Source organism: Mytilus edulis, chromosome 1 (assembly GCF_963676685.1).
Source record: "Mytilus edulis chromosome 1, xbMytEdul2.2, whole genome shotgun sequence".
NCBI lineage: Eukaryota > Metazoa > Mollusca > Bivalvia > Mytilida > Mytilidae > Mytilus > Mytilus edulis.
In genome coordinates, this window is record NC_092344.1 from 83,354,497 (window position 1) to 83,473,366 (window position 118,870).

At 32.3% G+C, this 118,870-nt stretch overlaps 5 protein-coding genes across 7 annotated transcripts; 4 read left to right on the forward strand and 1 right to left on the reverse strand.

Annotated features, from left to right (window-relative positions):
• Window positions 1–4,108: 4,108 nt before the first annotated feature.
• On the forward strand, window positions 4,109–6,364 carry LOC139492584 (uncharacterized). Its single transcript, XM_071280738.1, has 2 exons — window positions 4,109–4,859; window positions 5,307–6,364. Exons 1-2 carry the CDS (start codon window positions 4,537–4,539, stop codon window positions 6,280–6,282), a joined length of 1,299 nt encoding a protein of 432 aa, XP_071136839.1. The 5' UTR covers window positions 4,109–4,536; the 3' UTR covers window positions 6,283–6,364.
• Window positions 6,365–9,256: 2,892 nt separating this feature from the next.
• Window positions 9,257–11,386, forward strand: LOC139492610 (GTPase IMAP family member 4-like). The gene is made up of 2 exons (XM_071280763.1): window positions 9,257–9,361; window positions 10,175–11,386. Exon 2 carries the CDS (start codon window positions 10,182–10,184, stop codon window positions 11,064–11,066), a length of 885 nt encoding a protein of 294 aa, XP_071136864.1. The 5' UTR covers window positions 9,257–9,361; window positions 10,175–10,181; the 3' UTR covers window positions 11,067–11,386.
• A 6,877-nt stretch (window positions 11,387–18,263) lies between these two features.
• LOC139492620 (uncharacterized) lies at window positions 18,264–21,252 on the forward strand. Its single transcript, XM_071280771.1, has one exon. It carries the CDS (start codon window positions 18,360–18,362, stop codon window positions 21,132–21,134), a length of 2,775 nt encoding a protein of 924 aa, XP_071136872.1. The 5' UTR covers window positions 18,264–18,359; the 3' UTR covers window positions 21,135–21,252.
• Window positions 21,253–29,649: 8,397 nt separating this feature from the next.
• LOC139492623 (trichohyalin-like) lies at window positions 29,650–111,401 on the forward strand. Of its 3 annotated transcripts, none has more exons than XM_071280776.1 (50): window positions 29,650–29,891; window positions 34,566–35,136; window positions 35,961–36,028; window positions 36,266–36,444; window positions 36,699–36,974; window positions 37,316–37,547; window positions 37,927–38,116; window positions 40,770–40,941; window positions 41,384–41,538; window positions 41,851–42,062; window positions 43,030–43,144; window positions 43,282–43,372; window positions 43,754–44,009; window positions 46,424–46,545; window positions 47,534–47,737; window positions 52,765–52,934; window positions 53,392–53,517; window positions 54,066–54,222; window positions 54,506–54,610; window positions 54,916–55,023; window positions 55,863–56,019; window positions 56,611–56,743; window positions 57,578–57,752; window positions 58,261–58,451; window positions 58,928–59,128; window positions 61,461–61,584; window positions 62,685–62,798; window positions 63,207–63,322; window positions 63,908–64,080; window positions 64,662–64,866; window positions 66,276–66,431; window positions 66,731–66,970; window positions 67,439–67,636; window positions 68,065–68,230; window positions 74,803–74,981; window positions 75,493–75,713; window positions 76,598–76,755; window positions 77,460–77,599; window positions 78,650–78,842; window positions 79,401–79,546; window positions 80,651–80,858; window positions 91,785–91,870; window positions 92,475–92,660; window positions 93,194–93,307; window positions 93,779–93,934; window positions 95,002–95,106; window positions 96,948–97,061; window positions 98,698–98,724; window positions 108,721–108,808; window positions 111,376–111,401. In XM_071280776.1, exons 2-48 carry the CDS (start codon window positions 34,594–34,596, stop codon window positions 98,713–98,715), a joined length of 7,854 nt encoding a protein of 2,617 aa, XP_071136877.1. In that variant the 5' UTR covers window positions 29,650–29,891; window positions 34,566–34,593; the 3' UTR covers window positions 98,716–98,724; window positions 108,721–108,808; window positions 111,376–111,401. The 3 variants fall into 3 exon arrangements, with proteins under 3 accessions (XP_071136877.1, XP_071136883.1, XP_071136890.1); XM_071280782.1 differs by having other exon boundaries at window positions 43,757–44,009; XM_071280789.1 differs by lacking the exon at window positions 98,698–98,724 and having other exon boundaries at window positions 111,376–111,400.
• Window positions 30,502–31,065, reverse strand: LOC139487392 (uncharacterized). The gene has a single exon (XM_071272190.1). The coding sequence runs from the start codon at window positions 31,063–31,065 to the stop codon at window positions 30,502–30,504; it is 564 nt and encodes a 187-aa protein (XP_071128291.1).
• Window positions 111,402–118,870: the final 7,469 nt, after the last annotated feature.

A 118,870-nucleotide genomic window follows, 5' to 3' on the forward strand; every position in this document is an offset into this window, starting at 1 on the left:
GAAACTCTTTGTTCTCAAAATTCAATTGGAAATCAACGCTTTCAACATTCTGTATTGATTTAATTATCAAACAATAGAATTGGTACCGTTGCTGTTTTTAAACTTTATTGACATTGACGATTTTTTGAAAAGGTACGACATATTTCCCCTGTATTTGTTTAACTTTTAAGGTCAAGATATAAAGGTATTCATGGAAAGATTAAATGTTATTCAACACGTTACATGTTGCTGTTGAAGGCTTTTTGATACAAAATTGCAAAATCTAACTGTTTTTGTAAAAAAATTCATTTAAAGACCTCGCTAACTTACATGAATTACTAGTAATTTGCATTCCGAAACCATAGTTTACCTCAAAAAGAATTGTGTTTTTGGTTAACGATGTTATATCTGTATTTAGTTTCGGATAAACACTCAAAATATCAAAAAGTATGTTTTATACTATTTTGTTGTATTCGTTATCAAGTGATCTGTTTAAAATGAGCCATGATTTTGTCAAAACCTGAGGGTAAACACATTATGATATGACACTGGGAAGTGAGCGATAAAAGTCGCAAATGTTTTTTTTTCAAATTTTGATTCACTTGGCAAACTCATCGTGTACGTTTGTATTTAAGTAAGTTTTAGTTTATGATAATTAATCATGCATTTTATCCATTTGAGTACTTCCCGAATGTTATTAATAAGTCCTACGTAAAATTACAAGAGAGATCTACTTTTCTTCTTCTTTTTTTAGAAAATATACTTTTATGCAAGATTTAAATTTAACCATGATATATTGACTTTCAGGATTTTCCAGAGTCTATAATTAAGTACTGGTATTTTTCATTATAGGATTTAAAAAAAATCGTTAATGCCCGCGTCACACTGTCCCGATTTTTATATACGATGGACACCCGAATGCGAAAATTGTAAGTTCGTACGAAGTTGGTCCCGATCTCGTTAAAATACCAAAAAGTGACCGAAGAAAGTACGATGAATAACGAAGTCTATACGATGGTGCCGAAATTATATACGATAGCAAAAGATGGACATACGAAGGTTAACCGAAGACGGGTAATTAAGCTTCATATCTCAGCCGCAGCCTTCACGGTGGATCACGAAGGCTACACGATGGATTACGAAGGCTACACGATGGACTACGATGATGGCGCGATGGCCATACGATGTCTAAAAGATACGAACAGAATTTCGACAACATATCGTTTCTGTACAAGTCTGCCATGCATGGCGGGAAATCGATCTTTTTGTCTAATTCTTATAAAACTTAGTTTATTATCCCCTCGCCTACTACATGTAAGTTGCGTGTATATAAAATTGTTATTGACACTCTAGACCCAAAATGCTCAAAACTTGGTATGGTGTTACTCGTTAAGAATATCTTAAGCGCTATTGACTTCAAAGTTCAAAGGTCGAGGTGACAGTGGCAGTTGTAATACAAGGCAATATCACCCTTGTGGACACTCTAAAACCAATATGCTTCAAAACATTTTAACCACATTTGGTATATTATTCCTCCTTGTAATGATCTGACATTTTGACCAAGGCCAAAGGTCAAGGTCATGCAGATGGACTTGTTTTTTCTCCTTGAAATAGCATAATACACAGGAATTGGTTGCCCATTTTTTATCTGCTGGTTCTAAAGACAATATTAAAGGTATTTCCAGTTACTGAATGTTTTGGTTGATTTCTAGAAAAATAGTTTATGTATCAAATATGCATATTCAATGGGCGCACTACGTTTGCGCGCATTTGGGGATTAAAATGTTTTACGTTCGCGCGCAGCTTTTGATTACATTTGCGCGCATTCATTTTACAGGTAAACTCAGGTAAAAATATAAATAAAAAATTAAATCAATTATAATTGACTATATTTTTTTTAATTTTCATAATAAATATGACTATCAATTATTAATTTGGAAAATATTTCTTAATTCAAATTATATATTTTCATATTAAATTCGAAAACAAATTATAAAGTGATCATTATAAACTCGTATAGCTTAAGATATACATCTAACTTCATTGCGAATATTTCAGAGTGAAAAGTGTTTCAACGAATAGTGATCGTTTTTAAAATTAGTAAATAATTTAAGTTAGTTTGTAAAGTTACACCAAGGCACTAACATGGAGTTTCGGCATGTATGCCGACATGTAAAGAAATGAATTTAACAATACTTTAACCTTTACGATTAGGTATGTTTTAGCATTTTAGAATTTTTATCTTTATATTTTTCTAGAATTTAGTGCTTGTGCATAATAAAACGGACTTATCTTTCTCGAAATCCGACTTTAACCTCATCGTTGGTGAGCTGGGGACTAACACTAACGGAATGAGAACTTATACTTGTTAAAGGGGCACTAGCTGTCAAATTCATTGTAACCGATTTGACTCAAATTCTCATATTTGGTTTATAACAATGTAAAACATTTATCCAAACTATCAAAAGTCTAAAATAAACAGTTTACAGAGCATGGGGTAGATAATATATAGGTTCGTTTCGTGTGTATTTTAGTCCAGACGCCATCTCATTAACTATCGATTTGACCTCAGATGACCATATAAGCGATGTAAACAAAAATAAAGATACGAATAGATTAAACCAACACGTGCAATTGCATTTTTATAGGTCTGTTTGATTTTATTTTATAGATTAAAAATAGATGTTTCTCATTGTTTTTAACCATATAAGAATGATTTTATGTGCATCGAATTAGTAATCAAATGATTTACCGTAGTTTCACTTTCATTGTTGACATTCTTTTTCTTTAAATAACCAGTACACGTACAATGCATGCGTTGTCAATCTCTAGCTAGGGGTTAACTTGAAGTTCACATGAATACCGGTTAGAATGATGATGACGTTTTCACTTGCAAGTGAATCAGTCAAAAATTATGTTTAATCGCTTATTTCAACAAAATGAAAGGAAATTGATTGCTAAAAGCAAATTATTATTTCATTATTCCAATTTGATTAATGATTGATCTAAAAAAAAAAATCATACTTTATTTTTTTATATATATCGTAGCTAGTGCCCCTTTAATAATTGACCAAATTATAATCAAATAAGTATTATTACCTGTATTTTACCTGAGTTTACCTGTCAAAAAAATGCGCGCAATTGTAATCAAAAGCTTTTTACCATTTTCTGCATGTGTATATACAAATATAGTGTCCATATTTGTCCCCAATATGTTACATACGAGGGGATGCCACGCTCGGCATTGCCTTGTTTGAACTGTAAAATGTGTGCACTAGTCTGAATAACCACCCATAATTATGCCCATGTTTACTGATCTATCTTAAAGGTAAGGTAATGGGTTCGTTGATCCCTTTTATTCAAAAAGAGCTCTTTCCAGGAGAATATCATAATAATATAGACAAAAGGAAGGATGTGGGGAAAGCAACAAATGCGGCAAAATATGACATATAGAAAACAAAATGTTTATGGAGTAAACATTCGTGGGACAACAACTCAGACGATACATAAAAAATCAGAATAATGAAGAAAAAGTTGGTTTCCCTATACGTGTACCTGCAGTGTTGGTATACGAGGCGCGTTTATGATTTTTATTATGTTATTTGATATGAAAAATTGACAAAAAATAATATTTTATTTGTAAAAGTAAATCCTGAGCCTGTAATACCTGCTCTTTTTGTTCCATTTGAATTAATAGAAACAACGCTGTCGCCTTTCTTGTTCTCATAGAATCATATGATATGAGGTCCATGTTTTGTGAACGTCTTTCTTAACTGTCGTATTAGACTGACCAGTGCATATCGAGCATGGCATTTTAAATGGATTTAAGCGCGAAAATTAACTTACATTTAGCTGGATTTATTGCCGTCGTAGTTCCATCTTGTCACCTTCGTACTTTTATTCGATGGCATCACGACGGGATTACGAGGTCTTCACGAAGTTGTGTTGCCATCGTAAAACCTTCGGTTAGCTTCGTGATTCATTCGTGTAGACATCGTAATGTCAAAACTGCCCGAAGGAAACGATGGAAACACGAATGCAATACGATGTTCAAAGATGCATTCCCGGTGACATTACGATGGTGAGGATGGTGATACGAACTCAATACGAACCATAATACCCCCTTCACATACACGAATGTTTCTTACGAATGCTAACGAATCACCAAAATTTACAAGATTCGTTAAACTTTAACGAATCTTTTGCGAATAAACCACTTTTACGAGTGATTTGCGAGTGCTTTACGATTGGTTACGATTTACTAAGAATGAATGCGATGCTTTTACGATAACAGTAGACGATTCATTGCGAATAGATACGAGCAATTAACGAATGCATACGAGTGTTTTGCGAGCACAATACGAATGGTAACGATCTGATCCAAGTTTTTACGATTGGTTAACGAATAGTTTACGATAGCCCACGAACATTTGCGATTGAGTTACGAGTGTTTTACGAATGTTTATTTTTTTTGCAATGGGAAATGCATGCACTCATATAGATAGTAGGCCATACAGTCTCATTTATTATCCATGTAAACATTCGGAGTAACAAGACATGTCTTACGAGAGAAATAAATTATTACTCTTCCATAACTTCCTTCGACTTCTTCTTCCACTGGCACAGAGGGCAGAGGAAGAAAATCAACAACTGTTTCCTCTTTGTTTTAGGAGGAGGAGGAGGCGGACTCAACGTAGATTTTGGTGCAGGCCATGGCTCATCAGAAGAACTTTGTTTGGACAATATGACCAACTCCTGCATGAGCTTAACCGGGAAGATGCGTCTGGTTACAGAAACTTTTTAAGAGTTGATGCCGACTTGTTTGGGGAGATACTTGACAGAATTACCCCTGCAATCAGAAAAAGCTCTACCTCTTTCAGGTAAGTACTTCAATTTTCAAGCAAAATAAAACAGAAATGTACATTAAGAATAATAGTTAGTTTTATTTTGTATGCTGACTATATCATATGAATATCCGACGGTGCCGAAGGACGAGGCTTGGATTTTCCGCATGATATAGTCAGTTTAGAAAACCATACTAACTGTTTTTTCAGAAATTCATATCTAAGTAAAAAGGTCAGCAAAACAATCTTTTAAAAAATTTTCCTTAAGCACTTTGCTTCTAAATAATTCAATTTAATACAAAGTGAACAAAGTACGTGTTAGTAACGCCCCAAATAACGTTCGTATTCATATGGAAGTGGGTATATTAAACTGTCTTGTCTTTTGTTATTCTAATGTATGACACATTTCCAGTTTACCTTTTATGCGACAAAAAATATTCTTTTAATTGCATTGTAAGTTTAGATAAATATTTCTCGTTACAGGGAACCACTTGAACCAGGACTGAAGTTAGCCGTTACACTCAGACATTTGGCTACCGGTTCCACGTATGCTGATCTTATGTATGCCTTTCGTGTTGCCCGGAACTCCATATCACTCTTTGTGCCTAAAGTCTGCGAAGCAATTTACTTAGCATACAAAGATGAAGTCATGCCGGATGAGATTACGACGGAAGATTGGATGCGTATAGCATCTGACTTTGAAAGAATATGGAACCTCCCACACGCTTGTGGTGCTTTGGATGGGAAGCACATTAGAATAAGAAAACCGCCTAACTCGGGGTCGTTATTTTTTAACTACAAACATTTCTTCTCTACAGTGATGATGGCTCTAGTTGATGCAGATTATAAGTTTATTTGGCTGAGTGTGGGCTCATACGGAAGTGCATCTGATAGCCAGATATTTAGGGACTCGGAACTACGACCAATGTTAGAAGATGGAACTTTGGATCTTCCGCCTCCCTCCCCTCTTCCAAATGGTGAAACAGATATTCCTTATTTTCTTATTGGCGATGACGCATTTCCTCTCCGATCATGGATGATGAAACCCTATTCAAGAAAACGTTTAGACCACGATGAGCGCATCTTTAACTATAGGTTGTCCCGTGCACGTAGAATTGTGGAGAATGCTTTTGGCATTCTTGCCATGAGATTTCAGATTTTGATTGGAACTATGCAACAACTGCCAGAAACAGTAGATTTAATCGTACTGTCTTGTACTACTCGTCATAACTTACTTCGGATAAGGAAACGTGCTGATCTACAACTGTTTGCTGACGAAGAAGACAACAATCATAATTTAATAGAGGGACAATGGCGACAAGGTGCGCAACTTACCGACGGAGACCCAGGGTATCAGAGAAATTTTGGTAACGCTGCTGGAATTGATCAAAGGAACTATCTTAAAAATTACTTCAACTCGGAAGCAGGCGCCGTAGATTGGCAAGAGAACATGATTTGACTGGTTCAGAAACATTGATTGTTTTGAATGCATCAGTATTGTGTTAATTGATGTAATGTTTAAAAATAAAAATTTAGATATAGATAGGACTATAAAAAATCTCAGAATGAGGTTCTATCATAATGAATAATTCACTCCAACTTTGTTTGACATACACTTTATAATACAAATTTGTTGCAATACTAGTACTTGGAATGGTATTTAAGGGATAGAATATGAGTGAAGACGGGGAATGTGTCAAAGAGGCAACGACCCAACACGCGCAAAAAAGAATAGGTTGAGTTTAAACACAAACTTTGATAAGCATCAATAAATGAGTTTCAGAATGATTTTGACATTTAAGCTAAACGACGGTTGTCACACTTGAAGCAGGAGCTGCTAACCCTTCCAGGGTACTTGAGTTCACCACATTTTGTTTTTGTTTGGGGTCCATGTTGCTTTGTTTTTAGTTTTTGTTATGTTGTTATTTGTGTTGCCTGTTGTGTATTTGCCATGGCATTGTCTTCTTTGTGGTTTATGATTATTGATTGCTCCTTAGTGTGTTCGAATTTGATTTACAACTAAATGTACATTGAAAAGGGCACAGGCGCCAAGTAATGGCAAAAGATTCCGTTTGCATATTACACTTTTCAGCGATGTCATTTTTTATTGGTTTTGTTTGAAAATTTTGGTTCCTAAAATAAACAACATAAACAAATGTGGATTAACCTATTTCTTTTCATTCTCAAAAAAAGCTACAAATTTTCTACAATCTACAAATAGTTATACATTTAAAGGTTCTCTATTCAAGATTTTCCTAAATCTTTTCTAAATGAAAATAAACAGTCATTCACGTCGAAGATCTATATGAAAGGTGTTTCTGGGTTTATTGTCTCATAAGCATCCGTCAGTACTGATGTTGTATCTGTCGCAGTTGATTCAATAGCACTTGGTGTCTGACTTGTAGTGTGAGTTGAGTATACTGTCTGTTGCTGTTGACCCATTAAGATAGGTTGCAAGTTAGTCGGTTGCAGTTCTGCCCATTGGTATCGACCATATCATTTGTTAAATATTCCTATTTGTAAAACATTCGCAAAGCACTCGCAAAGCAGTCGCAAAGTATTCGTATACATTCGTAAAGCAATCGGATATATTCGTAAAGCACTCGCGTGAATTCGTATCAATTCGTTAATCCATCGCAAAGCGATCGTAAACTGCTCGCAACTATTCGTAAATGAATCGTTAAACATTCTTAAATCAAACTGTTCACGATTTCTTGCGAATGATTTACGAGTTGTTGCGATCGGTTAACGATGCATTAACGAATTGTTGCGAGTGATTTGCGAGCTCTTTACGAATGAAATGATTCGTGGACATTCGTGTAAAATTTTTGGCATGTCCAAAAATTTCCAAATAGTTTTACGAATCGATACGATTGTCTGCGAATGTCTACGATTTGTTTAAGAGTGGTTTACGATTGCTTGCGAGTGATTTACGATTGCTTGCGAGTGGTTTACGATTGCTTGCGAATGCTTGCATTTGATAAAACAAACAACATTCGTAAGGAATCGTAAGACACATTCGTGTATGTGAAGGGGGTATAAACATCGGACGCACCTTCGGGGATTTTTTAACATGTTAAAAAATTTAGAACCCTTCCTGAAGTTGTCCCCGAAGGCTAGAAAAAGTGGCCGATGGTTCTACGATGGTTAAAGATGACACTACGAATAGCCCGATCTGGATACGATCAGTCCCGATTTTGAAAATTTCCATAATCGTGTTGCCATCGGCGTAAAAATCGGGACAGTGTGACGCGGGCATAAGAGGCTGCAATACATATTAACTTGTCCTCCATAAGAAATTTCGTTTTGGTTAGCGGTGTCCTAATATATTTTTGTAATAGATACTAATAAAAATCAGATATCTGTCAATTTTTTTCGGACGTTTATTATGAGGGATCTACTTAGAGATGAGCCATTATATTGTTTAAATACAAATACAAATTATTCAGCTACGGTACTGTGATTTGAAGTAAAGATTTTAAACTTTTCTACATAAGAAAATGCCTGTAACAAGTAAGAAATATGACAGTTGTGGTACATTCGTCTGATGTGTTTGAGCTTTCGATTTTGTCATTTGGTTAGGGCATTTCCATGTTTAATTTTCTTCAGAGTTCATTATTTTTGTGATTTTACTTTTCTTTTGAGATGGCCATGGTGTGAAAATCAATGTATGACAGAGATATAAATAAACTCATCATAGATATAAGGATTAAATTTTGTAACTACGCCAGACGCGCGTTTCGTCTACAAAAGACTAATCAGGGACGCTCGAATAAAAGAAAAGTTATTAAAGCCAAAAAAAATAAAAAGCTGAAGAGCTTTGAGGACCAAAATTCCTAAAAGTTTTGCCATTACAGCTAAGGTAATATATTTCGGCGGTAGAAAAGCCGGAGTATTTCAAAAATTCAAAAGTTTAGTAAACAGTTAATTTATAAATATGACCATATCAATGATAATTTATGTCAGCAATTGCTGACTACTTGGCTAGAGATACCCTCATTCAATTAAAACTCCATCAGCGGTAATATCGACCCAGTAGTTGTAAATGAACTTATAACTAGTGCGCGTGTTTTCTACATAAGACAACATCACAAGACTCATCAGTGCATGGCGCTCGAATTGAAATAGTTGAAAAGCCAAATCAAAAACACAACTAAAGAATCTAAAGAGCATTGAAATATTCCCAAATTAACTATACAGAATTCATAAACAGTCCTTCAAACCGTTTGATTCACTTCAAGTTCATCGTGTATTCAAATAACTAAGCATGCAATATTAACCCCATTACTTTAAAATTCCCATATGCTATTTAAAGGTCATATGGAATATTGGGATCTACTTTTCTTTCTATCATGGTGAAAGTTTTAAATATAGCCATAATTTATTAACTCAGATGGATTTTCTGGATTCTATTAATAAAATAAATTAAAATAATTGATGGGATTCTACTTTCTCTTTGAAGAAAATCCTTAAATATCTGTATAAATAACGTATGTGTTAAACACTTAGAGGTCATTCAAGGCGTTGCTTTATCAAAGGTATAGTGCATCTTTAAATTATTCATTGAAACTAACTTTCATTTTTATATATTTAATTAAACTATATAACATCTCATGAAGTAGCATGTAAAAACACACACACACACACACGCATGAATATATTTCGACTCTTCAAAATTCAAGAGTTTATCCTAAACATGCTAAATGGAGGTAATGTATATGGCTTTCCTAATGCCGTTTCGATTCCGAACATACATCAAGAGACATTTATTGTACAAATCCGGATATGGTGTACCAATATTTGCACCTTTTGTTTGTGGTAAACCATTTTTTCCGCAAGTTTATTATTTTCTGTTTGGTAATAAATTGATAATTAGGATCCATTTTGTTACATTTGGTTTTCTGTTTATTTGGCACCAGCAATGTCAGTAAGCAGTGTTTAAGAACATCTGTTGTTTGACCTGCTAGTCAATGGTATTTGGAACTATGCCTTTTTTTCTCACTTTTTTTTTCTCATCGAGACAACACTGCCTAGACCACTCATATACATGCATTGAATCACAGCAATTTGCAAAAAAAAAAAATAACGTCCTTCCAGTAATGTAATACTTAAAAGGGTAAATGGAAACCCAAAACATACAGAACAGTACAGCAAATCACACTGACTCCTGCGAAATAACTGACATACTAACAAATACAAACTGCTAACAAAAACATGATTTAGATAGCCTGACTCTATTGATAAAGACTCATACTCTGGGAGGGATAGCTTTACATACGAATGTAAAACGATTTTACGTCTTCAGATTTTAACAATCTTAAGTGCTATTAATCTTCCTTTTTTAATTTCAGAGAAGTAATGGCAGAAGCTCCAGAAAACGAATTACGAATGGTCCTGATTGGGAAAACTGGAAATGGTAAAAGTAAGACTGGTAACACAATTTTAGGGCAAAAGATATTTCCTTTTGGAAGCGGTGCGATGTCCCTGACAACTACTTGTCAACTGAGAAATGCACATAGATTTGGCAAAAAGATTAGCTTGGTAGATACCCCAGGAGTGTTTGACAACAGAAATGAAAACGAAAATGTTCAACAGGAAATAAAGAAGTGCATCTGGCTTACATGTGAAGGCCCGCATGCAATAATTCTATGCGTTCCCATTGGCCGTTTTACAAATGAAGATGTGGAGACTGTAAATCATTTCTGTTCCCATTTTGGTGAAAACTTAACAAAGTATGTTATTGTTTTATTCACGCGATTCGACGATTGGAAACGTGATAGGACAGAGAACTCTCTTGATCCAGGTATGGAAGGATTCATTGACTCTCTTACGCCCCCCTTGAGAGAATTTTTAAGTAAATGCGGGAATCGTTTCATTGAGTTTGACAATACCTTGAAGGAAACCAGCGCCGACAGCCAAGTGCAAAGACTCCTAGGGATGGTTGAAAAAATGGTGAGAGAAAATGGAGGTTCACATTACACAAATGAAGATTATCAAAAGGCAGAACTAGAACTGCAAAAACAGATACAGGAGAACAAAAAGGAAAAAGAAAAAGAAATACTGAGAATGCAACAGGAAATGAGAAAAGAAATAGATGATGACCTAAGAAAACAATATAAAGAAAGAGAACAAAAATTAATGCAAGAAATTCAAAATATCCGAGATGAGACAAAAAAGCAAAACTGGTTACAAGGCGTGTTAAATGCAGGGATAAGTTTTGTTAGGTCAATTTTCAGATTTTAAATTTTATCTAGATTTATACTCCGGAGTATATACTGTCAGACACGCTTCGAATGAATAACATTCTACATAGCCTTGCATGAAAGACAACTTTGAATCGACTGTTTTAAATGAAATTGTAATTTAATTCATTTGTCTAACATTTTTTTCGATAGCAAACCTAAAAAAAGTATAAGTGTTTAAGAATCTGTATTGCATTTCACTAGATTACTTGTAAACTAGTATAATTTAATATTTGACTGTTTAATATATAACTTGAAGAACATGTAAGATTATCAAATAAGTTCATGAAATGAGAGTTCACTGATTAAAATGATATTCATATATTAATGTGTTTACTAATGTTTGACTGAATCTTCTATCTCATCTCATTCATTGTCACTTCCATACTATGTCGTCTATCTTACAGCGTATCTCAATTCACCAATATCATGGAGGTTTCTATTCCTGAAACTGTTATCAAAATATTTATGGATGATTGAACATATTTTTTTCTCCTCATTGTTTGTTATAATATTTGATGAAATCAACCTCCAGGAGCACTGGGGTAAAGCTGATGACCGTAACTGCATTCACGGTCATCCCAAGATGTCGGATAAAAAATTAGGTCAGTTTCTGTATTGTCTGTTAAAGTGTTTCTATATCATTTTCTTTACAAATCATACATTGAAACGATGTAAATTTATAAAAGAATCACTCGAAAATCACTAATTACTTCCGAGAAATGTGCATGAAACGGGAAATTCGATTTGAAAAAATCGTTAAGATGACCGTAAATCATAATCAAAATATTTTCAAGATGACCGTAACATAAAACAAGGATGACCGTGATTGGTAAAAAGATGACCGTAACTTGTATAGGATGACCGTAAATTGCATTTTTCTCGTAAACAATGAAATATTTATTGATATCGACGTTAAAATTTTAACACAAATTGACAGCGATACGACGAAAATTTGAAGAAACATGAATGTGTCCCTAGTACACGGATGCCTCATCTACACTATCATTTTCTATGTTAAGTGGACTATGAAAATGGGATAAAACTGTAATTTGGCATTAGAATTAAAAAAATCATACCATAGGGGAAAATGTGTACTAAGTTTCAATTTTATTTAACTTGAAGCTGGACAAACGGACAAACAAACAGACGAACGGACGAACGTACGCACAGACCAGAAAAACATAATGCCAATAAATTGAGCATTAAAAACATTAATAATGCATACGAATATTTGGTAATCGAGCCCATGTGTATGGTTCCAGAGGAAGCAGATTAAAATCTTAATTTGTCTTGATATATGCAGGCGGAAACACTTTTGAAATAGAACAAAAGAATCGAAGCTCTGTTTTCAATGTATCTATTACATAGTAATGCAAAACAATAAGATATCAAGTCGACGACATGGTTCTTATCGGGGCCTTTTATAGCTGATTATGCAGTATGGGCTTTGCTCATTGTTGAAGGCCTTACGGTTACCTATAGTTGTTAATGTTTGTGTCATTTTGGTCTTTTCTGGATAGTTGTCTCATTGGCAATAATACCACATCTTCTTTTTTATATATAGTATCTATAAGTTGGATGTAGAAAATGCATAACCTCCGATTTTTTTTTATCACGGACGGAGAACATATCAATCTTTAAGTTCAGAAATTTTCGTGTCTGTCTTTCCATTATGTGAATCAAGAAAAAATTCCCCAAAACAGGTAACGATTGTATCGAAACGAGAAAAATCGAGTGCACCTTTTTATGTTAGGGCATGTTTGGGGTGTATATTTTGTCTTTAAAACGTACAAAGCAAGAGTATTTTATATAGCATCTCGCTTCAGATTCTATCATTATTATATATCAAATCTACAGGTTGACTTTATAACGTAAAAAATGACAGTTCGAAAAGATGAAATATATGGGTCAAGTGAGATACCTTTCTAAAGAATAACAAAAACAGAGTAGGTGTGTTCGAATAGCTTTTTTTTCTAAAAGTACTTGACGACAGTCTTTTAATTTGGATGATGAAAATGGATATCTTCGAAAATATATGATTTTCTTGTGTGTGATAACTAGGGTTTATAATCTTCAAATACTGAAAATGTTTAGTCTGCCCTTCCACGAAATATTTAATTAGAATTTTTTTAAATGCTTAAGAATTTTTAAAAATTCCATCTGACATCCGAACAGACAATATTTTTAAGTTGAATCAATGCAGACAAGATCATTAACTAATGCTCATTAGCTAGTAGATACATTTGTCTTTTAAAATATAACTGACATATAACGATCGATCGTAATGGTGCTATGTGGATAAATTTATCAGTTTTCTAAAGCAAAATTGGCAGAGCGTCATCCCTACAATGGCTTCCATTTCTACGATTGTGAGCCTGAGCTGGCGTAATGGGGAGATAATTTTGAAGAAGTAGAATCCTGACTGTATGAATAACATTTCTGTATATATACAAATTGACAACGTTCCGCCTTGTGATACGCTTTTCGTACAATACTATTTTAAGGGTCTACTTTGCTGTAGCTCACCTTCACTAGTTTATTCGAATGATATTTTCAAAATGTTTCTGTTATTTTATTTGCATGACAAAATGAAAGACGATATAATATCAATGGGTGTACATGCAAATTTTTGGCATTTTTAAAAATGTGTATTTATTATATGTCTTTTAAAGGAATCCCAGAAACCAAAAAAAATCTTTTGTCGAGCAGTTGAAGGCTGTGCACCGCATTTTTTTCATTATGCTTGTAAGGTGTCATTTTATCGCGCTTTTGTAGCATTTTTTCCCTTCCTGTTCATTTGCATGTCTTTTGTCAAATTCATTTTAAAAATTAAACCCTCTACTGTAAAAAAGATACATATGGTAATCTTTGCATTTGAAGCACGTCTTATTTTCTTCTACCTATAGGATAAAACTCTCATATTAATATGTGTATACCAGAGACATATGTGTATATATGTCTCTGTGTATACCAACACGATTAATCATTTGATATAAAACGATAGTTATATAAATACGGATATTTCTTAGAATTGAGGGTCATCCTTTAAAAGTTACGGTCATCATTTACAAATTACGGTCATCTTAAAAGCAGTTACGGTCAGCCTTGTTATGAATCTCTGATTCTGTTACGGTCATCTCGATTGTGATTTACGGTCATCTTGGCGATTTTTTCAAATCGAATTTCCCGTTTCATGCACATTTCTCGGAAGTAATTAGTGATTTCTGAGTGATTCTTTTATAAATTTACATCGTTTCAATGTATGATTTGTAAAGAAAATGATATAGAAACACTTTAACAGACAATACAGAAAATGACCTAATTTTTCATCCGACATCTTGGGATGACCGTGAATGCAGTTACGGTCATCAGCTTTACCCCAGTGAGGAGTGTGTATTTCTATATGTACATATATTGCTTTCATTCACCATAATCAGTTTCACTTATATACCATTTCAAAGATGAAAAGATATTTTGAAATTCGTTGTATATATGAAAAAAAGAAGATACGGTGTGTTTGCCAATTAGACAACTAACAAGCTACGAGCAAGTGTTTGAGTCTAAACCGTAAATAACATATTAAAGATAGGATATCTCATTTATCAAGGAGACTATGCAACGATTTATTCATAACGTTACAGAACCCAATTTTCACTAAGTACCCAAACAGCACTCATTTATCAAAATAACAGTGTAAATCTTGCAAGTTTTCATAAAGAAATTTATAATTTGTATTATTATTATTTGACATTAAGCACGTTTTTTGGACATAGCTAAATATATTCAAATATACACAAAACGTTCATAATATATATATATCCACAGATGACGTATTTACCCCAAAGATAAAATCTACGGCAACGTCTTAAACTTTTGAAAATAAGCAATTAAAATGTGATACAGGCATCCATTTCTTTAAAATGAATAGTTAGCATGGACTTATTGTCTAATTTTTCTTATGACATTTGACGTAATGAAACAAACTACATCAGTTATTTTATTTTACGGAAGTAGATTTAAGCATTGATGAAATTTGAGTATTCCTAATTACAAAATAATGTGTCGTTTGGAGGTCTATAATTTAATATGGATTTTAAATTAAATTGGTGGGACTATAATGTAAATAAAGATAAATCTATAAAACACAGAATGGAAGCTTTTATCTGGACATAGGTGAAAAACTGTCAAAAAGGTACAATTTGGATACCCTCATGTTATACTAGTATATCTTTTGTTTTCATAATCTAGACTAATAACAAATCACCTGTCCATACATAATCCTCAATGTAAATGTTACAAGTAAATAAACTGTTGACTAATTACAAACATATATCAACTATCGCTACAAGTAAAAAGGAGTTGACCATTAACCTTTTTTTATAAAGAATAGTTAACTTTTGTCGTATATACATATCTTAATCAGTGTTATCTTTGGTTTATTTTTTATCAGAAAATTATTCAACCTTTGAATGAAGACATCTTTGGTATTTCGCTATCCGAAATTTATCAAATAAGGAATTTCTAATCTCATACAGTAATGTTCTTATAGATTGTATGATAATAAACTCATCATAGATAACAGGATTAAAATTTTGTGTTTGTGCAAGACTCGCGTGAAATACTGTCAAACAAGTCAATGAAACATTGACAAAATTGACAATGGAAATGGGGAATGTGTCAAAGACAACAACCCGACCAAAGAGCAGACAAAAGCCGAAGGCCACCAATATGTGGCAAATGCAGCGAGAAACTCCCTTACCCAGAGGCGTCCTTCAACTACAGTTCAAGTCAAATTTATTATAGATAGAAGTATATTCGTCGTTTTGAGTACCAATTTATATTGTAATATAAATGTAAGGGGAGTATGGTATACGTCAATTATAAAAAGCACCTCCTCCCATCCACTTTTTGGCAAAATAATTATTGAAAATAAATAATGAAGGAGGTCACTGAAAATTAAACAATGAAAGAGGACACTGACTAACTTCTACACTTGAGTGACTGTCTGTCTTTTGAACTAAAAGACTTTTTTCACCCAAAATTACAATAATATTGATAATAGTTTTGGTAGCGAGGACAGCAACGTTTATTTCTTAATAAGGAAACAATTCCGCGTATATTTTGATAGAAGAGTGTTGAGCATGTTATTTACAGTTTTTCACGTTTTTGCTCTTTTTCTCTCTTCCAAAAAGTTATGAAATGCCTTGGTTGATTGATGGCGATTTTAAATGTGTGAATAAAAGTACCTTAAACTAGTAAAATAAATACTCAAAGATTTTGGTTGCAATTAGTTCTAGGTCAGGCTATTTTTGGAGTAGATTGACTGGAAATGAAGGAATGTGGATATATCTGTCTAGTAAATTTTTAACAAGAATGTCGAAGAAATATTAGTATTCGTACACAGGTACTAACAACTAACTTTTTTGAAATTGTAAAAATGTATGGTTTTTTTAAACTATATATTATGTAAGTTTTGATCTAATGGAAGGTGTGTTTATCCATTGCTTATATTGAAGATTAATTTAATGGGTAAACATAGAAAAGTACAAATTACAACATATTTTCAGAATTTCTAATAGGAATAATAGGATTTATAGTGCCAAAAAATACCAAATACATCTTAGATTGTACATTTTAGTTTTACTTGGATTTCACTTTGACTTAAAATGGTTTCCTTTCACATATTGTGACTTGGATGGAGAGTTAATTGTCTCATTGGCACTTATACCACATCTTCTTACACATATTTGCATGACGTTGATTTTACTGTTACCAATACAATACTCAACGACACCATTGCAAAAACTAAACAGTACTGTTCGCGTCATATAAGTAAGTCACGTTTGAAACATGGTGACAAATATAAATAAAAGATGTTTTTACATATAAAACTATTTATCTTCTTCTTAAGGAGCGTCCAGATTAACAAATGACAACTGAAAGAGAAAAAAACATGAGTGTACAATTAATTAAAGTGTCTCATAAGGCCAAATATCAACCTTTTACCTGACTAATTGTACTGGTTCATATTTTGTTTTACTTCTAACATTAGTACAAGGTCATTTTTTGAAATATCTATATAGATATAGGAAGATGTGGTAAGAGTGCCAATGAGACAACTCTCCATCCAAATAACAATTTATAAAAGTAAACCATTATAGGTCAAGGTACGGCCTTCAACGCGGACCCTTGGCTCACATCGAACAGCAAGCTTTAAAGGGCCCCAAAAATTACTAAGGTAAAACCATTCAAACGGGAAAACCAACGGTCTAATCCATATAAAAACGAGAAACACGTATGAACTACATAAACAGTACATCAGATTCCTGACTTAGTACAGGTGCAAACATTTGTAGCGGGATTAAATATTTTAATGGTACCAAACTTTCTCCCTTTTTTTGAAACAATAGTATGACATCACAACATAGAAAAGTATGGTATGAAAATATGCCAAATTATTTTTATTTTGTTGCATTTTTTACTTTATTATTATATGAAATCGAGATATATATTTGAACATATATTTACTACATGCATATGTTTATGTGAGCATCTTTTTGAGTGCATGCTGTTCAACTCATGGTATAATTTTTTTCTTTAACATTATTTATTTCCAGAAAATATCTAGCTCTAAACAGCGGCGAATTCCAGAATTTGAAAATGGGACGTAATTTCCAGGTTTTTGTTAATTTTCACTAAACAATTTGATCAATTTTATGCTACATTTTTCTATATAAATCGTGAAATCACCTCCTCCCCGTTTTTGAAAATTCAAAGTGAACATAAACCGCTTAATTGTCCACGTTTCACCTACAATCTTTGATATCGCTAGAAAACGACGACTCAGCGATAAAAATATTTATAAACCGTACCTTTTATTGATTTGATTATCCTGATTATTAAATGCGGAAATATTTGTGCTTTTTATTTTCCAATTGTTTGTCATTTTGCCATTTATGTTTGACACATAAATTAATGGAAAGGAATACACTTTTGTTCAATTTATAGAGTTGTCTGTAAATAAATATGATGAGTTGTAATATATATATTTTTTCCAGATTCTTTATGGTGTCCTATATAAAACTTTAAAACTTTAAAATTCAAATTTCCAATTTTATGGGCTTATGAACGGTTGATTTAGAATTTATGAAAAGAAAATATGGTTTTAAATGCTCCGTTAATCGTACACGTAATATTTAAAGCACAACAACAAAGTTCGACGTTTATAGGTCACTCCGTATAAAACAAACAAATTTACAGGCTATTTTGTTATTTGGTTTTGATAAAGTGAATGACCAACATGATAAAACAAGTGGATGCGTCCTATCATTGTGGAATTGTTTTGATATTTTGTGTGTTTATTGCACAATCCACTTCAAAAACATTGAAACAAAATACAACAATAGATTTGTATGATGATTATTCATTTACAGGTTTACCGGGAAGCTGTCTGCTTACACCTGTTGATCAAAACATTGCTTACAAAGTGGATAAAATGGCAGAGGACGGTGCAAAAGTTATATACATCTACTTCAAATTTCAGAACTTCACCGGAACTTTACACGAAGAGAAGCAAAGCTCTATTTACAGACCATTATCCTGGGTTTGGACCGTAGGCAGGCATGGAAGAAGTCTTCTTTTACTTCGCCCACAATACGAGGTATTTTCATTGACATCCCTTAGTCTTGGAAGGGAAAGAATTGAAGTTTCTGTGAAACAAATACCGTTGAACTGTCTGACGCAGTATAATGCAACAGTTGTATCTGATGCTCTAGGAGAATTCTTATTGCACAAATTTAAGACGCCGAGTTCTAACACGTCAGCAACAATGGAGACTTTAAAGGAAACGGAACATGTTTGTAATCTTAATATAGCACCACGTAATGGTAAGGCGATATTTTATTATGTCTGCTGCCATAAAACCTTAAGTGGCCAAACTGAATGTCAAGAATTAAAATCAGACAGATATCTTACTATTTTATTTATCTGTATATTTCTGATGAACTTTTTTGCCGTCATGTTCAGTCCATTGGTAATACCTTCTAAATTCTACAAAAAGAAATTTGAAACAACGTCATATGAACACGAACTTAATGAGCCAGTAACATTGACAGTGAGAAAATCGTCTACAAAGTCGGAAGAACAGCATAATTTTCCTATTTCTTATTTTGATAAAATGACCGAGTTCAAGAAGACTATTGAAAGTCTATGTACTGATGTAACATACACGGTATCTGTACGAAAAATCGACATCGTCACTGAAATGGCCCGACTTCTGCCATCAAATCGTGTACCCGTAGGTTTATTCGAATCTTTACATTCAGCTTTAGTTAATTGTGAAATCCGAAAGAAACCTTCGATGAAGGATTGTTGTGAAAGTAATGTTTTTGGACCTTGTAAACCTTGCAATCGTGTTTTTCCTTGGTATAAAATGCTGAGAACACTGATGCAGCTTCTTATGTACATACTAATTGGAAAAGTTTGGATTGTTCGTTTACATTTCTTTTTTGAATACGAAGAATCCGAACGAAAGCAGAGACAAGATGCAGCATCTCAACGGAATTTAGGTCTGACTTATACTGGCAATCTTACGTGGTACCTCACTCCAATTCACACGACTTTCATTGTCTGCTACTGTATTTTTGTTGTGGATGTACTTCTATTCGGAATAATTAGTGGACAAGTCAAACAGACCCTTCAGAGAGTCATGCGAAAATGTCTACGAGACATGCGTGAAATATCTAAAAGAAGTGCTATTGGATGGTCTGTACAAATTTTACTTCAACCATTTAAGCATTGTGGTATATTTGGAATCTTCTTTGCCTGGATTTACTATATTCCCGCTATTCCGATAGTCATTTTAACAGTTGCATTTTATTGTTTTCCAACAATAAACGTCCTTGTGAGACTTGTCATTTACTTCGTGGCATATTTTCTACCTTATGGACGTAATGGTCTTACAGAAAGATGTTGTCTTAAATCGATACAACTTTGGCGCTATATACACAAAGTTTTCCGAATGGATATTTTAACTAGTCAGGAATCAATCGAACGTCCCGAAAAACTATCCGTTAAAAACAAAATTTTACAGCTGATTGTAATTTTTGCATGTTTGTTGACAATTTCATCTTTTGTACTTCTGGCTATGGAATGCATCGTGTTCTTAGTTGAAATTGTAATGTACACACTTATCGGAGTAATAATAAACTCTGCGTATACACTGAAGTATCTATCTTTAGTATTTCTTCTTGGATTTTATGCGCGTGACTGTTTTACTACCGTCACAGTAGAGTATTTAGCCTTTAACAAATTCTTAAATGGCTATCTAGTGGATAAAATGAGAGAAAAGGTAGAAAATATCAGCATGCGAGGTGACGTAGATCAAAAAAATACAGCCTTCCAAGCCAGTCTGAATGATACAAAGGGTAGTGATGACCAGCCAGTACATCTGACAGTCACAAATGACAAGCTTAAATGGAAAATTAATCGGTTGGTTTTATTTCTGGATAAAAATGACACACCATACATAACATCTAAGTTTTTCTTTGATACATGCTATTTGGATCAAGCAGGAGTTCCGGGACCTTTGGTAGCTAGCCTTCTTCGTGCAATGCAACGCTTTATTATCATCTGTGTTTTCCTGTTCTTCGTTGTCATTGTTATTTTAGCATTTGGAGATGAATATGGAATATCAGCAACCAATCAAATGTTTGCTACCCTAGCCGGTGGATTCTTACCTTATATCCTAAGGTGGGTTTTGTTCAAGCAACCAGAACCTGTCACTGTTGACCCTAATAATCTGAGTTTCAAAAGTAAATTTCAACGAAAAATTGAAGAATATCAACAGAACTGGGAAGTTTCTGATATTAGAATTGACAGTTATCCAAAGAAGTTGATTCCGACAAAAGTTGTGGATGACAATGGTATTAAAACTATTGAAGATGCAACTGATGATGAAATTAAATCAAAAGACAATGATATCATGCTGGAAGAAATTAAGCCAATCATAAAGAAGGAATTTACTGACAAAGTAGATATTCTGATTTATGATGAATTTGTAGTATAACCATAATAGATATAATTAATTTGCATAAATGTAGCATGTTACGTGTTGCATACCAAGAAATGATATTGTTTTTTTTTTATTGTACTGTGAACTGTCTAACATAAATTTCTCATATGAAGCACAATAGTTGTTTTTAAATCTATCATCCTTTGAAATATAGGACAAATGAATATACTTAATCACAAAGTAATTCAAAGAATGAAAAAAGAAATCGATGAAAAGTCATATGAATTTAATTTGCCGAATCAGTATTTCAGTTCTGAGAAACAAGCCCCTGACCATCCACCCACATATGTGATAGTCAACTTTAGGATCCCCTTTTTTGTGTGTATAAAGTTTGAGGCTAAATTTACAACAATAAAAAACAACTTTAAATTACTAGAAGAATCATCTTCAAACCTGTAACCCAAAACCAACAAGAGGTCGACATACCATCTTCAACAATAGCCAGAAACATCTAAACATTTTACCTGAAAATAGACAACAAAGATTTAAGCGTTGCAGATGAAGGAAAATAGCAAAAAGACCAAACCAAGAAAAAAGGTGGGATGTTCAAACAACCGATGATAAGAGGACGTGATCGTAGACATAGTCATGGTCATAAGTGAAACAAATATTCCGTAACGGTCACAAAATGTAAAGTTTACAATAGGAAAGCTGATATAATCTATTTTGTCGCGATGGTTGTTCTCAATCAACCCTCATTGTCAATTTCTTGAAGTAAGTTAAGATAGGAGGACTGTATTTGTGAAGTCCTTTATTTGAGGTTTGATGGGATAGCTGCATAGTAGCCAGCTTGAGTGTGAAAACAATTCATCTATTTCCCTCCGTCAACAATTATCTTCTGTAGATTTCTTGATTCATATGAGGCTGAGAGTCCTTGGAAGAATGAAAAAGAGGCTGGCGTTATCCCTTAACTTCACTTTCCGCAATATCAAAGTTATGTTCTCTAGCTAAATAATTCAAAGTTTGGTGACGATGTTGAACACATTTACCACATCAATCTATTCAAAATATAGACCTCGGATTTCGTTATCTTACTAGAGAATTAACACCGATGTATAAAAGTTTTCTTATGGAGATAACGAAATAGGGTCTATATCTATATAAGAAATGTGTTACCAAATCGAACTTGAAAAAAAAGATCAAACAAATAGTCTGCCTCACATCTTGATTTACATCTAAATCTTGACAATAAGAACAAAACTTTACGACAAAAGAGATTATTTCTGATTCCCAATTGTTAACATGCCAACAGCGCCTGCATATCATGGAGTATATATCTCCAACTTGATACGATATTAAATGGCCTGTCTTTCCAATCATGATTTCCTTAACAGAGGATCGCTGCTCATAGGGAATTCAGATATACAACCAAGAGTTCTAAATGGCGGATATACCTTCTATTATAATTTTAGTTCCCCTTAAACATAGATGTTTAATTTTAAACAAATAAAAGTTTTGCTCTAGTAGAAAACAAAACTACTATACTTAAATAATATACATGTATGTTTATGAAATCATAAACTGGAGATTTCAGAAAATAAAATCCTTTTCAAATTTAAGAAAAATCAATGTTTAAATCTATTATCACTTATCGTTTATGATAGCTATACCAACATTTTTCTTCAAATGGTATCGGTGATTTCAACGACCTTGGAACATTGAAACCTTTCTTCCGCGTCCCGTCTAGATCGACGGATAAAATTACTGGAGTGTCAAAAGGAAGATATCAATGACAACTGATGCCTCTGATATCGAATAGACCTTTATACAAAAATGTTTACACACTTTTATATGCGTGCTGTAATTGAGATACAAATTCGTAAAGGAAGGTTTCTGTATTCTTTTTTTTTATTCTGATAAAGAAGTCAGTGTAATCGCATGGAAATGAGATATCGTGTTCATGCATTACTTCCTTGTGCAATTATTTTGGCGTTTTTAACATGTATACTTGTTAGCGCACAAACAACCTATAAGGTTTATGTCCTCTTATAGTTTTATAGTTATGTTATCATAAACTAACATTAGAAAGTATTCACCAATACATGAGTGCAAACGGAAATTTAAAACTTTATGATATCCGTTATAAAGTATAACAACTACATTTTTAAAAAATCTTATTACGTAGAATTTGAAAATACTACAAAAGTTGTGTGTTCAAAATGAGACAACAAGCGGCTTCTGTGTATTTCTATGGAATCTTATTAATATTTTGTATTCTGATTGTACAGTCCATTTCACAAACTATCAGTCCAGGCAGAACAGAGAAGTGGGAAAATCTTATGAATGGTGTGTTACAAAATTGTGTTCTGGAAACAGTTGATACAAATATAGCGACAAAAGTAGACAAAATGGCCGTAGATGGTGCTAAAGTAATTTACATTGATTTTAACTTGTATAATTTCAACGAAAGTTTAATTATACAGGACCAAGGCTCTGTTTACAATCCTGTATCCTGGGTAATGACCACGGGAAGACATGGTCAAAGTCTTCTTCTTCTTCGTCCACAGTATGAGGTATTCTCATTGCGTTCTTTAAGCCTTGGCACAGAGCGGATCGAGGTTTCTGTGAAACAAACGCCAATGAACTGTCTGGCAGACTATAATGCTACCGTCGTTTCTGATGCACTTGGAGAGTTCTTACTACATAAATTTAAGACACCAAGTCGCAATACTTCAGTGTCTGTGGAGACTTTGAAAGAAACGGATCACATTTGTAACTTACATATAGTCCCCAAAAATGGTAAGGCGATATTCCATTACATGTGTTGTCATAAAACCTTAAGTGGCCATACTGAATGTCAACAATTGAAATCAGATAAATATCTAGCTGTTTTATTTGTCTGTATATTCATAGTTAACTTCTTTGCCGTTATGTTCAGTCCACTTCTAGTTCCATCAAAATGTTACCAAAAGAAATTTGAGACAACATCATATGAACACAAGCTAAGAAAACCAGTGATTTTAACAGTTAGGAAAACGTCTGCAAAATCGAAAGAACAGTATTCATTTCCAGTCTCATATTTTGAAGAAATGACCGAGTTTAAGAAAACCGTTGAAAGTATGGGAACAGATATTACATATATAGTAACTGTCAGTAAAATCAACATAGTAACTGAAATGGCTCGACTTATGCCTTCAAACCGAGTACCCGTTGGATTGTTCGAATCTTTATATAAAGCTTTAATTGATTGTGAAGTACGGAAGAAGCGTTCTATGGAGGGCTGTTGTGAAAGTAACATATTTGGATCGTGTAAACCGTTTAATCGGGAGTATCCCTGGTACAAAATTCTAAAATTAATCATGCACTTTTTACTGTATGTACTGGTAGTGATGATTTGGTTTGTTCGTCTATATGTCTATTTCAAATTTGAACAGTCAGAACGTTTGGATAGACAAAATGCTGCATCGCAACGTAATTTAAAGCTTGGTTATACCGGGAATCTCACGTGGTATCTCACTCCAGTTCATATACTTTTCGTCACTTGTTACTGTATTTTTGTTGTGGATGTAATTCTTTTCGGAATAATTAGCAAGCAAGTCAAACGGACGCTTAAAAAAGTCCTGCGCAAATGTTTCCGTGATATGCGAGAAATTTCAAAAACGAGTGCGTTCGGATGGTCGATACAGATTTTACTTCATCCATTCAAACATTGTGGCGTATTTGGATTTTTGTTTGCCTGGTTGTTTTATATCCCGGCTATCCCGGTATTCATAGTAACGCTTTCGTTTTATTGTTTCCCCACAATAAACGTGTTAGTGAGGTTAGTTATCTACTTCGTAGCATATCTTTTGCCATATGGACGCAACTGCCTCACGGAAAGGATTGCGGAAAGATTAAAACAACTATGGCGTTATATTCATAGAGTTTTCCAAATAGATATCTTAACCAGTCAGGAATCAATTGAACGACCGGAAAAATTGTCAGTGAAAAATAAAATATTGCAGGTAATAGTTATTTTTTCATGTTTGTTGACTATTTTATCGGCTGTTCTATTAGCTATGGAATGTATTGTGTTCTTAGCCGAAATTTTCATGTACACGCTTATCGGAATAGTAATAAATTCGTCTTTCACCTTGAAATATCTATCGTTGGCGTTCCTTCTTGGATTTTATGCGCGTGACTGTTTTAATACTGTTACAGTAGAATATTTAACCTTTAACAAATTCTTGAATGGATACTTAGTAGACAAAATGAGAGATGAAGTCGAGAAAATAAGTATGCAAAGTCACGAAGATCAAAGAAATACGGCCTTCCAAGTCAGTCTGGATGGTATGGAAGGTCAAGACGATAAACCGGTATCTTTGACGAATGAACATGACAAACTGAAATGGATAATAAATAGCTTGATATTATTTTTAGATAAAAATGACACACCATACATAACATCAAAGTTTTTCTTTGATACATGTTACATGGAACAAGCAGGAGTTCCAGGACCACTAGTTTCTAGCCTACTTCGCGCAACACAGCGATTTATGGTTATCTGCATTTTCTTATTCTTCGTTGTCATCGTTATTTTAGCATTTGGAGATGAATATGGAATATCAGCCACCAATCAAATGTTTGCTACCTTAGCCGGTGGATTTTTACCTTATATCCTGAGGTGGGTTTTGTTCAAGGATCCAGAACCCGTCACTGTAGACCCTAATAATCTTAGTTTCAAAAGTAAATTCCGACGAAAGATTAAGGAATACAAACAACTTTGGGAAGTTTCCGATATAATAGTTGATAGATTTAAAACAAAAGAGACAGAAGATGAGAATGAAGTCAAAATCACTGCAGCTGCGACAGACGACGAAAACATGTCACAGGACGAAGTGATCGTTCTCGAGGAAAACAATTCAAAAGACGACACAATCATGCTAGAGGAAATTAATGCTACTGTGAAAGACAATACAGTTCGGACAGTAGATCTTCTTATTTATGACAATTTTACTGTCTGATGATCTTAATCTGTATTTTTAATCTTCTTTGTAATTACAAAATATTTTATCAGTGAATTAGTTCTTCAGTTATGTTAACATTATATGTTATTCAGGTCTCAGACAGGGTATATACTGTGACATTCCCGGCTTAGAGTTTATATCCCCTGAGCCGAAGGCGAAGGGGATATAAGCCCTAAGCCGGGAATGTCACAGTATATACCCTTTCTGAGACCTGAATTACACATATATTACGGATTACCCCTTACTTAATGTTATTTTCCAGTGCAGGTATTTGTTCACAACACATATGAAAAACCCCAACCTGATATGTTCGGCATACGTGAAGGATTTTCTAATTTGCTGTGAACAGAATTTGATCATGTATGTAATAATTTATAATAACACTTTTAACATCAAATTTAAGTATTAAAAGTGTAAATTGCGTGATTTTGTATCACAAATGTATTATTGACTGAAGCACGTCATTATTTTCCCTCTGTGAGCCTCTGACAGTCTGATAGCTTTTGACTACGTCACATAGAAACCGGTGTTATGATGACGTTTTTGAGGTTCCAATTGGGGATAAAAACGTCGTATATACCCCGGCAGTTTCCTGAATATATACTGACATCTCTGTGTTGTTATCCAATCACAAACCTCGACACATTTGTAATCCGTAATATAAGATCTTCTACATCTAATATTTTCAAAGGATATCAAAAGATCCACTCAAATATAAACAGTCGGTATTTAGTTTGTCGATGTCCCGTTTATTATTAGAGGAATGTTTATATTCTTATAACGATATAAACATATATTACGGATTACAAATGTGTCGAGGTTTGTGATTGGATAACAACACAGAGATGTCAGTATATATTCAGGAAACTGCCGGGGTATATACGACGTTTTTATCCCCAATTGGAACCTCAAAAACGTCATCCTAACATCGGTTTCTATGTGACGTAGTCAAAAGCTATCAGACTGTCAGAGGCTCACAGAGGGAAAATAATGACGTGCTTCAGTCAATAATACATTTGTGATACAAAATCACGCAATTTACACTTTTAATACTTAAATTTGATGTTAAAAGTGTTATTATAAATTATTACATACATGATCAAATTCTGTTCACAGCAAATTAGAAAATCCTTCACGTATGCCGAACATATCAGGTTGGGGTTTTTCATATGTGTTGTGAACAAATACCTGCACTGGAAAATAACATTAAGTAAGGGGTAATCCGTAATATATGTGTAATTCAGGTCTCAGAAAGGGTATATACTGTGACATTCCCGGCTTAGGGCTTATATCCCCTTCGCCTTCGGCTCAGGGGATATAAACTCTAAGCCGGGAATGTCACAGTATATACCCTGTCTGAGACCTGAATAACATATAATATGTATGCTAACATTAGTTCATACATGTATACGTGTGTATAAGTATAACCAGAGTAATTTTTTTTATAAAAGAAAAATGAAAGATAACAAAAGATTCAAACTCAAGTCGAAAACAAACTGACAATGCCATGACAAAACACGAAAAATTACGAAAGACAAATAGTATACAAAACACAAAAAAAAACCAAAAGACTGAGCCACACCAAAAATTGGGATGATTCCAGTTACTCTGGAAAGGTAAACAAATTCTGCTTCACATGTGGCACCCGTCAGGTTGCTCATGTATTCAGAACAACCCAGGTGATATATGTTCATGTCACATTCGAAGAAAAGTTTCTCATTAATTTATTGATAAGTAAATGAAGAATGTTTTGAATAAATTACCTATTGTAAAGGAAAGTCTCTGTATTTCCTAAAATATAGATTCGATGTGAAAATTAAGAAGTCGGAGTAGATTTTAAAATAACAAAAAATACCTACGAATGATGCCAAGTCACAAATGTGCTTTACAACAAACAAAAAAACAAAAGAAAAAGACAAAAAGGCAGATTTCACTTTCCTGCTCTCATTTTCTTCATTGAAATTTCGTTCAAAATTTATATTCTATATGTATATAGTTTATTTAAGTGCACTGATAACTTTAATTTCCAGAATCTGTTTCTGGAGTAGAAAGTCTTTAGATTTTATACACCAACGGTATCAACTATATATAACGATAGTGTATAAGATCTTAACGAAGGACTTTTATACACCAGGAAAAGGTTTGGGAAAAATATTTAGGAATTAAGAGTTATCAGTGCACTTTAAGTAAGTACCATTATTTTGCCTTTTATGTATTTTTTATTCGTTCTTCACTGATGATTCTTCTGTAGAAGAAACGCCCGTCTGACAGAATTATGCATAGTCCCTGCATACATGTAGTATCGTTAATGACTTTTTATTTAATGTTTGTCTTGGTTAACAAACTGCATGTGATTCCATCCAAATATTTCATTTACCAAAGTTATATGAGAATGAAATGAAGTGTATAATGATTTTATTGAAATTTATTCATTCCCATAATATATTTTGAGTAAAAGGAAAATCTAACTCAAAGCTGAATTTCCTGTATTTAAAGACTCAGAACAAGCTGTATTCTTGCAAAGCAGATACCAACAAGAAAAAACTCACAATATTAATGCAGAAAATATATTCGAACTTACAAGAAACACCTTTAGATAACGAGGAACTTTCCAGATAAACTCGGTGATAAGAATATCTTCCGAAATGAGCCATCCAGTGTCGAGTTCTCTGATTCCATAGATAATGAATTATATGGAAACTGACTGGTTAAAACAAACGAATGACTTCTCTTTCAATAGTTGTTTTATCTGTTAGGTTCATGTTTTGACTCTAGTGATACTCAAATTATTTTGTTCGAATAGTTTTCTATGTTATACTTGGAGTCAATCAGAGAAACTCAGAAAAATATAAAATAAAACGTATGAATAATGACAGTTTTGTAATACGTCACATGCTTGGGAAGGAACAACCTTTCACTAACACGGAACAGAGGTGTGACATCACAACTTTGGTAAATAAACGCATGAAACTGTCACGAAATCAGCTGGAAGTGGCTTGGTCCATTATATCGGTACTAAGCATACACAATAAATAATAAACAAACAAATAACTTGATAAAGTACCGATATGAATGTACTCCGCCGAAGCTTAATGTCAACTAATCAAACAATGTAACATTAATCATTACACCTTACAACGGATTTAGTGTAAGTTCAGACCTTAAAGGCAATGCGAGAAAAGTCATGACGTTGTGTAAAACTTATACTTTGTCTTTTCTTTTTCAGCCATGTCATTAAAAGTTTGAATGTCCATCAAGTTGGAATCTGTCTCCTCTCTTTCGACTGATAGTATCCCCCTTTTTATTATATTTTTCAGTCCCGCGAAATATCATTCCTTTGGTTTAACTAAAAAAGACATTTGCTCAATAAAATAAGGAAAAAAGAAAATAACTGACATAAAGTATTTTAGGAAATACCAGAATTTTTTTTAGGCAATACATATTTATATACAGAAAACATAATCGGATACGTTCTATCGTACAAACAAAACATTTAATTTTCAAAACCATTTTCTTGAAGTTTTTGGTAGCTTCAAACAATAAAAAGCGCTGAAAAGTAAATTGTAATTTTACTTGAAAAACTTTTATTTTTAAAATTCGTTTAACATAGTAATCTGAAATTTGTATTTGATCACCCAATCGGGGCACTTGCAAGAAGAAATTTGATTGGCTGCAATCTGGTGTCGAAGGTATACAAATATGGCGGACGTAATTGGGTTAGGAGCTGAAATGTCTTAATACAAATATACTGTTCATGCTGCAGTGAATGACATCACAACAGGACGCAATATTTAATGTTATAGAAGTAAGAAAGCAAAAAATATAGTTTTCGACATACATCTTCCCAGATCGCCAATAAAACTGTAAACAAATAATTATGATGTCCTGGAAGGCTATTTTGATGTTTACTTTGACGCATTTCCAGGTCCACAAGCCTTCTATCAAAATATGAAAATACCCTCAGCAGACTGCATGATCAGCTGGATTAAGATGACAAGTAGAAAATGTTGAACCAACCAAGGATTTGTACCCTACAAATCCTTGAACCAATTGTTCACCACAATGTCGATGTAATGAACATCTACATTTTATATAAGGTCCATCAACAGACAACACACTTAGACAAAATGCCTGTGTTTTCACCATAAAGATTATGGGTGTTCAGACAAAACTGTACAAATTGAAAATTCCAAAGCCTGGAAGCACCTAGAATTGTCTTTAGTCTTTAGTAAGTGTCCCAAATGACACTGTAAACACTTGTGTACGTTTCCTCTTTTGTAGTTTCTTCACATATGTAATGTTCACTCATGTACTTAATTGAAATGGTGGCTGCTGCTTAAAAAATTTTGACTTAATTTTGATATAGATTTATAGTGTTTTTTGCTGTATAGTGTTTTTGAATCTACCAGACTCCGTTAATTTTCCAGATGGCACAATATCTCATTTCGATTGTCTCTATTAATGTCTTCTTCATCGATTCCTAATAAGGTGTCTAAATCCATGTGTATATTTCCTGTAATAAAGTAAATAGATGTTCTCATCCTCTTTCTAGCCTCCTCATAGTTAGAACAATGTAAAAGGTAGTGTTCTACAGTTTCTGGCTCTCCACAGGAACAGTTTTTGTCTGATGATGGTATAATTTTGGATTTATAATCATTTAGATCACAATAACCTGTTCTCAAACTAGTAGTAATTGAAAACGACCATTTGGATGGTAAATCTTTTGGTATTTTCTGACAAACTTTTTGATGATAGTTGTAATAATTTCTGCCACGTTGACTTGATTCCCATTGGTTCTGCCATTTTCTTAAAACACTTTCTCTTGCTGCACGTTTTATATCCTGCCTGGTTACTTCTGATGGTTCTTCTATTTTTTCAGCTTCTTTAGCTCCTTTTTTGGCCAGTGAATCAGCAATGTCATTTCCTTGGATATCAGCATGACTAGGTGTCCATTCAAAATTTAATGGAATTCCATTCATCTTTAATACTTTCATGTTTTTCTTAATTTCTCTTATGACTTTGATGTAATTCTCTGATTTCCAGTTTAAAGTTAAAATTCCAATTGAGGTCTGACTATCTGAAAAAACTGTAATTGTTTTGTCTGTTTTCTGATATTAAAAAGTGGTCAACAACAAGTTTAATGGTGATCAGTTCTCCGAGTAGTATTGATCCTTTCTTGGATACAGCTTTACTAATTTCAATTTGTGGTTGATTATTTGATGGAAAGATGACAGCACCTGCTCCTACAGGGCCAGGACTACCAAGACAGGACCATCAGTAAATGCTATACATGAATTTGCTGGAAGATGACTTAGTTTTTCCATTATTATGTGTTTTCCAACATTTTTTTGGTCTGTTGATCTTGATTTGGAATTTCCAAGGTTTTTCCAATAATCTGGAGGAGATTTATATCTTTGTAACCCATTAAACTGAAATTCTGCTTCTATACCATTTACATCAACACCTGTACATACCTTCATGTCTTCTGCCTGAAGAATCATTTTTCCCACTGGAGATACATATTTTTCAGGTATGTCAATTGTTTTCCAATCATCCAGGATTTGTAAAGGTGTTGATTTCTATTGCCCCTCTTTTGTCAATTTCATTCAATATATTACAATACAATCACTACCTGAAGGGAGGGGCATCAAAAAAAAATCACCAGACTCTGGTATTTTTTACACCACTTGTGGCAAGAAAATGTTAACAATAAACTCATCATAGATACCAGGACTAAATTTTATATACGCCGACACGTGTTTCGTCTACAAAGGACTCATCAGTGACGCTCGAATCCAAAAAAGTTAAAAAAGCCAAATAAAGTACGAAGTTGAAGAGCATTGAGATCCAAAATTCCTAAGTGTTGCCAAATACAGCTAAGGTAATCTATGCCTGAGGTAGAAAAGCCTTAGCATTTCAAATAATTCATGTAGCTCAAAATATTTTTTTATCTTATTAAAACACAAAATGAATACAACTTCTTTATTTGTATATCATGATATCTATGTGCTGTCAGCCTTTAAATTTTAAAACTCTAAAACTCCCTCAGACAGGAAAACTGACAATCCTTGTCAATTAAGATTAGAGCCAAACAGACTTGCCCTATGTGGGGTTTTAACTCACAACATAAGTGTTGACAGGCTAATGATACAGTAGATGAACTGCTTAAACCACTCAGCCACCAAGGCTTCTTTGTAAGCAGAATATATTGTTAAAATATAGGCAATGTCACCTCATGCATCATTAGTCCTTATAATTATGACATCTTGAAAGACTGCTGACAATTTTTTCTTACAAACTAAAATTTACTGAATGTTTGATCTATTTTATCCAGCAATCTAATCATATATGAAGCTCAGTGTGTAGACTTATGTTATACTATCTGAAAGTGAAGGATCTTGTGATATGTTGGAAAAGAAAATGGAGGATTATGTCATTGTCATCTTGGGCTTTCTTGGCTGTAGTTTTTACTTATTGTTTCGCCTGCTATGACTGATAGGTCAATGATATATATTTATATATACATGTATACATGTCAGTGTTCTCCCCAGGCCGTTTTAGCGTCGCGGTACCACGACGCTATATTTTTTCACCGTGATGCTATAATAATTCCCGCGACGCTATAATTATTCCCGCGACGCTATTATTATTTTGAAGATGCTATTTTACTTGTCCTCAATTTTGAACTTTCATCTATTATCGATTATGATCATAAAATTATATCACCTTTAATTGTAATCCCTTTAAGTCGGACACTAAAGGCAATTAAGAGATTAAATAGCCAGGTGTTAATTGCCCTCAGGGTGATAACTGTTTGGATGCGAATATCCCAAGCTGACACTCGTGACATGACTAATACCACGTGTCTGCAATCACCAATTTCGACATGGAAAAATGCAATCACAAAATCAATTCGAAATCTGTTTTGTATTACGAAATTTCAAAGATTAAAACGTTTTTTTTTTTAAAAGGTCGTTTATTTGTGCAACTCTCCAAAAAATACTTTCTTTCTCTTATGGTAATACGAGAGCGAGAATTTTGGTTTGAGCTAAAATAAGTTTTATACTTCTTTAAAAAGTGATCATAATTGGCTTAAGTTTATGTTTAATGCATTTAATGCATTAAAAGCGTCTTATTTATTCACAATCTCTTGTCAAACAATGTTTATTCTCGGACTCATTTTCAAAATTTTTTCTACGGCCGCCATTGCACATTTTTATGTAATCTACGGATCGGAACCGGACCAGATATGACAAAAATCTGCATTTTCACGATAATGACAACAGAGGGACAGTAGAAAGAAAAAATATACCAATAGAGAAAACTACGCATTAATAGACTATTTGTTAGATAACTTTGTTAAAAATACATATCATTTTGATGTAAAGATAAGAAACAACAGGGACTAATTCATTGAGTGCCATGAAACAATGAATTTCATAAACATGATAAAAAAAAGTTTTTAAATTGATATTTTTTTTGCTACTTTTGCTACTTTATCTTTACTTAATATAATATAAAAAATAGTTAATTTTGTGTAATAGATATTTAGTTTTGTATATATACAGTTTGCACTATGATGAACCATTCATTCATTTGACTTATGTGTTGGGTAACTGAAAGCACATATTTATTTTTATTTGGCACAAGAGGAAAAAAAATAATTCTTTAACTATAAATGAATAAAGAAAACATAAACTGAAACAACTGTTTTTGTTGTTATAGTTTAATTGTGTTCTCAGTTATGAATTGAACAATATAAACTAAAACATATAAAGGAAATAGAGCATCAACGCGACGCGACAAATGACATTAAAAAAAATACAGTTAATTTTTTTTACGCAAAATGTGATGCTATCCAAAATTTCTGGGGAGAACACTGCATGTATGAAGTTACATTTATGGCTTGATATCTCAGTTTGTCAACCACCTTTAGGACCTGTCCACCAGATCATGGTTTAGTGACTGAATTGATAACCAATGTTGGTGTCCATCAAATTGTCTTTGTCTGAATATTATGTCTACACACAAGACTAATTTCTGTGTCAACAGTTTATTGTGGTATGGAACGATTTTAAAGTATTCATGCATTTCTGGCATATACATGTATATATCATTTGTCTGTGACCTCATTTTTGTAGTTCATTGGTCAAAATTATTCAGGTCTTCTTCCAAGATACTATAAGGGGCATGAGGAATAGGTCAACTATATTTGGTGTATGGAATGTTAAAAGGGTTTACCTGACCTTGACCTCATTTTCATGGATCTTGAATCATGATTTAAATCTAATGTGTCTGTACATGTACATGTATGTGAATAACTTCAAACCTTACAAAATAAAAAAAGAATAGGGTTAAGGGTCTGTATACCTTTTTTGAAGAAAAAATCATAGTATTCATGGTACCATAATGTGACTTTCAATAGCAATTTCTTAAAATGATAATTCATATTCAATATTTTATGTTTTCTGTCTTGAAGATTGAAGAACAGGGAAGCTCAAGAAAGAATGGGTCTCCAGGATTTTATGACAGTATTCAGTAATTTAGATCCTTCATGTAAAGGATTTGTCACCTCTCATCAAGTGTTAGAATTTTGTCAATCAATTTACCACAGCAGTATATCAGTTGAGCAAATTGAACATGCAATAACACAGATATGTGGTTCTACATCATCTGGACGAGTCAGTAGACAACAGTTTATAGCTGTTCTTGAAGAAATCGAACGCAGGCGTTCAGTAGAAGAACAAGCTTATTGGGACTTCCAAGCTTTAGACTATAAAGGAACAAACAGAATTTCATTAAAAGATGCCTTGATGATGTTTAGAGAGTTTCATGGAGACAGATTCTCATTGTATACATGGAAAGAGTTTTTGAAATCCCGAGATGATCCTGGTGAACAAGTTTATTTTGATGAGATAAGACTGTGGTTGTGTAATTACCCTTCAGGTGAACCAGCTTCCAAAGATCAGATAACACAAGAAGAAGAGCAACTAATCAAAATACAATCTAACCATCAGAGTGATACAATCAATAAATTAAAGCAGATTCAGGTAAATGTTTTAAAAGATAAGTGTGTCGTATTTACATTTGTAAGTGCATGTGTAAAGCTTCCAAGGAACTATAATTTTTATACTATGACTTATCATTATGCCTTTAACTGCTAAATTGTGAAATACACTCATAACACATTTAAATATCTTATCAGTAACAGTATCTTCAATTTCTTTTACAGCCAATTTCATTGAGTTTGTAGCTAACGGTAATCTTTGGTTAGCTTGCTTGTTAGCTGAACCATGAAGTCATTAGGTCAGGTATTCTACCCTCCTTTTGAAGTAGCCTAATCTAACAGGCAGACAGATTGATTATCTGCTTGAGTAGTCTACTCTTAAAGGAGGGTAGTTTACCTGAACTAACAAAAACTTCACGGTTCAGTTAACAAGCAAGCTAACCAAAGATATTACATTTGGCTTCACGCTCAATGAAATTGGCTGTAAAACACATAGTTCTTCAGATGTTGATATTTTAATAAAATCATCAAACATTTGATTATTTCTGCCACCAAAAACATTTTTGTAAATTCTGATTATTTGATTTCTTAGAAACAAAACCTCAAATTGATTCATGCTAATGATAAATCAGTTTATGAAAATACCACTATAATGGTATAACAGTACTGAGTTGTCAAGTGTTTCAATACAGGAATAAATTACATGTGTATGACACATTTTAAGGATACTACTAGTACTCTAACAACATGAAAACAGAAACTTTTATTGTTTTAAGAGATTAACCCTTTTTTATCAAATGTATAGAACATGTAAATGTATTTAACTGCTCCAGTTTTGGGTACATAATAATGATTGTATGTTTGAAGGATGACAAAGAAGAAATACATGAGTACTTGGATAATGCTCAGTACAATGCACAGAGAAGAAGAAATAAGTAAGTATAACTGCAATTTATAGAAAATCATTCATCATTGTTGCTGAATTGTAGATTAGAATTGTCTGTTATTAGTAAAAAATGTCACAGTAAAACTGAGTTTTCTCCCCTTGATTTTTGAATAGCACCAGGCCTAGGGTTAGCAAGCCTCTTTAGCGGTTGAATTTGAAGCAGTTTATTTTGATGATTTAATTACTTGTATATGATAAAGCTTGACAGTAGATTTTAATTTTGTAGATGGGACAAACAAGGACTTGAAGCAATGTTATTTGATGATGGTTTGGAAGCAGACGATGACACAACATCTACTAAGTCGAAAGATACAATTACCATGAGTGATGTAAATGATGCAATGACGCAGAAATATGATAAACTCAAGTCTAAACTGCTGTGGGAAATGGCTAAAATGTCTGCAGGTATAATAGTATTGTCTGTAGAATAATGTGAGAAAAAACATGATTAGTGTTAGATATGACAAATAGAATTTTGTGAAAAAAATTATGTAAGTCTGCAAATTTTCCATATGTATATGAACAAGCTTTACTTTGTCTTAAACTAATTTTTTGATTAGACATCAATAGTCAGAAGAATATTTTATGCATCTAATTTCGATCTTACAAAATTTTCAGACTTTTTTGCTTTAAGACCAGACTTTTATATATAATTTTAGCAATGGAAAGTGACAGACATGAGATTTTCCAGCAGCTATGTCGTGAAGAGAAGCAGTACAGTAGAGAAGGTAGTTTACAGGATAGAATAGGTGGATTATCTGGTTCTCGTCTGGACCTTATAGCCACATTGACAGGTTTGATGGGTGAAGTCAGGTCTCATGACTTAAAGAGAAAAGAGCAGACAGAGAAAAAACGTGAAACACTCCGACAAGAAGGCATGAAAGAACAGGACATTGATAAAGCCATACAGACAGAATACCAGGGAGTTATAAGTGGTAAGATTAAAAAAAAGGCTCTTCAAATATTATCATTAGTTTTGGTGGATTGTTGGCATTTTTACCGCATCTCCTTAATAAATCTTAAGATGGAAATAAATAATATTATAAAGCTATGATTAATGAAATGTAAAAAAAGTCATGGGAACAGAACACCAGAGAGTCATGACCAGTATTTTAAAAGATGTAAATATAGATATGTCAAGAAGGTTAGGGTTAGGGTTATTTTTGTCTCAAATTCATAACATTTAAGGAGTTGATTATTTTAGTTTTATAAAACAACAATTACTACATTCATGTCTTATGGTCAGTGCAAGAAAAATGTTTCTTTTAATTGTCAGGAGATACAACATGTGGAGCTAGCTTAATTAACTTGATAGAAAGATTTAAGCTTGAGAAGGAAGAAACAATGATGGCAGTTAAATCTAGAGCCAGTATGTCTTCTGTTGCTTTAGAGAATGAATATTATAGGTTACTACGGCAACACTTGTTACTGACAGATGAATGGGGTTTCCCAGCCTTGGCCATGGCAGTAGGGTTAGCAGAGAGGCCACAACAATACAGATCAACCAAGTAAGAAAAATGTAATGCATGATATTGGATAATAAAGTAATTATAGTACACATATTTATTTGTCAGTTTTCTTTTAGGTAAATTCATTACATACTAGGTGATCAAGTTCTAATCACCATGAGTAGTTTCAAGATGCAAGAATATGTTTTTTTTCATAAATCTGAAGGTACATATTTAACAAACAAAAGTCATGTATATATATCAATCTTTCATGTATTTGCTAAAAAAAAATTAGAAATACTTTGGTAAGATTGATACCCCTGCTGGCTGCAGAATAATATGCATTGCTGCCTGTCTTAATGATAGAAGAAAATAGATTTTAGTAGACATACTCAGCTCTGTAGTGCACTATGATGTAAATTTGAATTCTTTATTTTAGATGGAACGATTGGGACAGGAATAGAAGTGAACAACTCTCACAGATTCAGTTGGAGGACAGGAAGGGGAGAAAACTCCAGCACACAACTGCTGATTTAGTCGACAGCAACAAGTTAGATGATTTGGGTTTGACAGATTTAAAGCAGCATCTTATCAAGGAAATTGTACAGAAACATTTCTATGAAAGAGAGGTATAAACAATTCCTTAAAGCTTTTTATCATTTAAGCACTTTCTTTGTGTTTTTGTTTCATTTTAGTTAAATGGATTACAATACATGATTGACTTGTGTCTTTACAGATCCCTGATACTATCATCAATACAGCACAATAAATGTGAAACAATAGACATAACAAAATCTGTAATAACTCAAATACTACTAGTAATACTCCATGACAACATGAACATAAATGACACACACAATTTAAGTACATGGATTGGAGTATTTAAACCAAATGCTACTAAATTTTGCTGATGTATAAAGAGTTAATGAGATGACACAGTGAACTTAACATTTCAAACTGTTCATAACGCTTTTGTTATTTATTTATTTATTTATGTGTATATCAGGCAGCAGTCTTGAGCCAAAACAAATTTATCAAGTTCCATAAATCTTATAGTGAAAAATTAAGAGAAAAGAACTTGCTTTTGGTTTTTATTGTTATTTGTTCTTTGTATATACCCAGTTTATTAGCTCACCTGGCCCGAAGGGCCAAGTGAGCTTTTCTCATCACTTGGCGTCCGGCGTCCGTCGTCGTCGTCCGTCGTCGTCCTGCGTCCGGCGTTAACTTTTACAAAAATCTTCTCCTCTGAAACTACTAGGCCAAATTAAACCAAACTTGGCCACAATCATCATTGGGGTATCTAGTTTAAAAATTGTGTCCGGTGACCCCGCCAACTAACCAAGATGGCCGCCATGGCTATAAATAGAACATAGTGGTAAAATGCAGTTTTTGGCTTATAACTCAAAAACCAAAGCATTTAGGGAAAATCTGACATGGGGTAATATTGATAATCAGGTTAAGATCTATCTGCCCTGAAATTTTCAGATGAATCTGACATTCCGTTATTAGGTTGCTGCCCCTGAATTGGTAATTTTAAGGAAATTTTGTTGTTTTTGGTTATTATCTTGAATATTATTTTAGATAGAGATAAACTGTAAAAAGCAATAATGTTCAGCAAAGTAAGATCTACAAATAAGTCAACATGACCAAAATGATCAGTTGACCACTTTAGGAGTTATTGCCCTTTATAGTCAATTTTTAACCATTTTTCGTAAATCTTAGTAATCTTTTAGAAAAATCTTCTCCTCTGAAACTGCTGGGCCAAATTATTTGAAACTTGGCCACAATCATCATTGGGGTATCTAGTTTAAAAATTGTGTCCGGTGACCCCGCCAACTAACCAAGATGGCCGCCATGGCTATAAATAGAACATAGTGGTAAAATGCAGTTTTTGGCTTATAACTCAAAAACCAAAGCATTTAGGGAAAATCTGACATGGGGTAATATTGATAATCAGGTTAAGATCTATCTGCCCTGAAATTTTCAGATGAATCTGACATTCCGTTATTAGGTTGCTGCCCCTGAATTGGTAATTTTAAGGAAATTTTGTTGTTTTTGGTTATTATCTTGAATATTATTTTAGATAGAGATAAACTGTAAAAAGCAATAATGTTCAGCAAAGTAAGATCTACAAATAAGTCAACATGACCAAAATGATCAGTTGACCACTTTAGGAGTTATTGCCCTTTATAGTCAATTTTTAACCATTTTTCGTAAATCTTAGTAATCTTTTAGAAAAATCTTCTCCTCTGAAACTGCTGGGCCAAATTATTTGAAACTTGGCCACAATCATCATTGGGGTATCTAGTTTAAAAATTGTGTCCGGTGACCCCGCCAACTAACCAAGATGACCGCCATGGCTATAAATAGAACATAGGGGTAAAATGCAGTTTTTGGCTTATAACTCAAAAACCAAAGCATTTAGAGCAAATCTGACGTGGGTAAAATTGTTAATCAGGTGAAGATCTATCTGCCCTGAAATTTTCAGATGAATTGGACAACCTGTTTTTGGGTTGCGGCCCCTGAATTGGTAATTTTAAGGAAATTTTGCTGTTTTTGGTTATTATATTGAATATTATTATAGATATAGGTAAACTGTAAACAGCAATAATGTTCAGCAAGGTCAGATTTACAAATAAGTCAACATGACCAAAATGGTCAGTTGACCTCTTTAGGAGTTATTGCCCTTTAAAGTTAATTTTTAACCATTTTTCGTAAATTTTATATATCTTTTACTAAAATCTTCTTCTCTGAAACTGCTGTGCCAAATTGATCCAAACTTGGCCACAATCATCTTTGGGGTTTCTTGTTTAAAAAATGTGTCTGGTGACCTGGCCATCAAACCAAGATGGCCGCCACGGCTAAAAATAGAACATAGGGGTAAAATGCAGTTTTTGGCTTATAACTCAAAAACCAAATAATTTAGAGAAAATCTGACATGAAGTAAAATTGTTAATCAGGTCAAGATCTATCTGCCCTGAAATTTTCAGATGAATTGGACAACCTGTTTTTGGGTTGCGGCCCCTGAATTGGTAATTTTAAGGAAATTTTGCTGTTTTTGGTTATTATATTGAATATTATTATAGATATAGGTAAACTGTAAACAGCAATAATGTTCAGCAAAGTAAGATCTACAAATAAGTCAACATGAACAAAATGGTCAATTGACCCCTGTAGGAGTAATTGACCTTTGTAGTCAATTTTCAATCTGCTTCCTTTGTTTAATATTCACATAGACCAAGGTGAGCGACACAGGCTCTTTAGAGCCTCTAGTTTTTGTAGGCAATGATAAACATGTTACAAGGTAGAGAGAGTGAACAACAAAAGAAGAAAGCTCATCAAATGAGTAGTCAGGAGAGAAAGAAGAGACTTAAAGTTCTGAGAAATCAGCAGATCAGTTGGTCTCAGTCCAACTCGGATGACACTCAACATTTACACCAAATCCTTACTGAAGGTAGGTTAAAAAAACCAAAATTTGCTTCAAAACTCGATTTTTCCTCATCTGTAGTTGATTTATTATATTTGTTGGATTCCAATTTTCATGGATTCAGGGAAACAACAAATTTAAATGTTCAATGAATTACAATTATTTTAAAGGAATGTATGCCCACTTTGCCAAAACCATGAAATTAAATATCACAAATATGCAAGTTTTCATTAAACCATGAAAATTGGTACCGACAAAAAAAAGAAATCCACAGTTAGATGGAAATTTGGTAGAGCTGGAACTATCAATTTTAACATTTGCAATTTGACAAATTGAATGAAGATTCATATGTCTTGTATACAAATAATTATACCTTATAGGTCTAGGTGAAATCAAAATACTAAAGAGAGAATTGTAATCATGCTGGCTTGACATTTCAGTAATATTTTTCCTTGAATATATTTTTTAGCTGTAGCACTTTACTGTGAAGTAAGGAGAGAAGAACTTCTTCCAACTGCTAGCATTGTAACAGATAATGTGGTAGCAGAATGTGTTCTGGCTGACCTTATACAAAGACAGGAAGTAGAATATGAAGCAAGTTTAGACCAATTTGTTTCAAAACAGGTTAGCATTATACATTTTTGTATTAATTTATATGGTTATTTTCCAATTTATGCCTCAACAGTTTGTCATTTATCAATTGCTTTCAGCTATACTTATATTATATGCATTGTCTATAGTTGACCTGTTAATAATGATTGAGATTAATGTCTTTTATGGATTTTGAGTGAGGAGAGAGCTTTATTTCTGTATTAATTTATTTTGATTTAACAAAATTGTATTTTATAAATTCATAACCTGCTGAATCATTTTTAAGTCAAATGTACATGAAAAAGCAAGAATAAAATGTGATATATCAACTTTTGTCTTCCATAGGTTAAATCTGATGTGGTATTCCTGATAAAGAAAGAAAACAAGATGCGTATTAAAGAACATTTTGATAATATATCTTTTGTTGCCCTTGGAACCATTGAGATTTCTGCAGAGGACAAAGATTATGTAGATGCTTTAGATGTTAAGTATGATACCCTCCGTAAAAACATTCTCAGGATGGGACTAGAATATAAGATGGGCACAGAATGGAAACAGTAAGTTTATTATAGATTCTTTCTATACTGAACTTCTTATACCATTCCTGTTGAAACAATTCTTTCTTTTTTTTTTTAAAGAAATTGGAATATATTCCTAAGTTTGAATATGGTTGTATTAGTTTAAAACAATTGTAATTTTTATTCTTGTAATCTTATTGATAATTTTTTATTTATAAATAAGTATTTAGACTTTAAACTAAAGTTTTAGTATATATTGAAAGACTTTTTGTCTGTTTTAAAATCACCAATCAATGAATCAATATTAGACCATTCAAAATATATTTTACTCTTATTACCCCACCAACAAAAAGGGAAAGAGAAGGTTTAAAGTTGCATAATAATCAATTATTCAAATCAATAGAGAAAATAATCTTCTAATCTTTCTATTATTAGCTGTTCTTTGAAAAATTCTATTTAACAAGATATTTAATATATTTTGTTCTTGTAAGTTAAAGATTAAGTTGTTTTAAAAAAGTGCTTTGAGTTTGAACCACTTAAATTTCAAGATGGCAATTGATTTATTTGTCTTAATTTAAAGCCCAATGGTCAGTAGTAAAGACATATTGGAATGATTTGCACAATTTTATTGTTTTGAGAGAAGAATGAGATTTAGTTATTAATCAACATTATGAGAATTTATACATAGTTTCATATATTTTATTGATTACTCTACACATTATCATATTTCTCATGGAAAGTGGAATTCAAAAGTGATATGAAAAATAGATATTTGGATAAAAGAAGATGTGGTATGAGCGCCAATGAGCCAACTCTCCATCTAAGTCAAAACTTGTAATAATAAACCATTATTAGTCAAAGTATGGTCTTCAACATGGAGCCTTGACTCACACCAAACAAGAAGTTATAAGGGCCCAAAAAAATGACTAATGTAAAACCATTCAAACCAGAAAACCAACTTTATCTTACTTTACTCCAGATATTAAAACTGCATTCCTACTTTTAGACTTAATGAAAAGGAAAGAAAAAAGTATAGTAAAGAAAAGGAAAAGGAAGAAAGAAAACTGAGAGGATTGGGACAGTTGCAGGATATGGAAAGTCTCATTGGACCCAAATCAAAGGTATTTTCTCATACTGTATAAATTGTAGGTTTAATCACAGTTTATTCATAAAATTTGTTTTGGTTAAACTATTATGATTGCGATCACTTATAGATATAGACTTTTTAATTAACAAACAAATTGACTTGCACTTTTAGGCATTACCTTCACTTAGGCAGCTTATTGGTGAAGAAAAGACAGAATATGAGAAAAGATTACAGGAACAGAGAAGACCTGGACAAAATCAAGGTATTATTATAATCGTTTAATTAATCCAACACTGAGAGTATATAAAACATATATTTCAGCTTCACATGAATTAGGTGACTCAGAGTCTGCCATGGACACTGGGTCATAATTGATGTTTGTATGATGATCTTTAGATAAAAAAAAAAAATTGTCAATATGTCTTGTTGGATTGCTGGATTGCTATCTTTTGACATCTGAAGCATTTTTAAAAATCATATATAATAAGTGTATTCTGTAAAAAGTGTGTGTTTAAAGTTGTAAAACTAATTTAAAGTAATTTGTAACTTTATAATTCCAATTTTTTGTTTTAAATTTTCTATGCTTAACTTAATTATTGTTTTCAATATACAATGCAATTAATTATCTATTTTCCTCTTATAGCAGATGAACCCCCTGCAGAGAAGTTCCCTCATATGAATGTTTTGGCTGATCTGGTACCAAGATATGACAATGAACAGGAAGCCTTGTTAATATGGCTAAAATCCACCAATACCAAACAATTACCAGTAAAAACACAGAGACTCAAAATTGTACTGCTGAAACTAGAAACATTTTGTGCACAGTTGGAGGAAGATTTTGAAGTGTCAGCTCTTAGTGTTGGATTAATGGAACGATTAATGGCAGCTCTTCAGAACAGGTGAGAAATTTCATTGAATTCAGATTATTCTACTGGCCTACATTTCATAAAAAATCTTACGGCTAAAATTGATCATAATTCTTACACAATTCAGTATAATTACAATCAATTTTAGTCAGTTTTTTTTTGTGAAACTCAGTACTGATCTTGTGGGGAAATTACTTTCAAACTATCAAAATTTTGTCTTGATAGACAATACTAATCTGAAAGGTACCCCAAGTGATATGATATATGAAAATATTAGCAACTCAATAAATTTTCCACCTCTGAGTTAACTTAGTATTCTTAATTGGTTAAATCGTAACTTTGCAATTATAATCTAAACCAAAAACTACACAACCTGTCGAATGGAGCAGCCCAAACCAGTAAATATTCCTTAAAAAAGTAAAATATTCTCAGAGTAAAAAATAAAAAATACTGTATAGTCGTTTAACTATATGGCCCTGATCACTTATCAAAACCAGTATTATTTTTTTCAATATTTTTTTTTCAAATTTGAGTTATCTCCCATGTTATTTCACGAGAATCAATACGATCGATAAATTATTAAATAATTTTTATTTATGCGTATAGTATTAAAAATAATAAAGCATGTGTAATAGTTAAGAAATATTTAATAGCCAAAACAAAATATATCAAAAGGAATTCTAGAATTTGTAAACAATATTTTGTTTATATACTCATTCTGGAAATTAAAAAAATTTCTTTTGTTCAAATATTGACAATTTGTTTGCAAGTTGGCTTCTCTTCCCATGAAATTCCCTCTACCTTTCATCAACTGCTGCTCTGCTATTCTTCTTCCTCTAACATTTCTCTTTACAGGGAAATAGAATGTGGTGTATTGCCACATTTGTTCACTTGTTAAATAAAAATTGAGCTGGATTGTTGCTGCCTTTGGTACTTGTGTAAACTAAAATTGGCCAATGGCAATGGGTTGTTATGCTTTATGAATTGCTATGGTACAAGTTAGAAAGTAACTCTTTACATACAGTTTGTGCACAAAATCTCACCACGTCCTGAACCCTAGATACAAAAGGTGAACCTTGAAATGACTCATTTAAAGGAGTAGGCAATGTAAGATCCCTTTTCGGCCCCTAAATTTAGCATTTTTACAAATTTTAACTATTTATTGAAAAGTAGAATACTTCTGTTACATAAATATGTGATGTTTTTTGACAATACAATGCACAAGTATCAGGTATTAGCTTCATATGTTCATGCAAAATGACTGAAATCTTCACAATTTAGTATTTTAGCATTTGTGCTAATTTTAAGACGTTTTTTCAGTCTTTTTAAATGCTTAAAAATGTGTTATATTTGATGATATTATATTGGATTTATTATTATACCCCCGCTTTAAAAAAGGGGGGGTATACTGTTTTACCTCTGTCTGTCAGTTTGTCCGTCCGTCCGTCCGTCCGTCCCATGAAACTTTCGTCACATTTTTCTCAGGAACTACACATCCACCCTTTCTGTAATTTGGTATCAACATTTATATATGTCAGCCATACCGTGTGATGCGTTTTCAGATTCATCACTTGACAACTTCCTGTTTACCGAACACTTGTCTGATTTTACACATGATAGCCAAGTTGAAAATTTTCGTCACATTTTTCTCAGGAACTACAATACAAGGATTTCTGAAATTTGGTTTCAGGATTTATATAAGTCAGCTATACAGTGTGATGCGTTTTCAGATTCATCACTCGACAACTTCCTGTTTACTGAACACTTGTATGATTTTACACATGATAGCCAAGTTGAAAATTTTCGTCACATTTTTCTCAGGAACTACAATACAAGGATTTCTGAAATTTGGTTTCAGGATTTATATAAGTCAGCTATACCGTGTGATGCGTTTTCAGATTCATCACTCGACAACTTCCTGTTTACCGAACACTTGTATGATTTTACACATGATAACCAAGTTAAAAATTTTCGTCACATTTTTCTCAGGAACTACAATACAAGGATTTCTGAAATTTGGTTTCAGGATTTTTATAAGTCAGCTATACCGTGTGATGCGTTTTCAGATTCATCACTCGACAACTTCCTGTTTACCGAACACTTGCATATTTTTACACTATTGATATTATCCACTTGCGGCGGGGGTATCATCAGTGAGCAGTAGCTCGCAGTTTCACTTGTTAAAACTGAACACAACATACATTTTAGACAAAAACCATTTGTAAATTGATGTTTTATGGCATATTTGATACATTTTTCAAGTAAGCTGGAATTATATCTTTAATGATGAATTGAGATAATTTTTTCATTACATTAACTGATTTAATCAACTTAAGTAGACACATTTTTTTTTTTAAATGTCAACAATCTCGCAAAAGATGTACTTCAAATTTTAGAACAAAATAAGCTCCTTTCAAATTTTTTATGGCATTTTTTATTAACCACAGGCATCCAAAAGATCAAAGTCGACAGTATGATTTAGCAATGAGAAGAACTCGACTTAGATTTGCTAATTTACAACAGAAAGAACCAACCAAAAAGAAAGAAAAGTCATTTACACCAGAAAAAGGTAATATTCACATGATATGTAGAAAATTAACAGAATAAACCCAAAATTAGAAAAGATCAAAATGGTTTTATACAATATTAATACATTAGATTTTTGTCTGACTAATTCAAAGTTAAAAGTATAATATGTATTTCTTTACTTCAAACATTAGAGAGCTTTTTACTATCAGTCTCTCTTTAGCATATGTTGAACTTTGGTAGGTATCTGAAAAGTATTGTACTGTTGATTTATTATTATTTGTGGGTAATCAATTTTTGTAGATTTTGTGGTTACAGGTGAATCATGAATTTAAATGTTGAAGGAAATACAAATTTTCAATATACATGTATGCAGACTGTTTTAAAACCATGAAATCATATATCAATGAAAATACAATTTTACTTGATCATCAAAAATTGGTACCCATGGAAATAAATGAGTACCGGTACACAGTATATTTGCATAGCTATCTTTAAATCGAATTCATATTTTGGTTTTAAGTTATTTTTAATACTCTTTATGAAAAGTTATAGTTAGTAGAGATAAAAATGTTAGTCTATTTTAATCTAAAGCTTTTAAAATTTATAAAAACTATCATCTTTTTAAAACTTTATTTTCATTTTCATTGTGGAAGTTCCTATTGCTTTGTGTTTTATTGAAGTAAAACTGGTTTAGGTTAGCAAGCCAATTATATTTATAATGTTCAGATGATATTGTTAGTTTTATTCAATTTGCATACATAACTTTTTGGACATGACCATTTGGGAACCAGCATTTGTTGCAATTATGACAACTCTTATAGATTTGACCAAAATATTCATTATTGATAATGAAAAGTAGGAAATTATTTTTTTTTTTAATTCTGAAATACAAAATGCAATGTATGTTTTCAGTGGCCTTTTTTTGTCTTTCCCAATCTCATGTTTTTAATTCTTCAGTTTGTCTATGATTGATCACAATATCAGAATTTAGAGTATGAGTTGATACTGAGCTTGAATTTTATTTCTAGGAGATTTAACCGGATGGCAAACAGCTTATCTGTATGAAGTGATGAAGAGACATTACGATGAGAGAGAACAGTTACTGAAGTACTTACAAGATGAGTCAATCACAGAACTAATGGAGGCTGCCTCAGAAATGTCTGCTGACGAAAGGAAGTCTAGACTAGCAGAACTTCAGACAAAAAGGAGGAAATTAGATTTAGCCAACTCAGGTGAGACAAATTGTAAAAAAGTTACAAAGTGTATGAAAAAACAGCAGAAGGGGCATTATACTTTTCCCTTGTCCATCTGTACATCTCAAAATTGATTTGCATTCTCTTACTTTGGCTTCAACCAAATTTTATGAAACGTATACACAATGCTTATAACCACAAAAGACAAATCAATTTTGAAATTTGTGTGGAGTCAATTTTACTGTTCTCAAGTTTTACCCGTTTATAATGTTATTTGAAAGCTGGGGCTTTATCTGTGTCCCATGAACACATTCTCCATTCATTTTTGTCTCGCCTTGACGGAGTCAAAAAGCGAGATATAGATATGCTGTTTCCGGTGTCTGCGGCGACGGATCAACAATGTATTAGTTTGTGATTAGGTCTAGTTTATGGTGAACCACAAGTGTGATAGGTCAATCATATTTGGTATGCAGTTGTATAAGCATTGGCACATCTCATTTCCATGGAGATTATTTGGTCCTGCCCCCTCAGTCATGGTCTATTGACTTCGAAACTTTTGCTTATTTTACATGTATTAGTTTGTGATTAGGTCAGTTTATGGGGAACCACAAGTGGTAGGTCAATGATATTTGGTATGCAGTTGTATAAACATTGGTATATATCATTTCCATGGAGATAATTTGGCTCTGCCCCCTTAATCATGGTCTATTGACTTTGAATTTTTTTCTAAGTTATCATGTATTAGTTTGTGATTAGGTCAGTTCAAGGGGAACCATTAGTGGTAGGCCAACGTTAATTGGTATGCAGTTGTATAAGCATTGGCACATCTCATTTTCATAGAGAATATTTGGCCTCACCCCTCAGTCACAGTCTTATGACTTTGAAACTTATCTTAGTTTATCTATGATGAGTTTATTTATCTTAGTTTACATGTATTAGTTTGTGATTAAATTAGTTTAAGATGAACTGCTAATGTTTACAGTTGGAAGGCAAACGCCTGAATCTGACAGATAGAGGTCAATTTGTCGACAAAAAAAGAACCCGTATGTAAAATGTTTACGCCCACAAACAGCGCCACGTATAATTTTTTCTACGGCATCTTTGAGAACGATGTCCCATTCTGTAGTAAATTAAAACATTAAATTAACTAAAACATAGAAAAGTAAGTGTAAAACACAAATTGAAAGATATATTTGCAGATGACTGTTTATGCATGATACGCTGGCAATGTGGGCAATGTCCTTTAATCCAAGACTGAAAATTAGTTTGTTTCCTACGTCAAGATGGCGGATTTCGATGTTTACATTTTTTCACCTATTTATAATCTGACACAAATTCGTATCCAATCATTTATTAGGAATTTTATTATTGATCTTTGAAGATCATCCAATCACATTTGCCGTTAGAAAGTGGCTACACGTTACCAGCCGTCGTTACAAAGTAGCCATGTGTTTTGTGGGGATACCTTGGGAATGTTGTGTATTCAAAAGTTACGGTAAAAATCAATGTTATCTTCCTTATATTTCCATGCATACACAATTTATAACAGCAAATCCATTCTTAACAGACCCCATAAGGTAAACGGACATATTTAACTGTCTGCTTGAGCAAAAATTCGTGTAAATAAGCCTAATGGGTCGTTTTGAATTCAAGCACAGCAGACAAACACGTGGTAGATTGTTTATGTTTGACAGTTTGTTTACGTGAATTGCACGTTGATGTTACTATATACTTAACCTTTATTGTGTTATACTTTCAAGAGTTATATAATACATCTTACCCTGGAAATACGTCTAGGTAGGTGCAGGGACTTCCTTTACTTGGTCCTTAACTGGTGAGGGTGTAATGATACATTACAGCATTTTTTGCATTATATATATTTCATGTACATGTACATTTTATGTACACAAAGAACAATAAAGTAAATGAACGTACATGGGTTTAATTCCCACCCTAGGTATACATTTTGACTCTCATAACAAGTTGGAACAAATAGAGCAGATAGCAATTGACAATAATGTAATTCTAAAATGATAATTGATAGGGTTAAATCATCAACATCATTTTTTCTAGTATACAGCAGCTCCTCTAAGGATTGGTAAGGGCATACTTTACTAAAAGTCCATAGTAAGGCAAAAGCTATTGTTACTCTTATTTTCCTCATTTGCCTTAAAACAATGGAATGTATTGATTGTTGATGTATGTAAAGTGACTTGTAATTTAACTGTCACTGCTAACAGAGACTTGGACTCTGGTGATAAGTTTCCAAAATGTTATCTCATTGGCAACTATACCATAAATGTCAGTTTCCCCTTTATAAGTTTTATGAAAAGAATTTAATGATAATATAATAATAAGTTGTAAAAAAATTGAAAAGTTAAGCACAAGTGCCAAATCTAATTGGCTTTTCATTCAAGAAAACCTAGAGGCATTGAAAAGTGTTGAAAAATAAATGTTTTGAACTAAATAAACTATCAATATATAGAGTACAGATATTGTTTTAATTGGGCCTTTGGGAATATTTGGCTGTTAATTGAAGATATAATTGTTATATGCCTTTTCAAATATATGTGTGGCTCTGATCTGGCTGTGGTTTAAAATCTAAGAATGGAGTTGGTTATCTCCATATTTATCTGATTAATATCAACATCATTGTTCCATTATATATACATATATATGTAAATCATTGTAATACATGTACATTACTTTGCTCTTCATCCCTTTAATTGGAATAAAATATCTTGTCTTATACCACATTTCTTTATTTTAGTACTGACAGGTTAACTTTTAAAAGCATTTAAAGTAAGTGAGTGGATGACAAGCTTAGTCAATGATTGTAAATCCAGACAATATCATGATTTTTTTTATATAGTAAATAATGTTATTAAAATAGTTATCTCAATTAAAAGAACTGACATTCCGCTTTGAATTTATTTCTGATATCAGGATAATAAATTTCTTTTTGTTGTCCTTTTTCAAAAAAATTCTGAACATACTGTATTTAAATCAGTTTTGTTTTTGTCTGAGACTACTATAACTTGGGAGGTGACCACAATCTCTATGTTATACATTGAAGTAGTCTCAGATTTTTGTAGTCCAATTGACTATGTATTTTAGAGCAGGTAAATGTGAATTTGGATTAAATTTGAAGTTGATTCAGTATATCTAATGACATAATACCACTATTTTATTTCAACAAAGCATTTTCAAATTTTATTTACTGGTCAGCTTAGGTTATTATCCAATCAATAATTTAATTGAAAGGACTTAACAGTTGGTTGCAGGACTTTTGAATTCAAATATAAGAAAGAAGAAAAAATATAAAGCAAAACTTGAAATATTACATATAATAGGATTTATGATAACTGCAGGATATCTGATTGCAATACAGCTTTTGTTCAGTTATCTTTGTGTTGATTATTATGTTTTAAATCCCTTTCTGGTTCTTTGGATATTCAGATTTTTTTTCTCTTGATTAAGGCAAGCAACAGAACTTGTACAACTTATGTAGTTTCTTATCTCAGGGTGAATCCAGAAAATTTTAAACATAAGTGGTGGTATTCTCAACCAAGGATAAAAAGGATGATTCCAATTTATATGCATGATCCCATTCAAATGTATTAATCTTCCATAAAAAGACACCAGACTCCCTGAGATCTGCTTTTGTATCTTAAAGCAGCTATAATAAAACAAAAATTGTACATGTACTTCTGGCTACTGCAGATTGATTTTATTTTCAATCTATGGTAATGGTCACAATTTTGAAGACTATATTTCCTTTTTTTCCATATTTTTGTTTAAATGTAATCTTCTGCTTCTGTTTCTATTGTAACACAGGTTCTTTTGAAAAATGACTGATAAACCCATCTTGTATCCTTCTATCTACCAAAAAGGTGTTTGAGAATATATATATACAATAAGTTCAAGTTTCAGAGAAAAAGTCAGTCTGTTATAAAATGTAGGTAATTGTCTTCTTTGGAAGTGTTCAACAACCTGTAAGAACTTGAAAAAAATGTCATATTCAACCTTTCCATGACTATTTTAATGTTACAACAGTAGAGGAACATGGAATATTGAAAAGTTATTCAAGAACTCTTCGAAATAGATCTGCAATCATTAATTTTACTCAAATTTACTGTTGTGAACTTGCAATATCCTACGATGCGAGTACCGAGTTATCTCCCTTTGAACTCCGCTTCGCCACGAATAAACTGACACAATTGCGTATCCGGGTTTTTTGTGATCTGATATTGTTATATAAGAAGGAAAAAACGGTTTTACTTCATATTTTATACCCCTCAACACGTTACCAAACCTATTTAAGGATTTATTAATGATTTTCCGTGGACCTACGCAAATTTTCAGAAAAAAAGTTTCACTTCATTCGTGAATTTATAACATTTTAACAATACTTTTTTATTATAATTATATAAAATAAGAAAGCTTATTCTATCTAGAATTGAACTCTTTGGTTTTTATTAATGTACGAGTACAAATAAGACGATACGAGTCCAAAAACCACGAGGCATGCACGTTTACCAAAAAAATCGTAAACTCTGACCTTTTATCACGTGACCAATGTCTTGAATTTAGAAGCCATTAAATCGTTTGCCGTTCAACTGTTTAGTCAATATTTGGTATGCAAATTTATTGGCATTTGCAAGTATTGTTTCCATGGTTGATAAATTATTCATAAAATAAGTCAATGATATTTGGTATGCAGTTGTATTAGCATTGGCACATCTCATTTACATGGAGATTGTTCAGTCATGGCTCATTGACTTTGAATATTTGCATAACTTGTGTAAGATATTAAAGTATTGCTATTTTGATTTCAACATTTGCATAATTAAAATTACAAAAAAAGCGATACATATCTCTGTGATTACAGTTTATTATTTTTTATCTTTGCTTATTAATATTACTTTTTATACTTAAAGTAAGAAATACTCTGATTTAATTAAGATTTTGTGCAGAGTTGAGTTGTTGGATTGAAATTCAGACAAATAAATGTTGTGTAAAATATTTTTTAAAAAGATTGACATGAGAGTAAACTGTTTTAACAGGTGACAAAGAGGATTATATTAGTATCCTAGAAGAGGCAGTAGCAATAAGTGCTATTGGCAGAAAATCAGGAAGAACATCAATGGATGAAGTCACTGTGACAACTCTGAGAGATTTACAGGACAGACAGGATAGAGAACTTGCAAAATTGTTACAGAATATAGAAAATGTTGTAAGTATCAGAAGCATACTTACAAGATCATATATTTATTAAAAAAGAACCAGTTCTTGCATGTTTGTCTGTTAACACAATTGTATTGTACAATGTATTGTAGTACCTCTAAAGTTACTAAAAAGAAGCTTGAATTATTGTATATTTCAAGGTTTCAGGTCAGAAGCCCAACATTAAAGATTTTCATCAAAGAGCTACTTTCTTGCAGTCATTCTTTAACTGAGGTTTGGTCCACTAAAGTTAATGAAGACTAATCTTTTTAATTTTATACTCATGTGTCAAAGGTCTATGGCACGTATTAGTGCTTTGTTAAAAAAAAATGCCATAATTTACAAAAAAGATGAATGAATACCTTCTAACTAGTAGCTAATTTCTGAAGCTTAGAACTGATATGAATAAAATCTATAATGGTACGGTAGAAGAAGTAAGTAAAATAAATATTATTTATGTATTTCAGACTGAAGAACAGTTAGAAACTAAACTGGAGGAAGAAAAGGATGCCAGACAACAGGGAACAGTTCACAATGTGTTTGACATACTTACACAGACAGATGATTCTGTCAAAGAAGATGAACTTATCATGGTAAACTTTATAAATTTTATTCTGTGACCTAAGCACAGAAAGATGTCGGATTATTATTGCCCACTTGTAGCCACAAAAGTCAGTTTTGATAAAATAGAGAATGTGTCAAAGAGACAACAATTCTACCACAGAGTGAAAAAACAGCTGAAGGACACCAATGGGTTTTCAACACAAAGAGAAAATCCTGCACCTAGAGGCACACTTCAGCTGGCTCCTTAAAAAATGTCTTCTAGTTCAATGAAAATGGACGTCATACTTATCTCCTAAACAAATAAATGAACTAAAATTAAAAAACATACAAGACTAACAAAGGCCAGAGGCTCCTGACTTGGAACAGGTGCAAAAATGTGACATTGTTGAACATGTTTAGAGAGATCTCAACCCCCTCTATACCTCTAGCCAATGTAGATTAAATAAACACACAGCAATACACATTGTAAAACTCAGTTTAAACTGATTTCTGTTTTGAAATGTGATTTGCAAATGCAATGGCCATTAGCAATTTACACTTTATACTGATGAAGTAAATTTCTATCTTAATTTTCCAGTTATTGGAGAAGAAATACTCCAGATTACAGGAAAGTTTGTTATCTGAATGTCTATGTCAGTCATGTGGCAAGGAATCATGGGATAAAATGGCTGAGAAAGATAAACTTGTAAAACTAGCTCATCTAAAAGGGCAAGTCAAAGACATGATACAGAAAGGTAATTTTTTGTGTAATAGATATTTTCAAATTCATTAGTTTAGTTTGATAATATTAAGATATATATATATTTTTGGTAATTTCTAATAGACCATTTTCATAAAACAAGTTAGATTAAAGTATAAAAGTCAAAATCAATCATATAATATATATATATATAAGAAAAATTTTGTGGAAACGAATCTTTTTATGTTTTCTATACATGATGAATTCATCAGTAAACAGTAGAAGATATGCAATTGTAATAGTCTGTTGACACATATTCTTATTATGATTTATTTTAGGTGACCATGTTGGATTGAAGGGTTTAATTGATGTAATTACATTAGAGAAGTCAGTAAGATCATTAATGGGAATCCACAGACACCAGTTTCTACAAAAAGCACTGGGTATGTTTTTAGTCGAGAATTGATTTATAACTTTTATTCCTGTAATTAATGTTATGTAATCTTAGAATGCCAAAAGTTAAGTTTTCCATCAGAATTATGTTAAATAAGGCAAAATTATTTTCCAAAACAATATTATATGCATCTCGAATTTCTTCGCAGTAACGAAATTTGGACTGGTTTGAAAGAAATGTTGAGTACTGTTCAACTTAAAGTTGAACAATGTGTTTTATTCAATTTTTTTTTTAAATAGAATTAAATTTCAGTATTTGGAAAGTTTTATTTCTGGAATTTTTTTTATATTGTAGGTGATGACCTAATTAATGAAGAAGAAATAAAAGACAAGATGAATCCCATTTTAGAAATACACCACAGAAATCAAGAGGAAGTTGGTCTTCTTTTACAAATGATTAAAGGTAATGAAGCGTGTATAAGCATGTGAGAAAGACTCATACCATATACCAAGCTATGAAAGGACAAGACATGAAAATATAGAAATAATTCAAACGAGAAAACCAAAAGCCTATGTATTGAAAATTTAACATAAAAAACAAATATGATAGACCACAACCAATGATAACACTAGAATAAAGGCTCCTGACCTAGATCAGACACATCCTATGTTTAGAATGTGGCAGGTTTAAACATGTTTTTAAGTGGTCAAGCTCCCCCTTAACAGTGGACAGTGGCCAAGCTGCACATTGTATAAAATCAGTTGAAAAAGATGACTCAAAGTTCCAATAATTAAGCATTAAACATTAAGGCAATTTTCTGAATTATTCTTCAGATTATTATGTCCAAATAGGTTTACGTTATATAGAATATTGTTAAGTATGAGCATGTTATAGGAATTCTTTATGTGATGATTTTTTCTTATAAACTAGATAACAGAAGTAAAACAAGCATGTGTCCATAGTAATGGGATGCCCCACTCGCACTATCATTTTCTATGTTTATGTTTGGTGGACCATGTAATTTGGGTAAAAATTCTAACTCTTATCATAGGGAACATGTGTACTAAGTTTCAAATTGATTGGACTTCAACTTCATCTTAAACTACCTTCACCAAAAACTTTACTAAAGTGGGACAGACAGACGAACAAAGGAACAAATGGACAGAGGGACGAACAGACCCACAGACCCGTAAACGTATTACCCATCTACTGTTGTAGGTGCGGCATTAAAAATATTTTAAAATTTTTAAAAGGTACTGGCCAAACATGTTATCCTTAATTTATTTTTTTATAACTTGCAGGTTCAGGTAGCATGTTTATGGATGAAGCAGAACAACAAATACATCTCATTAGGTTAAAGAGAGAAGTTTTTATAGGCAGCCATTTCGACTTTAGGTTTGCCAATGTTGCTATGCTGATGGGTTTAGCAGAAAGACAGCAGGCTACAGGAAAACCAAAGTAAATGAACATAAGTATAAGATTATTGTCCGATATGTAGAGAATATGATATTTTCCTTACATATTATTAATGTAAGCTGACTTTCTTTTGCAAACTTGTGAAAATTTAATGTAAGATTTATTATTTGGTGTACAGACAGTAGCATATATATAAGTAAAATTATACTGCTGTTTTGATTCATGAGCTCTGAGCATGCCTTGTGATATTTCAAGTTGGTATAAATTATCTGTAAAACAAAGATTGGTTCATTGAAGACAAATTACTTTCTGATTTAAAAAGAGTAACAAAATTGTTCCAAAAAATTTGAAACTCTCAAAATTTCAAATTTTTGCAACAATATATTGAGAAGAAATAATCGGCATCACTTTTACTTTTAATCACTAGTTATTATGAGAAAATATGTTTTTATAGCCAATCAAATTAATGGACAGGAAACAAAAGTAAATGTGAAAACCTATGTATATGTTGTTCTATATATACAATGCCTTATAAGAAACTAATGGATCACCTAAAATTGTGCAAACAACTTGTATGCATTAAATAGATTATCATAGATTACTTAGTCATGTGTTGATGTGTTTATTTCCCAGGCTTGTTGATGATAGACAGCGAATTGAAATGGTTGCCATTGCTACTATGCAAAACTTCAAGCAAGGTCGTTTCTTGAAGAAAAAAGATGTCAGAGATGAAGTAATGAGGGGTCCTGGAAAACATCTCATGATGGTAAATCAAAATTAAATGGCTATGATTTGGCTTTGCAGTACTTTGAAGAGGAAAATGAAATTTAGAATAGAAATGGGGAATGTGTCAAAGAGACAAGAACCTGACCAAGGAGCAGAAAACATCTGATGGATACCATTGTTTTACAGGCGGAACATCCTTAAGTTTACACCTCCAATGTGATTAACCTTTTAAAAAAAACAATGTCATTGTTTAATAAATTACCATGAAAGATGGTCAATATGAGCTGATGATACACATTTTAATGGTTATCACATTTGTCATTGCAGAGTTATACAAACTTATACACTAAGACATTGAGATTATTTATCAGATAAATTGCAGGATAACTCAAGTTTGGTGTACACAATAATATGCTAGATTCACTGTATTATTATATGAATATTGTTTCAATAGAGATAAGAAGATGCATTATGAGTGCCAATAAGACAACTCTCCATCAAAGTCAAAATTTGTATGAAGTAAACCATTATAGGTCAAACTAAGGCTTTAACACGGAGCCTTGGTCTCATCGAACAACAAGCTATAAAGGAAAACTGACTAGTGTAAATCAATTCAAACAGGAAAACCAACAGTCTAATCTATATAAAAAATGAGAAAAAAACTGTGAAACAACATCAACAAACAACAACCACCGAACAACAGGTTCCTGACTTAGGACAGGTGCAACAGATGCAGCATGTTTAAATGTTTTAATAGGTACCAATGTTTGTATACGAATTTGACTGTTAATCTTTATTGCAGAACTATTAAATTTTATTTGATGAAACAGTTAATATCGTTAATTGATTACCAATGTTTTTATCTGTTTTGTAGGAATCTGTAATAGTGCTATTAGATAGAAGCCATCAAGATGAACAACAATATTTACTGTTGCTTTTGACATCACCACAGAAACCTGATGTTGTCATGGAGATACAGTCTTGGTCACAACAACAGAGAAAAGACCAGTTATGGAAGCTACATTCCCAAAGACAGGAAATATTGGCAGGTACAAGTCATCACAGTAATTAATATGATAGATATAATGTAGTATAAGTGCAAATAAGACAACTCTTCATCCAAGTCACAATTTGTAAAAGTAAACCATTATAGGTCAAAGTAAGGTCTTCAACATGAAGTATTTTTGCTCACATCAATCAGCAAGCTATAAAGGCCCCCAAAATAACTAGTGTAAAACCATTCAAACAGAATAACCAAAGGTCTATCCTATATAAAAAAAAATTAATGAGAAACACTTATGAGGGATGTGTCTTCTTTCAACATAATTATATAAAAGAGAATTGCATCTGTTTTAATAATTAAAACTTTTTTATTACAATTACAGAAGTTTTATGTTAGCTTCACATAAATTTTTTAATGTCATTATTCAGACTAACTATATTCATAGTTGTTAAGCTAAATTAATTGTTTTCATATTTGTTCCTTAACATTTACAAGTTATTTAGTATCATTTTAAGTAACTCATCAAAGTTATACAGTCCAGTGTATATTTGTAGTGCCAAACAGTAGAGAGTTTAACACAATCTACAGCGAAGGTGTGATAATTAAGAAGGAGATCTACCGCCATCGTCTTAATAATGAACAGAAAGAAGAAGTTGATGATGAGATTTTACATAAAATGTTATTGGCTGATCTTTTATCTCAACAAAACTGTGATGCTGAAAAAGTTGTTCAGTCATTTATAGAGGTTGGTAATACACATTTAGGAAAGAGTCATTGATCATCACTTCACTTGTTGTATTGCCTTTGACAATCATCATATACACTATGTTTTAGTGTATATGATGAACTGTTTGATAAGCAACAATTCTTCTCATTTGCAAAAATACAAGATAACCCAGTTTAGGAAGAACCTATGTTATACTACCAATATATTGTACACTGTTCCCAAATCATGCTTGATATGATGGTACACAGCCTTTATAATGGTTTTGTGACAACAACAAAAAATCTTTTATTTTTGGTTTTGATATTAATAATTTTTTAACTTTTTGACCATAAAAATATTTTGTCAGTACTGTGACTTGAATGCAGGATTTGCTCTCATCCTTTGCATTCCATCCAAAATTTATCAACAGATCAAAAATATTTTCATGCATTATGTAACTACTTCCCAATTCATTCAGATAGTAATTATCATCAATATTTATCTCTGATAAATAGGAAGGACAAGACTTTATCAAGCTCCAGACAAAAATAATAGAAGAAAAGAGAAATGAAGTGAGAGAAAACATTGCTATAGTCCTTCTGACATCAGAGACATGTGATTCTTCTAGTAATGAAGAAACAGAAATATTGGAAGCTTTAGATGGAAAATATGATGCACTCAGGGACAAACTACTGGCTGAGGTTCTAATGAAACAGGTAAATTATGTCATATAGATTACTCACTAAAATGTCACAGTGTTCCAGCTAGGCTGTTTTCAAGGGCAGTCCACCCACCCTTTCCCCAGTGCTGCCCTGTGATCTTTTTACTGTTTCAAGGGCGGGCGCCCTGCCTTTTTAAAGATCAATTTCATATTATTTTGTTCGTTTTGTTTATGATCCACCAATTACGAAATTTACCTGGCAACAATTTTATGACTTTGTTTGCGACCCCAAACTAATCAACGTTTACAACAGATGTCCTTATCTGTTGTTACAGCTAATCATTTATCGGATTAATGATCATCAACATTAATTCATTTAAATAGAATCGATCAAACAGCATTTATCTTTGAAGAAAATGATGTTTATACAACAATTATTTATCTTAATCTTTTTATCATTGTTTAATGGAGAAAATGTAAATGACAGGAAAGTCAACTTGTGGAAAACATCATTTTACTTGTTCTCCATTAAATAAATAGCAAATTCAGATGTATTTGTCTTTGATTGCCCTCAATTTTTATACGAAAAATAACAAAACCGACCACCATTGTTGATTGTATACCATCTTCTATGTACTGTTTATAATCCTCCAAAGAAGGAGCACAGCCGACATAACATAAAAAAATCACAGTACGAAAAGATGAAATACATGGGTCAAGTGAAATACCTATCTAATGAATCACAAAAACAGAGTAGGTGTGTTGGAATAGCTATTATTTTTACTGAAAGTACTTGACGACAGTCCTTTAAGTTGGATGATGAAAATGCATATCTTTGAAAAAATATAATTTTTTGTGTTTGATAACTTTGGTTTGTAATCTTCAACCACTGAAAATTCTTAGTCTGCCCTTCCACGAAATATTTGATTAGAATTTTTTTTTAATTTAAGAATTTTCGAAAATTCCACCTGACAACTGATCAGACAATAGTTTTAAGTTGAATCAATGCAGACAAGATCATTAACTGATGCTCATTAGCTAGTAGACACATTTTTCTTTTGAAATACAACTGACATATAAGGATCGTAATGGTGCTATGTGGATAAATTTATCGGTTTTCAAGAGCAAAATTGGCAGCACATCATCCCTACAATGGCTTCCATTTCTACGATTGTGAAAATGAACTGGCGTATGGAGAGATAATTTTGACTAAGCAGAATCCTGACTGAAAAGGTTCATTTGAGCCACACCAATTGTCTCATATACTCTTATCGTGAGTGCGTTGATATTGAAGCCAAATTAAATACATAAAATCATACCAATTTTCGTAAAAAAGTCATTCAAAATTCAAGCATGATTGTTGTAACCTAAAAGTGTGATGGTCATAACTTCAAATATAGTATTTTGGATGATGGTCGACACAAATATTTGAAGGTCAATCAGTGAATATAGTGCTAACAGTTGCTCCATTTTAACTGAAACTTGCTTTTACCATAATGCCTGAGTTATATGCTAATTGATTATGTGGTTAAATAATTGCCCTTTTTCAATGGCATTTACCCGTAAAATTGCCCTTTTTCTGACTAGCACCCTGCCCTTTTCAAATCCTGTCTAAAAAACTGAGTATGAATATATTTTATTTTAGTTATAGCTATCATAAATGGCTTACAGAAGTTCTTTTTATGCCCCACCTATGATAGTAATGGGGCATTAGGTTTTTTGGTCTGTGCGTCCGTTTGTTCGTTCATCCGTTCGTTTGTTCGTTCGTCCCTCCGTCCTTCTGTCTGTTCGTCCCGCTTCAGGTTAAAGTTTTTGGTCAAGGTAGTTTTTGATGAAGTTGAAGTCCAATCAACTTGAAATTCAGTACACATGAGCTCTATGATATGATATTTCTAATTTTAATGCCAAATTAGTGTTTTGACCCCAATTTTACGGTTCACTGAACATAGAAAATAATAGTGCAAATTTCAGGTTTAAGTTTTGGTCAAGGTAGTTTTTGATGAAGTTGAAGTCCAATCAACTTGAAACTTAGTATAAATGTTCCCTGTCATATGATCTTTCTAATTTTAATGCCAAATTAAGAGTTTTTACCCCAATTTCACGGTCCACTAAACACAGAAAATGATCGTGTGAGTGGGGAATCCGTGTACTATGGACACAATCTTGTTTATGTATAATTGACTTCAATGATACTTAAGCGCTCCTGAAACGATTAATCACAACATCAGTAATAAAGCCTCTTTGACAATGGAAAAACATTGTGACTTGAGGGATTAAAACTTACTGTGTAAGATATTAAACACTTTCATAATCTTAAAATGGAATAATTGTAAATATAAAATATTGAAATGCTCCAATGTTAAATGATTAAACTCATTATTTTTAAGCTTGGAGAAACAGAATGGAATAGGTTAAGTGAACTTGAAAGACAGAAAAAACTAGCAGAATTAAAGCTTAAGGAAAGACAACTTAGAAGGGATGGAAAATATGATGAAGTTGCAAATATCATTGGTGAGATACTGTTATAAATGTATAAGACTTGTTAAAAAAGAATTGCAACTTAAAACAACATTGCAAAAAGTCAATACAACAAAGATGGAATAATTTGTTTTTCCATGTACAGAGTAAGTTGGATCTAAGGTGATGTCACTTTCACTGTTCTTGAGTTATGTCCCTTTATAAATAATTTTTAAAATGCTGAATTTGCTGTTTCAGCACTTGAACTTTACTTTTCCAGAAGTAATTGTTATGAAAGTGAATGCTTATTTCATAAAAATGTACTACCAAACACAAGTTAATGCTTATTACATAAAAACACAGATCAAATTCAAATTAGGGTGGTGTCATGTTCACTGTTCTCAAGTTATGTCCCTTTATAAATGGAAATTGCTTAGTTGATCGTCAAAAGGTTTGAATTAGAACATTGACTCTTGCTATTTGGAAATATTCTGCTTTTATTTTACTATATGAAACTGAAAATGGTCATTTTTACATATTATGAATTCATTTAAAAGGAGAAGGTTCACAAAGAGTTGAAAATGGTACTAACTTTTGATGTTTTTTAAATCAGGCCAAAAAAATACAAATATTACATAGAAATACTTGTGATGATACTATAAAGACAGAGTTCTATATCAAAATTGGAATCTTTTGGTTAGAACATATTTTGGATACTAGGTGGCAGCCAAGGTGTTTTTCAAATGCTTTTAAGTCTAAAAATTGCTCAAAATCATCATATTTGGACAAAATGTCCAAAATGGGCTTACTTTAGAGAATATTATGTACTTTTATAAAAAGAACTGATGTATATAGCATTAAGACTTTTAAAATAAAACAAAAATAGGATAAAGTTGATATTTAATCCATTTTGTGCCATAAGTGAACCTTGTCCTTTCAATTTTGGGATATTAAATTCTATTAACCGGGATTTTATTTTTTTGTATTTGTAAAATTATTACTTAGACTTAGGGTTAGATCATTCAATCCTCAGATTTCTGATGAAGTTTTGTGCGTACACAATTAGGAAATTTAGTTTACTTTTGCAAAATGAAGTTGAATATTAAGGTTTAGTAGTGAAGTGCCTATTGAGAATTCAACATTGTATATTTAAGGTGCTGCATTGGAAGATCAGGAAACTTTAGACAGATTGTTTGGAGATAGTAAGGAAGAACAGGAAAGAAAGATGAAAGAAAGACTACATAAGAGAAAGCAAAGATTAGCTTCAGGTTAGAATTAATATACACTTATCTTCTACTGAAAGGATGTTCTTATGTGTTCACCTCCATCTTAATTGCAAATGACAACCAATTATCATTCCAGATTTTTACTGAAATAAGGGAATTTGATGCTGTAATGCAATTTATGTGCGATACTTTTTATTTAAAGGAGATTATCGTATAGTTTTATCTTATAGTAGATATTTTTCTGTACAGATAATGAAATTTGGTTTTAGTTGATAAAAAAATGCTTATAAGGGGAAATATTCTGTTAAAAAAGTTATGAAATTTTAATTTTTCATGTATTGAGAAGGCATGTGCTGTGACTTTTTTTTTCTTTAACATTTAAGTTTTGAATATCCCATTGATATCTTCCTATCATTTTTATGTAAGTAAGTTTTATCTTTTGTGTTTTAGGTATGTCTGAAAAGGAATGTGATGAACTTGAAGCTGAAGAAATCAAACAAGAAGAGGAGGAAGAAAAGAAAAAGAGAAGAAATATATTGTTAGATTTGGATAAAAGATGTGAACAGGTACAGTGAGGGTAACATTTTTATTAAATGCTGAAAAGTTCTTTGATGTAGTATAATCTTTAAAAAATAGTCAGTATCAATATGCATTAAGATTTTCTGTGGGATCTGCCTATAATGTATTACAATACAATACACTACAATATTTTTATTGTCAATCAAGTTTTGAGTTCACCATCTTTCATTGGAAGAGACTGACTGGGAATGGCACATTCTATGTAAATATCAGTAAAGGACTTAACCTTGCACTTCATTTACCAAATATTGAATTGCTTTGTTTGATATGTCACAATAGGTATCTATTTCGTTTGATATGTCACAATAGGTATTTATTTTGTTTGATATGTCACAATAGGTATCTATTTTGTTTGATATGTCACAATAGGTATCTATTTTGTTTGATATGTCACAATAGGTATCTATTTTGTTTGATATGTCACAATAGGTATCTATTTTATTTGATATGTCACAATAGGTATCTATTTTATTTGATATGTCACAATATGTATCTATTTTTATTTCAAAAAGGCATTGTATGGTATTGTATTTGTATATACTTAAACAATTGTTTATATTTGTAATGTTCAGGAGAAAGAGGAACTCATGAGAAGACTTAGAGAACAAAAAGATAGAGTTTCTCTAGAAAGACAGAGACAGTTAGAACTAATGAAACTAAAACATGATGAGAAGAAAGCTAGGCGAGAGGAGAAATTTAATTCTGCTGCACTAGTCATTGGAAGGGCAAAAGATGAACAGAAAAGGTGTGAGGTTTTAAATATATTGATATGTTTTACAACTGGAGAAGAAACGAAAACAACTAACACGTTAAAAGATTTTGGTCAAGATAGTTAACACTGAAGTTGTGGTCACTTTAATTTGAACTTATTATATGCCATGTTATAGTTTTCATTCCAATTACAAGGTTCCCTGAACATTGAAATTTTAAATGTGATAGTATGAAACCAGAACATTCTCAGGTCAAAGGTTTTTGATATGGTAGTTTATCTTGAAGTTGTGGTAATTTTAACTTGAAACTTAATAGGATGTTTATTTTGATATAAACTTTTTAAAGTATATACCAAATTACTGTTTTGGCCCCCTATTTCATGTTTCACTGAACATAGAAATTTTGTTGTACAAATGGGCACATTTTCTTGTTCCTTCTTACTTTTAACAACAATATTGGACATGATGAAATTTCTTATAGAAGTGTGAGAAAGTCTTTAAACTTAGTTATAATGACTTGCTTTCCAATCCTTTTAAAGTTAAAATGTTATTATTTTCACAAAAAATGTTATTTAAAGGGAAAAATAATGACCTTTATAATCCTCTTTTATTTAAGATTGGAACAAAATCAGGAAGATGAAAGGCAAAGACAAGAAAGGTTAGCAAAAGAAAGGTTAGAGGCTGCTAGGAAACGTAGAGGGAAAAAATTGACCCCTGAACTAGAAACAGTGACTGATATGGAGGATAAGTCTTCACTACAGGATTCAGTTGGAGAACTGATTGACAAACGTCATAGGGAAGAAAGAGATCTCTTAATACAGGTATACAGTTTTAATACATTGTGACTTGTATTGAGGGTTGTCTCATTGGCACTCATAACGCATCTCCTTTTATTAACCAACTAAGTACATTATTGCCAAAAATGACTGGTTATTAAAAATAACATATTTTCTGTAATGGCCCTGTTTTTCTGTAATGGTCCTGTTTTTTCTGTAATGGCTCTGTTTTTCTGTAATGGCCCTGTTTTTCTGTGATGGCCCTGTATTAATGCCCAGCTTGTCTGTATTAGCCCAGTAAGGGTTTTTAATAAAGTTAATAAAATTAAGCTGTAAAGAGTATAATACCTTTTTGTATTGTATTTAATTAAGTAACCAGCAATAAACATTAAAAAACCATATAAAGGGATCACTGTTCATCCTGTTTTTTCAACACATAACTTCTTTCAACTTAATATCTTGGATATTTGGTATATTTAAAGCTTGATCATGGTGAAGTACAAATTATTTTTTTTCAAACTAAATTGTCATTAAAAGAGTAAGAGAGTACACCAAGTTGACAGCAACACATACACTTTTTTCAGTTGGTTAATAAATGTATTAAGAAATGGGTGTTTTTATGAAGGCCCTGTTATATGTCCTTGGTCAGTAATAATGGCCTCGGATGTCTGTAATGGCACTCGGCGTTGCCTCAGGCCATTACAGACTTCCTCGACCATTATTACAGACCTTGGACATATAATAGGGCCATTATAAAGATACCCATTCATTAATACTATAATAATAAGGTTTTGTTATAAATTTTATTGATTTTTTTTTCCTTTTTATTATGATAATTATTTAGAATAAAAATAAAAATGCATTAACCACTGCATATTTTACATACTTATAAATAGGAAATATATACCGTAAAAACCAGTAATTAAGCAGCATGTACTGATGCAGTTTATAATGAAAGTTCAGTTTGGAACACTGTCTGCACTTGGTAAATTTAAGAATATGGATTAGTCCCAAGTAAAATATTTAGAATACGTTTAACTGCAGAAACAAGTAAAAAACCCAGCATAACTTGCAAATACTTAACATATGTTTGGAATTATTTGACAGAATAATTAGTATGATAAGGCCAATTAAAATTAATTGGTAGATTTTCATCCCCGGCCGCCCCTCTGAAATCGTCCCGCCCCGATTTTTGTTATTTTGAAAATTTTTCGATTTCCGGATTTGTTCATCTCAGTTTCCGGTAACCGTCAAAAATTGTGTTTCCTTCCAAACTTCCTGTTTCAAATTTGGAAATAAAAATTAAAAAATAAAATCCTCCCACCCGCCCCATTTTTTTCAAAAATTTGGATGAAAATCTACTAATTAATCTTAGTTGGCCTAACAAGTACAATGGTATTGCTGAAACATAATTTTCATTTTGAAGTTTTAACCATCTGATTTATATTGTACAGTTACTGGATGATGCTACAACAGATCCTAACAGACAATCAGTAGGTGCCATGACTGAGGAGGAGAGACAAGAAAATCTGGAGAAAATAAGACTAATGAGGTCAAACTGGAGGTCAAAGGACGACAGAAATGAACAAGATCAAGCAGATTTACTCAAAGTATGTAGTCATATTTGCAATTAAAACTTTTGAAAAAATAAGTTGATGCTCCATATACAGTTTTTATATGAATAAAAACCAGAATTATTATATTATAATTCATTTGTAAAATACACCCATACCAATATACAAACATAACTTGTACAGATATTGAAGAACTACAATTATAAACATAAAAACATTATACAATCATTTTTTTTCAAATTTATTACCGATCCAAAACATCTCATACATGTTTTATCTTAGTCATCCTCACTTTGAGATGAAAGATGATGAAATTTCATTTTTCTAAATTGAAGGAAGCTGCTGTGTATCTACTGGAGAGTAAACTTCATCAGATGAGGACAGATGGCCTTGACGTCTCAGATGACAAGGTCAAAGTTCAAATTGTTGTAGACTTTGAGGAAAAGCAAAATGAACAGAAGCTAGTCGAAGGCAAGGAGGCCACTGATGAAAATGTAAAAGTACAGGTTCTTTCAGATTTGCAAGAGATACAAGATGGAGAGTCCAAATTCTTACTGACAGATCTATATGATAAGGTATGATTACTATCATTAATTAAGTGACATATTCTAAACACCCCATACTTAATTTTAATAAAATAGAGAAACTTAAACATATATTAGTTCATGCAAGAAAATATTGTTCTCTGATACTTAATTTTATAAAGGAATGTATGTAGGATGGTATTTATTAAATAAAATTATAATGACACACAGTGAAGTTCTTGATTGTGTATAAGGCAAAAGCAATTCCTTTAAAAAACTGAAAAATCAAGAGTTGTCTCCCATTTTAAAGTGCAAATTGGTGTGCAATTCAGTAGCTATGTCTGAGATTGATTTTTTATTTGATATTTTTGTTATGACAGGTTTGAGACTGTGGCCAATTTGTTTACAATTGTGTGTTTTGGTGTTCTTTATGAAGGAACAGATATTTTCCAGTAATTAGTATACATTTAGTTTTCATTTTACTTGTAACTGCCATGACTAACTTATTTTGTGCATCAGGATCTCAGAACACTTCAACAGATGGTTAAACTACACAGGAAGACATTAGATAATGGTAACCATGATAATGTATCATCTGTTGTCCTTGGTGATGATGATGTTACTATAACATCAGAAAACAGTGATGTCACAGAAGATCAGATCAAGAAAGCAGTAGAACAGAAATATGACATTTTGAAAGGGAAACTTTTAGAAGCTGTAAGATAATAGACTACTTTGTTTATTATTATTCTCTAAAGGACATGGCACACTAAGGGTGGTATTCAGTCTAATTTTTCATTGAAATTTAAACTTTTAATTTATGTTTCCATTTATGACTGTTTAAAAGATGAAGTAAAACAAAAAATAAACATGGTTAGAATTCTATTGATTACATCACAATTTTTGCAGTCACAGAAAAAGCAATTCTTGATATTTTCATCAATAATATACAGATTTTGGTAATTTTTCAGATAGTTAATGGATCAACAATTATAGGCCACATGCAAGGTTAAAATAATTTACCACAATGCTTGTCTCTGTGAACAAAATCTTTAAGTAATTACTTTTGTTGTACTTGCATGTGCTAAATATTTACCACTATCATATATGAGTGAAAAAATTCTAATTTCTTTTTCTTTGTACAGACATTAATTATGCAAGTTGGTGAAAATGAATGGTCCAAATTGTCTGAGAAAGAAAGAGAGAAAAGATTGATAGAATTAAAAATGAAAGAGAAGAAATTAAGACAGGAAGGAAAGAATGAGGAAGCAACAGCTCTATTTGAAAACCTAGTAGATAGTGATGAATTTGGTAAAGTTATAACATTTTAATAACTAAGGTAGAATTTCAGGAAACATTTAAAAGTTGAAATGGTTATATGAACATTAAATGTCATTCAGGTTAACTATATATATATAAAAAAGGGTAGATGCCTTGATTTTATAAAGAAAATTGCTTAGTGACATACATTATAAATGTCAACTGAAACTATCAATAAGAGTTTAAATTTGAGAAAAAAAATAAAAAAATTTGACTTCATAGTTGTCAGAATAAATACTGTTTTTATAGGAAATTTGATTTGATATAAGTGAAACTTTTCAGAAGCAAATAATCAGTATCACTTAAAAGATATAAATATTGGATCAAGGTTTTTTTTAATTGAATGATTACATATTTTATTGTTTGATCTGATAGAACCAGAACCAGGTATGTATAGAGAGCGTGAATGATAACACACCCAAGCTATTCCCATGTCTTGCTTTTTTCCTGGATACCTTCTTGGCCAGTAAAAAGACAGCTTCTATAATTTTTTGCCATATTTCAGGAAAATTTCAGCCATCAAAATTAAGGAACACGTATATAATCTTGAATTCCAAGAATACTTGGTTATCAAAGCATGGTACTGACAAAAAGAAAATCCAAATAAAGGAAAAGTCATCCATTATATATCAGAAATTTTTATATTTATTTGAAATATTAAGATCTCCAGATATGTAAGTAAAATGGAATCACACACTTCACTGGAAAACTTAAGAGGGGTGACTTTAATCAAACAACCTCACCATACTGTTGTAATACAAACCTGGTACGACTGTGTTGATTGATATAGGAAAACTATATTAAAAGCATGTAAATTATCAAAGTGCATGTACATATTTGTATATATATAATAAAATAATTTATGCATGAAAGTATCAATCAATCTAAAATTAAAATATGCATGAAAAATATTTGACAAATGTACAATTAAAAAAAGTTACTATTTTAGTATATGCATATATACTGAAGAATTTTATGATATAGGGTGTCAACAACTACAAATTTTTAAATAGAGGTTGTCGACTTCCCCCTTAATTAAATTGTTTAATGCTTTTGTTTTTATACGACCGCAACAATTTTAATTTTTCGTCGTATATTGCTATCACGTTGGCGTCGTCGTCCGAATACTTTTAGTTTTCGCACTCTAACTTTTGTAAAAGTGAATAGAAATCTATGAAATTTTAACACAAGGTTTATTACCACAAAAGGAAGGTTGGGATTGATTTTGGGAGTTTTGGTCCCAACATTTTAGGAATTAGGGGCCAAAAAGGGCCCAAATAAGCAGTTTCTTGGTTTTCGCACTATAACTTTAGTTTAAGTAAATTGAAATCTATGAAATTTTGACACAAGGTTTATGACCATATAAGGAAGGTTGGGTTTCATTTTTGGAGGTTTGGTCTCAACAGTTTAGGAATAAGGGGGCCCAAAGGGTCCAAAATTGAACTTTGCTTGATTTCATCAAAAATTGAATAATTGGGGTTCTTTGATATGCCGAATCTAACTGTGTATGTAAATTGGTCTACATTAAGGTCCAAAGGGACCAAAATTAAACTTAGTTTGATTTTAACAAAAATTGAATCCTTGGGCTTCTTTGATATGCTGAATCTAAAAATGTACTTAGATTTTTTATTATTGGCCCAGTTTTCAAGTTGGTCCAAATCGGGGTCCAAAATTATTATATTAAGTATTGTGCAATAGCAAGAAATTTTCAATTGCACAGTATTGTGCAATAGCAAGAAATCTTCAATTGCACAGTATTGTGCAATAGCAAATATTTTCAATTGCACAGTATTGCGCAATAGCAAGAAATATCTAATTGCACAATATTGTGCAATAGCAAGAAATTTTCAATTGATTGGAGTTATCTTTCTTTATCCAGAATAGTAGTTGAATCAACTTAAATCATTGTTTTATACAATATACAATGTATATTCACTTTTACTACCAACTGATAAATTAAAACAATCTTTACCATTCAGTGATAACAAGCACTTTATTTTACATTTTAATATTTTATGATGTATTTAAATGAGTAGTTATTGTTGCAAACTCCATTAGGAATTTGAATTGAGATCAGTTTTGGAAAAAGGGAAAGGGGGGTGTGAAAAAAAAATGGGGGGGGGGGTTAAATCTTTCTCATTTCAGATTTCATAAATAAAAAAATTTCTTCAAACATTTTTTTGAGAGGATTAATATTCAACAGCATAGTGAATTGCTCAAAGGCAAAAAAAATATTTTAAGTTAATTAGACCACATTCATTCTGTGTCAGAAACCTATGCTGTGTCAACTATTTAATCACAATCCAAATTTAGAGCTGAATCCAGCTTAAATGTTGTGTCCATACTTGCCCCAACTGTTCAGGGTTCAACCTCTGCGGTCGTATATAGCTGCGCCCTGCGGAGCATCTGGTTAAGATATCAAAAGACCTTTGTGAATAGTTAAAATCATATTACCATGCTTACAAAAATTGATTAAAGTGTTGTTATGTATAATGTAAACTGGCTGAGCCTGAGTGACAATGAATGGACTAAAAAAAATTATTTTGTACCACATCTACCGGTAATCATGCATCACTAAACATTTTGTTATGAATACTGGATTAACAATAAATTACAGTGTTTGTGTGAAATATTCACTAGTTTAAAATGTTTAACGAAAAAAATAATACATATAATTAACAAGGCAATAGAGAGATGTATATGTTCGGTTCATTTTAACAAATTGATCTAGCAATAGTTATAGGTTCTCTTTTGTTTTCTTAACATTGTACTATTTAGGAAAAATTTCATAATCAACTATAGTTGTTGGAAGACCCCATAGGGACCATGTTAAAGGGGGGGGGGGAGAAAATCTTACTCAGAGAATAATTCACTATATGAGGAGTACAAATACTGTTGAATAATATCATTTGTTGAAACATGTATCTTAGTAACTTGACTCAATATAAAGCAAGATGTGGTTTTACTGCCAATTTTATAAAGATCCACAGAAATTTTATGCATATGAACATGAAAATCTACTTTGTTGCTCCTCACTCACACTGTGCAGACATCTATGATATGCAAAGAACATTACCATAAGATAAGTTATTGAAGGTCATTGTTAAACTAAAAATGAAATTTCAAAATTACAAATTGAAGCTTGATTTTTGGTACAACTTAAAATGGGATGACAATCTCTGGACAACAAACTCAAATTTAAGATACAAGAAGTATGTGGTTATGCTTTTAGTTATTTAATTCTAAATCTAACCCACAGTGTAGATACTATTCTGTACGTTATACGGAAGTCGCGATTTTCGAAGCGACGATTTCCAACTGGCTAACAGGACGGTTTTGCCTACGGTAACTTTTCTCATCATTTGTTTACTTCTATATCTACAAAGTGCTTTGAACATCTTCAAGGTATATATAGCATCATAAATATGATTATTTGTAACAAAAACATGCATTAGAATATAAAATATACGTGTGCATCACATCAACTTGGTAGAAAAAAGTGAAATCGACGGACAATTTTGCTCTCGTAGTACAAAGCAAATAATCTTTTATTGCAAATATTTGCATCAGTTTACAGTTAAAAAGTAAAATCACAAAAATACTGAACTTAGAGGAAGATCAATTGGGAAAGTCCATAATCACATGGCAAAATCAAATAACAAAACGCATCAAAAACGAATGGACAAGAACTGTCATATTTCTGACTTGGTACAGGCATTTTCAAATGTAGAAAATGGTGGATTAAACCTGGTTCTATAGCGCTAACCCTCTCACTTTAATGACAGTCTCATCAATTTCCGATATTTTTACATTGATGCGTTAAATAAATATATACTGTTTCAATATTCTTTTCGTATTTAAGTAGAATATTCGTATTTCCCATAAAAAATATGTTTTCCTTGAGGATCCCAAAATAAATTACTGTACGATCAGTCTAGAACTGACTGTATTCTAGAAGCGATTTCAGATTTTTTGACTGTATGACCAGTCGTGATTTTGAAGAAAAAGCAACAGCAATTTGAAGGTATATACATGTATATGTGATATTATGAACTATCTAGGAAACTATAACGTGTAAATACTTTTATCAGACAATACAAATATATTTCTGATGAATTTTTTAGACGGCAAAATAATTGTATTTTTGTTCCATCAGTCTTATTTAAAATCAAATGCCTAAAAGGTAATACATGATTCGCTTGTGGACTTTGTAATAGTGTATCGTTACAGTTATCTGTTTAGCTATTACATTTTTAAAGATTATTTACACCGTCCGCCGTTGACCAATTGATGATAACATAAATCAAGCTTGTCTTTTAAAATAACAAAAAATGGATAAAGACAGCTTTGCGTAGGGGGATAATTCATGTGATATAATTTGGTAAGTTTACAGAAATAGAAGGTCCATAATGCATTAATCGAGTAAAAATGGAGCAATTTCAGAAAACTTTAATGATTGGTTTAGGAGGTGTTGGAAATACCTGATGGGTGCCCCCATATAATGTAATGTTCAAGTCCGTATCTTATATAAAGTAACCCCATAAAAGATTTTTTACTAAAATTCGAAATAGACGGTACACAATACAGTCATTATCATTTATGATAAGGAATCCGAATAAGATTAATTAATAGTTATATCAGTGATGGATTCAAAAAAGGGGATCCGGCAGTTTAAAACCCTTTTTTAACTATCAATTCATTTGTATGGGAACATATATTTGGAATCCCCTTTTCTCCTGGATTGGACCCCTCTCCATTTAAAAATGGCCGGAACCCCCAATGTATATTAAGTGGTTTATGAGGAGATGCGCTTACAAAACCGGCGAAACATATTGTACTGGTCCAACGGACGAACGGAAAGACGGACTTCTTTATCACTATAACCCCCCTGCTTGACAAAGTGGTGTACAATTGAGTGTCAAAGGGACAGTTTTCTCGTTTGAATTGTTTTACAATGTCTTATCGGGGCCTTTTATAGCTCACTATGCGGTATGGGCTTTGCTCATTGTTGAAGGCCGTACGGTGACCTTTAGTTGTTTATGTCTGTGTCATTTTGGTCTTTTGTGGATAGTTGTCTCATTGGCAATCATACCACATCTTCTTTTTTATATAGCTCTACATCTTAAACAAAGTGAAGGAACTGTGATCAATTATAGGCTTCAGTAAGGCCTCGAATGTGTGTAAATACATGCATTTTTATATAACAACTAAATCTGTGTGTTTGTACAATTTTAAGTATAACGGAGGACATTTCTGAAACTTATATACTAGTATACATCAAACCTTCCTCTTATTTTAGCAACATTTAAACATCCTTGTAGTAAGTCGAGTACACCCTATCAAGCTAAAACATGTTTCATAAGTTTTCAGGATGTGAATGTATTGAAATATATTTGTATTATTTAGAAAAATGCCACCTTCTAATGTATCGTAAATAACTTTGAAATCACCACTAGAATACAGTGACATAAAGACTGATCATACAGTTTTAAAATAAACAAGCGAGACTGATTGTACAGTGAGAAATTCAAACAAGTGTAATTTTCTTATTTCTGGCTTCAAAGATCTGGTTGAAACTTTTACCACCACTTGAAATATACTTCATTGAGTTAATTAAGTCTGGTTTTTACGTTAATTTGTACACTAAGAGGGTAAAAAGATTGTTTTTAGGTTCGCCGACTGATTTTTCTTTGTGATGCACTTGAAAATCTCTTGATTAAGGCAAAGACACGGATATTGAATGTGCGGAATTTAATTCTAAACCATTTGAGAATATCGATGTCGGCTGAATTAATCATTAAGCAATGTACAGATGATCAACTTACCGTTTAATTCAGTATACCCATCAAATTTAAAATGTGATCCAAAAAGTTCTCGCTTCGAAAATCGTGACTTCCGGATAGCGTACAGAATAGTATCTACACTGTGTAACCAGTTATGTACAAAATATTTGATGAATTTCCAGAAATCTCTTTTAAGTCTGAAGTTAATCTAATATAAGAGAACTTAATTCTTCTTCCTTATACACTTTTTTTTCTTTGTTATTTTTTAGGAGGGGTTCTAAAAAATGCTCATCCCTATAATTATGCTCGATGCTGCAGTTGCTTTATACTGATATATATATGTTGCCTTAAACTCAGGTTCTATCAGAGATAGTTTTTTTGATAATATCGGATACAGTTGCAGAATTTATTCAAATATATTATGTTTCCCTATGGTTTGATCATATTGGTGAATAAGTTAAGTTCAAGATCAATTATATATGAAATATTTATAAAATATTACATGTTATTTTATAATAATAATTGAAGTGAAATATACATACGGGTAAGCTGATGTATATTTCTCATTGACAATAGCTTTAACTTATTTTTCTAGATGCTTTTCGTTGACAAATGGTTTTATTTATTTATAGGTATATATCACTGCTTATTATGTGAAATTACAACTTTATTTTGTATCTCCTGTTTTCCCATTCTCAACTGGAAAAAATGAGGCTGACTAATGGGTAATTAAAATAACCAAAAAAAACTAATGATGTAATTTCTTGGTTTGGTCTACAGCTTTGGAAAATTTATTTGGAGAGGAAGAAATAGATGAAGAACAGAAAGCCAGAGAAAGAGAAGAGAGAAAGAAAGAATTACAAAAAGAGAGAGAAGAACAAGGGCTTCCTATAGATGATGCTGAAATTGACAAACTATTAGATGAGGAAGAAACTGAAGCAAAGCGACAGAAGAGAAGGGTGTGTAGAAAATAAATCATTAATGTATTAATTAGTCACTTTATATCTTTTTACCTTTTTCCGCTTGTTCCATCATTCTGTTATTCTCTACAATTATAACAGTTATTGGAAATGAATGATGGATATTAATGAAACTTAACATAGTTGTATTACCTGACGATGTTATTTTGCATTTGTATGGTCATAAGCTTATCTAATTTCTATGAAGATTATTTTGCCCTGCTTTCTCAATCATGGTTCATTGACTTTGAAGTATTTGCCTGATTTATATTTTGAAGTTTGTGATTAGGTCAATTTAAGAGGAACCACTTATGGTAAGTCAATGACATTTGGTATGCCTTTATATCAACTTTGGCATTTCCCATGTCCTGGAGATTCCTTGACCTTCTGATCTTAGACATAGTTTATCGTCGTTGCATTATAATTTTTAAAATGACAGACTGTTGAAAAATATTTCAATTTATTCTTTTCATCATATGAAAAAGCTCAGTATATTTTTCTTGTTAATCAGAATGTCCTTGATGGTTTACAAATGATGTTAGAGGATGAGAAAGCAGCCTTACTGAGACAACTAAAAGAACAGGTTAGTGGAATCGATCAAGAGCGACAACGACAACTAGCATTGGTTAAACTGAAGATGGACAAGAAAAAGATGGAAAGAGAAGAGAAATATGATTCAGTAGCACTAGTATTAAAACTTGCAAAGGAAGCTGATGAAAAAAGAACTCAAAAGTAAGTTATGTTAGAAGTAGATGATATGAGTATTATTAGTATTATTAGTATGAGGATGTTTTTTTCACAATTAGAGGCTTTTTTCTTTATAAGATGTTGTTTGTTTTCATTTTATCACATGAAATGCTTTCAGTGTGCAGAGCTTTTTATATACTGTGTATTCATTATTATTCGTTGGATACCAATTTTTGTGGATTTCGTTGGTACAGGTGAACAATGAAATCAAGTTTTCAAGGAATGACATATTAAAATAGGCTGGTATGCAGACTGTGGCAAAACCACGAAATTAAATATCCACGTATAAACGAGTTTTCCTTTATCCACGAAAATTGGTACCCACGAAAAATAAATGAATCCACAGTAGTTATTCTTAACATAAGAAATGGATCTTAAAAAGGCTAGCTGGAAGAAGGTTGATTAGTCAGGCTTCCAATATTTTTTTTTTGCATCTCAAATAAAAAAACACAGAAAAAACATGTCTCATCCTTTCCAAACAAAATAAAAACAATTTTGGCAAGATTAGATATTCATAGATATTTGGGACCAATCAATTACAAATAAAGCAGTTCACTGTTGTAAATAAATAATAAATTACAGATGAAGTATGACGGCCAATGTGAGAACTGTCCAATAAAGGGCAAGGGACAGGGATGTAAAGAAATTTTCATATCTGTACCAAAAGAGGTACCTGACTATCTTGACCTGTTTATTAGTAATTGAAAATTGTGTATAAAATAGTATAGATTTTGAAACAAATGTACAACATTTCATTGAACAACACAAAATATAAAATTTAGTAAACAGTTTTTCAATGTTACTAGCTAGTAAGTAAAAGTTATTAGGTAAAGGTTTTATGCATTACATCCTTCTTCTTTCCTTAATAGTATCACAGCTGACAGAGAAAGACAGAAAGCTTTGGCTAAAGAAAGATTGGAAGCTTTACGTCGTAAAAAACAACAGAAAAATAAACAAGACAATTTAGAACAGAGACTCAAAGAAGAAAATGAAAACAACAAATTGTTAGATGCTGAAATGTCATCTGGTAAGAGAATGATAGAATAAATGGTCCTCTTTGTTCTAGAATAGTGATCAAGCCTTAAAAAAATGAAAGTATGAAATGAAACAAAGAAAACTACACTTGATTTTTTTTAAATTTTAAGTGTAATTTAAATATTTTGGCCATGAGCATCACTGAAGAGACATGAATTATCGAAATGCGCATCTGGTGCAGGAAAATTGGTACCATTAATGTTATTACTACCACTGGGTCAATGCCTCTGCTGGTGGACTGTTAGTCTCGGAGGGTATCACCAGCCCAGTAGCCAGTACTTCGGAACTGGCATGAAAATATGGATTTTTTTGTGTTATTAAAATTTGCAGTTACAAAATGTTAGAAATTATTATAAATTAAGGAATGTATCTCCCTCATGCAAAGCTCTGATTCCTTTCACAGATTTGGCTATACTTTTTTGAGCTTTTGGATTATAGCTCTCCATCTTTTATATAAGCTTTGGATTTCAAATACTTTGGCCACGAGCATCACTGAAGAGACATGTATTGTCCAAATGCGCATCTGGTGCAGGAAAATTGGTACCGTTAATGAAATTAAAAATTTATAAAAATATTTGTTTAATGATTTTAAAAATTGATGATTAGATAGACGCATAGCCTATCTGAATATAATTGCCATTTATACACAAAAATTTAAAAATAACCATTGGCAAATTTTATTTTTTCTTGCCTCAGATGTGACCAGAATTCAAGCTGCCATTTTAGATACCATAGACAAAACACATACAGAAGAAAGAGAGCTATTGATGGAATTAGTTAATATGGCATTGCAAAATAAATCTCTGAGTAAAACTGCCAATGGTATGGAACAAGAGGTAAGAAAAATGATTCTGTTGCACACACATTCACAACAAAATAGAGTTAGTAAATTCAAATTGTAAAGTTGTGTCATGGAAGAAAGATAACTTTATCAGCAACAGAATAAATTAATATTATTAATGATATACTGTACAGGGATATAATTTTTGCCACCATAAAGTGGTTGTTTGTTAAATCAAAAAAGAGAGAGAGACGTCACTGAGTGGACACATTTAGTTACGGTAAATACAATAAATTTCTTTGTAAAAATATCTGAAAAAGACGTTTTATATGCCTGTTTAGCTTCCCTAAAGTGTTTAATCTCTTCCATGAGACTTTATTCATTTGAGGAGATCAATATCTTCTTAACAAAATTGTCCAAAATTCATTTCCGAAATCTCCCCAAATTATTTGAGAGATTATTACATTTTTTAAAAGTTGTATACTATACATAGTGAAAGCAGCTTCTGTTTGGATTTTCCTTCATCTGATTAGCTGGAGACCAAAGTCTGGAAAGTCAGGTTGTAAAAGTGTTTTGAAAATTCAAAAAATAAAATGGACTAAACAGATCAGCCAAAAACATTTAATGTCAACTTCTCGGAAGGATTTGCAACCTTATCTTTAGCAAAATTACATAATTTGATCAAATGATATCCTTTGAATCATGCCAATACATATACACTGGATACTATACAGAGAATACCCTCTGGAACTGATGATCAAAATGTTTGTCTCAAGGTTAACACAATTTACACAAAAGCAGATTAATTTGTAGTAAGCCTATAAATTGAACATGTGCACAAGCTGAAAATATCCTCAATGATACAGTGCTTCATTTATAACATTTATTTTAACAAACATAATTTTTCAACCGGTCAGTACAACATACAGTGTCAGCTGTCCAGTCCAAGTAAATTACATTCTGATTTGACTTGTGATATATTTTATAGTTCAACATTCAATTTGCTCTGCAGGACTATCATTTAAAAGAAAACACAATTTTGTTATGCCTACAATATCTGTGATAATGGATCATTTAATTCAGCATGTTTATTTGACTATTTCAGGATTTAAAGACAGAGTTATCCAAATTAGAACAGGACCATTCTAAATGGAAGAAGAAATCCCAACAGATTGCTATGTCAATAGATGACAGTACTATTACACAGAAGGAAGAAAATAAACACTTCAAAGATGTAGCTAACAACCGAAAAGAACAAACCAAACTTCTGTCTGATGCATTGGTCTACAGAATGGAATGTAATTTTGAGATATTTTGTAGATTTAGAAAATGTAGGAGGATGGCAGTGGCAGATCCAGTATTTTCATAAAGAGGGAGGGGCAATGACTGCCTAAGAGGGGACCAGCTTCAGTGATGCCCTAAATAATCAACCAAATGTTTGCCCCCAAAAGGGGGGGCCGGTCCCCCTGAAAAACCCTCTAAATCCGCCTCTGGATGGTAGTTTGTAAATTAGTTTATGCATTGATGTTATTTTGCAATAAAAAGCACCCCTAAATTACCTTATTTATTTCCTGTCCCAGTGATAACACCTTCCTTAGTTCCTCCAATCTTCTTAAAATAGTCCTGAAGGTTTCCACTTTTCAAATCTTGATTAGTTTTATAATCAGAAGAAAACTGTTTTTTTTTAGGCAAGAGTTTTAGAGATATCCCATATAAATTGATGTTAGGATATGGCTTTCACATGCCATCGTCTTCTCTTCAAATTAAGATTTTCACTTTATTAAAACCTCATAGGAGCTTGATAAAAACAATTTGATATCTAAGACTCTTATATAATAAATATTATTTTATTTCAGTGGAAGAAAGATCACTGAAGACTTTGAAACCAGAACTATCTTCAGATCAAATAAAAGAAGAATTAAGTGTTATTCTGCTGGCAGACTTACAGGATCAACAAGAGAGAGACAGTACAGCAGTACAAAACATTATACAAAAACAACAGGTCAGTTGTTGGAAATTGAACTTTTTGTACAGTTAAATTGTATAAGTTATATATCAACTGTGTTACCCTGTAAAAGTGAAGTTTTTTCTTACTTACTTATAAAAACAACTTCATTTTTTACATAAATTAAGCTGTTAGTGTTTTACATTGTCATTTCTGGGGCTTTTATAGATGACTATGCTGTATGGGCTTTGCTCATAGTTGAAGGCCGTACAGTCACCTATAGTTGTTAATTTCTGTGTCTTTATGGTCTCTTGTGGAGGGTTGTCTCATTGGCAATCATACCAAATCTTCTTTTCTCTTATTTTTGTGCTATTTTCACATTTCCTGACCGGTGTGAGAAAAATATTTCTCCTCACTAGTGAAAAATCTGTTTTCGGCAAATGATTGGTTGAAATTTAATTGTGACATTAAATTTTCTTGGTTTTTTTCCTGAATTTTCTTATTGTGATGTCATGAAAAAAGGCGACCATGTCTGATGACTTCACATCAAAAGTACACAACTTTCCTCAAATCTTTGAAAAGGAAGGATAAAAATCATAAGAGAAACAGATTCCACCACTGTAACTGGTGTATTATGATATTTCTCCACTCTCAACAGTTAAATTTTGATTATTTAAAAAGCTCAGCAAGCCTTGTGCTTTAAATATTAAAATTTAACTTTCTCGAGTGGAGAAATATCTTGATACACTTGTTGCAGTTGTGGAAACTATATTTTTATATTTTCAAATTATGTTGTTAAACTATTTTCAACCCAGTTTCAAAAAAATAACCAATCCCAACCAATACAAATGTTTACCGTAAGTTGGTTTATTATTCTAGCATTACAAATGTCAAGAGAGATGACAATTTTATTATTCAGGCAAGAGCAGTGGTGGTGTAAACTAGACTTTGTATAGAAAGGAAAGCTAAAAAAGTAACAATGCTGCAAAAGGAGAGAAGACATAATTCTGTGCTAACATTTTGATTCCCTAATAGATATATTTAACATATATGAATTAATAATATCAAGTCAAATTTACAGAATATATCTTCTAATTTATATTTGATTCAATTGAAATCGCCTTAGAAATGGTTTTACAAATGTTATTGATATTTCTCTAGAGCGCTGAAGATCTGAATAATTTAAAGAGAATGCAGCGGTTATCTGAACGTGAGGGATGGTTTAACAACCTGAGTAAGACATTGTTCCAGTTATCCAGCCAGGAGGACGATGATGACTCTGATGAGAGTACACAAGATGCTATAGAGAAAAGGAGGGAAATTCTGGAGAAAGAAATCACTGAAGAAAGAGAAGCTAAACTACAGGAAGGTAAGAGACAATAGTTTTATTTTTCATTAGAAAAATGTAGATCTGTTTCTATTGTTTTATTTACCCTAATGATTGTCTCATCTATAATGCAGCTCATGGGAGACAATGCATACATTTTCTTTTGTTTTACGCAGCAATAGCTGCACATTTAAGAAAAGATAGAACTGAAGAAATATTTTTGATTTGAAGGTAGACATGTAGTCTAGATTTCTTTTTTTTCTTTTTTAGTATTTTCAATTATGTCTTTTCTTTATTTGTATGATATGAAAAATGGATTCTTATGTTGAATCAAACTTATCAAATTGGTTGTCTTATACAAACATCCCAACTGACCTTAGATTTACTGAGCTCTTGCCAAAACTATTTTACTTGGTATTGCAAATTTCGAAATAAAATTAAGTCCACTACTAAAGATTCAATTGCTATACAGGCTAAATATCTCTGTTTCAAAGTCTAAAGTCAATCTGTGAAGAAAAATTAACACCATGCTAACTTTAGACATTAAATCTTTGAAATGTTTTGATATTTAACAGACCATATAACTAAAACTTTCCACATACCTATCAATTAGTTTTGTGGTGTAAAATACAAAAATGACATCATAGTATAAATAATGTACTTAAAATTTTCAGGCTTAAACCCATCTGTCTATAATTGACTTATTTCCTAATCATAATGTTAAATCTTTTAAAAAAAAAACTATTTTGAATGATTCCAGTAATACAAAAAGGTAAGTATTTGGCTCAATGGTGTTTGATTTCAAAGGTACTCAAAGTTTTTTGTGGTTTTGTTTATGTGTTTTAATTGTTTATTTATAAAATGGAAAGGTTACACTTTAGTCTATAATTATATGTTATTCAAGAATTTTAGTGCAAGTGTGTGAAAAAGGAGTAGGTTCATTAATGTCCTAAAATGGCCCCCTTTTTTAGCGTAAATTTCAAATAGGATTTATTGACCAATATCCCAATAGATTATAGCTAATAAAGTGACTAGAAAGGAAATAAGCCATTTTGTTGAAAATTTACGTTCCTGCAATTTATTATGACGTCACAAGTTGTACTCATATTGATTTTCCACAAAAAAAATCAATGAAAACGGGTAATTTCCTGGTATTATTGGACAGGAAACATAGATGTGCATACATCGACAACACAGTTCTTTCAAAATAATGTTTGTGAAGACATTCCACATGTCTTATTTGAATATTTAGCTTGTCTTCGCCTGGTCCTAACTTTGGTTGAAATCCAGCCGATTTTTACCAAAATTCACCGAAATCTCTTTTCTAAAACTTTTTGGATGTAAAAATCAACGTGTTAGAATTAAAATCTGACAAAAGCAGTTCTATTTAACTTTCTCACATGTCTTTAAGTCAACTTAAAATATTTTTTGTCTTGTAACATTGAATATATAAAAAAGAAGATGTGGTATGATTGCCAATGAAACAACTATCCACAAAAGACCAAAATAACACAGACATTAACAACTATAGGTCACCGTACGGCCTTAAACAATGAGTAAAGCCCATACCGCATAGTGAGCTATAAAAGGCCCCGATTAGACAATGTTAATTATAATCGGGGCCAAATATGGCCCTTACCGAAAACTTACTCCTTTGCCCATTATTTGTACAAGTTTTACAAGGTTTTTTTAGCCTTTTAAATAATATTTGATATGTGTGCCTCTACTCAACTGTAGGATTCTGGAATTTATTGCAATCACCTTATCCATACAATAGTTTGTCCAACAAATATTTTTCATCACACTTTACTCAGAAATTGCTTAACAGAATGACTTGGTATTAGGTCAACAGCTCAACAATGGTGATCTGTGAAATATCGTCCTGTTTGCCAATACTTTTTATTTTCTACATATTGAATGAACTTCATATTTTTATCTCACATATATGAAAGACGATTGAACAGAATGATTGAATTTTTGGTCAGCAGCCGAAGTGATGAGTTTGAACTTTTCAGATCCTGTTTTCCCATACTTTAATTACAAGTGGGGCTAAGCTAAGCATTCATGTTTGATTTAATTTATACAGGAACAAGAGTGAAGTACACTTTAAAGTTAAACTTTTGTTTCATCTGTAAAATACATTATGCTCAGTATTTATAGTATTGCATGTATCTTTGTTAACAAATACTGATATGAAATACTCAATGAATTTGTTTGCTATTGTCTTTGATTCATGGTGTGTTTTGAAGTGAAGTATTTACTGACTTTTTTTTTTAACATTGTACTTAAATTTCACCAGGAGAAATTTTTTGTTGGATTTCAGATTTTTGTCTTGCCTTGACAATAGATATGCTGTTTTCGGCATCAACAATGTATTAGTTTGTGATAAGGTCTAGTTTATGATGATCCACTTGTTTGATCAATAATATTTGGTATGCATTTGTATAAGCATTGGCACATCTCATTTCCATGGAGATAATTTGGCCCTCCCCTAAGTCATGGTCTATTGACTTTGAAATTTTTGCTTAGTTTTCATGTATTCGTTTGTGATAAGGTCAGTTTAAGGGGAACTGTTAGTAGTAGGCCAATGTAAATTGGTATGCAGTTGTATAAGCATTAACACAAATATCTCATTCCATGGAAAATATTTGGCCCCTCCCCCTCAGTCATGGTCAATTGACTTTGCAACTTTTACTTAGTTTATAATTATTAGTTTTGTGATTAGATCAGTTTAAGATAAACCACTAATGTTAAGTCAATGATATTTTCCATGCAAATGTATTTTCATTTGCATGTCTTGTTTCCATGGAGATTATATTGCCCTTCCCCTCATGATCATTGTACGAATCACATAAAGTTTAACTTAGGGCGAAGAAATGAGTATGCGATTTAAGTTGCACCATGTATCTATCTTTTATTCTTTTATAAAAATCATATGGTCGCTAATAATCGATTCTCTACAAATAAAGAATAATTTCACATAAATAAAATACATAAATTATAATAAGATGTACATGTTTAAGTATTCATATTAAACTAAACAAACAATAAAACCATTTCATTCATGTATCATAATTTCTCTCGTAAGTTAAATTACGTTTAAAATAATAATTAAAAGTTACGCATATTTCTAATAAATAGTACACAATGTTTTCTCTCTTTAAATAAGTTTTGATATAATAAAAAGATAGTATACATAAAAAGTTTCTTACCAACTTTGATCTGTCTAATAAAATAATGTGCATCCGTATGTTATCAAAATAAAGTCTAGACGACGAAGCGCACGTCAAAGGCGTAACGTCATAAAACAGAAACGGGAAAATGTGTTGTTCAAAAGAGCGCAACGTTACATTAGCGCTTTCATAAATAAATAGTAAAAACTGTGTTTCTTATTCTTACAAGAATAAATGAATATGTTAGTTAAACATTTAATAAATAATAAACTTATATTTAAAATTTGAATATTTCAAATCTTACACTCCCCACAATGAAATTACCAAATAATTTCTTAATACAGTTAGAAAAATATAATACAATTTTGTCACCAATAAAAAAAAAACAGTTCTATTTAGAACACTCGAGTACGCATAGTTTATTTATAGGTCTTAAAATTTGTGACTGACTAGTTTTGACCACGCAGCTACGGATATGACCATCACGGCTCCTTGTGACCTCGACTATTCTACCTAAAGGCCATTGTCCTCTCTGTAAATGTTCATCAGCCACTAAAACAATATCGTCAATTTTAACATCTCGCTGTTCCCTCTGCCATTTGCTTCTTTGTTGTAGGGTAGGTAAGTATTCCCTCAACCAACGTTTCCAGAATTCATTCGCTAGGTGTTGTATTTGTTTCCACCATCGTTTTGCATATATATCCTTTTTGTCAAACACACCTTGTGGTGTTGACGTGTTGCTCTTCATCAATAATAGCATATTTGGCGTTAAAACGGGTAAATCACGACAATCGTCACTTATTGCTGTTATCGGTCTATCATTCATAATACGCTCAGTTTCGGCCATAAATGTCAGTAATTGTTCATCGCTAAGTAGTTGTTGATTGATAAGTGCTTTAAAAATGTTCCTTGTTGAACGAATCATTCGTTCCCATGCACCACCGCGGTGACTTGCATATGGTGGATTAAATGTCCAAATAATGTCCTTGTGTAGCATATAATTTGATATAGTTGCTTTATTCCATTGTTCAATGTTTTTCCGAAGTTCGATTTCACCGCCAACGAAATTTGTTCCATTATCACTGTAGACCTTTTCGGGAATGCCTTGTCTACTTGTAAAGCGTTGAAAGGCTGAAATAAAAGAATCCGTATTTAAACTGTGTGCTATTTCTATATGAACCGCTCTTGTTGTAAGGCACGTAAAGAGGCATCCATATCTCTTAACAACTGACCGTCCAAGTTTAACGTTTAATGGACCAAAATAGTCAACTCCGACAAAGGTAAAAGGAGGTTTGTCTGCAGTCATCTGTTCCTCGAGTAGGGGTGCCATCTGCTGTTTACAAAACGGACCATGTTGTTGTTTGCATGGTACGCAACGATCGATAACTGTCTTCACAGCACTGGATCCTTTCAATATCCAATATTTTTCACGAGAAGCTGCAAGCACCTGTTGTTTTCCCACGTGTCCCGTGGTTTCGTGATAATAACGGATTATAAGCGTAGTTACGTGATGTTTGTTTGGCAGTATCACGGGACAAGTGCTTAAGTCATAATTTAGGCGACCTTTTGATCGGATAAGTTCATTAACCAAAACAGGATTGAGAGAAGCAATACGGCTTCCTTTTTTCACGGGCTTTGCTTTCTTCAAGTTTGTTATTTCATCTGAAAAATAACTCATTTGGACAAGTGCTAATATTTCATCGGTTGCCTCCCTAAGTTCTGTTACATTAAGATTACCATTGTTACACGGCAAATGATGTCCAAGGTAACGATTTCTGCAATAAATCTTAAATCTCCTAAACCATGCAATAGCTCGTCTGAGTTTTATCCAGTCGGAGAAGTATCCTAACAAATTGTCGATGGCATTAGTGGTTGTAGCATGTACAGCTATTTCCTTCTTGATTTCCGTATCAGTCTCAGATATCCCTAGTTCTTCGTCCAGTACGTTCCTTGGCCAGTGCTCAGAGTTTTTATGAAGAAACTTTGGACCGTTCAACCAAATATCAAGATTTTTCCTATCGCAGGCGTCAATGCCTCTTGACGCTATATCAGCAGGGTTTTGTTTGGAGTCAACGTGACGCCACTGATCTAGTGATGTTGTATTTTGTATAACGCTCAATCTATTTGCTACGAATGTTTTAAATCGTCGTGACGTATTTCTTATGTACCCTAACACAATCGTTGAATCTGTCCAGAAAGTAACCTTATTTATCTTTAATTCGAGTTCATCCGACAAAATTTCATACAAACGACAAGCAGTAACAGCTCCTGATAATTCCAGTCTTGGTATTGAAACCTGTTTTATTGGTGCTAAGCGAGCTTTTCCCATCATAAGAGAGCACGTAGTTCTGTCATTTTCATCAACGACCCTGAGGTATGCACACGCGCCATATCCAAGTTCTGAACCGTCACTAAATATGTGCAATTGTACATTTTTAACATGTTGAACATCTCGTGGTAGGAAACAACGGTTTACGGACAAATTTTCTAAACATGGCAAGTTCTTCACCCAACTTTTCCATTTATCATGGTACTCTTGTGGAATTTGTTCATCCCACCCAAACTTCTCTTTGCATAAGTGCTGTACAATAGCTTTTGCTCTAAGTGTAACTGGAGAAACCAGTCCAAGAGGGTCAAATATGGAGCTAACGACTGATAGTATACCACGCCTTGTCAGAGGTTTGTCTGACAGTTTTACTTTAAATTTGATTTTGTCTTCATTCACATCCCAAATAACACCTAAGGCTTTGTCACTTGGCAACATATCACTAGGTCCAAGACTGACTACAGATGAAGCGCGTTCTGATTCTGGTATTGCATTCAAAACATTTCTTTTGTTACTGAGCCATTTTGTAAGTCGGAAACCACCCATTTTTAACATTGATTGCAGGTCTGTAGCGAGTTTAATAGCTTGTTGCTCTGATGGTACAGATTTCAGGCAGTCGTCGACGTAGAAATTTCTTTCTACAGTTAGCGCAACTTCTTGGTCAAATAAATGTGCATAATCTCTTGCCGTACGTTTAAGTGCATATGCAGTACAACTTGGCGACGATGTAGCCCCAAACAAGTGAACGTTCATACAATAAATTTTAGGTTTCTGATCTAAATTCCCGTTAGGCCACCATAAAAACCGCAACGCATCACAGTCGTCTTCTCGAACACGTACCTGATGAAACATGGCTTCAATATCGGCAGCTAGAGCTACTTTGTCTTGTCTGAACCTGATAATTACACCTACTAAACTGTTCATTAAATCGGGCCCCTGTAGGAGTTGGCTGTTAAGTGAAATTCCTTGATACTTCGATGCGCAGTCAAATACTACACGAACTTTTCCAGGTTTATTTTCATTTGTTATTGGGTGATGAGGTAAATACCAAACACGTTTTGATTTAGACTCAATATTAGTCACCTCCTTGGCATATCCCTTTTCTATGTAATCATTGACAGTTGTCGTATACATTTTATGTAACGTCTCATTACTTGACAATTTGCATTTCAATTGTTGTAAGCGGGCATGTGCAAGAACCATGTTATTAGGTAGCGTGGTCTCTCTATCGCGCCAAGGTAGTCCGAGCTTGAAATGGCCATCTTCCTGCGTTATAGATGATTCCATCATTTTCATAGCCTCTTTATCCTCTATAGACAAGCCATTCTTGTCTTCTCGTGCTCTATCATCAAAATCAGAGGTCCACATCCGTTCTAATTGTCGCTGCAACAAAACATCCCTTGCCTCCTCAAAATGTACATTTATAACGTTTGACGCATGCGTATCTTCAATAGGACCACGAATAGCCCATCCGAGGCGTGAGCGAATTGCATATGGTTGGTTTTCGTTACCGGACCTTACTTCTAACGGAATGTGAGCGTTAGGTGAATCTGTACCAATTAACAACATGACCTCGGTTAAATCAGTAGAGGGTATCTGTATATCGGCCAAATATGGCAATTTTCTTATATCTACATTTTCTGCGGCAGATCGAGCAGAAATTGGAAGCTTCTTAACTGACCAGACCTTTTTTAACGACACGTTATCATTTCCGTCAATAGCTTTTACTTGTAAGTCAACTTCTTGACCGTGAATTGTACTACCAGAAGAGCTAACAGTAGACATCTCGAAAGTGACCGGCTTGCTGGCTATATTTAATTTCTGAAGTAATCGTTCATCACATAAAGTTTTATCTGCTCCGTCATCTAGCAAGGCAAATGTTTTGCAAGAGTTACCGTTCCGACCCTTAACGAGGACAGGAATAATTCCTAAACAGTTCTTAATCATAGAACCTTTAGTAGCTGCGCAATTAACTGAAGGCTGAGTAGCTGCATGATCAAAACCAGGCTTAGACCAACTATGCAATAAAATATTATGCTTAACATTACAGTCAGATACAGTGCATGCCTTTGGTTTTCTACAATTGTTAGCAAAATGCTTCCCTTTTAAACAATTATAACACAATTTTAACATGCGTACTAATTTATACCTATCATCTAAACTCATTGACTTGAATTTGCTACAAGCTGTCAAATCTACACAAGTACCTGTACAACATTTACATTTGTGCTCATATTTAGCTGTGTTATTTAAACTTTGAGTACTTAACGTAGTAACCTTACTATTAACTGTATCATTATTATGATGGTTACTTGTAAAAACCCTTTTATCAGTCTTGTTCTGATTGTTTTCTCTACAAAGATCGTACCCATACATAGAACTAGCAATGCGTGATTTTTCGTCTACAAATTTAGCTAAGTCAGAAAAACGGGGTTCTCTACCAGACTCACTAATTGAATGAGCAATGTCGACCCATCTTGTTCTCATATGCATTGGAAAGCGTTTAACAATACACCTTAAATTTTCAGAATTATCAATATCTGAATTAAAACCTAACTGAGACAATGTGATTTCACATTTTTGCATTTCTAATGCCAATTTAGATAAACCTTCAATATCTGACGCTTTAATCTGAGCGCCGTACACTAATTTTTCAATAAATGATCTAGCAATTACATGTGGCCTACCGTATCGGGAGTACAATATTGCCCTAGCACGTTTGTAACCCTCATCAGAATCTAATAATACACAATCTTCTATACAACACTTGGCTTCACCTCTACAGTACTGAATTAAATAACTCAGTCTCAAACTATTATCACTTATTCTACCTTCAATGTTTGTCTCAAAGTTCCTTATAAACTTACTATAGTCTAACGGAGTTCCATTAAAAGTTAATAATTCTGGTTTTGGCAAATTAAACCCTTCGTGAAGTGTAGATGCTAGGCGTTGAAAAGCTGAATCTATGCTGGAAACACTTACATCCGAAAATCCAGACTGAGCACTGATTCCCTGTGTACTGTTATTAATGTTCATCTTTGGTTTATCAGTTGCTGCAGTTTGTCCGGAAAGAGAGTTCATATTAATACACTTTTCACTCGCAGGAACAGAGCTCTGTAATGTTTGCGAGACTGTTTGCGAAATGTTCCGAATGTTCACGATTCCACTGGTATTATCTGTGTCTTCTTCCACTGCTTCTTGCCACACTGATTCTTCGATATTGGCCTCTTCCATCTCGGATAGTTGATTAAATACCTGTTGTCTAAATTTAATTTCTATTTGTGCACGCTCTAGTTCATGCTGTTCTGATAATTTCCTGAGTTTAAGTTCTGCGATTAGCCGCTTAGCTTTGGCACTGCGAAATCTAGATTGTGATGAAACTGAAGATCGTGAACTCAAACTGCTATCAATTGAAACTGTATCACTTTCTTCGGGTATTTCCTCTTCATGCGATTTTTCACTCGCGATATACTGAGAAAATCTATCCCGGAATTCTACAAAGTTCTCATGACAACGTTCATAGTTCACTTCCAAATTTTCTATAACTTCTGATTGTGTACACAAATCTAAACACTGTAAGTGTGCTAACTTAAATTGTTCAAACCTTTCACATAACTTTGAATATAATTGTTTTGCATGTTCCACGTTCTCATATGAAATTAAATTCTTCTCCAATTCTTTGTACAATTTAGTAAGCTGCGCTAAATTCGTACTACGAGTCCGTTTTACATCACTGAAGTCCAGACAGTCTTCTTTCCGTCTATCGGTAGCCATTTTCTTTTTAACAAATAGTCAAAATTCGGCACAATTTTAGAATTTCCTCCTCTCCAGAGTTGAGAATTGTACGAATCACATAAAGTTTAACTTAGGGCGAAGAAATGAGTATGCGATTTAAGTTGCACCATGTATCTATCTTTTATTCTTTTATAAAAATCATATGGTCGCTAATAATCGATTCTCTACAAATAAAGAATAATTTCACATAAATAAAATACATAAATTATAATAAGATGTACATGTTTAAGTATTCATATTAAACTAAACAAACAATAAAACCATTTCATTCATGTATCATAATTTCTCTCGTAAGTTAAATTACGTTTAAAATAATAATTAAAAGTTACGCATATTTCTAATAAATAGTACACAATGTTTTCTCTCTTTAAATAAGTTTTGATATAATAAAAAGATAGTATACATAAAAAGTTTCTTACCAACTTTGATCTGTCTAATAAAATAATGTGCATCCGTATGTTATCAAAATAAAGTCTAGACGACGAAGCGCACGTCAAAGGCGTAACGTCATAAAACAGAAACGGGAAAATGTGTTGTTCAAAAGAGCGCAACGTTACATTAGCGCTTTCATAAATAAATAGTAAAAACTGTGTTTCTTATTCTTACAAGAATAAATGAATATGTTAGTTAAACATTTAATAAATAATAAACTTATATTTAAAATTTGAATATTTCAAATCTTACAATCATCATGGTTCATTGACTTCGAAACTTTTGTTTTGTATTTAGATTTGTTTAAAGGGAACAATTTATGATAAGTCAGTGGTATCTCATTTCCATGGAGATTGTTTAGACATGTACCTTCAGTCATTGTTCATTGACTTTGAATATTTGCATAACTTACTTTTTAAAGTAATGCTATTTTACTTCAACATTTGCATTATCAAAATAACAAAAAGGTGAGACATGGCACAATGGCCTAAGGGTGTACTTTTGCTCTGAGGCGGATTTAGAGGGGAGCCCATAGGGCTCTGCCCCCCCCCCCCCCCCCTTTCTGGAAAAAAAATTGGTTGATTATATAGGGAATCTCTGAAGCATGACCGGAGAGGGCCCCCTCTTAGGCTTTCAGTGGGCCTCCACTTATGAAAAGTTCTGAATCCGCCACTGTTGCTATCACCTGTTGTATGTCCATGTATTCAAAATTTTCATTTGCTTCTTCTCCTCTAAGACTATACTGGTAAGTAGAATTTAAAATAAAAATAACAGAATTAAAGTTTTTAATGTCCTGTAGTGCGTATGATAATTGAAACAGCATTGATCCTTATTTTAAGTCTTAGAAACTTCACCTGACTAGTGTAAACTGGATTTGATTGTAATAGTGTGCTGTTATCACTTTTCACATATAAAATCATAGGTACACTGTCATCTTTTGGGATTGGCTCGGTGAGATATTACAATTGAACTTTAGAATTCATTGATTAATGTTAAAGAAAATTGATGTTCTTGTCATCTCTAGCTTATTTTCTGAATATGATTTTTATGCACAAAATTAATGTACAACAGATGTCATAAAAAGAAAAATCTTAGAATGTTCAAATCACAAATTTAAACAAAAGATTTAATTTGATGGTATACACGTTTTTTTTACATGTTAAAAACATTATTTATTTTGTTTAGTATGACAAACAAAATGATTACAGAACATTAATCTGTTAATTATCTGTATATTTATAGCCATGAGAGCCAAGATGGCAGGTGAAGAAATTGATATCCAGGCAGAACTTAAACAATTGGAAAAAGAACAACAAGCCAAAAGAAAAGTATGTATATATAGCTGTAAACATTTATTGTATGATTAAAAACCATTTTGAGCTTTGGTTTAATAATTGTGAAAATCAAAATTGTGATATAGTGTATTTCTCCTTGAGATACAATGTGTCCAAATTGTAAGGCCTTAGCTCTCTAAAACATTTAACTGGATTGGTTGATATTTATACAAAAGTTTATATTGACCCATTCATACAGACTTGTATATTTTCTTCTTCACTGAAAATAAACAATTGTGAACAAAGCTATGTCCCTTTAAGTCACTGAAATTGTTTAAATTTGATTCACAAATGGTAAAATCAAAAGCTCAAACACATCAAACAAATAAAAAAAACTGCCATATTCCTGACATTGTAGAAGCATTACTTTATGTAGAAATAGTATCTTAAATTTATGTCAAAGAAAACAGCACAAAAAATGAATCTTCATGAAATATCACATTATATCTCAGAGTTTTTTATGTGTGTGAAAATTGGCCTTGTAAATTAGCTAGCAGGTATGTTTCTTGAATCAGTAGAACGTCTTTGATTTCATTGATTAATTAAATAATTTGTTTACTCATTTTCAGTTATTATGTCAAATTCTTTATTTTAATAGGCCCTTGATGAAGAGCTAGCCAAACAAAAACAAGCATTGAAAGAAAAAATAAACAAAAAGAAGAGAAAAGGACAAGAAAAGGAAGAAGAGGAAATAGAAGCGTATCATATCTTGATGCTGCAGCAGAGTCAAGCAGAGAAATCAAAACAAGCTGTTGATGGAGAGAAAAGTAGACAAAGCAGCAAAGTGTGTACAAATACTTTGAAATTTTTATTTTAAGATTTATTTTATCTTTCATTTTCCAATTTTTCTGCTGTTGCATTTCAAAATTGTTGATTTTCTCACCTCAAGGTTATGATAAGTTCACTGTAATGTTTTCAAAACTAGGGCTGGTAAATTTGCATCATAAAATGATAATAAGAAGAATCCTATGTTTATTTTGATTAATCATCGCTCTTTATTCATTGTGTTGGGAAATTGGATAATAAATTCAATTGCTTTATCCATTTATATCTACTTTTTAATTTGTTTCCCTGATAGAAATAAATCAGTCTGGGTTCAAAACCTGTCAAAATGAAAAAAAAAATAATTATAACATTATTAAAATAAAAAATTTCCTACCTGCCTTTTATGTTTGTTCAACAACTGTATTTGCTTTTCCACCATATCAAGTTGAGATATATATAAAAAATCTGTTTCTGTTGTATAAAGAATCTGTTTCTATTTTAATTACAAACAAATTATATGGCAAATCTCAATGGTAATAATTAATATTTCAGCTTCAGGATAAGATCAGGCTTCGTAAGGAAGAAAGAATTCGTCTTAAACAAGAAGCTGGTATGCATGTATCTGAAGAAGAGAGCAACTCTCGCCCAAGTACAGTTGATTCAAAGGTAAATAATACAAATTCATTATTTGGGGGAAAAAATAAATTGTTAGAATGTCATACCGTGTTGATTTTTGTCTCACCTGCAAGTAAAGTTGCGGAAAGCAAGACAAAGGGATTTGAATTAATTAGCAATTTTCAACGTTAACCTTTTCTAGTTAAATTGAATAGTAACTACTTACAATAAACAATGATACTTTCTATAAAGTTACATATCTGTCTGTACCATTGTCAACCATTTTCATGCCCTGCTCACTAGATCATGATCCTGAGACTAAATGAATAAACAATATTGTTGTCCATCAGATTGTCTTTTTCTAAATTTTATGCAATAGGCGAGACATATATCTGTGTCAACAGTTTATTTAACTAATCAAGTTTTATTTACTTGGAATTCATGGTAAAAATTTCTAAAACTGGAAAATAAAACAAGTATCCTGCATTTTTCAGCTAATCAAACTTAATTCTTTTTTTGTAGAAAACTCCTCCACTATTTGCCCTACACAGAGAAAAAACGGTGGTTAATGTGGATATTACTGAAGATCAGAAACAAGCTGTATTTAATAAACTTGTACGAGAACAGACAAGTCTGCACGATAAGATCAAACAACAACAGGAGCAACAGCAAGAAATGGTGAGTTATATCTAGTGCTGAAAGAATTTGTTTTGTCAAGTATCATGCGCTTGTTGCTATTACTACCATCTATAGTGTTCAAGTGTTGCTGTAGTCATTTGTAGAAACAATGCAGTCTACAAGTTGGGCCTCAGTGGCTGAGTGGTCTAGGTAGTTACTACTGTCAACACTGATGTGTGAGTTCGAACCCCGCTCGTGTGGGTGCGCTTGACTCCAATCTTAATTGACTAGGATTGTCAGTTTTCCTATCAGGTCGTGATTTTCTTTAGGAACTCTGGATGCCTCCACCAATTATAAACAGCTGCGCCATGATCGCATGATACGCCCGACGTCTTGTGTGGAAGTTTTATGCAATAATCATAAATAGTTTCTGAGAAAGTTTTAAACAATAACCATATTATCTTTTTGAGACACGGCAGGATATGTGAAACCCCCCACCCTGTTTTTTTTTTTTACGAAAACCTAAACATCACTAAAATAAAATTTTGAGTCAAAACCAAAAAGTATACAGATCTTAAGATTAACATAACTAAGAAGTGTGTAAAGCTTTAAGCAATATTCATAAATTGTTTCTGAGATACGGCACAACACGTAAAAAACCTCTCGCTCTTTTTTACAAAATACTCAATAACTCAAAAATAAAATTTTGAACCATCACCAAAAAGTATACAGATCTTAAGATTAATATAACTAAGAAGTGTTAAAAGTTTAAAGCCATAATCAAGAATCGTTTTTGAGATACGGTGCGACATGTGAAAAAAACACCCCCCAAAGTGCCGTAACTCAGAAATTTTGACTCAAAATTTTGATGGGCGTATAAAAACTGGCCGCCACAAAATAACCTAAATGTGGTGCTTAAAAGTGGCATTAAAACACCAAAATTCAATCAAATCAGCCTAATAGTATCTGTTGTTGTTTAAGTCTTTACTTAGCTTTTGTTTTCCTCTAGTAAAAGGATGCAACGAAGAAATTGTTGAATGTGTAAATCATCTACAAAAAAAAATAATTATCAGCAGGACAAATTTATTTAGAAGAGATTTCAAATTATTGTTGTATTATATTTGTAGTTGAGAAGAAGGTTAGACAAATCCAGAGGAAAGAAGGAAATGCAGGCAAAAGAAATAATGGATATGTCTGAAAGACAGAAGAAAGAATACCACAAAACAAAAACCGTGAGTAAAATGGCTCTTACTATTAAAATGTACTAATATTTTGAAGCTTAAAATAACTTGGATCACAAGAAAACGGATAGCACAAAGTGTTTGTTTGAAAAAAGGTGAAATATTGGAGTATGTTTGTAACTTTTAGGATTTTGTTATCATTGAAATATTTCATTTTTTTTTGTGGACAGATTAAGAATATAAAACAGGAATCTCTACATTTGATTTCCAGTGCTGCTAAGGGATATTGTATAACAGAGGAAATTTAAAAAAAAAGAAAAGAAAATCAGAACTGAAATTTAAATTGTGCATAAGTAGACTCAGAATTATACATTTTGAGCATGTTTAGGTAGAATCCATTATTTTGACTACCGCTTTGAAGTTCTCCTTGCTATGAAATGAAATACCGGTAGGTAAATTGAATACACATTCTTTCAAAAAATTACAACATCTGAGTTATTGTCGAGCCTGCAACTTTTGTTGCAGAAAGCTCGACATAGGGATAGTGATCCGGCGGCGGCGGCGGCGGTGGTGTTAGCTAACTTCTTAAAAGCTTTATATTTCAGAAGGTGAAAGACCTGGATGCTTCATACTTTGTATATAGATGCCTCATGTTATGAAGTTTCCATCAGTCACATGTCCAATGTCCTTGACCTCATTTTCATGGTTCAGTGACCACTTGAAAAAAAAGTTCAGATTTTTTGCAATGTTGAATTCTCTCTTATAAGTAATAGGATAACTATATTTGATATGTGCCTACCTTGAAAGGTCCTCATGTCTGTCAGACAGTTTTCACTTGACCTCGACCTCATTTCATGGATCAGTGAACAAGGTTAAGTTTTGGTGGTCAAGTCCATATCTCAGATACTACAAGCAATGGGGCTAGTATATTCCGTGTATGGAAGGACTGTAAGGTGTACATGTCCAACTGGCAGGTGTCATCTGACCTTGACCTCATTTTCATGGTTCAGTGGTTATAGTTAAATTTTTGTGTTTTGGTCTGTTTTTCTCATACTATATGCAATAGGTCTACTATATTTGTTGTATGGAATGATTGTAAGGTGTACCTATCTAGCGGGCAGATGTCATGTGACCTTGACCTCATTTTCATGGTTCAGTGGTCAAAGTTAAGTTTTTGAGTTTTGGTCTTTTTATCTAATACTATATGCCATAGGTCATCTATATTTGGTGTATGGAAATATTTTATGATCTTTACACCAGTCGCACAGGTTTTATTTGACCCTGACCTCATTTTCACGGTTCATTGCACAGTGTTAAGTTTTTGTGTTTTGGTCTATTTTTCTTAAACTATAAGTAATGGGTCAACTATATATGTTGTATAGAAGCATTGTTAGCTCTACATGTCTGCCTGGAATGGTTCATTTGACCTTGACCTCATTTTCAAGGTTCATTGGTCTTTGTTTAGTTATCTTGGTTAATGTTAAGTTTATGTGACAGTTGTATTAAAGATTAACTTTATACTTAGGACTATCAACATAATATCAATGATTAGTATAGAAGGCGAGACATTTCAGCGTGTGCACTCTTGTCTCTCCTTATATGAGAATTCTTCTTAATATTTTTATCAAATAAAAAAACATCGGAAGACACTCAATCTACCTTATTGTAAATTTGAATATTGAGTATGTGTTGTCTGATGATGTGAGTCTGTTCAGATTGCTATTATAAAGGAGGAGGTGTGTGTGTTGTCTGGTGATGTGAGTCTGTTCAGATTGCTATTATAAAGGAGGAGGTGTGTGTGTCGTTTGTGTGATCTGTTATCCTTCAATAATACCCGGTACTTCCTGTTAATCTTTCTATGCATTATAAAACATCAATGATTTAATTTACAGGAAGAACGTGACAGACAGTTGCAGCAAATGCAACAGAAGATTGCCAAGTCCAAACATAGAGCAAGATCCAGGAGTCCAAACAACATGGGAGCTAGTCCTATCCCAGAAGATCAGGTAAAATAGATTTAACTACTTTCTGTGCAGGGTACCATACCATCAATGTTTGTCAGCTTGACCCCATATTATACCTAATCCTTTTTTTATAACAGCTTTTATGTAAAGTGTTTGTGTTAACTTTATTTTATTTGTTGTCATGGTAATATTTTTAATTTGTGTTGGACCTTTTTAAAATTTTAAATAGTATTTTTTGTGGGTTTTTTTTTTCATCATATTAATGTTCCTATCTTATAAATTGTACATTGTATATGTATTGTCTTAAGGAGGCTCGAGGGTATAAAAATTTCAGAAAAAAATCAAACATTTGTTTTTCTTTACAAATTTTATTGATTTCCTTTTGTAGTTGTTACTTTATCATATGGTACAAAAATCTTTCAAAACAATCAATTCGTGTTGGCCCCAGATGACTTTTAAAATGTATACATCATTGAAAAAGTTCCAAATTATCTCCCTTTGGTAGAAACATGCCATTTTTTGGCTTTAAAATTGAAATATCTTTTTCAACTCATCGGTGACCTATCTTTTTTAATATAATTTCCATATAAGCTGTACTTAAACTAAATTATTGTAAAATTTGAGCGATTTCTGTAATAAATTTCTTTTTTTATTTCGATATTACCTTTATTTCTCCTATTACTTCAACAGAAAAAAAACACCTTTACAAAAATGTATGCTTCTTTCGAAGGCAGATTGTGAGCGCAAATGAACGGTGACCCCACTTTTTTATTTTATTTTTCTATTAACTATGAGATAAAGTTCATTTATAGAAAAATATAGAGAAATCCTATATAAATGATTTAGACCCGCGAACCCCCTTAAATTGTCCACTGTGTCACTAGTTGCTTGGAAGATAATAAAACCTGGCTTCCGTCTGTCTGTGTGGTCTTTTAAGGGCTCTCTCATGTACAATTCTAACCCGGTTTTCATGAAATTTATGTGAACAGTTTTTATTAGCAATGTCTTGGACAAATACTAAAAATTATTTTAATGAAGCTATGCCCTTGAAAATATAAAGTAAATGATATATTGCTTTGGAAGCATTGTCAAAACTTCATTTCTTTTAAGATTATTAAGAAACTTATATTAAAGGTTTGATAACAGCAAGGTCTCTGACCTGATAGAAAAATCAGCTCTGATCAATCATTTTTTTTCAGGAGTTATTTCCCTTAGTAATGTAAATTCTGTAGTAAATTGCATTGCTAGTGCTCTCAAGTGTACAATTCTTGTTAAATTTTTATGAAATTCTTATAGCATGTTTATATCAGCAATATCTCTGATGAGTCTGATCAATCCTTGGAAATATCATGCATGTGATTTTTCTGGTGGGATTCAAAATCTTTTAATATTGATTATGATATATGAAAAATAAAATCTTTGTACAAAGTCTCACACTTAGATTTCTTGACAGTTTTTATTATAAAGGTTATGTCAAAGGCTGTTATCAGCAAGGTCTTTGAAGAATGTTAAACAAACTATTATTACAGGAGCTATGCCCCTTGTATATAGAAATATAAGAAAAGTAATAGTGTTAGCAATCTTAGTATAAGATGTTTTAAAATATCTACAACATGAGGGACATTGTTACACTGTTATTTTATTTAAGTTATTATTGATAATATTGTTATATATACAGTTGTCAGACAGTGATTAATAATGCATGGTAAATATGATGTTATACCTTTTTACCTTCCCTTTAAACCTCAATCTTTGTTTAATTTTCTTTTATAAATATCTTTTGTTATTATCTTTTTATCTCTTTGATTACTCCTTATTTTTTATTGGGTCTGGTATGTTTTTGGTGTTTATCATTTATTTGTTTTATGATTAGCAGTTTTTAGTTTAAGTTTTTATTAAGCTTACCTTTTCTGTCATTCAGGTCTTTGTCTGTAAATGCTTCATTTCTTGACCTTTTTTACAAGGTCACATAACCAGATGAATAAAATATTGCTGAAGAATTCCTTTTGTTATTTTCACTGAGTTTAAGTTTGTGTTTTTGTTCCCCCCTCTGACTTAACAATTATAGGTTAAAATTTGCTGTTAAAACATTAGAAAACTTTTAAAAAAAATTGTTCATGTATTGAATTGTGGTCCAATACCAAGCATGTTTATTTGAAATTCAACCAAGCCACTATTGCAACATTAGTTTTACATTAAATCCTATGGGAAAGATTATCAACCAGCTTTTCATATATTTGATCAAAAAGATTGTGCCAAATCATGATGCCCATTAGAAATCAAAATGGTCACCATCATAACACATAGTTTAAAATTGTACACCCCATTTAGGTCTTTTCATGGATCTAATGGTCAAATATGACATCAGGCTATGAATGTCATAAAACTCCTGTATAGGAGCAACATGTTATTACGTAAATAGATAATACATGTGTGATTGCATTTTATTATTTGATGTTTACCCTAGGTTTTGTTGTTGTTAGGTTGCTGTCTCTTTGACCTTCATCTTCTTTTATTCATTATGCTATGCTCCTAGATGTTTTAAAGCAGGCCAGAAGCACTATTGGAAACACATGGGTTTCTTTCCCCAACTTATTTAGATCATAGTGAAGTTTTATAAAAAGGTTTTATATAAATAATTATGTTTTTTCAATGATAAATTAATAAAGTAATTCATTCACCAGCACTATTTGGATTTCCAAATTAGGCAAATAGTTATGGATGAAATAGAATGCTTTTTATATAATTTCTTCTCAGATTCTTTAAATATAAACTTTTATCTCATGTTTCCGTTTCTTGTACAGTTAATCAGATTATTACTAATGTATTATTTGTATGCATATCTTGCCTTTACTCTATATACCTTCTCTATGATAATATTTAAAAAGATATTTGGATTACTTCCCCTTGCAAAGATGACTGATTGGTATCAGTGTTGTACACATTAATTTTATAAAGTTTCAATCTATTTTGAATTATTGAAATATGGATTATTTCATGCTTTGAGATAATGTAATAACTATTGCCCTTTAACAGTCACATGATCAAAAGTTTACAAAGCTATATTATCCCTGCTTGAGATTTGATGCAAATACAGAAATTTGACACCTTCAAATGTATAACAAGATCCAATTGTTTCACTAAAGACATTCAAATAAAAATATAAAAAAATAATTGATTGTTCTTTATAAATCTGTTTTATCTATTAGGTTAAATGATGTAAAGGAATTATGTGACCTACCTGATATTAGTACATTTGTACCAGGAAATATTTACATTGACAGCTTCAGTCATCAAAATAGTTATTCATAAACACAATCTCATTGAATTGTGATTTTAATCATTTACATGTATGCTTTGCATGGGTCTTCAAATTATTTTGCATCACAAGCCATTATTTGTGTATGTTTTGTTCTCCCATGCGTTTGTCCAGTAACTTTTTTACGTTTAGGGCCTTTAAGGGCCAAAGTAAACTTGCAAATATATTTATTATACAAAAGAAGATGTGATATGTTTGCCAATGAGACAATTCTTTACAAGAGACCAAAATGGCACAGAAATTTACAGCTATAGGTCATTGTAAGGCCTATAGTATTAAAGAATAATTTTGTATTGGAAATGCTCAATGTTTCAGATGTTGATGCAAACATGGGTAGTCAAAACATCCACACGAGAATTTTCTTTCCTATTAATCAAAAATGCATAAGAAATAGTTTCCAAGTATAGATTGAAATGCTTACATTGCATGTTAATCTATAGAACTTAGTAAATCTCGTTAAGAATGATCAATTATACCGTTACTTGATCTTGAGACCAATAAGAGGTTTGTGATATGGTGCATGTTATCATGCAATTAATATGCATAATGGGAAAGTTTTTAGTCCTAATTAGGAAATAGCCATTAAGTAATTACCTGTCTTGTACAGTCAAACATGGGGTAAATTAACTTTATGTAAATTTAAGGTTGCAATGACTTTCCTTAGTGTTATCAATTGATAATTTCTTCTATATAACATTATAAGAACATGATAATTTTTTATTTAAGAAATATTTACTTTGAACCCTTATATTTGTTGAGGTCAAAATATTAAGTTAGTTGTTTTTAAATAAATGACCATGGACACACCCATTATTGTCCAACTCAATTTAGTTAATTGATAATAAGCACTCTTTGAAGTTGTTAACAACATGACAGACTTGTTTTTCGAAAGATAATAAAAATGTTGCCATTCAGATTACCAAATATATCCATTCAGGCGACAAATTTAATAAGGTAGCACTCCACAGTTAGAAAATAAAATTAAAAATGAACCACAAAATGTTTATCATTTCCTAGTCCTGGATTTCTAATACATAAACCTAACTGTTTGTGTTGTACATGTGCATATGTATGTAATCAGTATATTCCATAGATTTGATTTTCAAAGTTAAAGACAGACAGACAGACAGACAGAATATTTTATTATAGTGTCACATACCAATACAGAACAATATCATACATCATAATATTAGTATAAAAATACAAATAAAAGTTTACATCGAAGTTAAAATATCGGTATCCAGCCATGACTGACTTATGAGACACTTTTGCTTTAAAACTTATTCTAACATTCATTACAAATGAATAAAAATAACCTTTTAAATTACATTAAAAATAACAAAAAAAAAACAACCTGTTATACACAATATTTTCTGCGATTAAACATAAAATATAAGGATTTTGCTAAAAAGGGTTGTATACAGTCATGTGACATCAGAAAAATAAATTTGTCGTCATGATTAAAATCGTAAAAATTGGGGTTAATAGCACTTGCTTTTAAAAATAGACCATATCGCAGATCTGAATAAAATTCACAATGCATTAAAAAATGTTTTTCGTCTTCTACACAATCAACTGTACAATATTTACATTTAAAAGAGTGAAAATTAATTCCTTTTATGTGTATCCATTGCAACATTCTGCATTTATTTACCATAAAATATTGCAAAAAGGGGGGTGGACAAAATTTGGATCAAACTAGAATTTCAATGCCTTTGAGTGATACCTTTTTAGAAACTGTTTTCATAAATCTTCCTAATGATCAAATAAAAAATGGGTGTCTTTCGCCTCATTTTTTCGTTTCCATTCACAAAGTTTGTGCGATAAAAAGTTGGAAAAAAACATTACAATAATTGCCAGACCAATGTATGGTAGGGACATATAAATACGGACTGTCATACAGGAAACAGCCTATATTACATGTACAAACATTACATAATCTTGATGTTCATATAAACCCAATACAAAGGCTATTTTAATACTCAGCTATCCAAAAATGAATTCTATTGCACACTAGCTCTCATATTTGAAAAATCCACAGGGGCCAAAATGCGAAACTACACACCTAACTGTGGAGTGCTACCTAAGTAAGGTTAGTGTAGGCTCAAGTTTTTTTTAATTGGTGAAAATGATAAGTAAAATAGGCCAAGATATATCTGTTCAATCTTTTTTTTTTAGACTAGACGTATATTCTTGAAAATTTTGGACCATGTTGATAAACTTTTAGAAAATTATATAGTTAAAACAGTATATTGCATTATGCTGACAGATGGTCTCCAACTTTTGCAGTTCAATAGTAAAAAAACATGTTAAATTTTCATTGAAAATATCAGTTTACAGGTTTTTGTTGATAATAAATACCACATTGTATAATGAAATTGAGGCATTACAGAAGCAGTTAATTTCGATATGCTGGTGAATAAATACAAGCCTTTCCTGTTAATTTTCATAATACAGATTTATTAATGTAAATTAATGGTACTCTATAACCTCTTACAAAACAACTAAACTATGCAAGAAAATGATATTTAGAAAGGAAATGAATTTATAATTAAATAAATTATTTTTTGGACAATCCTTAAGACAGGAAAGAGGGTCTATTTCTTGGTTACACTGTAAAGTAGCCATCCATACTTGTTATTTATGTTGTTAATCTAGTTAATGATAAGTCTATAGTCATTAATTACTTATAATCAGGAGATTAAATGGCATGACAATATAAAACTATAACAAAAGATTAATTTTGTAATTCAGACGTAAAATCAATAATCCTTCTTAATAAATATAATGCATGTTCATGTGTCTTGTTTCATGTCCAGTATTTCTTAGGATAAGTTTTTATAAGGTGGCAAACATCAACAGCTAAATTTATTCATGAATGTGATTGATTTGATTTGTGCTGGTTTACCTTTGTAATACAATGTTCCTAAACTGGAATTAAGTTTCCCTAGCATGTACCCTTTATAATAACCAACACATTAAAGTTAGAAAGTATCGTGTTTATTCACCCCAAAAAAATGGAAATCATTAGAGCTGGTGTGGACCACTAGCAGCTTTTATTGTCCTGTGTATGCATACAACACCTTCTTTAATCATAACTTAAGGCTGAAATTCTTTTGGGGTGGGGTCCACTTCCTATATACAAGGTGGTAGGACGTGCTGCTGTCAAAAGTGTCCTTTTCAGGCATAAAAATATTTGAATAGGTCGGGGAAACTATCAGAAATATATGATAAGGTCAACATACAATTCAACTTTCAATTGATTTTGAATAAAGTATGGTCTTTGACCATTGTTGAAGGCAGTATGGTGACCAACAGTAGTAAATTTCTGTGTCATTTGATCTCTTGTGGAGAGTTGTCTTATTGGCAATCATTTCACATCTTCATATTTTTATATAATAAATCAAGGACAGTTTCAAAACTTACAAATCTATTGAATGTGAATGAATGAAGACTAAGTTATGTGATGTTTTTTATGGGTTACCTAAGGATCAAAGTGTAAAAACGTCTCTTTACATGGAGCTCTTCAAGTATGTTTCAATCCCTGGCTTTCACATTTTTGGTTTTAAGTGTTTTTCTGATAAAATTAAATCCAGAAACCTGCCTCGGAAACACATACCAAATTCATAAAGTATTATTTTTTTGTCCATTGTTTAACTGTTACCCTACTGTTACATAGTTACTCTGATATAATCAGGAACATTCAGAGATTTAAACCAATTTTTTCATATTCACAGTGTAGATACTATTCTGTACGCTATCCGGAAGTCGCGATTTTCGAAGCGAGGATTTCAAACTGGCTAACAGAACGGTTTTGTTTTGGTGCTTTTTCTCATCATTTGTTTACTCCTATATCTATAAAGTGCTTTGCACATCTTAAATGTATGTATAACATCATAAATATGAGTAACTGTAACAAAAACATGCAGTAGAATATAAAATATTCGCGTGCATCACACCAACTTCATAGAAAAATGTGAAATCGATTGACAATTTTGCTCTCGTAGTACAAAGCAGATAATCTTTTATTGCGAATATTTGCATCAGTTTACAGTAAAATATATACTGTTTCAATATTCCTACCGTATTTAAGTAGAATGTTCGTATTTCAAATAAAAAAATATGCTTTCCTTGAGGAACCCAAAATAAATTACTGTACGATCAGTCTAAAACTGACTGTATTCTAGTAGCGATTTCAGATTTTTTGTCTGTATGACCAGTCGTGATTTTGAAGAAAAAAACAACAACAAATGGAAGTTTTTAACGACCTTGACTGAAAAACAACGGCAATTTGAAGGTATATACGTGTCTATGTGATATTATGATTGTGTCCATGGAACTATAACGTGTAATTTCTTTCATCAGACAATACAAATATATTTCTGATGATTTTTGTAGACGGCAAATTAATTTTTGTTCCGTCAGTCTTACTTAAAATCAAATGCCTAAAAAGCAATACATGATTCGCTTTGTGGACTGTATTAGTGTGTCGTTGCAGTTATCTGTTTAACTATTACATTTTTAAAGACTATTTACACCGTCTACCGTTGATCAATTGGTGATTACATACATCAAGCCTGTCTCCTTTAAAATGACAAAAAATAGATAGAGAAAGCTTTGTTAAAAAACTTTAGGTATTGAGGAAAGAATTAACGAAATTATACCCCGCCACTTCTATAGTCCATGTTTTGGAAAAAAATAAACCACCAGAAAAACTAAATTATAGGTGCACAGGGGCATCATTTAATAACGAATATGAGAAAGTTTTATTAATACTAGTATATGGTAAGTTTTTGAAAGTTGCGTATAGTAAGCGGGTACCACCCAATAAGGTAATGGAAAAGTCCATATCATGGAAATAAAAAACTGATGATTTTTCGAAAAACCAAAATAAGAGGTACACAATTGAATTAAATGATAAGGAATCTGAAAAAAAAAAAAAGATTCATTAAGTTATGACAAGTGTCTGAAGGAAGTTGTGGATATAAAATAGGTACGCCCAATATAAGGTTATGACAAAGTCCGTATTTACGATAGAGAAACATCAAAAATATTTTTACAAAATATTCGAAATAGAAGGTCCGGTCCATACATACATTAATAGATTACAAATGGAGCAATTTTAGAAAAGTTTAACAATTGGTTTTGGAGGTCACGGTTGGAAATATCTGATGGGTGCCCCCATATAATGCAATGTTCAAGTCCGTATCTTATATAAAGAGACCCCATAAAATATTCTTAATAAAATCAGAAATACATTCCTTTTTTTATATAAATAAGGCCGTTAATTTTCTCGTTTGAATTGTTTTACATTGTCATTTCGGGGCTTTTTATAGCCGACTCTGTGGTATTGGCTTTGCTTATTGTTGAAGGCCATACGGTGACCTACATTTGTTAATATCTGTGTCATTTTGATCTCTTGTGAACGGTTGTCTCATTGGCAATCATACCACATCTTCTTTTTTATATTTTTTATATTTATGATACGGAATCCGAGAAAAAAATAATTAATAGTTATACCAGTGACGGATTCAAGAAAATTGGGATCCGGCGGTTTGAAACTCTTTTTTTTTAACTTTCAATGCATTTGTATGGGAACATATATTTGGAATCCTCTTTTCTCCTGGATTGGACCCCCTCTCCATTTAAAAATGTCTGGAAACACCAATGTATATTAAGTGGTGTATGTGGAGATGCGCTTGCAAAACCGGCGAAACATGTTGTACCGGTCCAACGGACGAACGGAAAGACGGACTTCATTATCACTATAAACCATCGCCTCACAAAGTGGTGTACAATTGAGTGTGAAAGAGACAGATCTACATCCAAAACAAAGTGAAGGAACTGTGATCAATTATAGGCTACAGTACGGCCTCGAATGTTTGTAAATTCATGCATTTTTATATAGTAACTATTAAATCTGTGTGTTTGTACAATTTTAAGTAAAACAGAGGACATTTCTGAAACTTCTATAAACAAACAAACCTTTTTCTTATTTCAGCCACATTCAAACATCCTTATACTTAATGTAGTAAGTCGAGTACGCCCTATCAAGCTAAAACATGTTTGAAAAGTTTACAGGATGTGAATTTATTAAAATATATTTGTGTTATTTAGAAAAATGCCATCTTCTAATGTATCGTAAATAACTTTGAAATCACTACTAGAATACAGTGAAATAACGACTGATCATACAGTTTCAAAATATACAAGCGAGACTGATCGTACAGTGAGAAATTCAAACAAGTGTAATTTTCTTATTTCTGGCTTCAAAGATCTGGCTGAAACTTTTACCACCACTTAAAATACACTTTATCTAGTAAATTAAGTCTGAATTTTACGTTAATTTGTACAGTAAGAGTGCAAAAAGATTGTTTTTAGGTTCACCAACTGATTTTCCTTAGTGATGCACTTGAAAATCTCTTAATTAAGGCAAAGATACGAATAATGAATGTGCTAAATTTAATTATAAACCATTTGTGAGTATCGATGTCAGCTGAATTAATCATTAAGCAATGTACAGATGAACATCTTACCGTTTAATATAGTATATCCGACAAATTTAAAATGTGATCCAAAAAGTTCTCGCTTCGAAAATCGCGACTTCCGGAAAGCGTACAGAATAGTATCTACACTGTGATATTGATTAAGATAATAGAACTTAAAACTCACCATGCATAAACTTGGAGATTAAACCTATTTACAAAAGAATCAATTTTCTGATAGATTGTAAACAAATATTTGATAAAGGACTTTTGAAATTCAAATAAGTTCCAGTAATAATGTTCAATATTTCATTATTTTTACTAGCCACTCATAATTGAAAATCTACTTATTTATAACTTTTGTGTAAATAATAGTGCTGTAGTTTTCTGGGACAATTCAATATAAAAATATCAGATTTTCATATGGTCCAGGAAGCCAATGTTCTTGAAATGACATAGTTATACAAAAGCATATGAAAATAGATGAATTTGGAAGTAAAAATTGACAGAAGTTAGTTTGTTCTTAAATGAAAGACTCAATTAATGTGATTCTGTTCTGAGTTATGGTCCAATTAGTTTGTAATAACAACCAATCAATATTTGTTTGAAATTAACAAAGTCACTTAGGAGGCTGGCGATGATGAACCATTTTAAGTATTATATATACCACGCTATTTACGAGTTAACATATTTAAACGACGAATTCTGCAGGATGAGTTCGTTTAAAAATGATAATGAGTTAGGCGTGGTGTATATGTTTTGTAACATCATTCAAAAGTTGCCTGGAGATTTTTTATCCAATTAAAAACCCAGTGGGAATGTCGTTCTAGCCCCCTGCTTAGCACGTGCACGAGAAAATCGATCCAGTTAATTTTTCGAAAATCAGCCGGTTCATTCAGAAATACTTGTGTCGTGCATTCACTTAACTGTCAGTCACATGGAGTCGTAACAAAGAGGCGGGGTTTAAATCATAGTTTAACATGAAAACTATCAGATTAAACCATAGTCTAAGCTCCCCCTCTCTACATGAAGTTGCAAGCACAAAGTACGTCATGATTTTTTTTTAATGGAATAACATATCAATCTTTATATTAAACCATGGTTTTTCAGAAACTGAACTAGTAAGCAGATTATCACGTAAAAACTTCAAAGGAAAAATGCCGTGTTATGTTAAAATTATAGATATCAAATTTCTTTTTAAATTTTTAAAGTATTTACTTGTTTTAGAAAGTATTAATTAGCAATATGCAAAAATGCAGGTGCCATATCATTTGAAATACGTCAGGCAAAATTGAGACTTTTTTTTGGCATGAAAATGAACAAAAGTTCCGCTTATAACCCTCAACTTGTTTTCAGTGTAGTATGTTGATTTATTTGATGTTAATTGCATCACCTTTCAGCATCAGGAAATTGACATAGTTATACTGGCAGGTAGTCAGACAATTAAATAATTATTCTGTCCTTTCTTACCTCCAATTAAAACATCATGCTTAAGTGGCATTATACTATAAGTGATAGCACATAAAACATGAGAATGATAATGGAGGCAATTAGTAGATTCCGTAAAGGATTGTCATATTTCTAGAACAATTTTATTTAAATGTTATAATGAATGTACTTTCTGTGAAATTTTATACTGAACCATGTCCAGTTTTGAACTAAATCAGCCTTGTTTAATATGGATTTTCTTTTTCAAATTGTGACTTGGAGTTGTTACCACATCTTCTTATTTCTTGTTATAGATTTCAGCACACAAGTTGATTCTAGATTCAAAGTTTTATTCAGAGTCGATATTTAATAAACTACATAAACACAAGCTCTAGTCAGCTTTTCAAATCGATTTGAAGGAAATATCTTTGTTTTTTTAATTTTGACATTTTATTTTGACTTTTTTCAGGAATGATGATTCAACAGATCAAAACCAACATCAGAACTTTTCAGCTTACAGTGGTACAAATTTTCATTGTGATTGTTAACTTTAATATTTAAGTCTCCCAAACAAAGTTTGGAGACTTATTGTTTTTGGTCAGTTCTTATTATTTTTATTATTATGTCACCCGATCGACAATGTCGGGTGACATATTGCTTTTCCTCTGTTTCTTTTTCAGTATTATTATTATTATACTTCCACCTAATTTTGTCCGCCCGCTTTCTCAGAGCCAAAAGTACCAATCCGAATGATGGTGCACTATAACAAGGAACCCTGACTCCCCAGAGTCTGTGCAAAATTGGAACTAAAAAATGGCTGTCATCACCATGGAAACGGAAAAATGGTGAAAAAATAAAATTTTGGAGTTCCTTGAATTATTTGTGAATGCTTAAGCTTAAAATCTTTAGATTTTAATACAATGTAGGTGCCCACTATATACAGGTTTTGGATGATTTTGGCACATTTTGGATCTGCTATGTTGCCATGGAAACTACACCAAAAATTTCAAAAATATGGAAATGCTCCAATTTTTTTGAAACTTTAGCATAACGATGAGCAACTTTGGTAGATGTGGAATTTGGCGTTGGAATTTCCAAAATGTCTGCCGTTTCCATGGAAACAATGCAAAAAGGTCAAAATGCTCCAAAAACTTCCGGGTTTGGTGAATAACTTTGGTATGCTTGAACCTAAAATCATCAAATTTTTATGCAATATAGTTGTCCACTATATACAGGTTTTGAATGATTTTGATAATCATTGGAACTACTATGTTACCATGGATACAGGAGCAAAAATTTCAGAATGCTTCAAAATTGATGAAACTTGATATGATTGTTAACTGTCAAGTCTAGATATGACTTTTGAAGTTGGAATTTCCAAAATGGCCACGGTTGCCATGGAAACTGCAAAAATGTCAAAAATTCTCAAAATGGTTTTAACTTAATGAAATTTGATATTATTGGTAACTGACAAGTTAAGATGAGACTTTTGACTTTGAAATTTTCAAAATGGCTGCTGTTGCCATGGAAACGGTATAAATGTGAAATACTTTAAAATGCTCTGAATATACTGAACATTTACAAAAAGATGAATAGCCATGCATATTTGTGCATTTACTGTTAAACAAGTTTGAAATGGCTGCCGCTTAGTGGCAATAGGGGGAAGGGTGACATCCGCTATTGCTTGCAATGGCAATTCTAGTTCTTCTTCCTCTTCCTCTTCCTCTTCCGCCACTTTAAAAAAATAACTTGTCCGCAGCGTTTCTCCAAAACCGCTTGTCAGATTGACTTGGGATTTCGTAAAATGGTAGACTAATATGTCTAGGTGAGCCATCAATCTTTCGTTTGTGCATTGGGGTCTATTAAGGGCTATTTTGGGGGGGTAGAAAGAAGGGAGGGTTTTACTATAGAACCCTATGGGATTTTATTTTCTAAAAATTTCAAATGAATATAACTTGAAAACTGTAAGTGGTAGATACATGCAGTCTTCAGAAATGATTATAGGACAATAAAACAAATCACATGAAATATAGGGGGAGTCCCTGGGAGTTCACCCCCACCCCCTTCAATTTGAGAATATGCTTATATCTTGTAACCGATCCAGATCCCCACCCCTAAACCATATATATTCCTGATTGGGACAATAAAACAAATCAAATGCAATTAAAGGGAGGTCCCCGGGGGTCATCCCCACCCCGTTCAATTTCATAATGTGCTATTATCTTGTAAATGGTCCAGATCCCCACCCCTAAACCATATATATTCTTGTAGGGGACAATAAAACAAATGAAATGAAGTTAAAGGGAAGTCCCTGGGGGGTCACCCCACCCCCTCTTGTTTGAAAACTTGTAAACGGTCAACATCCCCACCCCTAAACCATATATATTCTTGTAGGGGACAATAAAACAAATGAAATGAAATAAGAGGGAATTCCCTAGGGGGTGACCCCACCCCCTCTTGTTTGAAAACTTGTAAACGGTCAACATCCCCACCCCTAAACCATACATATTCTTGTATGGGACAATAAAACAAATCACATGAAATTAAATGGAAGTTCCTGGGGGTCACCCCCACCCCGTTCAATTTGAGAATGTACTATTATCTTTTAAGCGGTCCAGATCCCCACCCCTAAACCATATATATTCTTGTAGGGGACAATAAAACAAATGAAATGAAATAAAAGGGAAGTCTGGAGGGGGTCACCCCACCCCCTCTTGTTTGAAAACTTGTGAACGGTCAACATCCCCACCCCTAAACCATATATATTCTTGTAGGGGACAATAAAACAAATGAAATTAAATTAAAGGGAAGTTCCTGGGGGTCGCCCCACCCTGATCAATTTGAGAATGTGCTATTATCTTGTAAACGGTCCAGATCCCCACCCTAAAACCATATATATTCTTGTAGGGGACAATAAAACAAATCAAATGAAATGTAGGTAACTTCCCTGGGGGGTCACCACCACCCCCTCCTGTTTGAATACTTGTAAATGGTGGAGATCTCTACTCGTAAGCCATATATATTCTTGGGACAAAAAATCAAATCAAATGAACATATGAATGGCGAGTTATGGGAGCTTTGTTTGGGAGACTTCGTAACAGCATCCTGTTACAATTACTTCTTGTTATGGATGACTTTTATTACTTTTATTCGTTTTTTCTTATACATTTATACTAATGGTTAGAAATTGATTTGTTTTGCTAATACATTAATACTTATGTTGATTTCTATACATTTTTTCCAATTTAAATGCTTGTAATATAAGCTGTTTACAATTCAACTAGAAATTTTCTCCTTTTTTTTTTTTAAATTTGTTTGTAAAATGATATTGGATGAGTTATCATGACATTAAATATGATTATTATTCTATATAAATGGTTAGTACTACCTTTTTCCAAGGTCATTTAGTTCTTTATGATATATTTCAAACACATAAAGAGGTCTAAAAGAGACCTTTTATGATGTGTCTAACATTTCAGCTATTCTATATTTATTTCTGAATTTTCAATGAGGTATGGGACTTCAGAAATCGTCCACTAATTTGATCTAAAAAAAAATCTAGAGTTTTCTCTGTTCCTTTTCATTTGAGTTTAGAAAGATGTAAAGAACTTTTGTTTATTTCTTAGCTTTAAATTTAAAAAATGAATTTGAAAATTATGATGACGTTAAAATTTACATGTAAATGACTTGTAAATGACTATTTATAATTACAATTTATTATGTTATAAAAATGTTTTATATCTGTGATAAAATTTTATATGTTACAAATCAAACGTATGTGCAACTATGAATTAACTTGCAATATATATTGTTATTTTTTTTATATATTTATTCCTGCAGGTCAGGTTTCCTGTTATATTAACATAGTTATGTAGCTTTATATATATCAAAACCGTCCATTTTATTATAAAATTAGTCAGATGTGTCTTATAGACTTATCTTCATTTCAAAATTAACCTGAATCTAAATTAAAGACAGCATATTCTATGTTGCTATAAAAATTATTCATTTAAATAAATAGCAGCTATTTAGAGCATAGCAGGATGTTTTGACATTATGTACACAGTTAATTTGTTTACGCATAACAATTAAAGTATTGTTTCATCAACTTTGATCATTACTTTAATGAATTAAACAACTTGGAAAAATTTGAACCTTGTTTATAAACAAAATTTTTGTTCTTGATTTGGGAAATATTACTTTTTTTACTATCCATGTCAGTATCTGAGCATGCCTTCCTGAATAATTATAGTGAAAAAAGCTCAATAACCATAAGGTTTGGTTAATATTGTCATTTTTGCTACCCATATCAGATTCATAGTATGTGTTTCTCTATTTCTACAGGAGGAAAAATAGTTCAGTATTCACAAAACCAAAACCATCTATTATATTCTTTTTTGGAGTAATATATTTGACATGCAAATAAAAACAACATATAAGAATGTATAGACATGTTCTTGTAAGGCTTAGCATTTTTTTCCCGTTTTAAAAGTTTGTCGAGAAAGAACAGTTTGTAAAAGTAAGAAAGAATTGTCTTTGGCTGCCCAGTATTGACCTATTTGTAAACATTAATACAACGAATCTAATTATTGTCTCATTTATTCTTTTCTTTTCTATAATAAAAATGAAACATCATATAAGTGTTGTTGTTTTTTTTAATAGTGTATGTACCTCTTTAGTCAGATTGTTGTATTTTGACATATTCCCTGTTTCCATTCTCAATTCTAAGTGTGTGTATTATACTGAATATCTCTCTAAGTTTAAAATATGATATATGTCTTATTTTATACCTACCAACGTGATGAACTAAATATGTTGATATATCTGTTTGTTTGGATTTTGTTACGAAAAAAGTTGATTTAAAAATAAGGAAATAAGTCAATTATAATTTTAGCAAGTTGTACATTACCCATGTTACCAAGTAGTACATTACCCATGTTACCAAGTGAAAGACGAGGGTAATATGGAAAGTAGTGGTAATCTATCAGACAAGAAAGACTCATATATGTTTGATGTGACTCATTTCACAAACAAACTTCTAAAAAAATACACACAAGTCATGAACATTTCAGTAAGACAGTAACACAAATTTTCAAAACAAAAAGACATCTAGAGGTCATCCATTGGTTCCCAAGCTCTAAATAACGTCAATCTAGACAAGTAGATGTAAAAGAAACAAGAATGTGTCCATAGTACACGGATGCCCCACTCCCATTATCATTTTCTATGTTCAGTGGACCGTGAAATTGGGATGAAAAATATAATTTTGCAATTAAATTAGAAAGATCATATCATAGGGAACGTTTGTACTAAGTTTGAAGTTGATTGAACTTCAACTTCATCAAAAACTACCATGACCAAAAACTTTAACCTGAAACTCCCACTTTCATTTTCTATGTTCAGTGGACCATGAAATTGGGGTCAAAAGTGTAATTGGGCTTTAAAATTAGAAAGATCATGTCATAAGCAACAAGTGCACTAAGTTTCAATTTGATTGGACTTCAGCTTCATCAAAAACTACCTTGACCAAAAACTTTAACCTGAAACTCCCATTTTCATTTTCTATGTTCAGTGGACCGTGAAATTGGTGTCAAAAGTGTAATTGGGCTTCAAAATTAGAAAGATCATATCATAAGCAACTAGTGTACTAAGTTTCAAGTTGATTGGACTTCAGTTTCATCAAAAACTACCTTGACCAAAAACTTTAACCTGAAACTCCGACTTTCATTTTCTATGTTCAGTGGACCGTGAAATTGGGGTCAAAAGTCTAATTTGGCTGTAAAATTAGAAAGATCATATCATAAGCAACAAGTGTACTAAGTTTCAAGTTGATTGGACTTCAGCTTCATCAAAAACTGCCTTGACCAAAACCTTTAACCTGAAGTCGGACGAACGAACGAACGAACGAACGAACGGACGGAGCCACAGACCAGAAAACATAATGCCCCTCTACTATCGTAGGTGAGGCATAAAAATTAAAGTTGTGCAATGAACACCAAATATTCTTAAAGACCAAACAACATTATGATAGTCTCAAAACAATCAGAGAGAAGATTCTTTACTAGAGACAGGCAGTTGGTGATATTGCTGGGTTTTACTAATTTTTTTCTGTATAACTTACCCCTTTTGATAATGATTCGCAGTGGAAATAATCTAAATAGAAATAAAAACAACAACAACAAAATTTGTCGCTGCAAATACAGCAAGATAGTCAACAAAAACCCAGGGACAAGTAAAAAGTCTAAAACCAAGTTTGATGTAAGGAAACTTAGAGTAAATATTAATTCCTTATTTTATACTAAAATTGAGAATGGAAATGGGGAATGTGTCAAAGAGACAACAACCCGACCAAATAAAAAACAACAGCAGAGGGTCACCAACAGGTCTTCAATGTAGCGAGAAATTCCCGCACCCGGAGGCGTCCTTCAGCTGGCCCCTAAACAAATATATACTAGTCCAGTGATAATGAACGCCATACTAATTTCCGAATTGTACACAAGAAACTAAAATATATTCCACCATTCATAATAAAAATAGCAACAGAACCACTAGCTCCTTTTTCTTTTAAAATCATGTATTAAACTTCACTCAACACCGGTGAAATCCTAAAAGATTGGAGAGATGCTAAGGTGGTACCCCTATTCAATCCTGCAGACAAAAGACTTCCAACTACATACCGGTGTCAACTACCTCCATCACATGCAAGGTCTTGGAACAAATAGTCTATAGCAGCATAATGGACCATTTTGACACACATTAAATATAAACCAATACATAACGTGGATTCCTCATAAAACGATCATGCTAATCACGATCAGTAACCATTACCTTTAACGACATTGCTAAAACACTGAGAAAAGGATCACAAATCGACATCATCCTTCTTGACTTTGCAAAGGCATTCGACAAAGTACCACACCATCGCCTATTACACACTAGAATACTATGGAGTTAGCTCTAAAACTAACAAATCGATTCGCTCTTTCCTCGAAAATAGAATGCAAAACATTATTTAAGAAAGAGCTGTCACCTCTCAAGTCCCCGTTCTATCTGGCGTACCCCAAGGCACAGTTCTTGGACCTCTATTGTTTATGACCTACATAAATGACAAACCAGAAACATCAACGTCATTTGAAACCAAACAATTTACAGACGATAGCATTCTCTTCATAACAACTGTCAACCAGGTAGACCGTGGATTTTGCAGAAAGACCTAACACAGTGGCGGATCCAGAGGGGGGGTTCCGGGGGTCCGCACCCCCCCTTTATTTTGGCCGATCAATGCATTTGAATCGGGACATATGTTTGCACCCCACCCCTGCACCCCCCTTTGCCCTGGGCTAGCACCCCCCCTTTCGAAAATTCCTGCATCCGCCACTGTAACATCACTGGAAACTGAGAGAATTAATGCAAAAAAGGATTCGACGCCAAAAAATGCAAACATATCACAGAAGAAATAGATATTTCATACAAACTTCACGGACATACACTCGGCAGTGTTGATATGGCAGCAAGTACCCAGACGTAAACATCAGCAACAATTTGTTCTGAAACGGAAACATCCACAACATTGTAGGCAAAGGAAGTAAAACATTGGGTTTTATCCGACGAAACCTATAAGACTCAATCACTGCAATGAACTAATAAAAGAAGCAGTCTATATAACCATGGTAAGATCTATAGTGGAATATGCCTGCATAGTTTGGTACCCATCAAGCAACAAAACAAGATCTAATCGTTAGAACAAGTACAAAAACTGGCGAGCTACGAATAACAATATGACGTTTGCCAGTCGTGAAATGTCTATGGTTTCTGTGTGTGTTGTTGGGTAACTGTCTTATTTACATTTATCCCACGGATCATTTTAATGTATACAATAAGGCGTTTCTATTGGTGTGTTTGAAAAGAATCATATTTCTCTTCCATTTAACACATTTGCCAAAATAAATATCCATTCATATGAAACTTCATCACGAATTACATTGAATTGCTTTTTAAATGTTTGTGTATTGATCAATATTGGGTGCAAACATCATTTGCTGTTTTTATATTCAGTTAGGTCATTTGAGCTTGAAATTTAAATTAGAAATATTTTACCTATTATAAACTGAGACCATTTAAAATTTAAAACATTTTCATAAACGTGTCTGGACGGCCACTTCTATAGATCGATTGAAATCCCGTTAGATCCATTATACTTAGGTTGGTTTTCATACTAATATGTACTGAATAGGTATATTTTAAAATTTATTGACTTAATTCCATGTTTAAATATTTGTAACCAATAAACACACACAGAGATAGATACAATATACGTGTGCTCCTAAGACCATTTTATGTCCTGAACAAGGTTTAGATTTATTCTGAATTGTTCATATGTCAAAAACGATGGAGGTGGTATTTATAAATCAATTTAGTATTCAGTAAAGATGCGAGGATTTGCATACATTAGAAGATGATGCTTTATATTCGGGATTATTTTGAAATTCGCTGAATTGTTTTTATGTTTTTCTTATTGTATATTTTTCTTATTGTTGAGAGACTAGACATTCCGTCTTAAATGTTTTAACTCGATGATATGTAGATCTGTATAGAAATGAAGCAATGAAATGGGTTTGGTTGTTACTAGTTCTGCATTATGTATTGATTTTCGTTCCGTAGAGAGTATACTATGACCCGAAAATTGTTTGCTCAAAAACTATCCTCTTAGATCTGGTACAGCAGGACTTGTGACTTTAAGACCCTTTCGAACGACAATATAGACACCTTATAACTGCATTTTTTTCATTTAAGATAACAATAAAACAGCAGCACTGCATCGCAATTGGGAAAATATAAAACAGCTTCTTCTAAATTTTAAATTGTTTGAAAAGGAATGTGCTGTCAATATTTGTATTTTTGCACTTGTCCCGAATGAACCAATGTAGAATAAGTTGATAATTTTGTAAGCATACTTCTTTTTTAATATTAACTAGTGTTATATGGTGAAGTTTTCTTAAAAAAGGTGGATTTAATCGAATATTAACAAATAGATGTTTTTCTTTCGTTGTGTTGCTTGAATCCGTTTGGAATTTTATAAGTTGAATACACAGTTTGGTTATCTAAATGTCATCACATATGACATGATGTCGCTTTATCTATGATACTTGATGGTAAAAGAGGGATATCCCCTCCTGGTTAAAAACAACAATGGAAACACTTTGTTTTGCTTCAAGTTGATAAACCAAAAGAATTTCGCACGGGGTGTAAGAGTCAAACAATCGCCCATTGAATGTTTGTTGTATTAAGTATCAGTACAACTTGTTACCCGTATCCGGGACATTAGATTTTTTTGAGACTCTTCATAGATTAGATAGTCGATGGAGTGACCGTTCATAATATAGACTTTATAGTTTCTTATCAAATAAACAAACAGAAATCTTGAAATTTAATCGATGTCTGAGATTTAATATTATTTCTAAAATTAAAATAAATTTGTGATAAAAATGTCAAGTGTAAATACGTCTTTAAAAGGGACCGGTTGTTCCCCGATTCCGATGATTGATCATTCAATGAATTAGTTATTTCTGACAAAACATATATACTACAAATATATATTTCTTGAATGGCATTGCAGAAATTCTGTTTAAAAAAAACCAGTTTCTTAAAATACATAAATAAGTCGGAAGTAAGTCTAATTTGAAGCCATCGGTTATTTGAATGTTACTTTCAGTAGAGGTAATCTTTTGGAAGATAGGACCAAAAACGATATTTACAGATATTTACAAACATGACACATTTTAAAACAAAAATAACTTGACTGGTGCACCCAAAGAAATGTAATTTTTGTTTAACTAATTTAAGTTCCAACTTCTTTAATGGAGTGCTACTTTGTGTATTTGTTTCAAAGGAGTCGGTACACCCTTTAAATTCCTATTTTCTCTCCATCATTCAATGGACCACATCTCTGACTGTGTGCTCTAGTGTGTGACTAGTGGCGTTTTGGGTAATTTCCAATTTTTTAATTAGTTTTATTTACCGTTCAATTATTGTGACTGAGCTTTGATTTTGATGTGCATTCAAATTGTGCTGTAAACAAAGTTTAAATGTCGTGTTGATTGATGTTGATATACATATTTGTCATAACTGCCGACGATCCACCAGTCTGACACGCGACGAGGGGGGGTACAGTACAATCTGAAACTGAGAATTACAAGCCGTCGATCAATGATTAAACCTTCAACTCTTCGAAATGAGAACAAATCATATCCGAGAATGACAACAAACGTAGAAAATCCCGACCTCAGTTTTCAATACATTTTTTACATTCATCTATATACATATTCTGACTATATATCATCATCACGGTGACCGTTTCTTATGATTTTAACTGTAAAGCAACCAACACTCATCAAATTTTAAACTTTTTAGTAAACTGCAACAAGAAACAAGGATACATATAACATTGAGATATTTAAACAGTCACAAGCTGTTACGAGCTTTATACTTTTCCCCCTTCTTGTAGACTAGCTCAAATAAACAAATTGGCAGTGATACTAATTTTGTTACAACTTCATGGCGAGTCAGTATTTATGTATGTTTGGAAATAACGACAGGTTCATTTATTTCACATATTTTTA

Excerpts from the sequence above, each read along its gene's own strand:
- LOC139492610 (XM_071280763.1), top strand. The coding sequence starts at position 10,182 with ATGGCAGAAGCTCCAGAAAACGAATTACGAATGGTCCTGATTGGGAAA.
- LOC139492620 (XM_071280771.1), top strand. The coding sequence starts at position 18,360 with ATGACCAACATGATAAAACAAGTGGATGCGTCCTATCATTGTGGAATT.
- LOC139487392 (XM_071272190.1), bottom strand. The coding sequence starts at position 31,065 with ATGAATGGAATTCCATTAAATTTTGAATGGACACCTAGTCATGCTGAT.
- LOC139492623 (XM_071280776.1), top strand. The coding sequence starts at position 34,594 with ATGGGTCTCCAGGATTTTATGACAGTATTCAGTAATTTAGATCCTTCA. Across the intron at positions 92,661-93,193 it reads AAAGTAGACAAAGCAGCAAA|CTTCAGGATAAGATCAGGCT; the intron begins GTGTGTACAAAT and ends TTAATATTTCAG. Across the intron at positions 95,107-96,947 it reads AATACCACAAAACAAAAACC|GAAGAACGTGACAGACAGTT; the intron begins GTGAGTAAAATG and ends TTTAATTTACAG.
- LOC139492584 (XM_071280738.1), top strand. The coding sequence starts at position 4,537 with ATGTCTTACGAGAGAAATAAATTATTACTCTTCCATAACTTCCTTCGA. Across the intron at positions 4,860-5,306 it reads AAAAGCTCTACCTCTTTCAG|GGAACCACTTGAACCAGGAC; the intron begins GTAAGTACTTCA and ends TTCTCGTTACAG.